The sequence below is a fragment of the Salvelinus namaycush genome, chromosome 34 (assembly GCF_016432855.1).
Source record: "Salvelinus namaycush isolate Seneca chromosome 34, SaNama_1.0, whole genome shotgun sequence".
In the NCBI taxonomy this organism is placed as follows: domain Eukaryota; kingdom Metazoa; phylum Chordata; class Actinopteri; order Salmoniformes; family Salmonidae; genus Salvelinus; species Salvelinus namaycush.
In genome coordinates, this window is record NC_052340.1 from 18,455,363 (window position 1) to 18,599,541 (window position 144,179).

Genomic DNA, 144,179 nt, shown 5'->3' on the forward strand with positions numbered 1-144,179 from the left:
GGTTTAACTAGTTAGCGAAGATAAAAATGCATATGACTTTGAAAATGATCAAAGGTAGCCTTAACTATCCAACGGATATCATTTACATAGCTCTCCTTGGATTGTATAGTGCAATCCTTGCATTATACTTCGTGTATTCTTTTTCTAGTGTTATGGTATGCAACATAAGACATTATGTTTTTTCATTACTTTTGAAGTCTTCTTTTTGTAATATTTTTTATGTAACCTAGAACATGTTATTCAGTTTAATTGGACCTTGTGTTTACTGTATTATATAATTAATTTCCGAACCCAAAATTCACTTCAAACACATTCATAAAAAAAATCTAAATACTGATGGAAAATTGTAATAGTGTTGTTCCACAATGTCACAGAAAATGTACTTTATTTAAACTCATAATCTCAAGTGTGTAACGGATCTCCTGAGGAGGAGTAGGAAATATCGGACCAATGTGCAGCGTGGTAAGTGTCCATAATTAGATTTTTAATAAATCAACTGAACAAAATCACAAACAAACAACCGAAACAGTTCTGTATGGTGAAACACAGACACAGAAAATAACTACCCACAACCCATAGTGGGAAAACAGGCTACCTAAGTATGATTCTCAATCAGAGACAACGATCGACACCTGCCTCTGATTGAGAACCATACTAGGCCAAACACATAGAACAAAACATAGAACAACAACATAGAATGCCCACCCCAACTCACACCCTGACCAAACTAAAATAAAGACATAAAAAAGGAACTAAGGTCAGAACGTGACAGTACCCCCCCCCCCAAAGGTGCGGACTCCGGCTGCAAAACCTGAACCTATAGGGGAGGGTCTGGGTGGGCATTTCACCGCGGTGGCGGCTCTGGTGCGGGACGTGGACCCCACTCCACCATAGTCTTGGCCCACTTATGTGGCGCCTTTGGAGCGGCGACCCTCGCCACCAACCCCGGATTGGGGACCCTAGCAGCGGGCCCCGAATAGACGGGAGACTCTGGCAACGCCGGAGTGAAGGGCGACTCTGGCAGCTCCGGACAGACGGGCGGCTCTGGCAGCTCCGGACAGACGGGCGGCTCTGGCAGCTCCGGACAGACGGGCGGCTCTGGCAGCTCCGGACAGACGGGCGGCTCCGGACAGACGGGCGGCTCCGGACAGACGGGCGGCTCCGGACAGACGGGCGGCTCTGGCAGCTCCGGACAGACGGGCGGCTCTGGCAGCTCCGGACAGACGGGCGGCTCTGGCAGCTCCGGACAGACGGGTGGCTCTGGCAGCTCCGGACAGACGGGCGGCTCTGGCAGCTCCGGACAGACGGGAGAACCTGTAGGGAGGAGACGGAGAGACAGCCTGGTGTGTGGGGCTGCCACAGGACCCACCAGGCTGGGGAGACCTATAGGAGGCCTGGTGCTTGGAGGAGGCACCGGAAGGACCGGGCTGTGGGGGAGCACTGGAGCTCTGGTGCGCAGCCTTGGCACCACTCCCCCAGGCTGGATGACTACTCTAGCCCGGACCCTCCAGAGTGCAGGCACAGGTTTGAACCGGGCTGTGGGTGGGCACTGGAGATCTGGTGCATACTACGCGCACCTCCCCCTTAGGCTCAATTCCCACATTCGCCCGGCATGAGCGGAGCGCAGGCATAGGACGCACTGCACCCTCCCAGCGCCCCGGAGACACAGCACGCAGAGCCGGAGCAGGATACCCTGGACCGAAACGGCATACCGGAGACCAGACACGCTGAGCAGGCACAATACGCCCTGGCTGGATGCCCACACTCGCATGACACTTTCGGGGGCTGTCCTATAGCGCACCTACTGCGATACCGTGCGCTTTACCGCATAACACGGTGCCTGACCAGTAACGTGCTGCTTACAATAAGCACGAGGAGTGGGCTCAGGTCTCCAACCTAACTCTGCCACACTCCCTGTGTGCCACCCCCCAATTTTCTGGGGGGGGGGGGTGCCTCTCGTACCTGTTGCGCTGCCGTGCTGCCTCCTCATATCACCGCCGCTCAGCTTTCGGCTGCCTCCAGCTCTGCCTTGGGGCGGCGATATTCCCCAGCCTGTGCCCAGGGTCCTTTACCGTCCAAAATCTCCTCCCATGTCCAGGAGTCCAGAACTCGCTGTAACGAGAACTGATTCTGTAATGCTTGTCGTGGTTGGAAGAAGAGGAGGACCAATGCGCAGCGTGGTAAGTGTCCATATTGATTTAATACGACTAATGAACACTGAACAAAAACAATAAAACGACAAACGAACACTCCTGTACGGTGAAACAAAACACAGAACAGAAAATAATCACCCACAAAACACAATGAAAAACAGGCTACCTAAATATGGCTCCCAATCAGAGACAACGACTGACACCTGCCTCTGATTGAGAACCATACTAGGCCCAACACATAGAAATCTACCAACAGAACAAAACATAGAAAAACAACATAGAATGCCCACCCCAACTCACGCCCTGACCAAACTAAAATAAAGACATAACAATGAAACTAAGGTCAGAACGTGACAACTTTGTTCCATAGGTTAAAACACCATGGTGAAGTCATACGAGAGTAATTCACACATGTGCTTAATTTGACACAGAATGTTTTCTACAAGATCATATTCTACTGTGAGGACTGTGGAACACATAATTAAAATAATGAAACAGTTTGCAAAGAATACTTCAGAGTGGACATAAATCAGGTGTCAATAAGCTATAATAAGCGTAAGTGCAATAAAACGTGTGATGCAAACCTTGTGACAGAATGCAAGTGATTTGTCAATTATTTATTTGTTTGCTCATAGGCTACATATGAAACAGTGCAGTAAGTGTTTATTTTGCATTTGTTCAATTATTTTTATGTGATATGAAAGTAGAATGATTTATGTTTCTAGAACCGTACCGCAATTGAAAATCGATTCACGTTTAGACTGAGTATTTGGCTGTTTTGGCATCCAATATTGGGCTAAGATAGTAGAAGGTTAGCCTAGTCATCACAGAGCAAATAGTAGTAGCAGAACCCCCAGTAACAAGCGCCACTCTACCTTTCCAGCGATCCATAGTCTATCAACACAACTGGATGCTGTTTGGATCCAACTGGATGCTGTTTCCTAAAATTGATCAATTGTATCATTCACTCAAATCATTCAGAGTTTTGCAGAGTAACAGCTACTTTGTATCCACTAATAATTCACACAAACTCCCTAACTTGTAGCCAATGAAACTCAGGCCGAAACCCTTATCCCTCCCACATGATTGAATATTCATAAATGACTGATCACTGTTCGAGTCCTTCCTTTTCCTTTCCTTTCATGTCTCCTTCCCTTAATCCCTTCTCTCCTACAGCCCTACTCTAGTAAAATGTAGTGTATTTAACCGGCTACGTTCTCTATCTGCCAATAAAAAGATGCGTGTTAACTTCAAATACATTTCTGAGAACACAGGACCTGATGGTTTCACAATTTTTGATAGGCCTATTGACCTGAGGAGAGTTGAATATGTAAATCCCTTTGCAGGAAATTCATGGTAACTATAAAAGATGCATCCTGTAGGCTAAATCATGTTTATGATCAGGGAAGGGAAACAATTTAAGGACATAAAGAGCATGTTGGCAAATGACAGTGGTGGAACCACTTCACACAGGTGTCTGTTTCTTAACAAACATTATATGCTCTTAGAAATAAAGGTGCTATCTAGAACCTACATTTGTTATTTGGCTGTTCCCACAGATGGGTTCGATGACAACATCACAAAAAACGATGTACGTGCTTCCATAGGACAGAAGTCAGTGTGTTGTTGTGATTCTGGATGGCCAGATAGCTAGTAAGAATGACAAGAAACTGCCATGTGAGGAATCATAAGTGTCTTGTTTCAAAAATTGTTCTATGAACAATATTATTAACAATCATACCAGTATTTACACACAGTATTTATTTACAACATTCAAGTGCTACTGTAATTGTCTTTATTCTGCCACTGAAGAATCATGAATTAAATCACCTACTCATATTTCAAACATCCAGTGTGACAAAAGCAAATGTTTGTATTTTTCCATGCCTCACCATTAAGTTAATTATTGCCAATACATATTAACAACCATTCCGTTTTGATATTTCATATTTACATTTCATGTAACATTTAGTAATAATCATTATGAATGCAACCGATGGAGAATTTATTTGTACATTTATATTGTTTACAAACAATGGAGTAAAACAAGCTTATATTTTGGGTTGGACATTGCATCCTATTCTTATTCTTTTAATGGCATCAACATATTGGAAAACCAATGAACTGACCAATCAACCAACTCTTGCAAAACCAGTGAATTTCCAATTGTCCTATCTGTGCTTGGAGTTAAAAAATTATTAAACGTTTTATTGAAACATTCAGTGAAAGTTTAAAAAAAGTTATTCAAAAACCTCTAAATAAATAATCATTTCCATTCTCAGCACGTTAATAAAACCTCCCAGAGTAAAATGTTCTCAGATCTTCCCTGCAACCAAAAAAAACATTCCCAGAACAGGCAAATGTTCACTTCCATTCTCAGAACGTTCAAAAAACGTTCTGTTTATCAGTCAGGAAACTTATGGCTTCGTTCCCAGAACCAATGGGAAACCAAAAGCATACGTTCCCACAACTTCCAAGGAACTAAATGTGCTAGCTGGGTACTGTTTACTCCTCATGTGAAAGTACACCACATCTCAAATCATAACATGTTATGCCAACTATCTAGTCAGAGTAGTACTGAGTAAATAGCCAACAAGGAGTGTCTCTCTAATATATTCAATAGTTTTGACTCATATCTGTCTATAAATCCCTCTTGACTGGGGTAATTGACATTTGTTAACAAATTCCTATCAATTTAAAGATACCAACAACCCTATGCTATGTAAATAAATCTTATCAACAGGCATGGATATAACCTAGTGGGAGAGGTTGCCTTTTCTAGAGGAACTTTCCACCCAACATTTATGAACCAGGTGCTCTGCTTATTGGAAGCACTTAGAAAATAACTGAATTCTTTTGAAAATTGTGAAGATTCAAGGGGAAGGTGAGTTTGTTTATTTATTTAATCAATCCTAGTCACTAAAATGGGTTGAAACGTTATGTATTTGTTGTATTTGTGTGTACTTGCATTGGGTATACAATGTTGGGGAATCTACTCTGAAAATGTAGTTCGCTAAATTATTCATTTTTAAGTTAATCTACAGCACAACTATGCTTGAGTGGAAAGTAACTATCTAAATATACTACAAACTACAGTAAGCACTTGGTACTTTGGAATTTCACAACAAATACCACAGAAATGCATTCAGAAAATAGCAATTTTGGCTAAAATGTAACACAACAAAGAACTGATGTGACTCACAGTAGCAGATCAATCAGAAGGCAAAATGCTGTGTGTATAAAATATAAATGGTCAATTATAGAGACATGATCAGCCCAACAGCCTGTTTATTGTAAGGAAATATGTAATGTTTTCTCAAGAAATGCACTGGAATGAGAGGGAAATGATGACATTTTCTCAAACCTAGGCTTACCCCACTATGTGGTGATGAAACTACAGAATTAGACACATGATTTTGAAATTCCACCACTTTCTCAGAGAATCAAATGTTCTGAATATACATTTCTATCACCTACGTACAGTTAGTGTTGTGCACTTGCGAATATAGCTAACCATGGATAGCAAATATCGTCAACATAACTAGACAAACAAAAACACGTGACATACCTAACAAAGAAACAAACATCCATAAATGAAATGTTGTGCTGCCCTTGTGCACCAATTCATCTGAAAGCAGGTAAAGCTTTCAAAAGGTATCTGTCAAAAGCAGTGAACTTTACAAGACATCTTTTGATATAATTTATTTTCGATGTAGAAAGTGAAATGCGATTCATGATGTGCTTAAATCCCTTCTCTAAATTGGTGCTACCAGTCCCAAGTGCAGTTGCCACCACATGTAACAGGTAAACCATATACATACAGTGCATAAGTGACCGGTGTAGATTGCCTCTGTGTTGTATGTTGATTGCCAAACAGACGACTGGAGGAACAGGCTTGGTCTAATGAAGCTTTATTTTCTGATAAAGAAAAATAAACATTCATAAATGAAATGTTGTGCTGCCCTTATGCACCAATTGCTCTGTAAAGTATAAATTAACAACAGGGGACATGAACAGCGATGCTAGCACAATGACAACATGTACAGAGAAAAGTACAATAACTAGCTGGCATGTACAGCATTCACAAATCAACAAATAAAAAGTTAATAAATACATCAAATCACAATATACTGGTAGAAGAAGACCATACTATTACAATGTCAGTGGCTATATAAACTCAATATCTGTGTTTTAACATCGGATTGATGAGGATTTTCACGTGACAATTTTACACAAACCTTTTCCACATACAGTAAAAAGGGAAGAAGTAAGAGGGGCAGGGATTGTTTATGAGGGGGAATACAGAAGGAGAAGGAAATGTGCAACATTAAAAAGGGCACTTACAACATCAAAGGGAATGCACACTAATATCAGGCATGGGAACTATTCAGATGTTTTGTAATTATAAAACATGAAATTCAACACTTGTTACACATAGATTTGCTAAAATACCCATTGGAATCAAAGTTCTTTAAACCCAACCAATGTTATGTCTCGTTATTCACGTTGAAGGACATTTTCGTTGGGTAACCATTGTGAGGAGAAGAACTCTACCAGACGGATGCCTTACACCATGCAAATTCACTGGGTACCAAGAGGCCTTCCACAGTTTCATCACAAACATTCATAAATGGTCACACTGGTAAGTTTTTATATAGACGTTGCATTACATTTGCAGTAGAATGTCCCCCTGATAATGATACAGTATATCAGCATGGCTTACTGTACAATGGTACAGTACATGCAAAGTTCACATATTTCCTTTTACATGGACTAAAGCTTTCATCTCTCCGCAGTTCAAGTGGACCTGCCAGCCACAGCGAAGATTCACGGTGGAGATCTGGCGGTGCCATACAAGGCAGTACAGATCCACCTGCACTTGGGCAAGGATGGAGGCCCTGGATCAGAACACACCATAGATGGAGAACGATATCCCATGGAGGTTTGATGACCAAAAGAAAAGAAACATTCACAATACATTTTCATAATCTTAAATTGTGTAGGTAACATTTTTTTATTTAACCTTTATTTAACTAGGCAAGTCAGTTAAGAACAAATTCGTATTTACAATGACGGCCTAGGAACAGTGGGTTAACTGCCTTGTTCAGGGGCAGAATGACAGATTTTTACCTTGTCAGCTCCGGGATTCGATCTCAGCAACCTTTCAGTTACTGGCCCAACACTCTAACCACTAGGCTACCTGCCTTCAGAAAGTAGTCCCACCCCTTGACTTTTTCCAAAATTTGTTGTGTTACAGCCTGAATTTAAAATGGATTAAATTTAGATTTTTTTTTACACTGGCTTACACACAATACCCCATAATGTCAAAGTGGAATTATGTTTTTTGACATTTTTACAAATTAATTAAAAATGAAAAGCCGAAATGTCATGAGTCAATAGGTATTCAACACATTTGTTATGGCAAGCCTTGTAACGGCTGTCGTCTTCCTCCTCGTCTGAGGAGGATAAGTTAGAAGGATCGGAGGACCAATGCGCAGCGTGGTAATTGTTCATCTTACTTTAATAAAGGTGAACACTCAAAATACAAAACAACAAAAGTGACAACCGAAACAGTTCTATCTGGTGCAGACACACAAAGACTGAAAACAACCACCCACAAAACCCAACACAAAACAGGCTACCTAAATATGGTTCCCAATCAGGGACAACGATTGACAGCTGCCTCTGATTGAGAACCATATCAGGCCAAACACAGAAATAGCAAAACATAGAAATACAAACATAGACTGCCCACCCCAACTCACGCCCTGACCATACTAAATAAAGACAAAACAAAGGAAATAAAGGTCAGAACGTGACAAGCCTTCTACACCTGCATTACACGTGCTTCTACACCTGCATTGCTTGCTGTTTGGGGTTTTAGGCTGGGTTTCTGTACAGCACTTCGAGATATTAGCTGATGTACGAAGGGCTATATAAAATAAACTTGATTGATTGAAGCCTAAATAAGTCCAGGAGTAAAAATGGGCTTAACAAGTCACATAATAATTTGCATGGACTCTGTGTGTAATAATAGTGTTTAACATGATTTTTGAATGTCCACCTCATCTCTATACCCCACACATACGTCCCTCAGTCAAGCAGTGAATTTGAAACACAGGTTCAAGCACATAGTCCAGGGAGGTATTCCAATGCCTCGCAAAGAAGGGCACCTTTTGGTAGATGAGTGAAAAAACAAACAGACATTGAATATCCCTTTGAGCATGATGAAGTTATTAAATACACTTTGGATGGTGTATCACCCAGTCACTACAAAGATACATTCATCCTTCCTAACTCAGTTGTCGGAGAGGAAGGAAACCGCTCAGGGATTTCACTTTGAGGCCAATGGTGACTTTAAAACAGTCACAAAGCTCCTCTTACATAATGGCGCTGACAGAGATGGTCGCCTCGCTTCAGGTCCTTAGGAAACTATGCAGTAATTAGTTTTTTTAATGTATTATTTCTTACTTTGTTAGTCCAGAAAATCTGAAGTGTTATTACATACAGCCGGGAAGAACTATTGGATGTAAAAGGGACGTCAACTTACCAACATTACGACCAGGAATACGACTTCCTCGAAGCGGATCCTTTGTTCGGACCTCCACCCTGGACATGGGAGGCAGAGGCCGACCCAAAACAACGCGGTCGCCGCAGGAGAGGCAGACGGAGCGGCCTACTGGTCAGACTTAGAAGGCGAGCACACCATCCACCGCTTCCAAGCATATTACTCGCCAATGTCCAATCTCTGGACAACAAGGTGAACGAAATTAGGGCATGAGTTGCCTTCCAGAGATACATCAGAGATTGTAACATTTTCTGTTTCACGGAAACATGGCTCACTCGGGATATGTTGTCAGAGTCGGTACAGCCACCCGGTTTCTTCACGCATCGTGCCAACAGAAACAAACATCTCTCCGGTAAGAAGAAGGGTGGGGGTGTATGCCTTATGATTAACGACTCATGGTGTAATCATAACAACATACAGGAACTCAAGTCCTTTTGTTCACCTGACCTTGAATTCCTTACAATCCAATGCCGACCGCATTATATACCAAGATAAATATCTTTGATTATAGTCACAGCCGTGTATATCCCCCCAAGCAGATACGTCGACGGCCCTGAAAAACCTTCGCTGGACTCTTTGTAAACTGGAAACCGTATATCCTGAGGCTGCATTTATTGTAGCTGGGAATTTTAACAAAGCTAATCTGAGAACAAGGCTTCCTAAATGCTATCAGCATATCGAATGCACGACACGAGCTGGTAGCATTCTGGACCATTGCTACTCTAACTTTCATGATGCATATAAAGCCCTCCCCTGCCCAAATCTGACCATGACTCAATTTTGTTGCTCCCAGCCTATAGACAGAAACTAAAACAGGAAACGCCCGTGCTCAGGTCTATCCAACATTGGTCTGACAAATCGGATTCCACGCTTCAAGATTGCTTCGATCACGTGGACTGGGATATGTTCCGGGTAGCCTCAGACAATAACATTGATGTATATGCTGACTCGGTGAGCAAATTTATTAGCAAGTGGATCGGTGATGTTGTACCCACTGTGACTATTAAAACCTTCCCTAACCAAAAACCGTGGATTGAAAGCGCAAACCACCTCGTCACGGACATCAACGTTTTGCTCCCAGACAAATTAAACAACTTCTTTGCTCGCTTTGAGGACAATACAGTGCCACTGACACGGCCCGCTACCAAAGCCTGTGGGCTCTCCTTCTCCTTGGCCAACGTGAGTAAAACATTTAAACGTGTTAACCCTCGCAAGGCTGCCGGCCCAGACGGCATCCCTAGCTGCGCCTCAGAATATGCGCAGACCGGCTGGCTGATGTGTTTACGGACTTATTGAATCAATCCCTATCCCAGTCTGCTGTGCCCACATGCTTCAAGATGGCCACCATTGTTCATGTCACCAAGAAAGCTAAGGTAACTGAACTAAATGACTATCACCCGTAGCACTCACTTCTGTCGTCATGAAGTGTTGGGTCTCGACCCCACCCTGTGCAACTGGTCCTGGACTTTCTGATGAGCCGACACCCAGATGGTGAAGGTAGGAAAGAACATCTCCACCCCGCTGATCCTCAACACTGGGGCCCCACAAGGGTGCGTTCTCAGCCTTCTCCTGTACTCCCTGTTCACCCATGACTGCGTCCCATGACTGCGTCGCCACGCCACGCCACGCCATGCATGCCTCCAACTCAATCATCAAGTTTGCTGACAACACTACGGTGGTAGGGTTGATTACCAACAATGACGAGACAGCCTACAGGGAGGAGGTGAGGCCCCTCGGAGTGTGGTGTCAGGAAAATAACCTCTCACTCAACGTCAACAAAACAAAGGAGATGATCGTGGTCTTCAGGAAACAGCAGAGGGAGCATCCCCCTATCCACATCGACGGGACGGTAGTGGAGAAGGTGGAAAGTTTTAAGTTCCTCTGCGTACACATCACGGACAAACTGAAATGGTCCACAGCGCCTCTTCAACCTCAGGAGGCTTTAGAAATTCAGCTTGTCACCTAAAACACTCACAACCTTTTACAGATGCACAATCGAGAGCATCCTGTCGGGATGTATCACCGCCTGGTACGGCAACGGCTCTGCCCACAACCGCAAGGCTCTCCAGAGAGTAGTGAGGTCTGCACAACGCATCACCGGGCAAACTACCTGCCCTCCAGGACACCTACACCACCCGATGTCACAGGAAGGCCAAAAAAATCATCAAGGACAACAACCACCCGAGCCACTGCCTGTTCACCCTGCTATCATCCAGAAGGCGAGGTCAGTACAGGTGCATCAAAGCTGGAACTGAGAGACTGAAAAACAGCTTCTATCACAAGGCCATCAGACTGTTAAACAGCCATCACTAACATAGAGGGGCTGCTATCAACAGAGACTTAAATCTCTGGGCATTTTAATAAGTTTAATAAATGGAAATAATAAAGGTATCACTAGTCACTTTAAATAACGCCACTTTTATAATGTCTACATATCCTACATTACTCATTTCATTTGTACAGTGCCTTGCAAAACGTATTCATCCCCCTTGGTGTTTTTCCTATTTTGTTGCATTACAACCTGTAATTTAGATTGATTTTTATTTGGATTTCATGTAATGGACATACACAAAATAGTCCAAATTGGTGAAGTGAAATGAAAAAAAAATACTTATTTCGAAAAATACAAACAAAAAAAAATCGGAAAAGTGGTGCGTGCTTATGTATTCACCCCCTTTGCTATGAAGCCTCTAAATAAAATCTGGTGCAACCAATTACCTTCAGAAGTCACATAATTTGTTAAATAAAGTCCACCTGTGTGCAATCTAAGTGTCACATGATCTGTCACATGATCTTAGTATATATAAACCTGTTCTGAAAGGCCAAAGAGTCTGCAACACCATTAACTTCTCTAGGATAGGGGGCAGCATTTTCACGTTTGGATGAAAAGCATACCCAAATTCAACTGCCAGCTACTCATCCCCAGAAGATAAGATATGCATATTATTAGTAGATTTGGATAGAAAAAACTCAGAAGTTTCTAAAACTGTTTGAATCATGTCTGTGAGTATAACATAACTTATTTAGCAGGTGAAACCCCGAGGACAAACCATTCAGATTTTCTTTTTTTGAGGTCGCTCTCTTTTCAATGGATTTTCATTGGGAATCCAGATTTTTAATTGACCTTCTTGCAGTTCCTACCGCTTCCACTGGATGTCGACAGTCTTTAGAAATTGGTTGAGGTTTTTTCCTTTGTGTAATGAAGAAGTACGGCCATCCAGAACGAGGGTCACTTAAAGTGTACTGTTTGTTAGAGGCGCGTGACCAGAAAGCTAGCTACAGTTTGTTTTAATCCTGTATTGAACACAGATCATCCCGTCTTCAATTTTATCGATTATTTACGTTAAAAAATACCTAAAGTTGTATTACAAAAGTAGTTCGAAATGTTTTGGCAAAGTTTACAGGTAACTTTTGAGATATTTTGTAGTAACGTTGCACAAGTTGGAACCGGTGTTTTTCTGGATCAAACGTGCCAAATAAATGGACATTTTGGATATATATCGACGGAATTAATTGAACAAAAGGACCATTTGTGATGTTTATGGGACATATTGGAGTGCCAACAACAGAAGCTCGTCAAAAGTAAGGCATGAATTATATTTTTATTTCTTCGTTTTGTGTCGCGCCTGCAGGGTTGAAATATGCTTCTCTCTCTTTGTTTACTCTGTTGCTATCCTCAGATAATAGCATCGTTTGCTTTCGCTGAAAAGCCTATTTGAAATCTGACATGTTGGCTGGATTCACAACAAGTGTAGCTTTAATTTGGTATCTTTCATGTGTGATTTAACAAAAGTTAGATTTTTATAGTAATTTATTTGAATTTGGCGTTCTGCATTTTCTCTGGCTTTTGGCCAAGTGAGACAGTAGCGTCCCGCCTAAACTCAGATTTTTGGATATAAATATGAACTTTACCGAACAAAACATACATGTATTGTGACACTCATCCTATGAGTGTCATCTGATGAAGATCATCAAAGGTTAGTGATTCATTTTATCTCTATTTCTGCTTTTTGTTACTCCTCTCTTTGGCTGGAAAAATGGCTGTGTTCTTCTGTGACTTGGCTCTGACCTAACATAATCGTTTGGTGTGCTTTCGTCGTAAAGCCTATTTGAATTCAGACATGTTGGCTGGATTCACAACAAGTGTAGCTTTAATTTTGATATTTGAATTTGGCGCTCTGCATTTTTACTGGCTTTTGGCCAAGTGGGACGTTAGCGTCCCACATATCCCAGAGAAGTTAAGCAAGGGGCACCACCAAGCAAGCGGCACTATGAAGACCAAGGAGCTCTCTAAACAAGTCAGGGACAAAGTTGTGGAGAAGTACAGATCAGGGTTGGGTTATAAAAAAAGATCCGAAACCTTGAACATCCCACGGAGCACCATTAAATCCATTATTACATTTTTGTTTAAGATTATGACACCACAACAAACCTGCCAAGAGTGAGCCGCCCACCAAAACTCGCGGACCAGGCAAGGAGGGAATAAATCAGAGGCAACAAAGAGACCAAAGATAACCCTGAAGGAGCTGCAAAGCTCCACAGCGGAGATCTCCGCTATCTGTCCATAGGACAACTTTAAGCCGTACTCTCCACAGAGCTGGACTATACGGAAGAGTGGCCAGAAAAAGCCATTGCTTAGAGACAAAAATAAGCAAACACGTTTGGTGTTAGCCAAAAGGCATGTGGGAGACTCCCCAAACATATGGAAGAAGGTACTCTGGTCAGATGAGACTAAATTTGAGCTTTTTGGCCATCAAGGAAAACGCTATGTCTGGCGCAAACCCAACACCTCTCATCACCCCGAGAACACCACCCCCACAGTGAAGCATGGTGGTAGCAGCATCATGCTGTGGGGAAGTTTTTCATCGGCAGGGACTGGGAAACTGGTCAGAATTAAAGGAATGATGGAGGGCACATAATACAGGGAAATTCTTGAGTGAAACCTGTTTCAAAATATTTTGCATCTTCAAAGTGGTAGGCATGTTGTATAAATCGAATGATACAAACCCCCCAAAAAACTATTTTAATTCCAGGTAATAAGGCAACAAAATAGGAAAAATTCCAAGGGGGGTGAATACGTACTTTCGCAAGCCACTGTAGCTAGCTAGGTCTGGCCCAGCTCTGGTACATGGCGTAAATAGTACCTAGCCAGCTCTGGACCGCACTAGCTCTGGTCCTCACTAACTAGCTCTGGTCCAGGGCGTTCAGACTGACTCAATTTAGATTGCTTCAATAAAGTTTTATGCTGCAATTTACCACAGTCACTAATAATACCACTACTATTGCATTAACTACCACTACTACAACTACTGCCACCACCACTGACACAGTCACCACTACTTAGTCCCTCGAGAATTTCTCAGATTGTTTGTAATATTTAAGGGTAAAAATTGTTGATTTTGCTACGGCGACTCTGACATTTTGCATGGCAATATGTGATGATTTTGTAAAAATGTTCACGAAAATGGAACCTAAAGGGGCTCTTCAAAGGGTTCTCCGAATAACCGAATAACCGAATAACCCTTTTAGGTTCTAGATAGCACCTGCTTTTCTAAGAGTGTACCACTACTATTACTACCACTACCATTACTATAACCCACTATAATAAATCTACAAAACCACCCCAAAATAGGTCACTATACCTAACCCATTAAAACCCTATTACTACCATTAGTACTACTACCATTACTACTGCCGTCATTACCACTACAATGTATTTAATTACCATGAAAAAACACTTAAAGAGGAGCAAGCACAACAAAGTTTCTTCAGGACATGTCCTTTTCTATTTTATTAATTCATTTCTATGGTATTTGTTGTGAAGCTTCAAAATAGCAAGCGTTTATTTTGTAGTATATTTAGCTAGTTACTTTCCAATGAGGAATAACTAGGGTTTAGCTAACTACATATCTAACTACATACCAGTAATTATTTTTAGATGCTGTTTACCCTCACTTGATGAGTAAACAGTAACTATTTCAACTGTGATGAATACTACTAGCTATGATATTTCACAGATTTTGCTGAAGGATTGATTCATCACCAGACTAAGCTACTCTTTAGAAGTAACATGTCATATGTAGCCTACGGGCCAAAAAATGTATTATTGACAAGGTCACCTGAATTCTGTCACAAGGTTTGCATCACACAATGTTTTACTGCACTTAGGCTTATTATAGCTTACTACAGTCTAATGACATTGACACCTCTTGACCTTTGGACTATAAGGTTCTATCTGACTTTTTCCTCAAAAATAAGTCATTCACATAGGGGCCGATTCAGAACAAAATTATATGTGCATAAATGGAACTTAATTCCCTTTAATGCACTTTTGTGTGTAGGAGGTGTGTCTACAGATATGTTTTCTGACCTTGACTTAATTCCCTCATAAATCCAAGACCTTAATGGGCCATGAAACAATTAATAAGGTCTATCAACCTGTCGGTTCCAAGTGGAACAGCGTCTGCTTTCTTTTCCCCCATAGAAATATCACCACTCTCCATGCACTGTAATTTACAACTTGATAGGAGCTATTGATAAGATCTAGGTAAAAGAGTAAGCCATTTGGATACGCGGATTGTAAATAGAAATTACAATTGTTTTAGATACATTTTACCTTATGATCGCTGGAGACAAATGTGAAACCAGTCATAAAAACCAGTCACCACCAACAAACAAAGCCTATCAACATTAAGCATACCTCTGTAAAGTTTATGAAATGCTGGCCTTATAACTTGCAGGGATGAAATTTGTAGACAAAAGCTATAGGCTTCTGTAGCCATGCACAAATGACAGTATAGAGTCCAAAACAACAAACCTACCGAGTGCACTTGTGTTTTCTATAATGTTTTAATTAAATTCCCAGACTTTTCACTGTATTTAAAAATTGTATTGGTGTTACATATTAGCCAGTATCGGTAGCCACTGTCAGTTATACCCACACACATTTATAACTGTCACTTGTTATTTTACTTATATTTTGCCTCATTCCATTACATTGTCAGTTGACCTTTCTTTCCTTTGTCACATTGATCTGGTTATTCCTGAGGATCACTACAGTAGCATTAGTGGATCATAGTAAGCTAACGTATTACAACTTGTGCAATAATTTGGAATATGTAGCCTATTTGAATCATTATGGAACGCAGACCAAATTATTTTTAGGGTAGATTTATAGGACTACTGTTCAACCCCTATTGTAGACTTTCTAACTTTCTAGTTGAACAATTGAATATGACAACTTTCAGGATGAAACAAACCACTGTATTTTTGATTCACCAATATATTTTGTGTGTAAAGGCTCTCAAAACCTATTTTTGTATTATTATTCATGAATACTTTCCTAACCCTAAATAACATACAAATCTATTGGTGCTGATAAGGAGACAAATATGTGTGTATTTATTTACATGGCTTTTTTTCATTGATCCTTAATATTCTGAACCGTTCTCTCAATATATTATAGTGAGTCTGTTGAGAAAATTCACACCACATTTAAAGGGATGGCTTTAGATAAATGTACTGAAAACCCTATCGAATGAAAACTTGACACGAAAATATAGGCCAGCAAGTGGGAGGGTTTTCAGCAGTTTAATTAAATGTATTCAGGGCACGTAAGGGAACCACACCTGCAAAGCCCGTTACGGACCTGCATAAGGTAAGTTTGAATGCCAACTACTGAGAAGTGCGTAGGAAAGGTGTACATAGGAAAGGCCAACCAGGTAGCTAGGTCCAGCTGGCAAGATAGCTAGGTCCGGCCGACCGACCAGCCAGATAGCTAGGTCCAGCCGGCAGGATAGTTAGGTCCGGCCGGCTGGCAAGATTACTAGGTCCGTCCAGCCAGACAGCTAGATAGCCCAGTTGTTCTTTAGATGGTCATTTACATGTGAGATGTGTCAGATGTGTTTTAAAGGAAAGTAAAACTCAGAATGTTCTCTCTGCGTAAACACCATTTAACTTGGTGGTATCAGGTTCTATCTGCAATCCAATCACACAATGCTGGGTTGTCAATAAAAAAGTATTGAATGTAAGGTGATTTACAGTACTTATTGATTCATGAAAGAGGCACTCCACCACTGCTGCTCGATCATCCTATTTTTCCAACTTAATTGAGGAGAATAGGAACAATCCACCCCCCAAAAATGTATACTGTCACATAGCTAACTAAAAAGCAGCATTCCTCAAGAGAGGATGGCTTTCACTTCAGCAATGATACATTCATGTACTTCTTTGACGAAGAGATCATGATCATTAGAGAGCAAATTCTCTTTAAATTTGCGTGTTTTTCCAAAACGCAGTTGTCCTGAGTCTGCATAACACTGCCAGGACCTAGGATCAAGGGAGACACTTAATCCTATATCTCTTGACACATTCATGAAAATAGTCAAGGCCTCTAAACCTTCAAGCTGCATACTGGACCCTATTCCAACTAAACTACGGGTACGTGCCGTGGGGGAGATCTTCGTGGGCTACGGTATACTCAGCCTTGTCTCAGGGTAGTAAGTTGGTGGTTTGAAGATATCCCTCTAGTGGTGTGGGGACTGTAATTTGGCAAAGTGGGTGGGGTTATAGCCTGCCTGGTTGGCCCTGTCCGGGGGTATCGTCGGACGGGGCCACAGTGTCTCCCGACCCCTCCTGTCTCAGCCTCCAGTATTTATGCTGCAATAGTTTATGTGTCGGGGGACTAGGATCAGTCTGTTATATCTGGATTATTTCTCCTGTCTTATCTGGTGTCCTGTGTGAATTTAAGTATGCTCCTTGTAATTCTCTCTCTCTCTCTCCCCTCCCAGAGGACCTGAACCCTAGAACCTTGCCTCAGGACTACCTGGCCTGATGACTCCTTGCTGTCCCCAGTCCACCTGGTCGTGCTGCTGCTCCAGTTTCAACCGTTCTGCCTGCGGCTATGGAACCCTGACCTGTTCACCGGACGTGCTACCTTATCCCAGACCTGCTGTTTTTGACTCTTTCTCGCTCTACCACACCTGCTGTCTCTGAATGCGCGGCTATGAAAAGCCAACTGACATTCACTCCTGAGGTGCTGACCTGTTGCACCTTCTACAACCACTGTGATTATTATTATTATTTGACCCTGCTGGTCATCTAGGAACGTTTGAACATCTTGGCCATGTACTGTTATAATCTCAACCCGGCACAACCAGAAGAGGACTGGCATCCCCTCAGAGCCTGGTTCCTCTAGGTTTTTTTCTTAGGTTCCTGCCTTTCTAGTGAGTTTTTCCTAGCCACCATGCTTCTACATCTGCATTGCTTGCTGTTTGGGGTTTTAGGCTGGGTTTCTGTATAGCACTTTGTAAAAAGAGCTTTATAAATATTTGATTGATTGATTGAAGACATCACCAAACAGTTCTGAGATCTGGGACTTGACTATTCATATCATAGGTTCTGGTACTCTTTTTAAATTACTTAGATTTTTTTTCACCACTTTTTCAGAAGAATGGCCATAACGTAAACTTTTTTATGGTAAAAACAAATATTAAACAAGTGCCTTAGAGTATGTTTAAGGCCCTTAGCAGAGGCATTGCTGTTTTTGTCTTGTTCTATATCCACACGAAAACTTCCATGGAAGGGGTATTTCACTAAAAATACAAACTTACCACATTTCATTGATAACTAGCAAGTAGTTTAGTGACTTTGAGTGTCAGAGAACAGAAAAACATATTAGTTTAGTCATCCAGAGCTAAGCTGTGCTAGTTATTCATAGGATATACAGTAGTGTCATTTTAGGGAACTATCACTTTAACAAATGTGTAATGAATATGAATTTATATATTTGAAGATGTGATTAGAAAGAAGGAAGGGTATTCTCTATATTTAATAATTAAATGGCTGCACTTTTCTATTGAAATTGAAAGAATTAACATTCTGTGGCAGATAGAACCTTATTTAAATAGATTGACATTTCAGGGGCATAAGGTTCGATCTGCGATTGCAACCCCCTAAAAAAACTGATTTACAAATGTCTTAGGATTTTGATACTCGCAATTTAGGTACCTTTACGGTGAGGACCTTAATGGGTTATGAAAGAATTGAGATGTGAAAATCTGGGATGTGAAAACTTAAATGCTCAATATCTCAGAACTATGCATTGCGCAGATAGAACCTTATAGTCCCAAAGTCTCGACTTGTTCTCTGTTTTTATCTCAAAATGTTTAGATAGTATCGACGTTTGAAAAATGTATTGGGTGGCGGGAATGGGCTTCCATATTTAAACATTGACAGTGACACCTACATCAATCATCGTCCTCCAGTCATCGGTTTTTCCATTCTGCAGTGACTGAGGATGGGCCAGGCCAGCTTTGTTCAGCACATCATAAAAGTAATTAAGCAGTTTGCAAAGAATACTTCACAAATGGCATAGAACGGGTTTCAATGTCATTAGAATGTAGTTAGCTATAATAGGCCTAAGGGCAGTAAAAAGTCCTGTGATGCAAACCTTGTGACAGAATGCAGGTGAAAGTCAATAATTAATTTTTTGGCCCGTAGGCTACATATGATATGTTACTTCTAAAGAGTAGCTTAGTCTGCTGATGAATCAATTCCTTAGTAAATCGGTGAAATATCATAGCTAGTAGTATTCATCACAGTTGAAATAGTTACTATTTACTCATCATGTGAGAGTACACCAAATCTCAAATCATCATATGATATGCCAACTCTCTGATCAGAGTAGTGCTGAGGAAATAGCCTACAAGGAGATCTCATTAGTATTTAATATTAACAGGTATGGATACAACCTAGTGGGAGGGGTTGCCTTTTCTAGAGAACCTTGCCACCTAACAGTTATTTACCAGATGCTCTGCGTGTGGCATCATTTAGAAAATAACTGATTGAGTTTGACCCAAGCAAACACAAATCACAATGCATTTACTTATTTCATTTTTCTTTGCCATCATTATGAAGATTCAAGGGGCAGGTGAGTTTTTTTATTGTTTGATTTATTCAATCTTAGTACCTAAAAGGGGTTGAAACTTGATGCATTTGTTGTATTTGTGTGTACTGGCATTGGGTATACAATGTTGGGGAAGCTTCAGTGAAAATGTAGTTAACTAAACCTTAAGTTACTTCTTACTGAAATAAATTAAACTACAGCAAAGCTATGCTTGAGTGGAAAATAACTAGTTAAATATCCTACAAACCAAACGCTTGGTACTTTGCAGCTTCACAATAAATACCATAGAAATGCATGAATAAACTTGTTACGTTCCCCAATACAAAAAACACAAAATATCATAGAACAACAGAAATAGGGAACTAACAAATAAGCCACGGCAAGCAGAACGAAACAGGTGGGGTTTTAGGAGGGGTTCTCAAAGACACTCATGGGGATGTCCACTAAAGATTGACTAGCAACAATAGTCTGGGTTCTAAAAGAAACCCACCATAAGTGCCCACTAAATCCCCCCCCCCCCAAAAAAAACAACAACACACCAACTTATAGTATTGAGCTAAAAGCAAGTGGAGCAAACCAGCACAGGTGAAACTAACGACTGACTAACGAGGTGACAGGTGCAACACATCCTGACCAACGAGGATGTTTTCAATCAGAGCAAGCCACACCCAAACAGAACCAACCTTGAAATCAAGAACTACATTGTGCAAAACCCCAAAGCCTATAACACCTTTCCAGGTAAGAAAGCAAATATATAGAATATTTTTACCAACAGAAAACAACTTCCATTTTATAAAATCAACTTACATGTATCACTTTCTTCAATAAAAACATGGTGATAACTGGTGGTCTCTCATAGAAGACAAAACAGATCTCTTCTTTTTCATACATTTTTCTATAACTTTTTTCACTTATTTATTTTTATTTACAGTAGCTGCCTAAAAATCAGACATTTTGAAAAACAGGTACATTTTGATGTTTGTAACTTCCTGTAACTCTCATCCCCTTGTGACGAGCCCAACCGAAACAAAACTCGTCTCCAGTACGCCAAAACGTGCAGCCCCAAAAAAATGTGTGCCAGAGCTACACACTGGCTAAACACAAAACACTAAACTTATTGACTGCCCACCCTTGAAAGACAATCAGATACCAAGTTGTCCTTATCACGGACATGTCTGATTTCAAGGGGAAACTCCTGAAATATGAGACTCTAGCAAAGGAGTCGGGGATTCCTGGAGCGTGTCTTTTGCAGGAAAATAAGAGGGTTATGATCGGTATAGACCACAAGAGGGGTAGAGACCAATACATAAACCTCAATGTGCTGAAGAGCCAGTGCCAAAGTGAGTGTCTCCTTCTCGATAGTCAAGTTGTGTTTCTGATATGAGGCCCATTTCTTTGAAAAGTACCCCACAGGGTGCTCGATATTGTTGTACTCTTTCTGTGGAAGCACCACACCTTCTCCTACATCGCTGGCATTGGCGTTCAAAGCAAATAGACAATGGAAATCCAGAGCAGCTAGCACTGGTACAGAGATCAAAAGAGTCTTTGTCTTCTTAAAAGTCTCCTGACAGTCTGGGCTCCAACGGAAAACAACGTTCGCATTCGTCAAAACTGTAATTGGAGCAACATGCTGGGCAAAGTTCTTGCAAAATGCCCGGTAGTAGCCAGCCATTCCCAAGAATCTGCGCACCGGAAGGTTATTGAGGGCCTCCACTTTTGCAAGACCGGTTGGACCTTCCCTCCTTCACAAGATACTTCTCTGATGCTTGGGCGATTTCACTCTGACAGGTTCACTGTCAAGTTGGCAGGGGAAAAATTGTTTTGAACAGACTCAATGTTCTGAAGGTGTTCTGGCCAGGTGACATTAAATACAACCACATCGTCAAAATATGCCTCTGCATTTTCCAGACCACGTAGCATTATGTGTTTGAGCCTTTGAAACATGGCTCCGGCATTTCTCAAACTGAATGGAAGATGAAGGTAGGAAAATTAACCATCAGGAGTGACAAAAGCAGACAGCTCTTTGGTACCTTCAGTTAGAGGGACCTGCCCTCTAACTTAGTAATGACTTAGTAATGGCATTGAGTTTGCAAAAAATCTGAACAAAACCACAGAGGCCCATCTGCCTTAGTTACTAATTTACAGGGTGAACTCCATGGACTGTTGCCATGTTGTGCAATGCCGTGCTCAAGCATGAACTCCACTTCACTGCAGATTTTTTCGAACTTTTCAGGAATCACTCGATAGACATGTTGTTTGATTGGCAAAGTCCCCAACGTCAATGTAATGCTCTAGTACATTTATCTGAGTTGGCACATCTGAAATGAAACCCTGATATTCTAAAAAGCAGTGCAACAATATATCAAGGTTTTCCAGAATGTCTAACTTACTCAACCGACTCCACAGGCACAGGGCTTGTTGGGCTTTCCTTGAGCTCTCGAAGAAGGCTATAGACAATAGTGACTGCAGTGGCAACAGGTAGAGGATCAAAACCGGTTCCCACCGACTTCTCCGCCCGATTGCAGTGGGAGAAATACAGTTTCAGTATTTTGACATGACACATGTTCTTACTGCGCGCTCTGGTGTGCTGATGAGGTAACCTAGATTTACAACTTTTTTCTCGATGGTGTAAGGTCCTGAAAAGCGAACTTGTAATGGTGACCCCAGAACTGGCAATAAAACCAGGACTCACCCACACCAAAAGTGTGGTTTTGGGTCTTTTGATCATACCAAACTTTCATTTTGGTTTGTGGAACAAAATTCTCACTGGCAAACTGACAGGCGCGGTGCAATCTGTATAGAACGTTTTTTTGTGTTTGTCCTGCAACAACCTCTCTCTTAGCAAGCTCAAAAGACCTCTGACATGATGTACAAACACAAGCTCATTCGGACTGAAACCGAGAGATTCCTGAACAACCTCTTGAGCTGCAAATGACACAAGAGCGTCCCCTTCATCCCAGTCTTTCTCGAACTCAAAGCAGTAAACTCTCCACATAGATTTCAAAGTCTGATGAAATCTCTCAAGAGCACCTTGAGACTCTGGGTAGTAGGTACTAGAGAGGCAATGGGTAACACCCAACTGCTGTAACACTTGCTGGAAGACCTTTGACATGAAATTTGAACCTTGGTCTGATTGCACTACCTATGAAAGTCCAAACATTAAAACCTCTTTGGGATAGGGGGAAGCATTTTCACATCCGGATGAAAAGCGTGTCCAAAGTAAACTGCCTGTTACTCAGGCGCAGAAGCTAAGATATGCATATTATTAGTAGATTTGGATAGAAAACACTCTGAAGTTTCTAAAACCGTTTGAATCATGTCTGTGAGTATAACAGAACTTATTTGGCAGGCGAAACCCCGAGGACAAACCAATCATAATTGTTTTTGAGGTCACTCTCTTTTCAATTAGTTTTCATTGGGAATCCAGATTTCTAAGGGACTTTCTTGCAGTTCTTATCGCTTCCACTGGATGTCAACAGTCTTTAGAAATTGGTTGAGGTTTTTCCTTTGAGAAATGAAGAAGTAGCACTGTTCAGAACGAGCGTAGAGGGAAGTGTACTCTTTGAAAGAGGCACGTGACCTGAAAAGCACGCTACACTTTGTTTTCCTCCGGTATTGAACACAGTTAATCCCGTCTTAAATTTGATTGACTATTTACGTAAAAAAATACCTAAAGTTGTATTAGGAAATTACTTTGAAATGTTTGGACAAAGCTTTCAGGTAACTTATGAGAAATCTTGTAGTCATGTTGCGCGAGTTGGAACTGGTGTTTTTCTGGATCAAACGCGCCAAATAAATTGACATTTTGGATATATATCGACGGAATGAATCGAACAAAAGGACCATTTGTGATGTTTATGGGACATATTGGAGTGCCAACAGAAGAAGCTCGTCAAAGGTAAGGCATGAATTATATCTTTATTTCTGCATCTTGTGTCGTGCCCGGAGGGTTGAAATATGATTGTCTGTGTTTGTTTGCTGGGGTGCTGTTCTCAGATAATAGCATTGTTTGCTTTTAAAAGCCTTTTTGAAATATGACACGTTGGCTGGATTCACAACAAGTGTAGCTTTAATTTAGTGTATTGCATGTGTGATTTCATGAAATTTTTATAGTAATTTATTTGAATTTGGTGCTCTGCATTTTCACTGGATGTTTGCCAGTTGGGACGCTAGCGTCCCACATATCCCAGAGAGGTTAAATTATTTCACAAGGGTCTTAACCATACTGGGAGTCGTGATTTTCCTAATTGGAATGGCCTCAGGGAAACAAGTGGCAGCACACATGATAGTTAAGAGAAACTGGTTACCACTCTTTGCTTTGGGCAAAGGACCAACATAGTCCACTGCTGAAAGGTTAGTCAAAAGCAGGAATAGGCTCCAAAGGTGCAACCGGTACAGCTTGGTTCAGTTTACCTGTCCTCTGGCAAACGTTACAGGATTAAACAGTAAGCCAGAACATCCTGTTTCAGACCAGGCCAGAAGAAGTTACCCAAAATATGGTCATGGTCATGGTTACCCAAGATATGGTCTTATTGACCAGCCATAATACCATCATCAGCCAACCTCAGTATCTCTTGTCAAAGTGTAACTGGATTGACAGTTTTGAGACACTGGGCCAATCATCTTACACAGAAGTGGTGCAAGAACAGGTCAGGTTCCTCCACTCTGGGTTCCTTACAAATGACAGGATTTGACACAACGTTCATGCCAGCCAAATTGTTGCCCAAAATGAATGAGACCCTTTTCACCAGTAGGCTAAGCCTCACTCCTACAACAAAATATAAGTGTCAGACAAAGGCAAAACACCCTAAAAAATGAAGGACTGGGCTGCCCCACTGTCTCGCAGTATTTTCACAAGCTGCTTAACAGCATCACCACTCATCAGAGACACTAACCCGTCTGAAACAAAGGGTTTATACACCTCTGATCCAAAATCTTGTTTAGGAGATACACCAGTCCCAACCATGGTCTGGAGTGCTCCCACAAGAAGAAACTGCTTTTTTCTCAAATTTTTCTGTTTCAACTTAGGTCACTGAGAGGCAATGTGTCCTTTCTCACGGCAGTAATGACAAACTGGAGGATACGAAGAATCAGTTTTCTGACGATGCTTATCTTTGTGCACTGGGGAAAAAACTGAAACCTCACAGTAGGAGGTGAATCCTCTAGATTGCTGTCATGACGTTTCCCTCTTTGGGTACAGCGAGCACCATCCCCCTCTCTCTGTTTCCTACACTCAGGCTGCTGCGACCTCAGGTCGTAAATTCCTAGAGGAGATTATCTCCTCATGGCCACAGTATAGAGAGAGAGGGAGTTTTCATAGAGAGAACAAAGGAATTTCTTCCACCTCACAGAACTGGAGGTCTGAACAGTATTTAAGTTCTGGAGAACGTATAAAAGATCGGTGAAGAATCCGAACTGGTCCGTTTGGTACAATTTTGTGAAACTCATGAGAGACAATAAGGCCACATTACCATAACGCTGTTTATACAATAGCCTCAGATATGAGGCTTACATCTAATTGTTGTATAAGATGAATGAGTGAGGATGATACTGTTTGTGAAATTGTGTAATGTGATTTTGGACTGTTTAATGAAGGAAACTCCAATTCCCTTTGGAGTTTAACTAAATCAGAGGGCCGCCCATGAGCACAGTTATGGTCTTGCGTCCGGGGACAGGCCCTTTTCTGCTCATCCGTATAAAACCCCCACCCGGGTTTTCTATCACCAGACCAGCTTACCTCGATAACGAGAGGGCCAAGGTTTGAGAGCAGACCAGCTTACCTCGATAACGAGAGGGCCAAGGTTTGAGAGGAGACCATAAACCTAAGGTTTGAGTAGATGGCTGAATCTTTTAACTATACCACGTGGTTAAACTCTTAGACTATCGATACCGACAGAATAAGAACAAGTCTTTGATATTAATTACTAGTCTGCAGCTAGGAATTCGGTATCATTGAACGCGAAGACCGCCAACCGCCGTTACATCTATTCTATAACGACATGAATGAATGTCACTCTGAACTATCCATTCTAACCACGACAGAGAGAGAGCGGACAAACTCTCCAACAGAAACAAACTTTTCAACAGAGATCCCGACGACACACTGAGCGTAAATATATATATTGATTGCTATTATTCCCGAATGAGTGAGTGTTCATGTGCAAAGGATTAGCATTTCAATTGTTATAATTATCAACTTTGTAGTGTCTCATCTCAGTTGACCCCCACTTCCCTTTTTGTCCACCAAGCCGCGATACCGGTTTATCCCACTAGGGAAACTCCGTTATCATTTCCTTGTAACTATCTACTGTTTGTTTATGCATTTCTGTGAATTACTTAGTTAGTAAATAAATATTTTAAGACAATTGATGCATGGATGACTCATAGTGAAGACTGTGTTCGTGCAGATAACCAACAATTTACAACATTTGGAATGAGACTAACATGAGGTAAATAATAATTAATTAATTCGAAGACTAGGTGATCAGATATTCAAATATCTGAAAGTTATATTAGGAAAATTATAACTTTATAATCTGAATATTTTCCTTGGTGCCCCGACTTCCTAATTAATTACAGTTACATGATTAATCAGTTTAATTGCGTAATAATAATTACAGAGAGTTATTTGATAAATAAGTCTTCAGTTTAATGATGCCAAAGTCACGACATTGCTTTTTGGGTAGGGATAACTACTGGGTGCTTTGTTTGTGAAGGTAGTTTTATGTGTCAACACAAACTCATATGCAAGGACTGCAGCTTTCTCAAGAGTGAGATCCTTGTGGTCATAAATGCAGGTAACAACCCTTTCGTGAAGGCAATTCTTGAACTGTTCGAGGAGTATGTCTTTAAATCCTCAAGGTCTTTGACCTCTTGAGAATCACATCACCGATCCAAAATACATGCTTGTTCCCTTGCGAATTAAACAGGACTTTGTAATTGTGTCTTTCACAATTTACAGAACTGTTGTTTATATGCCTCTGGAACCAACTCATAAACCCTAAGGATAGTAACTTTAACAGTGTCATAATCTGAACTCTGATCAAGAGATAAATCGGCATACAGATTCTGAGCTTTTCTCACAAGAACACTTTGGAGGAGCAGTGACCAGATATCATGCGGCCATGTTAGGGATGTGGCAATCTTCTCAAACAGAGTAAAATATACAGTACCAGTCAAAAGTTTGGACACACCTTCTCATTCAAGGGGTTTTCTTTATTTTTACTATTTTCTACATTGTAGAAAAATAGTGAACACATCAAAACCATGAAATAACACATATGGAATCATGTAGTAAGCAAGAAAGTGTTGGCATTCTCTCAACCAGCTTCAACTGGAATAATTTTCCAACGGTCTTGAAGTTCCCACATATGCTGAGCACTTGTTGGCTGCTTTTCCTTCACTCTGTGGTCCCACTAATCCCAAACCATCTCAATTACGTTGAGGTCGGGTGATTGTGGAGGCCAGGTCATCTGATGCAGCACTCCATCACTCTCCTTCAACACAGCCTGGAGGTGTGTTGGGTCATTGTCTTGTTGAAAAACAAATGATAGTCCCACTAAGCACAGACCAGATGGGATGGCATATCGCTGCAGAATGCTGTGGTAGCCATGCTGGTTAAGTGTGCCTTAAATTCAAAATAAATCACTGACTGTGTTATCAGCAAAGCACCCCCATACCATCACACGTCCTCCTCCATGCTTCACGGTTGAAACCACACATGCAGAGATCATCTCTTTACCTACTCTGCATCTCACAACGACACAGCGGTTGGAACCATAAATCTCAAATTTGGACTCATCAGACCAAAGGACAGATTTCCACCGTTTTAATGTCCATTGCTTTCGTTTCTTGGCCAAAGCAAGTCTCTTCTTCTTATTGGTGTTCTCTAGTGGTGTTTTTTTGCAGCAATTTGACCATGAAAGACTGATGCACACATAAAGGCATAAATCAAGCCACACGTCAACAAACCTTTTCCCTCATCAATGCATCTGCATGACAAATTGGACAAAATTATTGCATATTGCCATGCATAATGTCAGAATTGACTCAGCAAATCAAGCACTTTTGCCAAGCTGGATAACCAGAGCTAGTGCAGACCAGATTTAGCCAGTTACTAGCAATGCCCTGGACTAGAGCTAGTTAGTGTTCACCAGAGCTAGACCCTAGCTAACGCGGACCAGGGATAGCTAGCTAACTACTAGCTACGCCGTGGACCAGAGCTGTACCAGAGCAAGTACGGACCAGAGCTGGCTAGCTAGCTACTGGCTATGCCCTGGAACAGAGCTGAACCAGAGCTAGCAACTAGGAACGCTCTGGACAATAGCTAGTTGGTGTGGGCTAGACAAATGCTAGTGTGGACCAGATCTAACTAGCTACTAGCTACACTCTGGACCATAGCTAGTTAGTGCGGATCAGAGCTAGATCACAGCTAGTGCAGACCAGAGCTAGCTAGCTACTATCAACACCCTAGAACAGATCTAGTTAGAGCACACCAGAGCTAGACCGAGCTAGTGCGGACCAGAGCTTGTTAGCCACGCCCAGGATCAGAGCTGAAATAGAGCTAGTGCGGTGGTCAGTAGTTGTGGTTGTGGTCGATAGTTGTGCTCAGTAGTTGTGTGGTTGTGGTCTATAGTTGTGGTCAGTAGTTGTTGTGGTCAGTAGTTGTGGTCAGTAGTTGTGTGGTTGTTGTCAATAGTTCTGGTCAGTACTTGTGTGGTTGTGTTGCAGGCTCTTTGCGCCCTACAGTATGGACATTGTCAGTAGTTGTGGTTGTTGTTGTAGTGTGAAACGTATAAGAGTATCAAAACTTTTTTCAAGCAACCTGTGGACAGATCAGCCTGCACTTTTTAAAGTTGTTTTGGACTTGGTAGCTTTTACAGTTTTGGCCCTACAGGTTGCAGCGGGAGGCAAATAATAATAATAATAAGAAAAAGTAGAAGGATACTACAGTAAGCAGTGCTTAATTTGAGCCGGATCCTGCCGAAACCTCTCAGATTTGACTTTGTTTGTTCCGGGAACCTATTTGCACGGATCCGGTACCTCTCGCGCCCTGATTTATGTATTGTTTCACTGTTCTTTCTGTAAACATTCTAATAAAAGCGGAGAGCGTTAAATTAAGTTGCCTCCTTGTTATTTCTCCCGCCCCCCAGAAAGACCATCATGTAAAAGCGCAATCATCCTTCTGTGTAATCATCCTAACCTGCCACACTGATTCCAGACCTATCTTATTTGTACATTGAAGTTACGGGGCGGGCCGTTGGGGTAAGTAACTGATCTTGACACAGGTCTTGGTAGTGGTGGTCAGCTAGTGAAGAGGTCCCTACGTACATTACAATAGCTTAGGCTACATCATCTCCCAACTGAATTTGAATCGTGGGAAAGCCAAATAAAAAATGGATAAGAAAAGGCAATTGACATTTTTTAAGTAAAGAAATTCAGAGAAAATGGTGAATTGAACCCAGAAGAAGCCAGAGAACTGTCAGTGCCGGAGGAGAGGAGTGAGGGGCAAACTGTTCCTGATAACGATGCCTTAGCTAGCAGCGTTGCTATTAATCCCACCAGTTCAGCATCATCACCCGCACATCCACTAGCTAGATGCCCTACTAGCGAGTCAGACTCAGCTGGAGAGGGAGACGGGGAGCTAGGGGCGAGGGGGCAGTGCATCCACCAATGTGCTCGAGGTGCTCAGAGCAGGTACAATATGCAGTTTAAGAACAAGAAAACGGATAACCCCTGATTTATAACACATAATTCAAAGTTGGGCTGTAGAACATGCAAAAAGGTAGGGAACTTGGGTCTAGAAACGACTGGAGGGTTTAAACTAGCTAAAGAGTGGGTGGAATGTACATTAAGTTAACATCCCATGTCTCAGATGCATTTGGTGTCAGCAAGCCTTGTAGACATTGTTAACCTGTCTGGCTCCGGCGTTCCGCTAGCGGAACTCCTCCCACATTCCACTGAAAAGGCAGAGCGCGAAATTCAAAAGATATTTTTTAGAAATATTTAACTTTCACACATTAACATGTCCAATACAGCAAATAAAGATACACATCTTGTGAATCCAGTCAACATGTCCGATTTTTAAAATGTTTTACAGCGAAAACACCACATATATTTATGTTAGCTCACCACCAAATACAAAAAAGGACAGACATTTTTCACAGCACAGGTAGCATGCACAAAGCCAACCTAACTAACCAAGAACCAACCAAACTAACCAAGAAACAACTTCATCAGATGACAGTCTTATAACATGTTATAGAATAAATCTATGTTTTGTTCGAAAAATGTGCATATTTGAGGTATAAATCAGTTTTACATTGCAGCTACCATCACAGCTACCGTCAGAAATAGAACTGAAGCAGCCAGAGTAATTACAGACACCAACGTCAAATACCTAAATACTCATCATAAAACATTTCTGAAAAATCGATGGTGTACAGCAAATTAAAGACAAACATCTTGTGAATCCAGCCAATATTTCCGATTTTTTAAGTGTTTTACAGCGAAAACACAATATAGCATTATATTAGCTTACTACAATAGCCTACCACACTACCGCATTCTTTCATCAAGGCACGTTAGCGATAGCAATAGGCACGTTAGCGATAGGGAATAAACCAGCAAAAGATATTAATTTTCACTAACCTTCATAAACCTTCATCAGATGACAGTCCTATAACATCAGGTTATACATACACTTATGTTTTGTTCGAAAATGTGCATATTTAGAGCTGAAATCAGTGGTTATACATTGTGCTAACGTAGCATCTTTTTCCCAGAATGTGCGGATATTTTTATGACACTCCAACTATTCTGACCAAATAACTATTCATAAACGTTACTAGAAAATACATGTTGTATAGGAAATGATAGATACACTAGTTCTTAATGCAATCGCCGTGTTAGAATTCTAAAAATAACTTCATTACGACATCCAGCTTAGGTATAGCGAGAGAGTACCCAAAATCTGGGCGCAAACGACTAGTACAACATGTTCGACAGATATATGAAATAGCATCATAAAATGGGTCCTACTTTTGATGATCTTTCATCAGAATGTTGTACAAGGGGTCCTTTGTCGGGAACAATCGTTGTTTGGATTTAGAATGTCCTCTTCTCCAGTCAATTAGCACGGAAAGCTAGCAAAGTGGCGCTAAGCTCTCCTTCCTGAACAAAGGCACACAACGCAACACGCCTAACGTCCCGAATAAATTTCAATAATCTAATAAAACTATATTGAAAAAACATACTTTACGATGATATTGTCACATGTATCAAATAAAATCAAAGCCGGAGATATTAGTCGTCCATAACGACAGCTTATCAGAAGGCAAATCCAGGTCCCTTCACGCGCTCTCCAGAAAACAGGAAACTGGTGACACGTCATGCCGAGAGCTTTTATTCGACCCCAGATCAAGTTACACACTCCATTTCTTCTCTCACTGCCTGTCGACATCTAGTGGAAGACGTATGAAGTGCATCTATACTAATAAATATCAAGGACATTAATAGGCAGGCCCTAGAACAGAGCATCGATTTCAGATTTTCCACTTCCTGTCAGGAAGTTTGCTGCAAAAGGAGTTCTGTTTTACTCACAGATATAATTCAAACGGTTTTAGAAACTAGAGAGTGTTTTCTATCCAATAGTAATAATAATATGCATATTGTACGAGCAAGAATTGAGTACGAGGCCGTTTAAATTGGGCACGATTTTCCCCCAAAGTGAAGTGCAGGCCAGGGGAAGCTCGGGCGGGTTGCTGGAAACCAGGTGCGAGAGGTGTGGGGATAGGGTAAGCAGGTCCAGAGGGGAATTCAAGGGAGCGTAGAGTGGGGAATCCAGGACAGAGTAGCAGGACTGACGAGAAGTCGGACTGGAGACAGGGACCAGAGTCAGAGTGGGCAGAACTGTAGCGGAGAGGAAAACAGCATCAGGCAAGGGAAACAAAAAACAGACTGACTGGGCAGAGATTACGATCTGGCAGTGTGGAAGTGGCAGGACTGAGTATTTGTAGAGGTCTTGATTATGGAACAGATTGCAGCTGGTGGGGATCTCCTCTGACTCCAGCACACCTGTCTCCGCCTACACAATCACACACACACAAAGAGAAGGGGAGGGAGAGAGCACTGGGGGAGTGGCGGCAGGAGCAGATTTAAATGGACCACCCTTGCCCGGAAATTCATCACTCGTTCATCCTGCGATTATTGTGTTTTCAGGCACCAGTAGCTTGTGGGTGCTTTATATGTGCTACAGTCAATTATGATTGTATGTCTACTTACATTAAATATATAATTATTAATATACGCCTGCTGTATGATAGCTAGCAAATTAATTAGCTAAAAAAACGTTAGCCTGCCTAGCTGGAACTTCTGAAGAAGGAAAATGTTTTTCTACAATTTCCAAAAGCTAACCAAACAAAACATCATTACTTTTACGATATTTGTGCCGTCATGTGCATTAGCAGCACAATTTCAAACTTATTTACATTCGTTTTTTACTTACGCTTGTATGTTGACTCCATATATTGACGTTGATGTTTTAATTTTTGGCTGACTTTTCTTAGCGGATGTACAATCGTCGCAAATTGAATTATGGGGAGTTTCAGGCCCCAACGTGAACATAATTATACACTCGCAAACTCGACTAAAAACGAGGGCTGAAGGGCTTATGTTGCAAACTTCCCTTGCTTGGCTAATCGTTTGGACCGCCCTCCAAGATGGTGACGGGTTTGAACACTTTTTTATCTCAATGTGTTCCGGACTGACTATTTTGCTTGCTTGTATGGTGTGCTGTGATTCCACAGACTGGCATGGACTAAAGTGATATTGAGACAGCTGTTGCCAATTCCCTATCACCTCCTCCCTCCCCAAACAAATAGCTAAACCCGCCCCAGAACTAGAGTCAAAAGGAACTGGAACTTACCTTCAGGACGGCATTCGGACCGGGGACCTCTCGACTGACGCACGTCCACCTCGTTGCTGCTGCTCCTCTCTGATATCCACCTGCTGTGGGGAAAAGACACAAATCACAACGCTATCAATAGCACTACTAAAGTAAAGTGCTTATTTCCAGCGTGTAAGTGTGACTCCAATTGTTGGGCAGTACATGCTGACCCGCCTGACGCTACAACCCAGCAGGCCTGTCGTAGAGCAAGAGACAGTCCAGCAAGCAGCAACGACAACCAAATCTGCCATTGATGACCAAACCAGCCATCGACTAATGAACCCTGTTCGGGTAGAGCTGAACGAACGAACCCTGCTCGGAAAGAGCCGGACGAACAAACATTGGCCACTGCTCCATGAGTGAATCAACTGTTGTGTTAGTTTGCGCCGGTGTTCATGGTTATGCCTAAATCCTAGGCCCTTATACGTTTCTAATCAGACCGTAGTGATACTGTGTATTGTCCTTGTTGTAAAAGCTGGATTTATAGTCAAGAACCTTTGATTGTACTTTGGCCTGCCTCTGTGATTGTTTGCCTTGGGGTAATGGTCTCTGTCAAAAGCCACTAAAATTGTGTTCCTTTACAGCTGTCTATCTGATTGACAAAGGTGACCATAACATTGGACTTTACAATCAATCAATCAATCAAGTTTATTTTATATAGCCCTTCGTACATCAGCTAATATCTCGAAGTGCTGTACAGAAACCCAGCCTAAAACCCCAAACAGCAAGCAATGCAGGTGTAGAAGCACGGTGGTTAGGAAAAACTCCCTAGAAAGGCCAAAACCTAGGAAGAAACCTAGAGAGGAACCAGGCTATGAGGGGTGGCCAGTCCTCTTCTGGCTGTGCCGGGTGGAGATTATAACAGAACTATGCCAAGATGTTCAAAATGTTCATAAGTGACAAGCATGGTCAAATAATAATCATGAATAATTTTCAGTTGGCTTTTCATAGCCGATCATTAAGAGTTGAAAACAGCAGGTCTGGGACAGGTGGCGGTTCCATAACCGCAGGCAGAACAGTTGAAACTGGAATAGCAGCAAGGCCAGGCGGACTGGGGACAGCAAGGAGTCATCATGCCCGGTAGTCCTGACGTATGGTCCTAGGGCTCAGGTCCTCCGAGAGAGAGAAAGAAAGAGAGAAGGAGAAAATTAGAGAGAGCCAAGATTTTCAAAATGTTCATAAATGACAAGCATGGTCAAATAATAATCAGGAATAAATGTCAGTTGGCTTTTCATAGCCGATCATTAAGAGTTGAAAACAGCAGGTCTGGGACAGGTAGGGGTTCCGTAACCGCAGGCAGAACAGTTGAAACTGGAATAGCATCAAGGCCAGGCGGACTGGGGACAGCAAGGAGTCATCATGCCCGGTAGTCCTGACGTATGGTCCTAGGGCTCAGGTCCTCCGAGAGAGAGAAAGAAAGAGAGAAGGAGAGAATTAGAGAGAGCCAAGATTTTCAAAATGTTCATAAATGACAAGCATGGTCAAATAATAAATCAGGAATAAAAGTCAGTTGGCTTTTCATAGCCGATCATTAAGAGTTGAAAGCAGCAGGTCTGGGACAGGTAGGGGTTCCATAACCGCAGGCAGAGCAGTTGAAACTGAAACAGCAGCAAGGCCAGGTGGACTGGGGACAGCAAGGAGTCATCATGCCTGGTTTGCCGTGACGTATGGTCCTAGGGCTCAGGTTCTCAGAGAGAGAGAAAGAAAGAGAGAACGAGAGAATTAGAGAGAGCATACTTAAATTCACACAGGACACTGGATAAGACAGGAGAAGTACTCCAGGTATAACCAACTGACCCTAGCCCCCCGACACATAAACTACTGCAGCATAAATACTGGAGGCTGAGACAGGAGCGGTCAGGAGACACTGTGGCCCCATCCGAAGATACCCCCGGACAGGGCCAAACAGGAAGGATATAACCCCACCCACTTTGCCAAAGCACAGCCCCCGCACCACTAGAGGGATATCTTCAACCACCAACTTACAATCCTGAGACAAGGCCGAGTATAGCCCACAAAGGTCTCCACCACAGCACAAACCAAGGGGGGGCGCCAACCCAGACAGGAAGATCACGTCAGTAACTCAACCCACTCAAGTGACGCACCCCTCCTAGGGACGGCATGAAAGAGCACCAGTAAGCCAGTGACTCAGCCCCTGTAATAGGGTTAGAGGCAGAGAATCCCAGTGGAGAGAGGGGAACCGGCCAGGCAGAGACAGCAAGGGCGGTTCGTTGCTCCAGAGCCTTTCCGTTCACCTTCACACTCCTGGGCCAGACTACACTCAATCATATGACCTACTGAAGAGATAAGTCTTCAGTAAAGACTTAAAGGTTGAGACCGAGTCTGCGTCTCTCACATGGGTAGGCAGGCCGTTCCATAAAAATGGAGATCTATAGGAGAAAGCCCTGCCTCCCGCTGTTTGCTTAGAAATTCTAGGGACAATTAGGAGGCCTGCGTCTTGTGACCGTAGCGTACGTATAGGTATGTACGGCAGGACCAAATCGGAAAGATAGGTAGGAGCAAGCCCATGTAACGCTTTATAGGTTAACAGTAAAACCTTGAAATCAGCCCTTGCCTTAACAGGAAGCCAGTGTAGGGAAGCTAGCACTGGAGTAATATGATCAAATTTCTTGGTTCTAGTCAGGATTCTAGCAGCCGTATTTAGCACTAACTGAAGTTTATTTAGTGCTTTATCCGGGTAGCCGGAAAGTAGAGCATTGCAGTAGTCTAACCTAGAAGTACCAAATGCATGGATTAATTTTTCTGCATCATTTTTGGACAGAACATTTCTGATTTTTGCAATGTTACGTAGATGGAAAAAAGCTGTCCTTGAAACAGTCTTGATATGTTCGTCAAAAGAGAGATCAGGGTCAAGAGTAACGCCGAGGTCCTTCACAGTTTTATTTGAGACGACTTTACAACCATCAAGATTAATTGTCAGATTTAACAGAAGATCTCTTTGTTTCTTGGGACCTAGAACAAGCATCTCTGTTTTGTCCGAGTTTAAAAGTAGAAAGTTTTCAGCCATCCACTTCCTTATGTCTGAAACACAGGCTTCTAGCGAGGGCAATTTTGGGGCTTCACCATGTTTCATTGAAATGTACAGCTGTGTGTCATCCGCATAGCAGTGAAAGTTAACATTATGTTTTCGAATAACATCCCCAAGAGGTAAAATATATAGTGAAAACAATAGTGGTCCTAAAACGGAACCTTGAGGAACACCGAAATGTACAGTTGATTTGTCAGAGGACAAACCATTCACAGAGACAAACTGATATCTTTCCGACAGGTAAGATCTAAACCAGGCCAGAATTTGTCCGTGTAGACCAATTTGGGTTTCCAGTCTCTCCAAAAGAATGTGGTGATCGATGGTGTCAAAGGCAGCACTAAGGTCTAGTAGCACGAGGACAGATGCAGAGCCTCGGTCTGACGCCATTAAAAGGTCATTTACCACCTTCACAAGTGCAGTCTCAGTGCTATGATGGGGTCTAAAACCAGACTGAAGCATTTCGTATACATTGTTTGTCTTCAGGAAGGCAGTGAGTTGCTGTGCAACAGCTTTTTCTAAAATTTTTGAGAGGAATGGAAGATTCGATATAGGCCGATAGTTTTTTATATTTTCCGGGTCAAGGTTTGGCTTTTTCAAGAGAGGCTTTATTACTGCCACTTTTAGTGAGTTTGGTACACATCCGGTGGATAGAGAGCTGTTTATTATGTTCAACATAGGAGGGCCAAGCACAGGAAGCAGCTCTTTCAGTAGTTTAGTAGGAATAGGATCCAGTATGCAGCTTGAAGGTTTAGAGGCCATGATTATTTTCATCATTGTGTCAAGAGATATAGTACTAAAACACTTAAGAGTCTCTCCCGATCCCAGGCCCTGGCAGAGCTGTGCAGATCCAGGACAGCTAAGCCCTGGAGGAATACGCAGATTCAAAGAGGAGTCCGTAATTTGCTTTCTGATGGTCATGATCTTTTCCTCAAAGAAGTTCATGAATTTATTACTGCTGAAGTGAAAGCCATCCTCTCTTGGGGAATGCTGCTTTTTAGTTAGCTTTGCAACAGTATCAAAAAGAAATTTTGGATTGTTCTTATTTTCCTCGATTAAGTTGGAAAAGTAGGATGATCGAGCAGCAGTGAGGGCTCTTCGGTACTGCACGGTACTGTCTTTCCAAGCTAGTCGGAAGACTTCCAGTTTGGTGTGGCGCCACTTCGTTCCAATTTTCTGGAAGCTTGCTTCAAAGCTCGGGTATTTTCTGTATACCAGGGAGCTAGTTTCTTATGACAAATGTTTTTCGTTTTTAGGGGTGCAACTGCATCTAGGGTATTGCGCAAGGTTAAATTGAGTTCCTCAGTTAAGTGGTTAACTGATTTTTGTCCTCTGACGTCCTTGGGTAGGCAGAAGGAGTCTGGAAGGGCATCAAGGAATTTTTGTGTTGTCTGAGAATTTATAGCACGACTTCTGATGCTCCTTGGTTGGGGTCTGAGCAGATTATTTGTTTTGCGATTGCAAACGTAATAAAATGGTGGTCCGATAGTCCAGGATTATGTGGAAAAACATTAAGATCTACAACATTTATTCCATGGGACAAAACTAGGTCCAGAGTATGACTGTGGCAGTGAGTAGGTCCAGAGACATGTTGGACAAAACCCACTGAGTCGATGATGGCTCCGAAAGACTTTTGGAGTGGGTCTGTGGACTTCTCCATATGAATATTAAAATCACCAAAAATTAGAATATGATCTGCTATGACTACAAGGTCTGATAGGAATTCAGGGAACTCAGAGAGGAACGCTGTATATGGCCCAGGAGGCCTGTAAACAGTAGCTATAAAAAGTGATTGAGTAGGCTGCATAGATTTCATGACTAGAAGCTCAAAAGACGAAAACGTCATTTTTTTTTTGTAAATTGAAATTTGCTATCGTAAATGTTAGCAACACCTCCGCCTTTGCGGGATGCACGGGGGATATGGTCACTAGTGTAACCAGGAGGTGAGGCCTCATTTAACACAGTAAATTCATCAGGCTTAAGCCATGTTTCAGTCAGGCCAATCACATCAAGATTATGATCAGTGATTAGTTCATTGACTATGACTGCCTTTGAAGTGAGGGATCTAACATTAAGTAACCCTATTTTGAGATGTGAGGTATCACGATCTCTTTCAATAATGGCAGGAATGGAGGAGGTCTTTATCCTAATGAGATTGCTAAGGCGAACACCGCCATGTTTAGTTTTGCCCAACCTAGGTCGAGGCACAGACACAGTCTCAATGGGGATGGCTGAGCTGACTACACTGACTGTGCTATTGGCAGACTCCACTAAGCTGGCAGGTTGGCTAACAGCCTGCTGCCTGGCCTGCACCCTATTTCATTGTGGAGCTAGAGGAGTTAGAGCCCTATCTATGTTAGTAGATAAGATGAGAGCACCCCTCCAGCTAGGATGGAGTCCGTCACTCCTCAGCAGGTCAGGCTTGGTCCTGTTTGTGGGTGAGTCCCAGAAAGAGGGCCAATTATCTACAAATTCTATCTTTTGGGAGGGGCAGAAAACAGTTTTCAACCAGCGATTGAGTTGTGAGACTCTGCTGTAGAGCTCGTCACTCCCCCTAACTGGGAGGGGGCCAGAGACAATTACTCGATGCCGACACATCTTTCTAGCTGATTTACACGCTGAAGCTATGTTGCACTTGGTGACCTCTGACGGTTTCGTCCTAACATCGTTGGTGCCGACGTGGATAACAATATCTCTATACTCTCTACACTCGCCAGATTTAGCTTTAGCCAGCACCATCTTTAGATTAGCCTTAACGTCGGTAGCCCTGCCCCCTGGTAAACAGTGTATGATCGCTGGGTGATTCGTTTTAAGTCTAATACTGCGGGTAATGGAGTCGCCAATGACTAGGGTTTTCAATTTGTCAGAGCTAATGGTTGGAGCCTTCGGCGTCTCAGACCCCGTAGCGGGAGGAGTAGAGACAAGAGAAGACTCAGCCTCAGACTCCTACTCGCTACACAATGGGGAAAACCGGTTGAAAGTTTCTGTCGGCTGAATGAGCGACACCAGTTGAGCATTCCAACAGCATTTCCCTCCAGAAGCCATGAGAAAGTTGTCCGGCTGCGGGGACTGTGCGGGGGGGTTTATACTAACGTTAGTATCTGTACTTACTGGTGGCACAGACGCTGTTTCTTCCTTTCCTACACTGAAATTACCCTTGCCTAACGATTGCGTCTGAAGCTGGGCTTGCAGCACAGCTATCCTCGCCGTAAGGCGATCGTTCTCCTGTATATTATGAGTACAGCGACTGCAATTAGAAGACATCATGTTAATGTTACTACTTAGCTTCGGCTGTTGAAGGTGCTGACGAACCATGTCCAGATAAAGCGTCCGGAGTGAAAAAGTTGAATGAGGGAAAAAAGTTGCGATGGAAAAACTAAAAATATAAACGGTAATTAAAAAGAAAAAAAAAACGTAAAGTTGTCAGCTAGCAAAGTAAAGTTGGCAACAAAACGCACAGCAACAAAACGCACAGCAACACGTCTGCAAATTCAAGAGGAAGTACACATCTTATGTAATTTATTTTTAATTTAGGAAGTGAAATACTCAAACAACATTTATTTATGCCATTGGATGATTCATGATGTCCCAACATGATATCATAGGAAAACGTCATCCTGTCACGTTTTTAAAAAAAAGGAAAACTTCACAATATATGACATTGTCAATACATTGCATTTAATGGCAAGAAATGTGCGTCACATGCTTGACATTTTTGTCAGTACATTGCATTCAATGGGAAAAAATGGTTAATGTCCAAAAAATCCCTTCTCCAGATTGGTGCTACCAGTCCCAGGTTACATGTGGTGGCAACTGCACAGGTAAACCATATACATTCAGTACATATGCTAAAATACCCATTGGAATCAAAGTTCTTAAACATAACCAATGTTCTGTCTCGTTACTCATGTGAAGGACCTGATGGTTGGACAACGGTTGCTGTGGCATGTGGCGGAAAAGCCCAGTCCCCCATTAACATTGTGACAAGAAGAACTCTATCAGATGGACGCCTTACACCATTCACATTCGCTGGGTACCAAGAGGCCTTCCCCAGTCTCATCACAAACAATGGTCGCACTGGTGAGTTTCTATGTAAATCGGCCTCCCGAGTGGCGCAGCGGTCTAAGGCACTGCAGTGCTTGAGCTATCACTACAGATCTGGGTTCGATCCTGGACTGTGTCGCAGCCGGCCGCAACTGGGAGACCCACGAGGCGACTCACAATTGGCCCAGAGTCGTCCGGGGTTAGGGGAGGCTTGGGCCGGCCGGGATGTCCTTGTCCCATCGCGCTCTAGCGACTCCTGTGGCAGGCCGGGAGCATACACGCTAACACGGTTGCCAGTTGGATGGTGTTTCCACTGACACGTTGGTGTGCCTGGCTTCCGGGTTAATCGAGCAGTGTGTCAAGAAGCCTTTCGGCTTGGTAGGGTTGTGTTTCGGAGGACGCATGGCTCTCGACTTTCGCATCTCCCAAGTCTGTATGGGAGTTGCAGCAATGGGACAAGACTGTAACTACCAATTGGGGAGAAAAAGGGGTAAAAAAACAAATAATAATAATAATTTCTATATAAATCAGTGGTTCCCAAACAAGCGGTCGCCTAATATGAAAATGCGGTCGCAGGAGAATTTACCAAATCCTGAAGAAAAATAAATATTGTAATATCTTTTTTATTTCAAAAGCATTGTCATGTGGTTAACCTTAAATATCTAAATGAGAATTATTCAAATGTTAAAGACAAAATTCAACCAGAGAGCTCCCTTAGATCAGGGGAAAAGGCCGCACTTGACCGTTGCACTTGAATCATTCCCACAGAGCTAGGCTCGCTACGCTACGATATGAAAAAACACACTATTGCAGAGACTTCGGTATTACCGGCCGCAATTGATATGTTGAAAACAACTGTGTGGAGAGGCAGAAGCACATGAACTCACATCAATACTTTTGTCAGATTACGCTGTTTAACAAAGAATTCATGCTATTGCTAGCAATCAACAGGAAACTCTGGCTGAACGACTCAAACTCCCTGGCTTATGCTCTCCAAATGGATGTTAGCTGTCAGGGCCGAGATGCCCATGCATTGAATTTTGTTCGCTATACATATCCCGGGATGTTATTCACAAGGACATATCTCCCGAGCATGAAACGGCACAGGGGATGTTAAGTGTGCTATGTGGCTATATTCTTGAAAAACAGATTCCATGGGATTGAATGGTGGGCTTTTGCACAGATGGGGCACCATCTATGGCAGAACGACGGGCAGGCCTCTGCACTCTAGTTATGAATGTGTCTCCCTCTGTCATATGAACTCATTGTATGATACATCGAGAGCAACTGGCGGGCAAAAAAGTTGGGCACAGAACTCTGAGATATACTGCAGCAGGTAACTTCGATTGTAAACTACATCAAACCACATCCATTGCGCTTGTGCCTGTTCACAACACAATGTGGACATGTAGGATCAGAGCAGGACAATGTTTTATTTCACACGAGGCTTAGTGGTTACCAAGGGGGAGTGTTGGAAAGATGTTTTTGTATTGAGATAGGAACTGTTGTCATTCACAATGGATGTAAAAAAAACAGACTTGGTTGACTTTCTGTTTAATGAAAAGAAAATGTGTCTCCTTGCCTATGTAACAGACATATTTGGGAAACTGAATGACGCAAGCATGCAGGGGAAATACAAAAACATTCTACAGATGAGTGAGTGACCGAATCAGTGGATTCAGAGGAAATTATTATTATTGTAGAGTCAAAAGCGAACCATGCCCACTTCCCTCGGCTGTGCATGTTTCTAACAGAAAACAGCATCAGTAAGTGTCCCACACAAGTGATGACTGCTCACCTCCAACGCTTGGAAGAGCACCTTGGGACCTACTTCCCAATCCATTTGACTGTGTGATCCTGTCTCTGTTGACATGTTGGTAACTGAAATTGAACAGCTGATCGAGATGTCATGTGACCAATTGCTGCAGACAATGCATTCACGGGTCACTACGAAGGAATACCCTGTCGCCTCCCTCTGAGCATTAAAACTCATGGTACTCTTCGCCAGCTCATATGTGTGAAGCTGGATTCATTGCTCTCGTCTGCATTAAAACCAAATATCGATCCAGGTTGGATGTGACAGCAGAGATGAGGTGCGTACTGTCAACCATGCCTCCTGACTTTGAGGAGCTCCAGCATGACATGCATCAAGCCACACCCATCTCATTAGTGGTGGTGAGATAAGCAACATTATGTCAGACTAATTTACAATTGACTGTCATAGCCCCACGTTAAAAGAATGTGATGGTAAGTTGAGAAGACAATCAGAAATACTGTTACAATGTTTTTCAATTGACTGCCATAGCCCCAAATAAAAAGTAAACATTGACTGTTATTTACATAATTTTTTTCACATGGTTAGGGTGGGGAGAATTTTCAGATTTCAAAATGGGGTCGTGGGCCCCTGATATAGATGCTGCATTTACATTTACAGTACAGAACCCCCCTGCAAATGATACAGTATTATCAGCATGGTGTATTGTAGTTGTATTGAACACGAATAGCAAGGCTTATTCACTCAATGCCTTGATATTTCCAATTTGTAAGTCGCTCTGGATAAGAGCGTCTGCTAAATGACTTAAATGTAAATGTAAATATTTCACAGATCTGATCTAAGCTCAAAGCTCCATAACATTGGCTTAACATTACAATAGTACAGTACATGCAAAGGTCCTTGGACTCTACATATCTCATTTTACATGGACTAAAGCTTTCATCTCTCTGCAGTTCACGTGGACCTGCCTGCCACAGCAAAAGTACAGGGTGGAGATCTGGCGGTGCCATACAAAGCAGTACAGCTCCACCTGCACTTGGGCAAGGATGGAGGCCCTGGATCAGAACACACCATCGATGGAGAACGATATCCCATGGAGGTTTGATGACCAAAATAAAGGAAACATTCCCATAATACACCATAATGTCTTTTAAAACTCCTGATATTTATTTATGATTATCACATAGTTTTAGGTCTTTTAGATAGAGTTCAATTGAGTACAGGCTTAACTGAATGGACAACAAAGACAGAATGCAATATGGAATTTTGAATAGTTGGGGTAGGCCTTGTCTCGGAGGAATCTATACTAGGCAGCTGGCATCGAACCCCCCATGCTGGGGGAAAGGAGTTATAATGACGGGCCTTAAGGTTATTATTATTCCACACATGGCTAATAGGAAAGAAAAGAAGAAAAGATAATGATAAGTTTGTGTTCATTCGCACTATGCCTGTAGAATAGGAAACATAGTGAATTGTGTACTACTTACTTGATGAATTTAAATGAGCATTCAGATCAGCCATTCTGATTTAACTTTTGTGAACTACATTATGTGTACAGTAATTATACATTAATCACATTAACGTACACTTTTGCAAATTCACATTTATTGCAATCTTTACATATTTGTCAGTGATATCTCTTGATGTCTTCAGCTGCATATAGTACATATAAAAGAGGAGTACAACACTTTGGATGAAGCTCTGAAAGACCTTGCAGGGGTTGGAGTTCTAGGATTCTTTTATGAGGTATTTTTCAGCTTAATCTTCTACAACATGAGAAAATGGGATTTATATGACATTTGATAAATGATACTCTTTGATAATCCTGATAATATATCTTATATTTTCAGCAATCGGGAAGCTCCAACAAAAAATACGACTCCATCATAAATGCTCTGAACACAATCAATATGCCCAGTAAGTCAGCTTATAGACAACAACCATTGTTATGTATCTTTTATAGCATGGATCCAGGTACTAAATGATGCATGTTCCGGATCATACAGGGATAGGCCTATGTGATAGTGTGCTTATAGTTTAGATACAAAGTAATAAAACCCTTGTTTTTTAACCACAGTGTCTTCGATAAAGCTATTAGCAATCACTAGTAATGTGAACAGTAGCTTATTTTGTAGACCAGTTACAGCTCTCATCATAAACTGTGTTGTGCAACACTTCACCTTAAATTATTACTGTGTAGTTCCATAGGGGCAATTTAAGATAGTTTTACCCTGTATTTGTTCCATTGTCTTTATTGTGTCCACCTCTAGGCTCCAACACTACCCTGAGTGATGTGTCCCTGGACATGTTCATCCCCTCTCAGAGTAATATGACCAGCTACTTCCGCTACCAGGGCTCTCTTACCACACCTCCCTGTGAAGAAACTGTAGTTTGGACCGTGTTCAAAAATACCATTCCTCTCAGCAGGCAACAGGTGTATAATGCTTGACATTACACCTCACCTTACCTAGGTCACTTTTATACCTGACATTATACCTATACCTGCTGTCAGGGAATGTATAGTAAATGTATTGCAAAATAAAGTCCATAAAGTTGTTATTTGTATGTCTTTATTGAGTTGTACTTTTTTACTATATGTCTAACATGTTTTTTTATTTTTATCTTTGTGTCCTACAGCTTGATGCATTTTCTCGGCTTCAGTTTGCTGATGGAAAGCCTATGGTGGGAACCTATCGCCCAGTCCAGCCGTTGAATGGTCGCCTGGTGTATCGCTCTGGAAGTCAAGTTATCTTAGTCAGCACTTTGCTACTCATCACCTCTGTGATATCAGCCATTGGACTCCCACTGCCCAAATAAATACTAGCATATTTGGATATGTGTATCAGTGAATTAGAGAGTGCCCAATATTATCATAATCTCAAATGCAACACTCTAAAAAAATGCTGGGTTAAAAACAACCCAATTCGGGTTCTTTGGTTACCCAGTACTGGGTAAATATTGGACAGAACACAAGCTGGTTTATTTTGACCCAGCCAGTGGGGTTGCATGAATAACCCAACATGTTGGGTGGTTGGGATTACCCAAACATGGTTTTATTTAACCTTCAGTTTGGTATTTTTTACTTTCATGCTGGGTTGACCTATGAGCTGGGTCTTTTTGAATGTAATCCTTAGGTTATTTTCAGGAGACGTGGTTTATTAGGGAATGGCTTTCAGATAGATCTTATTGGACACCCGTGAGAGTAAATGTCATTCCTGTTCATCATGTTAAGTTTACATACTGCACATTTCATCTTAACGTTTTGCATGTTACACATTCTTCTAGAATATTAATTCATTATTTATTAGATATTATAATAAGGTGGTATCCATCCCAACAATGGGATTTGCAGAGGCTTTTAAGGAACTCATACACTTCTGTAAGCCTCAATGAAGCTACGAAAATGTCAATGTTCAACCTTAACATGTGATAACTATACGACAGAACAGATTAACAGGAATGATATTTACTCTCACGGGTGTCTAAAAAGAACTATCTGAAAGCCACTCTCTTACTAAACTATGCCTTCAGTCTCAATTACCCAGAACTAATAACCCAGCATCAACAACCCAAACAACCCAGAATATGTTTGTGTATGACGGCAATGCAGTTGTTTTCAATAAAGTTCACTTTACTTGACAAATTATAGTTGTTACAGTTTATTCAACAATTAAGGAGCGCATTAATGATGCACATAGAGATTTATTTTTATTTTTATTTTTATGTATTCAAATAATACTTGAGGGCATTACGCCAAGCATTGTTGTTACACTCTTATTACACCACTTAATCATTTAAAAAAATATTTAATTCACATCAACTTCCTATTGCTGTTATTGAACAGTCTGTGTCATTATTTGACCTGTGCTTTTCCACAGAACCAACAACACAACTGGTGAGAATCAGTATCAAAGTACTGGAAGTCTGATCTATATTGTCCGGAAACAAAGCACATCCATGTCATTTTTATATTAGGTGTACCCAATCAGTTAAAGCTGTAAACATATAGTTTTTACTTCACTTTATTCACACTAACTAAGCACAGGGCAGCACAAAGGCTATATGTGATTTAATCTTCTATGTCATTTCTTCTACAATCCAGCAAGTGTCAGTAATGGGGAACAGCACACACTCCGTTCCTTTCTTCATCCTTTTTGACCAACTTCACACTGCACAAAGCAGGGAAATAGTGGTCGTATAACCATGTATTTTGACTGAAAATATAATTTCCACTCTGTGGACATTATACTTCCCATATCCAGGTCAGGTTACTCAGGATACCCCACACTTAACAATTTCATACTTGTCTAATCATAATTCAATCAATCCCTTGTCAACAACCTGTGGATAATAGCCACTGATTTCATTTAGGTACAGGTAGGCTACACTATCCATTTCACCTTAAGTAGTCCCATGTTACACATAAATAGCACTACAGTGCGTTGAGCCACGGGAATAATCTCCTAGCTGCAAAGTCATGTTTGGCTATTGCTATAGGACTCCTTCAAGGAGGCTAAAGCCGCACACAACGCCCTGAACCAGAGCTACTCAAGGACCATGACTTTACCATGTGTCTGTAGTTACATAGGCAAGTAAAGTGTAATTACAGTGTAGGGAGGTTGAAATACTAGTAAAGATGCCCATTGAAATCGTTCAATGTGAGAGAACTGGTAGGTCTTCAACTGTCTTCAACTAAACAAAGAAAAGGTAGAGTGTAGGTTTGGAACAACGTTTCACAAAAATATCTTGCACAGTTGCACACACAGTTTCCACCCATCACCCACTTCCTCCTCTCTCACTTGACTTGACTCTGAGGTTTAGGTTGTCTTGACAACATAGGGCATATCTCACTTAAACGTCATCTCACGTGTTTCAGTTGTGCCTATTGCATATAGCACTTCTTCTGCTGCTGTAAACTGGGTAGAGGTATGGGTTCCTGTCTGTTAGCAAAGTGCAATAGAATACAAGAGAACAAGCAACAGTGTAACCTATCCTATCAAATCTTTGAATGCAATTAAGATGATATCAGCACAAAACAGGTCATGAATCAATTAGTTATAGCATGTCTGAGAAAGCATGTCATAAGGATGTTCTTTTACCTATACTTTACTCCTTTAATAGTGATATATTCTATTATAAGCCTAAAACATCCTAAGCTGTTGATCTCTCCTCTAGACTATAGTCAACATGGACACCACGTAAGTACGTTAAAACAATTTGAAAAGGGATCAATAAAATATGTATCCATTTCACAATATCTAAGTAGCTAATTTTTAATAGTTGATGTTATCGTCTGTTTGCATGTCCTTAAAAGGGGGGACCACTGTCTCTGCCTGTATCCCAAATGGTACCCTATTCCCTATATAGTGTACTACTTTTGGCCAGAGCACGATAGTATCTGTTCAAAAGTATTGCAATATAAAGGGAAACGGGTGACATTTGGGACACATTCTCTGTCAGTAGTGCAGATGTCTGTCTATGTGGGCCGTATGGGCGTAGATTGGTTGGTGTATCTCAGAGACAGAAGGAGGTATCGCTGTAGAGAGACTGTTGAACCGCTTCCTGTGGTTTACACCACGTGACTACGAGACTTAATAAGAACACCACTGTTAGTTGACACTGTTTCTGCTGGGATAGAGGAGAGAAAGCTGGTAAGACCCTGTGATATACTGATTGACGTAGCTTAATAGATTCATTGAATATCATTTTGTATAAAACAGAGGAGAGTTTTACTGTATGGTGGCAGTAAAGACAATGTATTACAAAAAATATTGTAACATTTTACTGGTTCTACTGGTTGAGATGATTTTAGTACACTTTTATAATTATTAGATCATTTTGTTACACATCCGCAATGTATTACAAAAAACATGACCGTTTTTGTGACGATTTAGTTAGTTCTTACCTTGAATTTGCTCTGCTGATTGGACTGAGGAGGGGTTCTGAGCAGCACCAAACATGAAGCTGCCACAGCAACAAGAAGATACTGATGTACAGTGCAGTCATCCATAAAGTAGAGAGTACTACTAAACTCCTCTGCACAGTGTAGTGTTTCCTACTTTATGGATGAGTGTACTGTTGGCTACAGAGGAAAACACTACAGGGACTCCAGTGACATCAATGAAAGATTCTGAAAAGCTTGGAGACCATGGTTTATGTTTAAGTTGTATTTCATTTTTGTACTAGAAATGCAGTCCTCTGAATAAATCTTCCCGTTAAGTATTCAATCATGTTTCTCAAATAAAAGTAGATTTGATTGCAATATTGTACTTATGAAAATAAATAAATAGTGTTTCTTCATGGTTTGCTTTCCATGGTATATGGTCATTCAACAATTGTAGATTTTTGTATAACAATCTCAATGCAGTTGATAGTAAAAGTAGTTGTACAGTTACACTTGTTTCAGTGTTCAGCATCCGGTTATGATGAAGCTCCTGCCCTGTATAATTCTAAACCCGCTAACATGAGGTACATAGGAACAAGGGAATTAAACAGATTTTTAGAAAATGAACAGTTTAATAGTATTGCTAAATTCTGCATACTGTAGATATCTTCATTCGATAACCATGATTTCATTATTTTGGCCAATCTTACTGCACCTTAAAATGTCCAAAAAAGGTTAGTAGTTCATAGGATTTCTTTGGACAGAGCAAAATCTGTCTACTGCGTTACTGTGCATGATGACCTGCAAACGGCAACAAAAAAAACAATCCCATGATCATTACAAATTATGGAGAAGATTTCTGTGGTCACAAGTATTTATGCAGAAGAAAAAATATGACAAAATCTGGATATTTGACACAGTAAAACATAATATCCCTTCAGATATCCTTTAAAAATGTTCATTTTGACATTGTATCTAATTCCGATTCTTGGCATAATCTCACGTATCCTATGTTCCTCGCTAATCCTATTCCCATGGTAGTGGTTCCAGGTAGTTGGATGGCACCAGACCTCTCAGCCCATGAAGGTCCCCCTGGATGGAGATTAGACATTGGCAAAGCAGTCGTCATTTAGATGTACAACCAATGGCAAACAAGATTTAATTTCTCCAAAGACTACTTAACCAGCACTCACATAATATAATCCATATTCATCCATATCACCAAACACACACAACTCAGCCTACAAGAAAATGTTTTTGGGGAAAAGTTACTGTTCATTTGGTGTAGCTGTAATATGCACAGTAAGGCCCTGTAACTGTGATTACCTGATAATTGGAGTTCACTAAATTCAAAATACCAAAATAAGAAAGTTAAAGTGGATTTGGACATCCATGTGGAGGTTCCACACTCATGTCGCTGTCCATGTTAGGGGAACTTTCCCAAGGGGCATACTCAAAGATGGCCACCATCCTGCGGACGACCAAGTCATTAGCACGCTAGACTCTTCACTTGGATCTGATGGGAAACACAGAGGTCAAGAGCTGAATGATTAGATCATAGTCTAGGACTGCATCCCAAATGGCACCCTATTCCCTATATAGTGTACTACTTATCACCAGGGCCCTGGTGTATATAGGGGATAGGGTGCATTTGGGATGCACACCAGATCTCATTTGTCATCATTAAGAAATCTCAGATTGTTTTTTAATGTAAATGATTTCAGAGAGTGCGAAAGATAGTGTAAGAGATAGTGAGAGAAAGAGATACCTGTACAGGTGTGGTCGACAGGCAGGAAACCCTGCTGTATGAGCTGATGTTTAAGGTAGTCATCATCCACTGGGATCACAGATACCATGTTACTAGGCACGGCACCAGACAGACCACCAGACTCCCCGTGGTAGAAACCATCATCATCTTCATCTCCAAACACCTGGCAGAGACAGAGACAGGAGTCAGCCATTTTGTTTTCCTGAGATTTGTTTGGTAATGATACAGCTCTACTGTGCATGTGTAAAAGAAAGGAACATGAGTGGAAAGTTATCAGTTCAACATCAACCAGTTGCAAAAGATGACAGGAAATGAGGAAACCACAGCTTTTGCACATCAAGTAGCCCTACGCATTAACAGAGAACAAACAGGAAACACCAGCATCAAGGACTGATAAAAAAGAAAATCCCATATACTATATAACTGATTATAATCTGCCTGCCTCATATTAACCCAGCCGTGTTCAAACTTGGTTTGATCATATCTACCCCTTTAAAATGGGAGGTAACTCTTTATATAAGGTATACAAAAAAGGTTTATTTAAAAAGGAGTTTATAAGTTGTTTATAAACTGTCAATAATTTTTTTATAGACAGTTTAAACACCTGGTATAAACAGCTATAACACAACGGTTGATATTCTACACTACAGTATTCTCAGTACATTACCTTAAGGATCTGTCCTGGCACAAAAGGGAGCTCCTCGGCGGTGGTCTCAGGGTTTGGCGACATCGCAGCAGGGTTGTATGGGAAAAGATCCACAAAGAGCCGGACGGGGGGTTCCTGAGACACCTGACTTGACACCTGGTTGGCGGTCACCAGCTCCCATTGCCTAATATCCTCTGGTGTAGCAATTCTCAGTCCATCAGTGTACAGAAATACATACACTCCCTCCATTAGCCCTTATGTGAGTCAGCGCAACCCTGATGAAGGTTAAGGGCCAGAATGTGTTAGTTTTAACAATAAAGAAGCATTTTTATTAACTTCCACTCTCTTCCAAGAGTTGCTGAATTCCCGCTTCACTTCAGTGAGAGCAACCCCCTCTCAGCTCTACATTGGGCAGACAGGCGGCTGCTGGAGACAACAGGGCTCTACTTACCCTCACCCTTTATGAAGCTACAGTAAGCTGCATGAGGCTGTAATCTTCTTTGAGGAAAGTGGATAACGTTTTCGTCCCAACCCTCTATACCTGCGGGACAGTCTGTCTGTAGAAGTAGCAACAAGAGAGGAATGCTCAACTTTGCATGCGCTAAAGATGTGATTTGTTTTGGGAAGTTGAAATGGAAAGATGATAGTGTATAGCACTACAGAACATGCAGATATCATTTTTTCAGTGAACTACTTATGGGTGGTCAATGAGATACTATAAAGTAAATGTATGCGGACCCGGATCCATGAGGGGGAAAAAGGGGGCCTAGCCCCCTCAGTTGAAACTTGAGCCCCCTCAGTTTTAGTTTTATATCTCTATATAAAAATAGCAAAAAAGTTAAAATGATGAGTGACAGGTTGACGCAAAATCTGCATCTCTGTTGTGCTGTGTCAGCACAATGGACAGAGCGCATTGCAGAGTGTGTAGGAGGGCTATGGAAAGCACTGTGGTGCTGCAGACCCCTATGGGTTTCCATAAAAAGCGGGAAAAGCACTTCTTATCTGTGGTAGGCTAAGTGAATAACGTGATATGCCTCCGCCTGTAATATTTTCTTTTGATGTATAAGGTCAGAGTCAAGTTTACCATTGAAGCTGCTTCACACAACTCTGCCTCACGCCCCACCACTACAGAGTTTAGTCTTAGTTAGTCTTAGTTAGCTGTAAAAAGTGTTAGTATTTTAAGCCTTAGCCTATTTAGCTATATCGAACCAGCTAATCTGCCACTGCCACGATGGATATCAGAAATTGGCTTTGTCAAAGTACACAAACAAAGCCAAAAGGAGAAGGAGAGCGATGAGCAGCAGCAGCATCAAACCACCGAGCCCACCACTCACCAGCGAAGATGCTGCCAAGCTCCAGATAGCTCCGCATACAGAGCCTACCCACCCTTCCACAAGTGCCGCCAGGATAATGGCTTCTCAGTCCCCTCCACCTACTACTGTTCCTGACGATCTTGGAACAGAGGAGCCAGCCCAGGTTAGCCTAGAATCCTACTGGCCCCTGGTCATATTCCATAACATCATTGATGTGTCCTCATACAATGCCTTTGTGATATGGAACAAGATCAACCCAACCTGGATGCCTGATAAGTGGAACAAGAGGATGGTGTTCCTGGAGCAGCTGGGAAAGGCACTTGTAACCCCACACATTCAAAGAAGGGGGCGCCTCCCCCGCACAGCAGCCTCTGCAGCGCTTGTGAAAGCTGTTCAGGGGGCTGAATCTTGTCCTGATCCACCTGAGGCTGCAGCTGGGGCAGGCAAGAGGAGATGCCAAATCTGCCCCCCAAAGAAGGAATGTAAAACAAATACTATGTGCTGCACATGTGAAAAATACATCGGCAAAATCCATGCACACACACTTGCATACTGTCCTACATGTGCTAATTAGAGTTGATTGATTTATGTTCTTCACGTTTTTGTTTTGTATCTCTTATATTATTTGTTGTTCATACACCTTGTGGGTGGGGGCAATGGTTAAAAAATTTGAGATTACTAGTATTTTGTAGTTGAATTCCTCATTGTACAGTATGTAATAACTATATTGCCAAAAAAGTTAAAGACTTATTGTTTCCCTTCAATAAAATGCATTCAAAACTACTTTCTGCACATTTCTGCTACTTTCTTAGGCTATACAAGTGCTCTATTGCAAAAAATGTTTTACACCTATGCAGTACCTTAAGCAATAAACCTCTACTTTAGTAAAGAAAACAATGACAGGTTTTGTAATAAAAACGAGTGGTGTCCACTGATTAAATGCAGTCTTTCTGCATTGTGAAGAGGGAAAACCCAGATATTCACAAAGTTTGTGATGAGAGGTTGTTTATTCATGCAAAATAGATTTGGGGTTTAAAATTCAATTAAGCTGCTTTATTTTAGGAGTTTAGTGAGGGCGGGTGATTTTTGATCCTTAGGACATGGGGAGTATACAGAATGTTAAGACTACACAAGGGTTAAGATTGATATTTCTTTATGATGATACTATCTATAAAGTTCATGGTGTTACGCGGAGCAGGTGAACCCAAGAGCAGACAGACGAGGAGATTGGGATAAGATATTTATTGAAAAGCAGGGGAAAGATGGGCTGCAGGCCAGGGGAAGCTTGGGCGGGTTGCAGGAAGCCAGGTTCTGAGGCTGAAGCTGGAGCGAGGGGAGTTGGGGCTGGGTAAGCAGGTCCGGAGCGGAATCCAAGGAAGCAGTGGAGTGGGGGTTCTGGGCAAGGTGGCAGGATTGACGAGACGTGGGACTGGAGACAGGGACCAGAGTCAGAGCGGACGGAACTGTAGCGTAGAGAAAACAGTATCAGGCATGGGAAAACAGGCACAACATGAAAACAGGATCTATGCATGAGCCAATGACTAAAACACAGACTGACTGATCAGAGGCTACGATCTGGCAGCGTGGAAGTGGCAGGGCTGAGTATTTGTAGATGTCTTGATTATGGAACAGGTTGCAGCTGGTGGGGATCTGCTCTGACTCCAGCACACCTGTCTCCACTCACACAATCACATACACCCACAGACAGAGAGAGGGAGAGAGCACTGGGGAGTGGCGGCAGGTCAAGGAGACACAGGATGAGCAGTAGAGGGCGTGGCAGGAGCAGATGTAACACATGGGGCTCCCAAGTGGGCTCCCGAGTGGTGCAGCGGTCTAAGACACTGCATCTCAGTGCAAGAGGCGTCACTACAGCCCCTGGTTTGATTCCAGGCTGTATCATCGTCCGGGGTAGGCCGTCATTTAACTAACTTGCCTAGTTAAATAAAGGTTAAGTAAAAAAATGTAATCACACAAGAGACAAACCTTATCTTAAATTGAGGAGATCTTTATTACATGTTTCAGTTAAGTGCCCGCAGCTGCTGTCCTTTCATATTCAAATCCAAATGTTTCAGTTGGGCAGTTAGGTTCCTGAAAGAACCCCCATCAACTAAGGAGGTTCCTCGATGAACCCCACCTCCTATGGGGTTCTTGGAAGAACCTTTTGGGGGGCATTTTCAGTGCCAAGAACCCTAAGGTTCTTCAAAGAACTTTGAGGATCTTAGAAGAACCATTGTTGAACCCCTAATATTTAGAGTGTGAGCCAAACTGCTTTTCACTATTTGTTTGCATGCATAAATAACTAGGCTACTACTTTTAGAATTAGCATTATTTTGTTAAAACAGCTGTGTGTACGGGTGCATTCACATAGGGTAGTTCACATATTAAAAACAGCCTATCTTGTAGCCTATATTCATTACCAAAACGGCCCCATGTCGCAAGGATTTGTACATAATTCCTGGAAGCTGAAAATGTCCTAGTTCTTCCATGGCTTGCATACTCACCAGACATGTAACCCATTGAGCATGTTTGGGATGCTCTGGTTTGACGTGTACGACAGCGTGTTCCAGTTCCTACAAAATCCAGAAACTTTTCACAGCCATTGAAGAGGAGTGGGACAACATTCCACAGGCCACAATCAACTGCCTGATCAACTCTATGCGAAGGAGAGGCATGAGGCAAATGGTGGTGACACCAGATACTGACTGGTTTTCTGATCCATGCTCCTACCTTTTTTAAGGTATCTGTAACCAACAGATGCATATCTGTATTCCCAGTCATGTGAAATCCATGGAATAGGGCCTAATGAATTCCATTCAATTGACTGATTTCCTTATATGAACTGTAACTCACTAAAATTATTTAAATTGTTTCATGTTGCATTTATGTTTTTGTTGTGTGTATTTGATTTAGAATTTTAGGATCCCTTTAAGTATAAAAAAATATATAGACAAAAATTATTTGATGAAACATTGAATTTGGCTTTACTGCTATTAACCCATAGAAGGGAAAGAAAAGGGAAAGGGGATACCTTAGAGGGGTCATAGACACAGCCCATGCAAAAAAACAGATATGTCTATCTTAAACATACATATTTTTATTTGTGTGTATTTGATTTAGAATTTTAGGATCCCTTTAAGTATAAAAAAATATATAGACAAAAATTATTTGATGAAACATTGAATTTGGCTTTACTGCTATTAGCCCATAGAAGGGAAAGAAAGGGGAAAGGGGATACCTTAGAGGGGTCATAGACACAGCCCATGCAAAAAAACAGATATGTCTATCTTAAACATACATATTTTTATGGGGTTTATTTTATTATGCTAATTCTGCAGAATGCATCTTCGCCATTCTCCCCAATACAACAATACATGCAGAACTGCTTTCCAGCTAATATTGAGACTTGTGTGACTGACAAACACATACTACCTGCACCTACAGTACTCTGAAACTATGTCAAAAAAGTCCAAATACATGATGTTTAGGGGTGAATACTAAACTTCCACTTAGGTTGAATTTTCACTTAGTCATGCATTAATGTCAATGGGAAGTTAGGATTCACCCCTTAGTGATTCGCAAATGCGATGAGTTAGCACAGGCCGTGATGATTCATCCATCCTTTGCACTGAGTCATGATGTAATACCATGCTGTATCAGCAGAGGGGGTTCTGAATGACTCATTGGATTGGTGCTGCTGTACTAAATGTACAGAAAGCAGGAGGTCCCTTCTCCATCACTCCATCTCCCTGCATAAACTTGATTTTAATGCACTGACATTGTGTGTGATATAGTGCACTACTTGGTGTCCAAAACGGAGGACTATATAGGGAATATGGTCCCATTTGGGACTTCCAATACCCATTGAATATGAATAAGGATATCTGACCTTTCAAAAATGTTTGGCAAGACTTCCAGTTGGGTTGCAAGGATAGTATCGGATTTTCTCAGAGGAAACAGGCAGGCAGCACAATCAAGTTGTGGCACTAGCATATGATAAATAGTTGTATTAAGCTTATCTTGCCAGGAGAGGTCATCCTTTGCATTGGTAACTGTGATTGGTTAGTTCAGTGACAGGTGTCAGGTGTCAGGTAGAGGTAAGGTTGAGCTGGGGTGTGGAATTGAAGCTAGGGTTATGGTTATGGCTGAGGTGGGGTGTGGACATGAAGTTAAGGTTAGGCTTAGGGTTATGGGTTAGGGTAAGGGTTAGGTTTAGAGTCACTAAGGATACCTATTGGACTCAATTTCCCACATAGCCATTGCTTGCCTAGTGGGAATGAAACAGGACATCTGATTCGCTCTCATCCCACATATGCAGGACCTCTGGATTCCCATGTAAGGACTGTTTCATCAGTAGCAAGACACCCACCTTTCTGAGTGATGACGCAGTCTGGGGAAAGCGTGAGGAACGAGAAAGGGTGTCCCGTCCGCACTAGCACAGACTGCACGGAACAGCTGCAGCCTAGGTTCACATAGAGTTTCACAGCATTGCGAGTAGTACACATATAATTTCATCCCAAAACCTATAGAATAACTTTCACACTAACCAAATATTAAAATGGTTGATCGCGAGCAGCTGGTGCAGAAAGCCAGGCTGGCTGAACAGGCTGAAAGGTATGATGATATGGCAGCTGCCATGAAATCGGTAAGTCACTCCTCCAAAACCATTGCATGTGAATTGACTACTGTATGAATAAGGTATGTGATATGGTGTTCAATGAAACATTGAATTCTCTCAATGTAATTATAATACATATGAATAGATAAATATTTGATTGCATTCCTGGAGATTTTTCATGGATGTAATGTGTATAGAAATACACCAATACTAGCCTACACCATTCAGAATATTACGTCTGTTTCATAGGGCTCAATCTCTGTTTATTTATAACGAATAAAATAGCCAAAATGTGGAGCTCAAACATTCAAGAAAGGCAATCAATATTTGCTATCGAATGCTCCTTGGGCAGTGCTTGGGCGGTGCCTGTCTCGTGCCGTTAAAATAAATACAGTGGAGTAATATTACCACGAAATGTATTCGGAGGCACCAAAGAACATTGATTTCTCTGTCAAACGTGTCCCTCACATTACAACATTTGATAAATGTTCAATGCCACTGGGCACAGACGTCGATTCAACGTCTATTCCACGTTGGTTTTAACATAATTTCATAGAAATTACGTAGAAACAATTTTGATTCAACCAGTGTATGCCCAGTGGGATTTAATATCCCCATGAGATTTATTAAATTCAGATCGTTTAGAATTTGGTCTTTAGGATATTGCCATGTGAGGTTACTCAAATATTGATTGATTCTTCCTGTAATATCTAGATTTAATTAAATAATAGCTTAGTAAAAATAGGCATATATTTTAAATACATTTTTGTAATGTATCCTCTATTGATAATATATATACAGTAACGGTCAAAAGTTTGGACACACCTACTCATTCCAGGGTTTTTCTTTATTTTGACTATTTTCTACATGAAATCATGTAGTAACCAAAAAAGTGTTAAACAAATGCATACATTTGAGATTATTCACAATAGCCACCCTTTGCCTTGATGACAGCTTTGCACACTCTTGGCTTTCTCTCAACCAGCTTCATGAGGTAGTCACTTGGAATGCATTTCAATTAACAGGTGTGCCTTGTTAAAAGGTAATTTGTGGAATTTCTTTCCTTCTTAATGCGTTTGAACCATTCAGTTGTGTGACAAGGTAGGGGTGGTATACAGAAGATTTGGTAAAAGACCAAGTCCATAAAAACCACTCAAATAAGCAAAGAGAAACGACAGTCCATCATTACTTTAAGAAATGAAGGTCAGTCAATCCGGAATATATCAAGAGCTTTGAAAGTTTCTTCAAGTGCAGTCTCAAAAACAATCAAGCGGTATGATGAAACTGGCTCTCATGAGGACCGCCACAGGAATGGAAGACCCAGAGTTACCTCTGCTGCAGAGGATAAGTTCATTAGAGTTACCAGCCTCAGAAATTTCAGCCCAAATAAATGCTTCACAGAGTTCAAGTAACAGACACATCTCAACATCAATTGTTCAGAGGAGACTGTGTGAATCAGACCTTCATGGTCGAATTGCTGCAAAGAAACCACTACTAAAGGAGACCACTAAGAAGAAGATACTTGCTTGGGCCAAGAAACACGAGCAATGGACATTGGACCGGTGGAAATCTTTTCCTTTGGTCTGATGTGTCCAAATTTGAGATTTTTGGTTCCAACCGCCGTGTCTTTGTGAGACGCAGAGTAGGTGAACGGATGATCTCTGCATGTGTGGTTCCAACCATAAAGCATGGAGGAGCAGGTGTGGGGGTGCTTTGCTGGTGATATATTAAGAATTCAAGGCACACTTAACCAGCATGGCTATCACAGCATTTTGCAGCGATACCCCATCCCATCTGGTTTGCACTTAGTGGGACTATCATTTGTTTTTAAACAGAACAATGACCCAAAACACACCTCCAGGCTGTGAAAGAAGGAGAGTTATGGAGTGCTGCATCAGATGACCTGGCCTCCATAATCACCTGACCTCAACCCAATTGAGATGGTTTGGGATGAGTTGGACCGCAGAGTGAAGGAAAAGCAGCCAACAAGTAGTAAAAATACAGAAAACCCCTTGAATAAGTAGGTGTGTCCAAACTTTTGACTGGTACTGTATATCTGTTCATATAGGCTACAGATGTTCTCTGGATGAGGATCTATTCCTGCATACATGGTTATTCAGTTTCCAGCTCTTTACACAAAACAAATGTAGGAGGCAGCATAATTCTCTCTAGAATGTTCTGTATTTTGTCATATTGCAGTGATTCAATGATCAGATTGGATATTGATCCTTTTGCGTTCAGTTGTTGAGCTACATTAAGTTACAGGTGCATTGCAGAATGATAATGTATGTCGCATTGTGTGTCACTGTCAACGTGTGCAGTAGCCTCTAGACATACTGTATGTCTGGATATGGTTGAGCTGTGTGTTCTTTAAAGCAATTTGAATGAAATTTAGGTTATTGTTTGGTTTATTGATACAGGTCTCACACTGTGAAAAATGCATTGTCATTAGGCCCTAAACCTATATGCCCAATCTCCTCCAATCATTATGTAGCCTAGCCTAGTGCTTTAGTATTAAAACGGTACTAAACAACTGTTTTTTTTCTCACTGTAATGAAATTAAATCTTAACCATTATTATTACTTCCTAGTAATACTTTGTCTCATCACCTGCATAATTTAGATATCTTTCCCCTGCAGATTTCTTGTTTCAAGCAATGGCATTTTAGTGATGTGTGCCTGTAGGATTCCTTTCCCTTTGCATGCACTGACACAGCAGATTGCTTAGTCAGAACTAGGCCTTTTGCAGTGTAGTGGTGTGTACTCGTTCCCCTCTCCAATGGGAAATCCCTTGCCACTGCAGCCAGGGTTCTCTTGATGGCAGGAAAAAGCAATGAGAAGTATACTTTTATGTTCAGATCTCACCTTGTACAGTACAATATTATCCTGCATACATGTTTGCATTGGTTCCTTAATGCATCAATGCAGTAAGATGCAACTATAAGCAGTGCTGCTTTGTCAGTGAATGCATTGAATGTCATTGAAGACATTTCTTTATTTTTATTATGTCATGTATTTACAGTAGCATATGTGTTCAGGATGGATAGTCGTGACAGATTTTTACCTAGCCCATCAGTAATTGTTCAGCTTGGCAATTAGGTATTCAGATCAGTATGGTAGGCTGCCTCTCTTCAGTTATATTCACTGACATCAGCATTTTGGTACAATGATGATTCACTGACAAGAAATGCATATGATGTGCTTTTCCAACATCACTTGTGGTCTTTTGCACTCTCTGTCCATTAGGTTTCTTACGGATCCATTACAATCAGATGGACTAACAATTAGATAGTCATTTAACATTTGCTTAGTATTGCCATGGCATTTGAGCTGTGAATTGTATGTTCTGGCATTTCAAGCTGGGAAGGAAAAAGGCCTGTTTAGAAATATTCTGTCATCCATGCACACGATGGCTGTGACGTCACCTATCAGCCGCATTCTTTGTGCTCCTCTACCAGGCTGGGAGGGTAATGTCACATCAGCTCACCAGAAAGGAGCAACGTTAGCTTCTCAATGAGAGAGAGCACTTTGCTAGAATGGGCCACCCATTAAGCTGTATTTCCTCTGTAGCCTTTTGCTGTCTGCATCTTCCCTCTCTATAGTTCTAATCTAGATCATTTAATTATTTTGCAGATATTGATTTAGGTGGATATAAATATGTGTGTTTTATCAATGTAAGGTTATCTGGAAGTGGATTGGAAGTGATATTGATCGTCTCAGGTCTTTTCAGTTGCTCTTAATGTGATTCAACACAGATATGGGGGTTGTTCCATAAAATGTGTCTTTTGCATCCCTTTGATATTTTAATTATAAATGTTGCACCAATATTGCATTTTAAAAGCAAGTTATATTAAATGAAATGCCCTTTAATATAGACCACATGAATAATTCAATGAATCAGATTTTTAACATGAATAAAGATTCAGCATTTTGACATGTCCCTCTGTGCACTGTCTGTGACTTCCAGGAAGACTTTAACCTACTTAACCCCAGAATTTAATCGTTATTGTAAAGCCCTAGTTATTTTGTTGTTTTGAAAAAGTCATTTCTGAATATTATTCTTTATTTCATGTGATTATTGATTCATTTTAAGGTCTACCCTATTCCTTTAAAAAAATGTGATCAAAAGAAGCAAATCAAATATTGTTTGTCACATTCTTGGTAGACAACATATGTAGACTAACAGTGAAATGCTTACTTACGGGTCCTTTTCCAATAATGCAGAGTTAAATAGATTATAAAAAATTAAATAAACATTGAACATCTAATAGTAAAATCATAAAGTTAAAGCAGGTGAGCTAGTTCTACTCTTTTTGGCAATTTTCTGGTGTTTTGTGGTGGAAAACTGAGTGGGTCGAGCATAACACGTCAACAGTGTTACCCATAGACAAACTAGAAATGTTTTAACAATTGCCCCTTCCTGTTGCACACAAACTTCCATTCCCCCTGTCAAAAGGGAATTTATGGCTGATTTAAGATTTCAGCTGTGTTTACGGTCAACCCTGTTACTTTATTTGACTTTTTTATTTAACCTCTTGAGATTTTAAAACATGTTCTTTTTTAAAATGTTAAACATGGGATCTTTGACAATGTTAAAAGTAGATGAAATACTGTATATGTGACATTTGTGTGTGGGTTCGTTATAATAAGTCTTGAGAATATTTATTGTTACTTATTGTAATTTGCTACGCAATGTCTTTAAGTCAGACACTAAATACCTTGTAGGTTAGTAGAACGAAGTGTAGCATTTAGACCAAGTCAGGATATACAACGTTAAAAGTTCAAAGGTTACTGATCAGTTGTGCTTTTTACTGTACACTATTTGACATTCCCAGGATTAACACGTTTCCTCCCACCTTGTACGTATAGAGTCAAGTAGTAGGTGAAAAGCATGTCCTGGGTGACAGCATTACATGGGGTTTCAGACAGGTGAAAAGGTCAGTTTAAAGCAGAGGAGAAGGTCAGGGAGACATGTGAACTGCCTGTGCGACGATCGACTGACCGTCTACACTTACACTGCAGCTGCCCCTAGATTCCTCGTGGGAACATAGCTACCTCCAACCCTCTGCCCCCTCTCCAGTCCCAACCCCCACTCTCTCTCACTATCTTCAATCTGGTTCTCCACTTGCGAGCATTAGCTGTCCACGTGGCAGTTTGATCTACTGGTGCACTAAGTGAGCTGATTGCCATGGAAACTAATTGAATCTTGCTCATTCCCAATGCAGTGCTGTATGTGCATCCAGTTTGAATTCTAACAGATCATACTGTACAGTAGATATGATAGGTGTGATACTGTAGGGTTGTGACATGCTCTGATATGATTTCATGTAAAACCATACCTTCTGTACGTGATATTGTTGAAAAATAACTGTTTACATTCCTGAATGTATAACCTAGGGGGTTATTGGCTGTCTTAAACAGGATAGTGCATTTATGACCACTGCTCTGTCCCCTCCCCAGGTAACAGAGCTGAATGAGGCGCTATCTAACGAGGAGAGGAACCTCCTGTCTGTGGCCTATAAGAATGTGGTGGGGGCCCGTCGTTCCTCTTGGAGGGTGATCTCTAGCATCGAGCAGAAAACCTCTTCAGATGGAAATGAGAAAAAGATTGAAATGGTTCGGGCCTACAGGGAGAAGATTGAGAAGGAGCTGGAGGCTGTGTGTCAGGACGTGCTCAACCTGCTGGATAACTACCTGATCAAGAACTGCAACGAGACGCAGCACGAGAGCAAGGTGTTTTACCTGAAGATGAAGGGCGACTACTACCGCTACCTGGCCGAGGTGGCCACGGGTGAGAAGAGGGCCACCGTCATCGAGTCATCAGAGAAGGCTTACAACGAGGCCCATGAGATCAGCAAAGAGCACATGCAGCCCACCCACCCCATCCGCCTCGGCTTGGCTCTCAACTACTCTGTGTTTTACTACGAGATCCAGAATGCCCCTGAGCAGGCTTGTCATCTGGCCAAGACCGCCTTCGATGACGCTATTGCTGAGCTGGACACCCTGAACGAGGACTCCTACAAAGACTCAACTCTCATCATGCAGCTGCTCCGAGACAACTTAACACTGTGGACAAGTGACCAGCAGGATGATGAGGGAGGGGAGGGCAACAAAGATTAATAAACCACACTTAGGAAAAATATATAATGAAGGGCCGGTGGGCTTTGGCAGACGCTTTTGCTCGTACCGCAGCAGCAGTTCTTTATTTTTCCATGTGTTAAAAGAAAATAATCAAAAGAAAGGTGAGGGGAGGTTACATCTTAGGCTAAATATATATATATATATATATATAAATAGTTGAAAGGGCCTCCGTCTTCTTGATTTTCTCTTTGACATTTGCCAAAACCACTGAAATGTCAGTCAATCCTGAAGTGGTTGTTGTTGGATTGGTTTGGCAGTCTCACACTGGCATAGGGACTGGTGTCGTACCAAGGGAAGCTGCTTAGTTAGGTTTATGCATGATAGAGATGCAGACACTTGAGGAAGGGGGGAAGTTTGCAAATAGTTTGCAATGGTTCCAGTACTAGCAACTCAGCCACTTTTCAACCTCATATTCATTATCTCAGCACCAAACCAGTGTCTACTTTTGTGAAAAGAGCGCGTTTCTATGATCTGTGGTTAAAAAGATAAGAAGAAAGGTCCTAAAATATGATTCTGTGACATCACAGGGTAGGATTTCTAGCCAGAGATGGGGTCTTTTCTTGCTCCCCACGTCACCGCAAATCTCATAGTGTTTGAAAATCACATTTTCTTTTGTGAATTTGAACATGAATTATGCCCCTATTTAAGATTACTCTATTTTTTGTACCCAATGATCAATGAAAACTTGCTCGGTAGGTCTATGTCCTCATTGTGGTTTTTACAGACGTGTTTAATACGTCTTATTTACACACTTTATTCAAATATTTATGAAATGCATATTGTTATATTTGGTAGCACTTATTTGTTTTCCTTCGCCTCAACCCCTTTCGATGCGTGGAACGGATGTGGGTGGGGCTAGGTCTACATAAGGGTGCTAATTAAAAAAACTCACAAAAGCTCTGACGAAGGCTGTGAGGCCGATGATACGTAAGCTTATTAAAGATCAGTGATACTATCAAGAGCAGTGTGCGGTTTCCTTTTTCATTCAAAATCACTGTTTTTAAAATGTTGAAACTTTTGATGATGTCATCGGGTAGAACATTTGAATGCTCCTTTTTTCCGTCTACAAAACATACAAATGCGCCGTTTTCACATATGTAGAAATTGGTTTAGTGCTGGAGATAATGAATATGAGGTTTGAAAAGTTGCAGATTTGCCCTTTATTAAGATATATCACTCACTCTTGAAGGGAGTGCAGGACAGCCAAGAAAATGCAAATAGTATTAATCTGACCAAATCAACTAGAAAAAGTCAAATGCAGATATTTTGTTAAAATGTTGGCTGTTTATTGTAAAGTTAATACCAATCATGGCAATGAGGTAAGGATAAAATACTGTTATCAATTTACTCTTTCACATGACTTCTAGTTTTAGGAATATTTGGCTGTCCTCTGTGAATGTCCTCTGACTGCTCTAAATATGATACTGGAACCATAGCTTAACCTCCAATAGAGTCTATCTAAAGGCAGAGACAGTTTAAAACAGAGACATTATGTTAAAGCAGCTGCAGAGCTTGTGGTTTACTTCTGTGTTTTATTAAATGCACTTGCCTACTATACTGTTTCTTCAGTGTAAGATGATTACTACAATAATATCGATTATTCAGTATTGTGCATGCTGGTGAAGTATTTAAACATACAGTAGCTTGACTTTATTATCTTATACTGTGGGTGTTAAGTATTCATATGATTGAGAAAACATAGGCTTTGTCTGATTATTTCTTAATTATAACTTATTCATATTTTGTTTTTATTTGCTATATCAAAATGTTGATCGTAAAAATGTACATGTTATGAGCATTGCTATAGTGGCATGCAATATGTATTTAATTTGTTAATGGAAGGAAAAAAGGGGGGAAAAACACACCAGTGATTGCTTAATCTTACCAACTGGTGTTTGTCATGTTAAATTATAATAATGGCTTTGTCACATTAAATTATAATAATGGCATTGTAAAACAAATACTTTGTTCTTTGAACTATTTGATTACTTATTTTGTCATGTTATTAACCAGTTTGAACAATGGTGAAGTTTTCAGAATCAGTGTTTCTGTTATGAATTCACAACATGGACCACAATTTATTTCTGACCGTATACATTTAAAAAAAAACATTTTTTTATACCTTTTAGCTGTTTCTGAGTGACGAATATCTTGAATGTGAGTCATTATGTAGCAGTTGCACAAGAAACGAGAACTATGATGATGATAAAAAAATTATATGACAATTATAAATGCACCATTTCCATGGCAGTCTAGTGTATTGTTGTGATGTCACTAAGTCAACGTTTGTGTTTTGTTGTAACCTCTTGTGTGCTGCTAGTATGCTATTCTTGTGTGTGCCTCCTTTGCTATTTGAAATAATAGATTCAGCACACTCCATAGGCATCCTCCATAACCATATATGCAAAAAGAGAATTATAACGACACAGTAAAAACCCACTTATACTTTTAGATCTACACAAACTTGCATGACTCCAGTGCAGTGAATGCACATTTCTGCTCATGCAATATAATGCAAAAGCTAGTCAAATTATAGCTGGCTATTAGGACTTCAGGTTGAAGCAAACAGGGAGAGTCATTTGTCATACACTGTTAACGTTATTTACCACCGAGGGCTGAATGTCCCTACTGAATGATTCCCACGAGGACAAAAGAACAGATCTAAATGATCTTTAACAGTGTCCCAAATGCCACCCTCTTCCCTATATAGTGCACTACTTTTGACCAGATCCCTATGGGTCTTGGTCAAAAGTAGTGCACTATAGGTAATAGGGTGCCATTTGGGACGCCACTTATAGTCTTTAACCCATTGTACATCTCACATCCTCTGAGCTAACCATGTATCCAAATAGATATTGCTGAGGAGATGTTGTTTTCCATCTTGCTGCTATGCTCTAGATTTTATTAGATTGATAATCTTGATCATAATTGGCTAAAACTCAGCAATCTATTTATTTTTTGGTCTCAGACATTATCACTTGCCCTGGGGAACCCAAACACCTTGAGGTGTGTCAGATTTAGATATTTATATTCATAAACCTAGGGTGTTACTTTATGCCATTCATCTAGTGCCATCAACAGAGAAACAGTGTTATACCTTCCATTTTTGCCATGCTAATCTAATAACAGTTAACACATGTAATTAAACCTGGTACTTCATTAATTTACATAGTCCCTTCTGGGACACAAGGCCACATTGGAACACTATGTTACTTTTTCCTCTGTATGTCAACGTAGATGGCGAGAGTTAACAAATCAGATTGCTTTTCCTCTGAAAGAAACTTTAAACTCTATAATTTGTTTGGTGTAGATTTTTGGACACATTAGACGGGATGGTTCATTCACTAAGTACATGTTTTGTTTGTGTTTATTGAATTTTCAATTTGTTCACCCAGATCCTTGTGTCTGTAAATTCAGGTAGAACACCACTGTAACATGTATGCTCTCTTTGCTCTGAAATTAAATTAAACTTCCATTGAATCAAGTAAAGGCTTGGGACCATGGCTATACAACAGAAAAAATGTAGACTGAAGTCACATAATCTTGTCAACAAATCGACTACCATTAAAATGGAGGATGTTTCTAAGAAACTTCGTTGCTATCTGTTGCTCATTCAAGTTAGTTGTTTGTCAGCATATAGATTTTTTATATTTTTTTATTAGTGTCATACTGAACTACCAGCTCATTCACCATACTTCATACTATGAATCCAGTGCTACAATATTTCCTGTCCTCTCCAGTATTTTACTCAGTGCTACAATGTTTCCTGTCCTCTCCAGTATTTTACTCAGTGCTACAATGTTCCCTGTCCTCTCCAGTATTTTACTCAGTGCTACAATGTTTCCTGTCCTCCAGTATTTTACTCAGTGCTACAATGTTTCCTGTCCTCTCCAGTATTTTACTGAGTGCTACAATATTTCCTGTCCTCTCCAGTATTTTACTCAGTGCTACAATATTTCCTGTCCTCTCCAGTATTTTACTCAGTGTTACAATATTTCCTGTCCTCTCCAGTATTTTACTCAGTGCTACAATATTTCCTGTCCTCCAGTATTTTACTCAGTGCTACAATATTTCCTGTCCTCTCCAGTATCTTACTCAGTGCTACAATGTTTCCTGTCCTCTCCAGTATTTTACTCAGTGCTACAATATTTCCTGTCCTCCAGAATTTTACTGAGTGCTACAATATTTCCTGTCCTCTCCAGTATTTTACTCAGTGCTACAATATTTCCTGTCCTCTCCAGTATTTTACTCAGTGCTACAATATTTCCTGTCCTCCAGTATTTTACTCAGTGCTACAATATTTCCTGTCCTCTCCAGTATTTTACTCAGTGCTACAATATTTCCTGTCCTCCAGTATTTTACTCAGTGCTACAATATTTCCTGTCCTCTCCAGTATCTTACTCAGTGCTACAATGTTTCCTGTCCTCTCCAGTATTTTACTCAGTGCTACAATATTTCCTGTCCTCCAGAATTTTACTGAGTGCTACAATATTTCCTGTCCTCTCCAGTATTTTACTCAGTGCTACAATATTTCCTGTCCTCTTCAGTATTTTACTCAGTGCTACAATATTTCCTGTCCTCTCCAGTATTTTACTCAGTGCTACAATATTTCCTGTCCTCTCCAGTATTTTACTCAGTGCTACAATATTTCCTGTCCTCTCCAGTATTTTACTGAGTGCTACAATATTTCCTGTCCTCTCCAGTATTTTACTCAGTGCTACAATATTTCCTGTCCTCTCCAGTATTTTACTCAGTGCTACAATGTTTCCTGTCCTCTCCAGTATTTTACTCAGTGCTACAATGTTCCCTGTCCTCTCCAGTATTTTACTCAGTGCTACAATGTTTCCTGTCCTCTCCAGTATTTTACTCAGTGCTACAATGTTTCCTGTCCTCTCCAGTATTTTACTCAGTGCTACAATATTTCCTGTCTCCAGTATTTTACTCAGTGCTACAATATTTCCTGTCTCCAGTATTTTACTCAGTGCTACAATGTTCCCTGTCCTCTCCAGTATTTTACTCAGTGCTACAATATTTCCTGTCCTCTCCAGTATTTTACTCAGTGCTACAATATTTCCTGTCCTCTCCAGTATTTTACTCAGTGCTACAATATTTCCTGTCCTCTCCAGTATTTTACTCAGTGCTACAATATTTCCTGTCTCCAGTATTTTACTCAGTGCTACAATGTTTCCTGTCCTCTCCAGTATTTTACTGAGTGCTACAATGCTTCCTGTCCTCTCCACTATTTTACTCAGTGCTACAATGTTTCCTGTCCTCTCCACTATTTTACTCAGTGCTACAATGTTTCCTGTCCTCTCCACTATTTTACTCAGTGCTACAATGTTCCCTGTCCTCTCCAGTATTTTACTCAGTGCTACAATGTTTCCTGTCCTCTCCAGTATTTTACTCAGTGCTACAATGTTTCCTGTCCTCTCCAGTATTTTACTCAGTGCTACAATATTTCCTGTCTCCAGTATTTTACTCAGTGCTACAATGTTTCCTGTCCTCTCCAGTATTTTACTCAGTGCTACAATATTTCCTGTCTCCAGTATTTTACTCAGTGCTACAATGTTCCCTGTCCTCTCCAGTATTTTACTCAGTGCTACAATATTTCCTGTCCTCTCCAGTATTTTACTCAGTGCTACAATATTTCCTGTCCTCTCCAGTATTTTACTCAGTGCTACAATGTTTCCTGTCCTCTCCAGTATTTTACTGAGTGCTACAATGTTTCCTGTCCTCTCCACTATTTCACTCAGTGCTACAATGTTTCCTGTCCTCTCCACTATTTTACTCAGTGCTACAATGTTTCCTGTCCTCTCCACTATTTTACTCAGTGCTACAATGTTTCCTGTCCTCTCCAGTATTTTACTCAGTGCTACAATATTTCCTGTCCTCTCCAGTATTTTACTCAGTGCTACAATGTTTCCTGTCCTCTCCAGTATTTTACTCAGTGCTACAATATTTCCTGTCCTCTCCAGTATTTTACTCAGTGCTACAATGTTTCCTGTCCTCTCCAGTATTTTACTCAGTGCTACAATATTTCCTGTCTCCAGTATTTTACTCAGTGCTACAATGTTTCCTGTCCTCTCCAGTATTTTACTCAGTGCTACAATGTTTCCTGTCCTCTCCAGTATTTTACTCAGTGCTACAATGTTCCCTGTCCCCTCCAGTATTTAACTCATAGACATTTAGAGAGTGTAGTGCATCATAGACATTTTAAAAAGGAATTTAGTGCACCATAGACAGTGTGACAGAGAAACTCATTTGGGACACTGTGCTCTTATTTGAAACACTAATGTGCTGTTCATGTGCTGGGTCAGAGATTCAAGTTCAAACATGTTTGTAGGTATCGGTAGAAACTGTGTATGTGTGCATGTGTGTGTGAGAGAGAAGAGAGAGAGATAAGGTGCTTTGCTCATCATCATCTACAACATCACAATATGGATCAAAGCATACTTCTAGGCTATAACAATAGAGACCACGTATACTGTACTGTCTTCCTGTGGGTGAAATATAGTATTCTTTACTCAAAACCTAAATTTCATTTACATGACAATAAATCTCTATCATGTGGATGCTATAAGCCAATACTATCTGCCATTCCCTGACAGTAGTTTCACACACACACACACACACACACACACACACACACACACACACACACACACACACACACACACACACCAATTATTCATGCACATCTGTTTATTCCAATACGGAAACAGCACCCCAAATTGACTGATAAGCTGAAGTGGCAAGTTGTTGGATCCCCCAACCCTAGACTGCAGTCTCTTACTGCAGCCTGCTGTACTGAAGCTTTCACGAGATTAATTTCTGTGCTTGGAACTGTCTCCCTTGCCAGCCAATAGCTGATAGGCTCACTCTGCGCAGCCACCAATCCCGTTCCTGTTGCTAGGGCTATAATAAGCCTCCCGTTATTAGCCCCAGTTCCTTGCTGCACTGCTCAGACACCTATAGCATCCTGCAAAAAAAAGATGAAAGCTCAAGCAGCAGAGGAAGCATTAGAATTCAGCAGCACCAACATGTCCCCCACGCGGTGTTGTAGTGCACTACATTATCTGCACCAAGGATGACAAAACCAACATTCATACAGTGGCCAATAGATTGTGAAAGTATCCATGAAACAATATCAAAATGGTCAAGGAAACACATTTTTGCAAAATGATTTAGCTGTTGATTATCTGATGATTTCCTGGATTGAGGCAACAGACTAGACAGTATAGTCAATAGAATACTAAAGTATAATCAAGTTAACCAGATAAGTTCTCTCTATGTATAAATCACTGATAAATCATGTCAAACCAATACCTATTCTATGAGCTCTATTTACATGGTAACACTTTCAAGGGTTTATAAAGGGTTTATATTGCATTTACAAATGATTAAATAACCGATAACATGCCATGCTTCCTCCGAAACACGACCCCACCAAGCCGAACTGCTTCTTGACACACTGCACGCTTAACCTGGAAGCCAGCCGCACATCCAGGCCGGCGAAACCCTCCCCTAACCCGGACAACGCTGGGCCAATTGTGTGCCACCTAACCCTAACCCTAACCCATTGCAGTGCCTTAGACCGCTGCGCCTCTCGGGAGGCCCAACAATTAACTTCTTGACCCTCTAGTTTGGAGTTTAGTTTCAAAAGGCAGCCCTGCTAAAGGTGTTGACAGATAATAAAGGAAGATAATGTATGATTCATTACCTGAAAAAATACCAAAGCTACAGTAATAACCAAGCTATATACAGTTGAAGTCGGAAGTTTACATACACTTAGGTTGGAGTCATTAAAACTCGTTTTTCAATACACTCCACAAATTTCTTGTTAACAAACTATAGTTTTGACAAGTCGGTTAGGACATCTACTTTGTGCATGACAAGTAATTTTTTCAACAATTGTTTACAGATTATTTCACTTATAATTCACTGTATCGCAATTCCAGTGGGTCAGAAGTTTACATACACTAAGTTGACTGTGCCTTTAAACAGCTTGGAAAATTCCAGAAAATGCTGTCATGCCTTTAGGAGCTTCTGATAGGCTAATTGACATCATTTGAGTCAATAGAAGGTGTACCTGTGGATTTATTTCAAGGCCTACCTCAAACACAGTGGCTCTTTGCTTGACATCATGGGAAAATCAAAAGAAATCAGCCAAGACCTCAAAAAACAATTGTAGCCCTCCACAAGTCTGGTTCATCCTTGGGACCAATTTCCAAACGCCTGAAGGTACCACGTTCATGTGTGTGAGAGAGAGGAGAGAGAGATAAGGTGCTTTGCTGTACAAACAATAGAACGCAAGTATAAACACCATGGGACCACACAGCCATCATACTGCTCAGGAAGGAGATGTGTTCTGTCTCCTAGAGATGAACGAACTTTGGTGTGAAAGGTGCAAATCAATCCCAGAACAACAGCAAAGGACCTTGTGAAGATGCTGGAGCAACCAGGTACAAAAGTATCTATATCCATAGTAAAACGAGTCCTATATTCGACATAAGCTGAAAGGCCGCTCAGCAAGGAAGAAGCCACTGCTCCAAAACAGCCATAAAAAAGCCAGACTACGGTTTGCAATTGCACATGGGGACAAAGATCATACTTTTTGGAGAAATATCCTCTGGTCTGATGAAACAAAAATAGAACTGTTTGGACATAATGACCATCGTTATGTTTGGAGGAAAAAGGGGGAGGGTGACAGCATCATGTTGTGGGGGTGCTTTGCTGCAGGAGGAACTGGTGCACTTCACAAAATAGATGGCATCATGAGAAAGGAAAAAGATGTGGGTATATTGAAGCAACATCTCAAGACATCAGTCAGGAAGTTAAAGCTTGGTCGCAAATGGGTCTTTCAAATGGACAATGACCCCAAGCATACTTCCGAAGTTGTGACAAAATGGCTTAAGGACAACAAAGTCAAGGTATTGGAGTGGCCATCACAAAGCCCTGACCTCAATCCTATCAAAAATGTGTGGGCAGAACTGAAAAGCGTGTGCGAGCAAGGAGGACTACAAACCTGACTCAGTTACACCAGCTCTGTCGGGAGTTTGACCCAAGTTAAACAATTTAAAGGCAATGGTACCACATACTAATTGAGTGTATGTAAACTTCTGACACACTGGGAATGTGATGAAGGAAATAAAAGCGGAAACAAATCATTCTCTCTACTATTATTCTGACATTTCACATTCTTAAAAAAAAGTGGTGATCCTAACTAACCTAATACAGGGAATTTTTACTAGGATTAAATGTCAGGAATTGTGAAAAACTGAGTTTAAATGTTTTTGGCTAAGGTGTATGTAAACTTCCGACTTCAACTGTATAAACTTCATTCAAGACAATACATGTTTTGTGTTTTCATTCATTCCTGACAAAAGCTGTGTGTACAGTATATAGAGAGGAAACCTCACGGGCACCATCTGAACCGTGCACTACATGTGTTAATAGTCTTTGACAGAATTAACTATGCTATTGTATTCTATTACAGTAATGTTATTACATCATTTGTCTGCTATGTTCACTGTGGAATCTGAAGCTAGCCTGCTGTGCTACAAAGTATTTATTTACAGTGTAAATGACCATCATAACGTAGAGGGAGGTGGTGTGCTAAATTTGGCTCAGAGATTTTTGCTTGTTATACAAGAGTATGTTGGTCTCTGATGGACTGACTACACAGTAGCCTAGTCTCTGTGGTGGGCTGTCACATTGATGTACCCAGTCTACTCAGTGTCTACTCACAGGCTGCAGGCAGAGAGTACTGTTATTAGAATTATCTGTGTACTCAGATTCTACAGTACTTCTAGCTTTTTAATAGGATTATATTTCTGGAGCTCCACTGGTATTCTTTTTTTCCCCTTCACATTTTGGATTATGAATAACAAAATGCATGGTGATCTAATGCATCTACTTGTCTTCTGGTATATTTTACATGCAGTAAATTAGTAAGTAGTATGTAAGTTAGGAGTACCAAAACAAAGCATTTTTATAGTTCCATGTTGGGATACAGATAACCACAGCTTGCAGGGTTGGGAATGGCAAACCTTATTGCTTGAGAAGTTTGAAACTGGTCAAATCTGGCATTCTATCAGACAATTGTCCCAATCTAATCCTTTATCAAACTTCCAAGATTTGCTGACCTGTTTTGAGGATTCATTTCCTCCTACTCAGATTTGTCTGCTACCTTTGGCCATGAAATATATATACAGTTGAAGTCGGAAGTTTACTTACACCTTAGCCAAATACATTTAAACTCAGTTTTTCACAATTCCTGACATTTAATTACTTATTTCAGCTTCTATTTCTTTCATCACATTCCCAGTGGGTCAGAAGTTTACATACACTCAATTAGTATTTGGTAGCATTGGTGTATATACCTGCATACTATTGTTTGTACAGATGAACGTGGTACCTTCAGGTGTTTGGAAATTGCTCCCAAGGATGAACCAGACTTGTGGAGGTCTACAACTGATTTATTTTGATTTTCCCATGATGTCAAGCAAAGAGGCACTGAGTTTGAAGGGAGGCCTTGAAATACATCCACAGGTACACCTCCTATTGACTCAAATTATGTGAATTAGCCTAACAGAAGCTTCTAAAGCCATGACATCATTTTCTGGAATTTTCCAAGTTGTTTAAAGGCACAGTCAACTTAGTGTATGTAAACTTCTGACCCACTGGAATTGTGATACAGTAAATTATAAGTGAAATATTCTGTCTGTAAACAATTGCTGGAAAAATTACTTGTGTCATGCACAAAGTAGATGTCCTAACCGACTTAAGAAAACTATAGTTTGTTAACAAGACATTTGTGGAGTGGTTGAAAAACGAGTTTTAATGACTCCAACCAAAGTGTATGTAAACTTCCGACTTCAACTGTATTCTTCAACATCACAAAATAAAGACAAATAGTATGCATGACTGCTACAAAATTAATTATTTATTCATATTAACATTTATCTACTTTGCTGTTTATTATTTATCAAACGAACCAGAATGTTCAGCGGAAGGTTTTAAGAAACCTCCCATGACTCCAACCGCACAGAGAATTATCCTTAGTCACTCCTCTTCGTATAATTAACTGGAAACGTCCACTATATTGAAAACACTGTACAGTAAATGTATTTGAAATCAGAAGATTGAAACATTATGAGACTGCAGAAATACTGACTTCCAGGTGGAGACTTATCTCCCAACTCACCTGCATACATCATCAAGTGTACAGACATGGTCAGTTATATAGAAAAAGCACGGTCACAATTTATTTGGATAGTCATGCTATCACCAATCTATCTGTTGATAAGCAACTGACTAAATGTTGATAAGAAACTGCTTTCTAAGGTTACAGTTGGGGTTGGGTAAGGTTTAGAATAAGGGTTTGGGTAAGGGTTAAGGTTAGAGTTAGGGCTAGCGTTAGGGTAAGGGGTTAAGTTTAGGGTTAGGATACGGTTAAGGTTAGGGTTAGGGCCAGGGTTAGTGTTAGTAGATAGTTAGTTGAAATGTTACTGATAGTCTGTAAGCGCTTCTCTCCAGTTGACCAATATCTACTGCAGATGATCAGTATGCTTGACTCTTCCTGCTATGATTGGTTGTTAGGTAATAGTCACTAGTCCCAATCATCATCCCTGTTAATAAAAAATAACATAATAGATGTCTGTCAGTTCTCCTGTCAGTTTTTTAAAGACAACCATGATAGGGAATAGATAAAGGTTTGGACTACAAGAAGTGACACTAACAATGCAATTTAAGGTATAAAATACAAGCCACTGAAGAAGATGTCAAGTATTAGCTATGAATTGCACTTGAGAACTGATGCCTGCAAAATTACACAATGTTGGAAGCTTACTCATGGGGAGTTTACTTATTGCTGATGGCCATGGAGCGGCCTCCTTCCTGTATGGCTGGCAAGGGCAGTGGGGCCTCGACGCTGAGCACACCCTCTGCAGAGAGAGAGGAGGTCACCTTCTCAAAGTCCACACCGGGGAGAAGGCTGCAGCCAGGAGACAGAAAACGTTTGTATCAGAGGAGAGTACTCTCATATGGCAGAAGTTATTATTGTCCATATCGGCATTCCAAATTGCACCCTATTCCTTCTATACTGTAGTGTGCTTCTTTTGACCAAGGCCTAAAGGGCTCTGGTCAAAAGTTGTGCACCATATAAGGAATAATGTGCCATTTGGGACGTATCATTGCAATCATCACCCAAGAGATGTTACTTTAGATTTACAGTTTGATAACTATCCAAATGTTCTGCTTTGTACTCATGTGATTTTCCTGGTGAAGTGTCTTGGCACGTAGCCGTGTTCATCTCTTCTCTCCTCGTGCTTTCCTGTTGATATGACAGACACATTGGGGTTTGGAGTGTATCTCAGTGTGTACAGTATGTGTATGACTGTCGGTGCCCACATTGAGTTCAGTCTACAGCATATGCTTTAGAGTGCACCTGGCTGTAGTATATTGTATGTGTATTGGGCTGCTATTTTAAAAGGCTTGTCTCCCTCCTGCAGCTGCTCTGGGATACCTTTACCAACAAAGATTTGGCATTGACCCTTAACTATAGGCTGCAATACTGTACATGACTAAGAAATGTAGCATATCTTCTAGCTTTGTCTGTCCAGTAGTTTTATGGGCTTTCAAAAACCATACATACAAAACATGTATTGTACCCACCACGGAAAAAGTAGCAGGACCATGGACATTAGCGGTAATCTCCCTATGCTGGGTGTGACATGCTGTGGGCCCACACAGCAGGAACGTAAATAATACACAGTACCTACTGCACAGACCTCATGGCTGCAAAATGCATCGGTAGCAACAAAGGCTTGGCTTGAGCATTGCAAATAATCATTGTATTTCCTGTTGTTGCACTTTTTGATCATGTAAATCATGACCTTTTTGATTGAAACGTATAATTGTGCATTTCCTGTTTTGCTATCTATTATTGGTTCTGGTTGGTTAGTATCCACACACTGAGGGAGAGACAGAGAGCAGACCCAACAGAGATAGTATACAGCTGTGGAGATTTGTCAAGACCTTGTAAATGAAAACAAATACTTTGAGAAGACTGTCTGTGTAATCTGCAGTTATTTGCATTGAGTTTCAAAAACAATTCCATGAAACGTTTTGTTATTAAGAATCATGAACAGAAGGACTGTGAAAACAGTCTACCAAGGAGTATAGCCGAGAGATGAGCTCTCTGGCGCATTGGCAGGTCTGAAAGTGATTGTTTAATTTGTGTGTTTAGGACTTGATAGCATGTCAGTGACACCAGCATTGTCTTTGTGTAAAAATCAACTGGGACCTTAGTGTGTTTAAGCTGGGTTTTGCAAACCAGTCAGTTATATGAAGCTCAGAGAGAAAGAGACATGGGCAACATGACTGCTAGCATGATGGAGTCGTGAGTGACTTGGAACAGACTGACAGAGTTGGGGATGGGAAATGAGAAACCCAAGCCCATGATGGAGCTGACTGGGTTGTAACAGCTGTAATGGGTTTAGCTGGGCCGGGGGAGTCCCACTTGGCCTCTGCATTGGCCTGGCTGGCTCAGCCTGTTGCTGAGGCTGCCATGGCAGATGTCACTGGCAAGGGAGCAGAGATTGATCAGCTATACACCATACAGTTCTCCCAAAGAAGACAGGCTGTGCTGGAGGGTTGGTGGTCTCCCAAGCACACAGGGGAGGTGTGCTCTACCTTACACAGGTATGTACTTCACACAGGCTTAGGGAGATATATATTTGTTTATCAGTTACAATACAACACATTGTCTGTTTCCTGTGTAGTCTATTTTATGTAAGGAATCATAACAATCAATTATCAACTGAATTGTACCTCTATCAGTAGACCAATGGGTTTTGATGTATAATGTGGAGAAACAAGTCAGTTTTATTCATTCTATTTATAAGGTGTGGTCCGATCAAAAACAGAGCACTATTGTGCTGTTGCTTGGCAACTGTTTCCACAGTAACCCTTGCTCAGAAACATTCCACTGTGGTTTTCGAGGAGTGCCATGTATAGCAATGGGAAAATAAACGGATCACAAAAATGCCAACTAATGTAAAGAATGATTAAATATGGTCCAAAGTGATGGGCATGTTTCAATACATGAATGGACATATAATGAACATGCCTTTTTTATTTTGTTACAGCTCACATGGAGGCTGTGCATGCAGCATGTACCCCTGACACCTGTGCAGGAAGTCACACACTTCAGTATAGGGAAACTTAACCCCTGGAGTGTTTCTTTTAGATAAAGGGGCTGTGTGTCATGCCAAATCCCCTGTCATAACACATATGACTAGTATGACAGCCCCTTAAGATAAATGGCTCTATAGTACTCAATCACAGGATAAACATACATATTTTTACCTCTTCTTGCTGAGGAGTGCATGACAGAGACATAAGGACTTCATCTGTACACCTCTTATCAAGAGTGGGCAAACCTTTACATGCATTGTGTTCCCTGACTGTTGAAAGAAAAAAAGCATGGGACACATGGCATGATGTTTCATTGTGGTCATTGGCAAGTGGTATTAGATCATTCTACAGAAGGAAGTTGGTGTCAAATACATTATGACATGTCTGTCTGAAGCAAGCCTAACGTAGCCTCTGTATGAAGAACAATGAAGAAGAAAAAACTGACCTGAGGCACAATAGATGATAGTCAGACACAAGGGGGCCATCTAGTGGTATATTTACAAAGAAACAGGGACATTGAACATAAGGCCAATGACTTTGTCTGTCAATTTTGAATAAAGAAACACTGATAATCAAAGTAAACACAAACCGTAGACCAATTTACCACACCACAAATATTTATTAAAAACAGCATTGTTCTCAAAATTGTTCTCAAACACATTTTCCACCAACTTCAGGTACAGAATCTCTTACCTAACAAGTCACAGGGGCGCTTTGATACGTTTGACCTGTCCCATCCTAATTAAGGTCACAGGGGAAACACTGACCAAAACTAAGGTTCCCACCCTGTCACAATAATACAAGTGTCATTCCAGTTATTTTTTTACAAAAGCATGTGGATGGTGTCAGAGAGCCATACTTGAATAGCCTACTGGGCTGTGATATGAGTGAATGTCAATATCAACTATTGAACAAATAGGTGGTCATATTGTTGAAAATTATGTGGTATACTTCAGCATTTCAGAAATACCAATTTTAAAAAGTCTGACCGAAAACAAAAACAGGTGGATTTTTTAAATTCAAGTGTTTAAATTATGAAACTATATTACTTTCATGTCAGCTGAGATGATTCAGAATAAGCTGCACATTTTAGCTCGTCACAATGCAGACTTTGTGTCGACGTAACTTGTTTTTCCCCCTTAAATCCTAAAAGCTATTCTGACACATGTTCCAGAAGTCCATTTGACATCTAGATGTGATATCACTCACTTCAATTTGTAAAACAGTAAAAAATATATATATTAAAAATAAAGCCTTTAGTCCTACTCTTTCTTTTGAAACGGCCCCAGATGAAAGATTGCTTGCACTATAGGACGTTAATAACACCTGCGTACAAGAGCCAGCACATCCTGTTAGAGAGAGCCATACAGAGAACAAACAAGAATGTTCATTTGCTACCTTTAATTATCTTCAACATCAACTGTATGAAAGCATGCAAAAATGACTTCTTTAGAATGGTACATATTTACAATGTAACAACCACATTTCAGTTCAATACATAGGTGTAATATTTGGAAAACACAGAGCTAATAGTACAAAAGGCATTCAGACTATTATGAGTAATATAGTACAGTACATCATGAACAGACAATGAAACCCTATGTTAACAGTAGACACAAACATCACGCAGATGGAATAAGACAAAAGTTAAAAACATAATACATGGTTTGTACTGTAGGTATCACAAATCTTTCTAAAAGACTGTAAGGGTGAGCTCTTTCATTTGGATCTCTCTTCAAATATATTACATTAATATTACATATCATATGAAGATACAGCAAAGAGTTTGCTTTGAACAGGTCTGTCCCCTAATTTAAACAGGTCTATCAGGAAAAAAAAGGTTTACCAGCAGCCCTCTGCAAGTGCACCATCATCTTCAGTAAGGTCCTCCAACTCTCCTTCTCCGTTTCCATCCAACTCTCCTTCTCTGCTTGATTTCCTGCGGGCAACACATGTTTTATTGTCGCCCATGATGAAATCGGGGCAAGGGGGACGACTATGGATCGGTCTCAGTACGTTTGTACATATGTTAATCACACACAACATCTTTTGGCGAAACTTGGGTGAATGATGTGTCTTGCCATAGAGATTCGGCATTTACAAAATTACACAGATTGGCCCAAGGGAGGCGCTATTGTAATCAACTCAAATTCCAAAATGTGAACAAGCATATCTCCTGTACCGTTTGAGCTACAGTCATGAGATGTTGTACATACAATACCTTGCAAAAGTATTCAGACCCCTTTGGATTCCGTCACATTTTATTATGTTACAAAATGGGATAAAAAATATTTTTTAAAGATGAATAGAAATGAAATAACTAAAATATAGTCGTTGCATAACTATTCAGCTGTCACGCCCTGACCATAGAGAGCCCTCGGTTCTCTATGGTGTTTAGGTCAGAGCGTGACTGGGGGAGTTATCTAGTTTATAGATTTCTAGGTTGGTGGTTTGTGTGGTTCCCAATTAGAGGCAGCTGGTAATCGTTGCCTCTAATTGGGGATCATATTTAGGTAGGCTTTCTCCCCACCTGCATTTGTGGGATATTGTTTTGTGTTTGTGCATGTGCACCACGTAGTCACGTTTAGTTGTTCGTTTATTGATATATTTTGTTTTGTTTTAAGTTTCTCTTTCTGAATTAAATATGTGGAACTCAACATCCGCTGCGCCTTGGTCCCGTTTTTACGACAGCCGTGACATTAGCTTCCTGAGTCAATACATGTTAGAAACACCTTTGGCATCAATTACAGCGGTGAGTCTTCTTTGGTAAGTCTATAAGAGCTTGGCACACCCAGTGGCGGTTCTGGGGGGGGGGGGGGGGGCAGTACCCCTGTGACAACAATTTTGGACCCCCTTGTGGCCCCCCTAAATGTGGAGTATGAAATAATTTTTACATAACAAATTTTTGCTATCGTTCTTTTTTTACATCCGTTATTAGACAATGGCAACGATGATGATTATGAACATGGTCTTTAGCCTGCTAATGCCTGCAATGCAGTGAAGAAAATGATGACAATAATAACGTCTAATGTAACTGGCCCCTCTAACAGTACAACTGGCCCCAGCTTGGCCCCCCCAGTTTAAATGGTCTAGAACCGCCACTGGGCACACCTGGCTTGTACAATATTTGCCCATTATTCTTTTTTTCTTATTTTTTAAAAATATTTTTTATATTGCAGATAGATTTCAGCTTCCGTCAACGTAATGTCAGTTTTCAATTATATATATTTTTATTTTCAATATATTTCCCTTTATTATTTTCTCCTAACCCTACCACCCCTCCCCAAATTAGAGTAAACTAATGGACAACAACACTTCTACTTCTACTTCCAGCTTATACATACTATATACATTTTACAGACACAATGTATTTTACAATAGTTAACTTATGTTTGTTTTTAATCCCATCCTTCAGTTACCCTCAACCCCTCCCATCTATCTCTGAAGACCATCCAGTTCTATTAGCCATATATTTTTAACTGTGCTGTTTCACAAAAGTCTGCACCTATATACATTTTACGGACTCAGTATACTTTACATTAGTTATCTTGTTGTTTTTAGTCCCACCCTTCACCTCAGTTCAACCCCTCCCATCTATCTCATTTACTATTTCTATTTGCCATATATTTTTTAACTGTGCTGTACAAAAGTTCTGAACCTTTATATTCTCATAGTTTCTACAGAATGTAAATTAAATATAAAAATGTTTGCAAAAAGTATTATTACAGTTGAAGTTGGAAGTTTACATACACCTTAGCCAAATACATTTAAACTCAGTTTTTTCACATTTCCTGACATTTAATCCTAGTAAAAATTCCCTGTCTTAGGTCAGTTAGGATCACCACTTTATTTTAATAATGTGAAATGTCAAAATAATAGCAGAGAGAAAGATTTATTTCAGCTTTTATTTCTTTCATCACATTCCCAGTGGGTCAGAAGTTTACATACACTCAATTAGTATTTGGTAGCATTGCCTTTAAATTGTTTAACTTGGGTCAAACATTTCGGGTAGTCTTCCACAAGCTTCCCACAATAAGTTGGGTGAATTTTGGCCCATTCCTCCTGACAGAGCTGCTGTAACTGAGTCAGGTTTGTAGGCCTCCTTGCTCGTACACGCTATTTCCGTTCTGCCCACAAATGTTTTATAGGAATGAGGTCAGGGTTTGTGAGGGCCCCTTGTGAGGGCCCCTCCAATACCTTGACTTTGTTGTCCTGAAGCCATTTTGCCACAACTTTGGAAATATGCTTGGGGTCATTGTCCATTTGGAAGACCCATTTGCGACCAAGCTTTAACTTCCTGACTGATGTCTTGAGATGTTGCTTCAATATATCCACATAATTTCCATATCTCATGATGCCATCTATTCATGATGCCAGTCCCTCCTGCAGCAAAGCACCCCCGCAACATGATGCTGCCACCCCCGTGCTTCACGGTTGGGATGGTGTTCTTCGGCTTGGAAGCATCCCCCTTTTTCTTCCAAACATAACAATGGTCATTATGGCCAAACAGTTCTATATTTGTTTCATCTTTTTTTCTTGCGGTTTTGGAGCAGTGGCTTCTTCCTTGCTGAGTGGCTTTTCAGCTTATGTCAATATAGGACTCATTTTACTATGGATATAGATACTTTTGTACCTGTAACCTCCAGCATCTTCACAAGGTCTTTTGCTGTTGTTCTGGGATTGATTTGCACTTTTCGCACCAAAGTACGTTCATCTCTAGGAGACAGAATGCTTCTCCTTCCTGAGCGGTATGACGGCTGTGTGGTCCCATGGTGTTTAAACTTGTGTACTATTGTTTGTACAGATGAACGTGGTACCTTCAGGCCTTTGGAAATTGCTCCCAAGGATGAACCAGACTTGTGGAGGTCTACAATTTCTTTCTGTGTTCTTGGCTGATTTCTTTTGATTTTCCCATGATGTCAAGCAAAGAGGCACTGAGTTTGAAGGTAGGCCTTGAAATACATCCACAGGTACACCTCCAATTGACTCAAATGATGTCAATTAGCCTATCAGAAGCTTCTAAAGCCATGACGTCATTTTCTGGAATTTTCCAAGCTGTTTAAAGGCACAGTCAACTTAGTGTATGTTAACTTCTGACCCACTGGAATTGTGATACAGTGAAATATTCTGTCTGTAAACAATTGTTGGAAAAATTACTTGTGTCATAAACATAGTGTCTTAACCGACTTGCCAAAACTATAGTTTGTTATCAAGAAATTTGTAGAGTGGTTGAAAATCGAGTTTTAATGACTCCAACCTAATTGTATGTAAACTTCCGACTTCAACTGTATGTTATCGATCGATTGACTGACTTTTCAAATCACCTAGCAATGCTATTTGCAGAATTAGCTCCAGGTAAATGTTACATTTCAGCCATTCCTGGACCTGCGACCAAAAACAAGCTACATATGGACAGAACCAAAACAAATGATCTAATGATTCTGTCTCTTCGCAGCAAAATCTGCAGAGCTGGGATGGTTGTATCCCCCATATATATAACATTATTTTGGTTGCAAGAATTTTGTATAATAATTCTAAGTTTTGAATCCGGGAGGTGTTTTGCGTATCAGTTCATACACCATGTGTGTAACGCTCGTCGTTGTAAGAATGGTCGGACCAAGATGCAGCGTGGGGTAGGTTAATCATATTTATTAATGATAACCAGCAACAAAACAAGAAAGAGAAACCAACGAAACGTACAGCCTTGTAGGGCTCAACAGCAACAATACAAAAACAAGATCTCACAAACAACAAGTGTGAAAAGGCTGCCTAGATATGATCCCCAATCAGAGACAATGATAGACAGCTGCCTCTGATTGGGAACCATACCAGGCCAACATAGAAATACAAAAGTAGAGTACCCACCCTAGTCACACCCTGACCTAACCAAAATAGAGAATAAAAAGGCTCTCTAAGGTCAGGGCGTGACAATGTGCCATGGATTCGGTACATCAAAAATCTCTACCGAACATTTTTGCAATCTATATGGCACAGCTGTCAATTTTTTGGGTCCTTAAATTAAATTGGTATACCTTTTTATTGATCACAATTTTCTTTAACCAATTTTTGTCTTTAATGCAGGGCCGACAGTCAAGTTCCTTACTTTTTCCTTCTTTCACTTGCGTCTTCCATTTTTGCGGTAATGCTGCAATTAGTTGGTTGTAATTTGGGTCAGAGCAGACATTTCCATATATATTTTTTTAGCTGCATGTGTGACATAATAACTCCACCAGTCCTATTTGTTATCTAATTTACAAAGATGATACCTTATTTTTATTAGTATATTTGAGTTTAACCATATTTTTTGTTGCATTATTTGTTCTGTCTTTTCTGGTGGATTAAACTGAAATTGCAACCAACTTTCTATGGCTTGTTTTAAAAACAGTGATATTTTGGAGATTATTTAATTTTCAAATAACCAAAAGTGAGATGTTGTAATCTGGAAAAGGGGAAAGGGGACATTCTTGAACATGGGGTGAGACATTCTTACTAATCTGCTAGAGAACCAGTTCGGATTTAAGTATAACTTTTGTATTACTGAAGCCTTTAGTGAGAGGTTTAATGGTTACCCCTGTATATAGCCTCGTTATTGTTATTTTATTGTGTTACTTTTTTAACTTTAGTTTATTTAGTCAATATTTTCTTAACTCTTATTTCTTAACTGCATTGTTGGTTAAGGGCTTGTAAGTAAGCATTTCATGGTAAGCTCTGTTGTACTCGTCGCATGTGACAAATAAAAATGGATTTGATTTTAGTTTATTTGATTTGCCCTTTATTCTTTTCAAAATTATTCAAGCTCTGCCTAGACAGCAATGTCATGGTTAGATGTCATGTCATGGCAATGTCATGTTTAGACAGCAATTCAAGTCTTACCATAGATTTTCAAGCAGATTTAAGTCAAAACTGTAACATGGCCACTCAGGAACATTCACTGTCTTCTTGGTAACTCCAGTGTAGATTTGGCCTTGTGTAGTAGGTTATTTTACCGCTGAAATGTGAATTCCACTTCCAGTCTCTGGTGTAAAGCAGACTGAAGCATGTTTTCCTCTAGGATTTGCTTGTGCTTAGCTCTATACCGATTATTTTTGTCCTGGAAATCTCCCCAGCATTTGCTGATGTCATACCAAGCCACCACCATGCATAAACACAAGGCAGTCACTCAGTGATGTGTTGTGTTGGATTTGATACCTTAATACCTTGTTAAAACCAAGATGTATGTTTTTGTCATTTAGGTCATTATTGTTGAGTACTATAATGGTGTTGAGCCATCCTCAGTTTTCTACCGTCACAGACATTGAACTCTGTAGCTGTTTTAAAACCACCAATGGCATCACCAATTTTTTATTTAAGTGGGCAAGTCAGTTAAGTGCAAATTCTTATTTACAATGACAGCCTAGGAACAGTGGGTTAACTGCCTTTTTCAAGGGCAGAGTGACAGATTTTCAACTTGTCAGCTCAGGGATTCAATCCACCAACCATTCGGTTACTGACCCAATGCTCTAACCACTAGGCTACCTGCCACCCGTACATCCCTGAGCAGTTTCATTCCTGTCCTAAAGCTCAGTTCAGATGGACGACTGTATCTTTGATGTGTCTGTGTGGTTTAATATATAATCCACAGCATAGTTATTAACTTGACCATAGTTAAAGAGATATTCTATGTATGATGTGTTGTTGTTACCCATCTACCAGTCACTGCCCTTCTTTATGGGGCTTTTCGAAAAGCTTTATAGTTTTATCTGTGCTTGAAATTCAATACTTAACTGAGGGACCTTACAGATGTTTTATATATGAGGGACAGAGGAAGGTTTAGTCATTCAAAAATCATGTCAACCCGTATTATTTCACACAGAGTGAGTCCATGTCACTTATTATGTGATTTGTTAAGCAATATTTTATTCCTCAACTAATTTAGGCTTGCCTAAAAAAGGGTCTGAATACTTATGCAACAACTATATGTAATATATACAGAATATATACTTTTTTGCCCACTCTGACATTACAGAGTAGTTTGTGTAGATTGTTGACCAAAAATTACTATTAAATCCATTTGAATCCCACTTTGTAACACAACATGTGAAGAGCTCAAAGGGGTCTGAATACTGTTGCATCTTGCAAAGCATCTCCTCATGAGCAACACGTGTCCCATAAGGACCTACTATCTCGGCCTATTACAATTTCCAGAAACTATACTTTTTGTCCCCCAGGAAATGTTTTACAAGCATATCTCCAGTTCCTTTTGAGCTACAGTCATGACATTTTGTACTGACAGTGCATTCAGAAAGTCTTCAGACCCCTTGACTTTTTCCACATTTTTTACGTTACAGCCTGATTTTTAAATGGATTAATAAAAAAATAATTGTCATCAATCTACACACAATACCCCACAATGACAAAGCGAGAGAAAAAAATGTATGCATCTCCTCATGATAAGTCCTGTTCCTGTTTTATATCAATGCATCTCCCTATCAGGCAGTGGAGTCCGGTCTCTAACATCCCGTCCATTGTGAGCTATCAAGTTTTGATTTCCAGCAAGGCAAAAAATGTTTTTTTATCTTTCTCATTAATCCACGCGACATACATTTGTATAATTGTCACCAACTGGCCCAAGGGGGGAGGGGGGGCTCTGCATCATTTGTGGGGGACAACATGTTTACTGTTGCCTTGTTACTGTGTGTTGGGTTGGTGCCCCCCCTTGAGTTGTGCCGTGGAGGAGCTCTTTGTGGGCTATACTCGGCCTTGTCTCAGGATGGTAAGTTGGTGGTTGAAGATATGCCTCTAGTGGTGTGGGGGCTGTGCTTTGGCAAAGTGGGTGGGGTTATATCCTGCCTGTTTGGCCCTGTCCGGGGGTATCATCGGATGGGGCCACAGTGTCTCCTGACCCCTCCTGTCTCAGCCTCCAGTATTTATGCTGCAGTAGTTTATGTGTCGGGGGGCTAGGGTCAGTCTGTTATATCTGGAGTATTTCTCCTGTCTTAACCGGTGTCCTGTGTGAACTTAAGTATGCTCTCTCTAATTCTCTCTTTCTCCCTTTCTGTCTTTCTCTCTCTCGGAGGACCTGAGCCCTAGGACCATGCCTCATGCCTGGCATGATGACTCCTTGCTGTCCCCAGTCCACCTGGCCGTGCTGCTGCTCCAGTTTCAACTGTTCTGCCTGCGGCTATGGAACCCTGACCTATTCATCTGACGTGCTACCTGTCCCAGACCTGCTGTTTTCAACACTCTAGAGACAGCAGGAGCGGTAGAGATACTCTCAATGATCGGCTATGAAAAGCCAACTGACATTTACTCCTGAGGTGCTGACCTGTTGCACCCTCGACAACTATGTGATTATTATTATTTGACCATGCTGGTAATTTATGAACATTTGAACATCTTGGCAATGTTCTATTATAAGCTCCACCCAGCACAGCCAGAAGAGGACTGGCCACCCCTCATAGCCTGGTTCCTCTCTAGGTTTCTTTCTAGGTTCTGGCCTTTCTAGGGAGTTTTTCCTAGCCACCGTGCTTCTACACCTGCATTGCTTGCTGTTTGGGGTTTTAGGCTGGGTTTCTGTACAGCACTTTTATATATCAGCTGATGTAAGAAGGGCTTTATAAATAAATTTGATTTGATTTGTTGTTAAAAGCAACTAGAAGGGGGAAGGGTCATGACAAGAAGAACACTGCATTAAATGCCATGCATGTCAGGAACAGCATTACCAATCAGGTCCAATACACATCAACTCTCAGCAGCGCATAAAAATACAGTACTGAGACCATAGAAATAGAATCACATAGAGTAGAATGATAGTGATCAAACCCCAGAAGAAAACCTGTTACCACAAGACTGGCGTTGCGTCCCAATTCCAAATTGCAAAATATTCCCTATATAGTATGCACTACTTTTAACCAGGGCTCTTACCTCAATGAAGGATGAACCTCGGTTTCCAGTCGCCCCCAAGAGTCCCTGCAATGGGTAAGAGATAGACAAGAAAAGGACAATATCAGCAAATATGTGTTTGTTAAAGACTGCACGTCAATGGTAAATAAGCAATGTAATCATAAAGTTACATTACATTATGGAGATAGATACTGTAGAAAAAAATCTATGATGGACTAATTAATATTAGCATATTTCGTTAAGGCACAATGTAATAAACCACTTAGCAATGTCATCAAAGCTGTTGTGTGCCCGGATGTAGTTGACTGAGCTGAACTGTAAGTGTGTGAGAAGAAGACAGCTACAGAGAAACAAGATTCTCTGGTCTGATGAAACCAAGATTGAACTCTTTGGTCTGAATGCCAAGCAGCACGTCTGGAGGAAACCTGACACCAACCCTACAGTGAAGTATGGTGGTGGCAGCATCATGCTGTGGGGATGTTGTTCAGTGGCAGGGACTGGGAGACTAGTTAAGATCGAGGGAAAGATGAACGGAGCAAAGTATATAGAGATCCTTGATGGAAACCTGCTCCAGAGTGCTCAGGACCTCAGACTGGGGTGAAGGTTCACCTTCCAACAGGACAACGACCCTAAGCACACAGCCAAGACAATGCAGGAGTGGCTTCAGGATAAGTCTCTGAATGTCCTTGAGGTGTCCAGCCATATCCCGGACTTGAACCTGATTGAACATCTCTGAAGAGACCTGAAAATATCTGTGCAGCGACACTCCCCATCCAACCTGACAGAGCTTGAGAGGATCTGCAGAGAAGAATGGGAGAAACTCCCCAAATACAGGTGTTCTTTTCAGTTATAAGAGACGGTAGTAGCAACATTATGTACACAATAAGTTCAAAAATAAGTTACACAAAATGCAAAAAATCTAACAAAATACCCTCTAATTCAAGCTGACAGTCTGCACTTTAACCTCCTAGTCATTGTATAATTTCAAATCCAAAGTGCAGGAGTATAGAGTCAAAACAACAGAAAATGTGTCACTGTCTCAATACTTTTGGAGCTCACTATATGTCATGTTTCTCATTGTAGCTTCAGTCTTCTGCCATACACCTGTCCTTACAGTATTTTGTATATGTTTGCTTCTTTTGTGTTAATCCCATTTACAGTAGCCTATATATCTAACCGACTCTGTGTATTTCTGTCACTTTGTTTTGTTTTGTTTGTTTCCTAATCCCAAAATCGGCAGATAAAGAAAGCAGATAAGGAGGATTTATAGGGGACTTACGCAAGGAGACCTCCTGGAGCAGACATAGACCTCTCTGCTCTCCTGTTGTGACACTCAAAGGGGTTACTAAAGGACCTCTTCCTCAGCATGGACTTCACCAGGATCTAACATGGGGAGAGTGAGTGTCAGAGGTGCATCCCAAATGGCAACCTATTCTCTATAGTGCACTACTTTTGACCAGAGCCCTATAGACCCTGGTCAAAAGTAGTGCACTATATTGTGAAAAGGGTGCCGTTTGGGACACATATTCACTGTAGCAATCTGCCTTATGACAAAAATGTTCCCTGACCATGTGTATTGACCTGGAAAACCTCTGGGCCCTGGTGTAGGTCCCAAACTTTTTCCCTTGTTAAGACACAAAAACTCCTGGCCCTATTTGTGATAGATGAGTAAGTTAGTAAGTTAGCCTTGTCCGAGCCAGAACAAGAGCTGTATATCCCCTGGACAGGACACTAGTGAACTGACTCACCACAGCAGACAGACTGGGGATGAGTTTGATGGAGTTCTGGACCTCCTCCTCAGTCACCTCCACCACAGTGCAGTGTTCTTCCTCCAGGGGTAGAAGGTCAGTGCCATCCTCTGTCACCCACGGGTGCTCCTGGCAACAAACAGGAGGGGGAACACAATCGTCCCACAACACATATAAGACAGCTCTACCAGGACAGTAAAACATTAATTTCAAGTGTCATAGATGGTTTCTATGAAGGATTTGTTTTTTATAGGCACTATTGAAGGTCTAGATCTGCCCCCTTTTACCTTGATTTCCGGAATGGTGATCCTTGTATCAGGATTTTTATCCAGCATCCTTATAATAAGCTCCTTCAACTCCTTGCATACTTCAGGCCTGTGGTACCAAATAGTGACTGAGATGACCACCCACCAAATAGAATAGAACCATCTACAGTACAGTAACTACAGTAGCAGTGAATGGCTAGGAACATTAAAACAATACTATTACTATGTTATTATCAAGTTATTACATGCTATAATGTGAAGTTCTACCCATATTTTAGAGTGGTGCATAGAGAGCAGACTAAATTGTTTTTGCATGGTAAATAGTGTCCCTTAGTGGAACTCACGTGTCTGGGAACTCCACAGGCCTATTCCTGATCTTATTGTGCAGGCCGATGATGTATTCATCGATGAAAGGGCACTGATATAGGAAGATAGTGAAGAAGAAAAGGCATTAAAATGCTGCTATAAAAGGATAGGCTACATGCATACACATGCTGTCTGTTTCCCACATAAACCATTACATGTATTTATTTTAAAAGCATTATTATGTGGGATGCAACGGTTGATCAAACAATAGTTGTAGTCCTCAGCATAATTGACACAGTAAATCAGAAACTAGTTGGCCAAAATAATCCATGGCAGAATACCGTACATTATGATAATAACAGAACCTACCTTTCCATAGACAAAGCAGTACAGGGTGACTCCCATGGCCCACACATCCAAGGCCTAACAAACATGAACATTGACCATTACTTTACAAAGAGAGCTTGCTGTATATTTTACAGTACAGTAAAATGTTGACGTTTGATACCAAGTCAATTTCTAAGTCTTTTTGATACCAGTCAATGCAATACATATTCATGGGGTAAATATTATTCTAGGATACAATCAAAGATGAGTGACCTGATTAAATAAATTAGCAATTAGTGTCTAACCTTGCCAGTAAAGCTCTGTTCATGATCAGTCATCATCTCTGGGGCCATGAAGGCTGGAGTCCCTGCTGAACTGGACAGGAGAGCATCACTCCCCTCAAACTGGTTACTGACACCAAAGTCTGCAATCTTCACATGCCCATTGTCTCCCAGTAACAGGTTGGAAGGCTTGATGTCTCTGTGGATGATCTTCTGGTAGTGCACTGAGAAGGAGGAAGAGAGAATAGGACCAGGGAAAAAGGAAAGGAAACACTGATTTAGTTCTCTTTTTTTAGATAAACTTTTATAAGTATACAAAGAGCATTGCCCATTTGATTTAGGTCTTGACATTCAGCTGTCAAAGCACCAACTGATCCTGTCTTTTCAGAACGTATCTGACTAGTGACTTTCAAACCAATGTCTTGCAAAAAACATGATCAGGGTTAGCAGTATGCTGCAGGTCTCTGAGCAGAATGCTATTAGGCCATACGTCCCAAATGGCACTCTATTCCCTATTTAGTGCACTATTTTTGACCATGGCCCTTAGTGTTCAGGTCAAAAGTAGTGCACTACTGTATATAGGGAATACGATGCCATTTGAGACGAAATCCAGGTGGAGGACTTACAGTATTCAATCCCCAGGATGATGTCTCTGAAGTAAAAGCGGGCTTGTTCCTCTGTGAAGGGAGTGTCTGAGGGCACCTCCATCACTGGGCTAGGGCCCAGGAAAAGCAACAGAGACAGGCAAAGGTAAGTAAGCATCACCACCATAATCTTCCAAACAGTGGTCTTCCTACCATTAACAATGCCTGAACCTTGTCATTGGTATCTTATATCCCTTAAAAATGGATACCTTATATTCACCAAATTCAGTAACTGGAGGAGTTATATATACATAACAAAATTCATAATTTAAGTGTTATATACAGTATAATATAATAAGAAGAATATAAGCAATTTAGCAGATGCTTTTATCCAAAGTGACTTACAGTCATGGGTGGTTACGTTTTACATATGGGTGGTCCCAAGAATCAAACCCACTACCCTGGCATTACAAGCGCCATCCTCTACCAACTGAGCTACAAAGGACCAGTGTTATAATGTAATGTAATACAGTATATTTCAGAAAGGAGTAAAACGTACCCTTTTGGCATTAACTCAAAGGCTAGAAAATAAACAAACAGAGAATGAAATGACTAGTCATATTAGTTTCTATGTAATAATCAAACTGGATAGAGTATTATAATATACAAACTATGGACCTAGTACAAGGAGATACAACAGAAAACATAATTTACCATGCAACACCTTGTATCCCCATCCAGTGCACTGACATGATGAATGCATACTTACCCATGTGGAGATTGTCTTCAGCAGGATCATCAAGAACCTACAATTGGAAAGTGTAAATCTCTGAAATTAATAAAACAAAATGTAAATGAACTAAATGAATCTTTTAAATCTTCCACTTATGTATGTCAATATGTTCACCTCCACCAGATGGACAATGTTAAGGTGATCTAGCTTCTTCAGGATGGCGATCTCTTGGTAGACTCTCTCCAGTGGCCCCAGGGGTTTGGGTGGCAGTCCCTGTTCTGTGCTGGCTCCTCGAGGAGGGGGGCGTCCTATAACCAACCGCCATTATATATAGTGGTGATCATCACCAGTTCATGTTCATACCAGTACCAAACCACATACTAAAGACTTAAAAGGAACATTTTCACCTACGAGGAAATCCACACATCTTCATCAGCTTCTTTTTTGAAAAAACTTTCATTGCCTACGCAAGGAAAGACATGATCAGTTTGCTCCTATAGTATAATAGTCAAAAAGGCCAAAACAGAGAGTTGCAGAACTGTACATTTCTCTGCTCCCACAAAGGAGATGATAAAGAACAAAATGTGCAGAGATTCTTACATAGTATTGTTCATCATCTTCATTGTAAGCTAATCTCACCACACCATATGAGCCCTAGAATAGAAAAAGAAGAAAGTCTGACAGAATCATTTTGACTTATTACACAAGAATTCTTTATGAAATAATGTTTTCTCTTGTCAGAAAAAATTCAGCATCTATTCTAACTTTTCCTTTCTTACCTTTCCAATCTCATCCTTCAACTTGTATTGGTTGAGCTGGATACAATCCTAGGGAGAGACAAAGTGAAGGGTATTTGGTGGTGGGATAATGCACATTGACTACACATTATTTAGGCTCATGCCTATTTCTTTTGAGACTTCATGGATGAGTCCTAAATGGCACCCTATCCCCCATATACTGCGTCCCGAATGGCACCCTATTCCCCTATGGGCCCTTGTCAAAAGTAGTACACTATATAAGGAATAGGGTGCCATTCGGGACAGAACCCTGACCTCCATTTGGGACACAGGCCTGACCTCTGACCTGGGAATCCGAAATGGACACCCGCTTGGACTCGATGGTGGGCTGTCGAGCCTCTCGCGGCTGGGTTGATCGCTCCTGCAATGATAGCTTCCTGTCTGACAATGACAGCTTCCGGCGCGCTGGTGCAAGGGGCCTTCGGTGGCCGTTGGGAGGGGTCATCCGGTTGGATGCCACGTTCATGGCGGCCACCATGTCAGCCAGCTCTGCATTGTGCTCAGAGTCCAGCTCTGCCAGCTCTGCCAGTCCATCAGTGTCTTCACTCATGGTTATCCCTGACCCTGTTCCTTTCGCGGTTCAATCACAGAGAAAGGTCAGAGATGTCATAGGGGCCAGCTAATTAGATAATTAACATTAAATCGTACATTTTAACCGACATTCACTAGCGTTCTGTACTTGTTCATCAAGCTGCTTCTCGCTACAGAAACAGGAGATTCTGCCCTAGAGATTCCTCAGTCAAGGCTTACTTACTTAACCAAGATTCAACTGTAAAATCACCCTGATATGGGAGACTACACTCAACTGGCATTCCAATTTTGAATATCGAAAATATTTTCCAAATGCGATTTTGTAGAATTAAGGCATATACATTAACTAGAAATAGCTTATTATTTAACAGGGTAAGTAAGCAAAAAAACAGTATGTCAATTGAATTAACTGTAATTGGCTTCTACATTTCTACATGTACAATACAAAACTAAATGACTATGACTTTGCAGGGAAATAATATGTCTAAATGCATCATAGATGACAACCTCCTGAGCTCTGCTGCCTACCGATTCCTGTCAACACAAATAGCACTAACTGCAAATCCCTTCCAAATCCACCACTAAAACGTTCACATCCACACAAATCAGATTTTCTGCAAATGACATAGCAAATGACATAAAGGAAGCATATTCATATTATGGCTGTTTTACTTACACATAGCTTGAGGATCCTACATTGCTTCTCAGTGTGTATAAGCTGCAGGGTCTGTCCTGCTGATGTTTAAGTGAGGAAAACCCCTTTGTGTCTCAGGTCAGGACTTTCACTGCTGAGCCAAGGACTACAGGATTACTCCAGCCTTAACGATAAACCCTGGCCGTATTTAGCCTCGTTAAGGTTATTCTGAGGGTGACAGTCAGTGTATACATTGATCAACTCCACCCCTGGGCCAAAGCATCGGGACATTACGTCTATGTCCCAAATGGCACTATTACCTACATAGTGCACTACTTTTGACCAAACACCTATGGGCTCTGGTTAAAAGTAGTGTACTATATAGGGAATATGGTCCCATTTGGGACACATTCTGGGAGTTACGGCCAGGAAACAGTTAAATCAGCCATAATGGAGACAGGAGATTGATGTTAGGAAAACCACTGGAAGGGAAGGATTGATGGTGGAACATCCTTCTAATCTGTATGTGATTTCTAGCCGAGTTGAGTGCACCAGGAAGTTCTTAAGCTTGCTGTTTACCTCAGAACAAATTGGCTCAAGTGTTACATAAAACTCCTGGAGAAAAGTTTCCAACACTGAACAGAGAATACCAATCAACCAACCAGAAATTATTGAAGATAGTGTTTGTTTGGATGACTTCTAATACAAAACAATAAAATTGTATCAAACGATTTGAAATACATGGTATGTATTAATTTGTGGATGTTCATCATCCATTTCATGTATTTTTGTATTTTTATTTATTATGGATCCCCATTAGCTGCTGCCAAAGCATCAGCTACTCTTCCTGGGGTCCAGCAAAATTAAGGCAATTTTAAAACATTACAGTACATTCACAGATTTCACAACACACTGTGTGCCCTCAGGCCCCTACTCCACCACTACCACATATCTACGTTACTAAATCCATGTGTATGTATAGTGTGTATGTTATCGTATGTGTGTGTGTGTGCCAATGTTTGTGATATGGTACGAATTACAATTGGTATGATACTTTATGAATTGCAGTTCGTACAATACGTTACAATACGATACGGGGGAGTATACGGGGGAGTAATACGTTACAAATTGCAATCCGTACAATATGTTACGAATTTGCTAAATGTATGATATGTTATGAATTCCAATTTGTTGTGGCTAATGTTAGCTAGGTGGCTAGGTGGCTAACGCTAATGTTAGCTACAGTAGATGGCTAATGTTAGCTAGGTTAGGGGTTGAGGTTAGGGTTAAGGTTAGGAGTTAGGTTAAAGGGTTAAGGTTAGGGTTAGGGGATGAGTTGGCTAACATGCTAAATAGTTGCAAAGTAGCTAAAAAGTAGCAAGTAGTTGCAAAGTTGCTATAGCTCAAATGCTAAAGTTCTCCATGATGAGATTCAAACACGCAACTGTTGGGTTGTCAGACATTCATGTTATATGCCTACCCATCCACCCCAACCAACCACCCTATTTTTGTTATTGCCTTAAATAACCTGTCTTATGTAACCATACCTAACATATCATATTACTTTGAGTGTCTTGGATTTGTATTTACTATGTTACGTCTAGTCTATGAGACCAGGCTGCAAAAGATCCTTCCATTGCATTTGTCTCACAGTGGTACAGTATGTCATTAATCTAGAGACCGATGTGGATGCATTCTCCTGTAACCTCTTCTCCGATCGATACTGCCTGAGCGGTGAGGTTTGTGATAATCAGATTTAATAACTTGTTGTGACAGCAACATATCAAACTAGAATAGACATGATGTAAAGTTAATTTACAACTAGCCCAGTCACATTTTGCAGCAATTTAAGATATAGCTATTTACTTGTATTATTAGTAGTTATCTTATTCTTAACTGGTTTAGGCAATACTGTGTACAGTTTTGCTGCAGTAGGTAGACTGACCTGTGTGAAGCTAGTCACAATAAGGATTAGCCACTATAGAGGAATTTGCAGCTCTCCTTAAAAATAAATGTCCCCCATTGAAAGTGATTCAAACGGATGCAACTAGTGTATTATGCCATATTTGGACTAGATAATGCTAAACAAGGTTTGAATGTTGTTATATAAATTCCACAAAAGACAATAATGTGTACAAATCAGTAGAAATTGCACTGTGGACGTATTAGACATTAGAATTGCATTGGGGACATACTTATATGCACTGTACAGCCTTACCTATCGATCGTGGGTCCATGAATTGGGGTATCAGCCTACTCAGTGATACCAACAGATTGCAATTCTGAGGAGTTTACACAAATATTAGCATCTTAGCACTTATTGCGGAACTTTGAAACCGGTGTGAAATTAACAACATTAAGCACACCAGTCAACCTACTATACGTATATTACATCATATTGAGTAGGCTGATACCCCATTTCATGGACCCAAGATCCATAGGTAAGGCTGTGCATTGCAATATGATTGTTCAATATACATATAATAGGTTGACTGGTGAGCTTAATGTGCAATATGAATGTCAATACGCACAATAGGCTTTATTAGTGAGGTGATTTCCCACAGCTAAAACTCCCTAATATGACCTGCTAGGCTAATATTTGTGTAAACTCTTCAGAATTGTAATCTGTGGGTGTCACTGAGTATGTTGATACCCCAATTCATGGACCCAAGATCCATAAGTAAGGCTGTACAGTGCATATACTGTAAGTATGCCCCCAATGCAATTCTAATGACTGCCACCCTCAGTCACAGTGCGATTTCAACAGATTTGTACTTTTTTTGTGCCAAATTAACTAATTATTGTCTTTTGTTGAATTTATATAACAACATTCCAACTAATGTTCACTCTAATTTTTTCAGGCACTGAGCAAATTTCAGGTCTGCTGAGCGCAAACTTCTTTGCAAATTCCAGTGTGTGTTTACTGTGAATACTGAGGCTCTATCCACTTTAAGTTACAGTTTTAACAGAGGCCATGTAGGCTACTGTGGCTATGTGATCATAATGTAGGCCTACCAGAGTGGCCTACCATCAAAAACAATGGAGAAAATGCATCCCATAACATTTTAACATGGAAATAGCTGTTCTATCATTCAGCCTACGGTAGCAGCCAATGTGTGGTGTAAAATGTAGGCCTACATTCCATGAGACTTTTGAAACAAACATGCATGACTTGACATTAACCTGTTTATCCACTTGTCCTTCAGACAAGGAGGTGACTGAAAATATGTTGATGCAAGAAACAACTTCACAAAATAAAATGCATTATTATTCTCCTGCCATTATTACAGAGAATCAGACAAATTATTCTACCCTCTGCCTATTGGCTACTTAGTTTATTCAAGCCTGTCTCAAAATATAACACTGCCCCTTTAAGACAAAAGAAAAGCTCTTTACCTGACTCGCTTTTCAAAGGTGTCTAGAAATGTACACATTTTGTGCTCTTGTAGGAAGCAATTACTCCCCTATTGCTGACTACAAATTATCTATACCTGTGCTAATAATTCACCAACTAGCAAAGGATATGAACAAAATGTGCACGTGGCTACATGCAGCTCTCGCTTTGATCTTAAAACAAGCGCATCTACTCATGACCGCTCATGCTGTAAACACAATCCAGTTGAAAGTAAATGGCACAAATCCATATATGCCAATGGTTTATTTGCATATAGGCCTACTTCAGCTCTGATAGTTTATGCCACACCGGCCTGTGTAGAGTGCGGGCTGAGTCATGCGTGTCAATGTAATAGAATCCTACTCAGATGCGTTCCGCCTACAACAAAATATTATTGCATTGATTCGATCACAATTGCCACAGTAAAGGGAAAAGTTGATAGTGCCTATGCAACATTAACCAATTAAAAACAGTACTGTAGAGATTTGTTTTCTGCAGTAAGCTATAGGCCCAATACATGATCACTGCATATTAGCTTTGCTTGAATTGCCCTGCCAATGCATTATTGTTCGGGCCATTTTTTTACATTATATTTCAAAATTTGAGGAAAGCTATATGATCACACTGGTAATAGATCCGTTGTTGTATTACAGTACTTGTGAGGCACAGCTGAGTGAGCATACATTTCAATATTTTATTTTACTGGGCTGATGGTGCTTGCATCTGATGGTCAGTCTCAGCAGAGGGAGAGAGCAGCAGATTGAGGGTCTGCCTCTCAACATCCCTCCACTCTCCCTTTCCTCCACTGACACTGACCAAAAAGGGGCACCATCTTCCAGCTAATGGCGAATCTCGAGTCGCACCACATTATTTCTGCCTCATCCACACATTCATGTTGTTACTCCTATGAACAGAAAAAGTGAAATATTCCTTGATATTAAAAAAGACTCAAGCTGCTAATAATAACAACAACAACGCAAGCCTATAGATACACTTTCCTACTCATTCATTACTGCTGCACTGCTTGTTGTAGCGCTGAGTGGTTTGACAGAAAAAATACGTATTTACCTGGTGGATATTTAACAACTATTTACTTAACAAACAGTAAGATATTTATGTTCTGCTAATGCTGTGTTAAAGAGATGGTTTCCACTCTAGCTTCCTGCAGTTGTCTGGGCGTCTGATTAAGGAAATGGGTTTTGCTAGGGATAGCTTGAGCTGACAATGACTTGGTGATAAAAACCTAAAAGCTGGCATTCTATAGACAAGATGTGGTGTATGTGACCCGAGATAGAGAGAGCCTGGAAGAGTTTAGAACAATGCCTCATTGTCTCATCTTCCTGGCATCTGGGAAACTAAGCGGAGTTGGAAGTAAAACAACATCCCGTGCAGATAACCAGGAGATGGACCATGGTGGTTTATGGGAAGGGTAAAAATGACTGACTAAGTGTTTAGGGCCTATATAAGATCTCTGTTTTTTCATTATCAGTTAAGCTCTCGGCAACACAACTTAGAGCATGCGTTCGACGGTTTCATTATTTCAATAATTAATCGATGTTGAATCGCAATCGACCGGTTGGTGACCACTACTCTAGACAGTTGAGCGAAATTCAATCTCGTCCTTCTCTCTGTAGGTTGATATTTCTGAGCTGCAGTCTCAAAATTGATTCCAACCTTGATTAGCGTTATCTAGTTCAAATATGGCACTATTCCACTATTTGTATCACTTTCAATGGGGGACTTTTATTTTAAAGGCAAACTGCAAATTCCACTACTGTGGCTAATCCTTATTGTGGCTAGCTTCACACAGCTACTCTAAACCCTAACCATTTACATTTTCTTTTGGTAAATTGACTGAGAACACATTCTCCTTTACAGCAAAGACCTGGGGAATGAGCCAATTGAAAGCTGGGGATGATTAGGTGGCCATGATGGTCAGATTGGGAATTTGGCCAGAACACCAGGGTTAACACCCCTACTCTTACGATAAATGCAATGGGATATTCGTGTCCACAGAGGACACACGTTCAGTGTCCCCTCTGAAAGACCCTACACAGAGCAATGTCCCCACTCACTGCCCTGGGGCGATGGGATATTTTTTTTTAAATACCAGAGGAAAAAGTGCATCCCACTGGCATTCCAACTCCACTTCCAGCAGCATTTGGTCTCCCATCCAGGGAACGACTAGGACCCACCCTGTTTAGCTTCAGAAGTAAGCCAGCAGTGGGACTCAGGGTGGTACTAACTTCAATGAAGTAGTGACATCCCAAGGATACGTGATAGCATGGACCGTATAGGAAACGGAGTGTTCTGATTGGCCCTGACGTCTTTATAGTGAGACTGAACGCTCCCCCTAGAAATGGGCGGGATTTATGACTTTGTGGCTGTAGTAACTAGTTACGACCCTCCCGCGATGTACTGGTAATACAGTACTCATTATCATCTCAGAAACGCGTGTGCTTTTCAAAACCTACAGCAGAGGACGACACTTTACATCTTTATTTTAGAGCATGTTCTATGTTGCTCTTCATTGGACGGGTAAACTGCAGTTTGATGGTGAAGTTAATGCCACTGTCATGACATTACGGGTTACTGGGGTGATGCTCGTGCGTAATTAAGCATCTGGTGCGCATCATGGGGTCCAAATAAAGGAACATTTCTATATCAAAGGTCTGTTGCTTGGCCATGATGCCTTGGCATTTCGACTCAAAGTCAGTATCTGACCAATTAAGGGTTTTGAGGACTGCTGAATTGCGGGAGCTTCTGCGGGATGAAGAAAAAATTAGCCAGATCATCAGATTCAGCCAAAAGGTATTTTCCGTTTATTTACCGAAAATCTTACACACAGTTTGATGTTGTTACTGTGTGTGTATAAAGAGTGTTTTCGTTTTTGTTTTTAGTGATGCAACCTTTTATTTACTTTAGAATGGGCATATTTTATAAGGTCAGCAAATATTGCAATATAGTTCTTCGCTCCTGTAAAATATGACCAAATACAGGGTACAATTAGTACCATTAGTAAGATATGACAAAATATATAGTGCATTCGGGAAAGTATTCTGACCCCTTGACTTTTCCCAAATGTTTTTGTTACATTACAGCCTTATTGTAAAATGGATGAAATTGTTTTTTTAACCCTTATCAATGTTAACACAATACACCATAATGACAAAGCAAAAACAAGTTTGAAGACATTTTACATTTACATAAGTATTCAGACCCTTAACTCAGTACTTTGTTGAAGCACGTTTGGCAGCGATTACAGCCTCAAGTCTTCTTGGGTATAACGCTACAAAGCTAGGCACACCTGTATTTGGGTAGTTTCTTCCATTTGTCTCTGCAGATCCTCTCAAGCTCTGTCAGCTTGGTTGGGGAGTGTTGCTGCACAGCTATTTTCAGGTCTCTCCAGAGATGTTCGATCAGGTTCAAGTCCGGGCTCTGGCTGGGCCCCTCAAGGACATTCAGAGACTTATCCCGAAGCCACTCCTGCGTTGTCTTGGCTGTGTGCTTAGGGTCGTTGTCCTGTTGGAAGGTGAACCTTCACCCCAGTCTGAGGTCCTGAGCTCTCTGGAGCAGGTTTTCATCAAGGATTTCTCTATACTTTGCTCCGCTCATCTTTCCCTCGATCTTGACTAGTCTCCCAGTCCCTGCCACTGAAAAACATCCCCACAGCATGATGCTGCCACCACCATGTTTCACCATAGGGAAGGTGCCAGGTTTCCTCCAGACGTGCTGCTTGGCATTCAGGCCAAATCGTTCAATCTTGGTTTCATCAGACCAGAGAATCTTGTTTCTCATGATCTGAGAGTCCTTTAGGTGCCTTTATGCAAACTCCAAGCAGGCTGTCATGTGCCTTTTACTGAGGAGTGGCTCCCGTCTGGCCACTACCATAAAGGCCTGATTGGTGGAGTGCTGCAGAAATGGTTGTCCTTCTGGATAGTTCTCCCATCTCCACAGAGGAACTCTGGAACTCTGTCAGAGTGACCATCGGGTTCTTGGTCAACTCCCTGACCAAGGCCCTCCCCCAAATGCTCAGTTTGGCCAGTTGGCCAGCTATAGGAAGAGTCTTGGTGGTTCCGGACTCAATCCATTTAAGAATGATGGAGGCCACATTTCTTGAGGATCTTCAATTACAATTTTTGTACCCTCCCCATGTACCTCGACACAATCCTGTCTCAGAGCTCTACGGACAATTCCTTCAACCTCATGACTTGGTTTTTGCTCTGACATGCACTGTCAACTGTGGGACCTTATATAGACAGGTGTGTGCCTTTCCAAATCATGTCCAATCAATTTAATTTACCACAATCAAGTTGTAGAAACGTCTCAAGGATGATCAATGGAAACAGGATGCACCTGAGCTCAATTTTGAGTCTCATAGCAAAGATCCAAATACTTTTTTGTAAATAAGGTATTTCTGGTTTAAATTTTTTATAATTTTGCAAACAAATCTAAAAACCTGTTTTCGCTTTGTCATTATGGGGTATTGTGTGTAGATTGATGAGGAACATGTTATATTTAATACATTTTAGAATAAGGTTTTAACTTAACAAAATGTGGAAAAAGTGAAGGGGTCTGAATATTTTCCAAATGCGCTGTATGTTTTTTGAATGTCAATATCCTGTCCAGTTTCAGAGGCTTCAGGGAGCAAAGGAGACTGTGTTGGTCTCCAACAGTAGATTGGCAGAGACCAGTCTCTCTCATGAGCCAGAGCTCAATACTGGTAAGCTATGGTTAGCCAAGAAGTACCAGGAACTGGAGAAATTCACCAATATCATACAAGCCAAACAGAACCAACTTGGTGAGTTTGAAAGTCAAATGGTTTTGTATTATTTTTGGGAACATCAAAGTTTCAGAATACTTGCCATTTTCTCCAACTGCTTCTGCAATTTTGTCAGTTAGTCACAACCGTGTTTATGCCCCTTTCATTATACAAATCTACTGTTGCCTTTCTGGTAGTTTTACTAGAGAAACGTAGCCTTTACATGGTCCAGTGGCTTCTCCTGAACAAGCTGGCCCACTCTGAAGAAGAATGTGATGTAAGGCTGGACTAATTGTGTAACACAAATGATCAATTAAGCAATCATATTAATATCCTATTTGAGTGTAATAGTAGACTATACCAAACATTGTGTCTTTCTATCTTATAGGCTCTCTCACAGAAATTCACAGATGGGAAAATATCCCTGGAGCATTTTGTGGAGTCATGTCAAAGATCTTGTAAGCTCTACCATATTCGTCTGGTTCAGGCAGAGAAAATCCAAGAGTTTATCAAACCTGAACACAAACCACAAAGGCCTACTGAGAATAACAATAGTAGGGAGCCATCAGTTGACTTCCCCCTGAGCCCCCATCCCAATATCTGCCATGTTTTCTATGGCCTCACCCCTGCTATTATTCTGCCTAACGTCTACCACTCTGTCAGCTCTGCTCCGGTCCACTTCCGGATGGGTCCATATCTACCGCCCCTGAGTGACCACATCATCAACAGTGCTCAACTTATGAGGCCTGTAGCCTCACCTTTTGACACTGGTCAACCTGTAGGCCTTAGAGTGTATGGAAAGGGACATGCTCCCAGGTGGCCAGCCAGGCCTGTACGTCTGCAGCGACTCAACAACATACAGTCCAGACATCATCAGCAGGACCCACCGCCGCATTGACACTGATGGGTAAAAAAGGCATCAACTGTTACTCTCTGGACTATAATGAATTTGTGTACTTTATGATTGTGTCTGTAAAACAGCACCCCACATTTGAAACAAGTTAATTGAGAATTGATTGACAAAAGAAACAAGTTGATTAAGAACGTTGAATAAACACATTGTGGGTTTTGTTTTATATCCAGGCTCCCCTCATGTCATTGGAACATCATACTGTAGGCATCAATGCTTTCTTGGGTTAGGAAAACCCTGAACTCACTGTGCCTCAGTGCAGTGGGTCACAAGGTGAACTTGAACGCTTCACCTAGCTACACTTGATAGCTCAGATCATCCTCTCTCCACAGAGACTCTTGCTAAGGTCAGCCAAGGACCATGTCTAGAACTGTCAAACTGCCAGTTTCTTCAAGCCTCAATATTACACATGTTCACTATACTTTTTATTACATCCAAACCTAATGTTGATTAATTGTTCCGAAAATCCAGGTTAGTCGAGGTAATTTGTAAAGTGACTATGCATAGATAATAAACAGTGAGTAGCAGCAGTGTAAAAACAAAGGGGGGGGGGGGTCAATGTAAATAGTCCAGGTGGCCATTTGATTAGATGTTCAGCAGTCTTATGGCTTGGGGGTAGAAGCTGTTAAGGAGCCTTTTGGTCCTAGACTTGGCGCTAGGACCGTGCGGTAGCAGAGAGAACAGTCTATGACTTGGGTGACTGGAGTCTTTGACATTTTTTTATGAAAGCACAGTTGCCTGATTCCATTGAATGACTAACACTGCCTACAGTACTCAGTGGCTGTCATTTGTCCCCCCAGTTCCGTGGATCACCAGACCAAGGATTCACCTGATCAGCCATAGGGTTAGCCAGACTGCCATCTAGCCTAATCAAGCTCACTGCACTAATTAGCTGTCAGAGAAAGGCCAGTGAGTTTACAGGGGCTGATTAGTGATGCGGAGGATGTGAAGGCCTTTGTCAGACAGCTTACTTCTGTTACAGCTATGTCAGCAGCCCCTATTGTCCTAAGCGGCTCAAATTGGGCAATTTTCTCATCTGTCATCTAATCATCATGCGCCTGTCAACGCCACATCTCTGTGTCTCTCCTTTCTTGGTTGAAGTTAATGGGCTCAAGTTATTTTATTTCAATAGGTGAGCACTAGATACAATTTGCATGCCACAAATGATGCTACAAAGGATCACAATTACTAAAGGAGTTTAGATTTAATGACACTATCCCATCACTGAACGGTATCTGTAAGGAACCTCTTCAATGCACAGCCGTACCAAATAAGGTTATCACTCAGGAATACATCTTCATGAGGGTGTTTATATTTCCTTCCTAGAACAACTAGCTATGTGTATAGGGATTATGGGGTATCTGTGTCACTATCCGTTGGTATAGTAGGTATTGGGTGACTCTTAGAGGGGTTTAATAGTGTAAGAATACATGTGGGGCAGCTTTGGCTGACCTAGTTCTGTGAATGTTCTCTAACAAGCACCTGTGTTCTGCATTCAGAATGGCACACTATTCCCCATGGGCCTTGTCAAAAGATGTACCCCTGCACCTCGAGTAGGTACAGGTACTCCCTGTAATTAGCTTTATTACTTAGTTATTCACTGTGTATTTATTCCTCGTGTCACAATTCCAAAAAAAAAATTATATATTTTTTTAAATCTTTAATTATGCATTGTTGGAAAAGGCCCCGTAAGTAAGTGTTTCACCGTTAGTCTACGCCTGTTGTTTACTAAGTATGGGACAAATACATGTGATTTCAATAGGGACTACAGTCATTTGGCACTGAACTCTGAACACTAAGCAAAAAAAGGCTACCACAGACAACCAAATAACCATGTAGTTCATTTACTAACAATAAATAATATTTTACTCCTAAAATAGCATAACAGGAAATAATAAATAACATATTTAGGACATCCAACATTCATAATTATTTTGGACTCTTCAAGACTTGGTCCAAAATTGCAGTTACTGTATACCAGCAGTAATAAACAACTTCCCAGTAATAAACAACAAATGGATATTTTGAGGCAAAGTTCTCATATGTTACAAATAGGCATAATACATAACACAATTTAAATAACTTTTGATGGTCACATTTTGAACCTTATAGACCAGCGAGGAAGCATAATATATAATCCCTAACCTACTATAATCGCAAGCTACATAAACGATTGCTAGTCTGTCAGGCCATTAATTCCATTATTGAGTCACAAAGTTGTATCAATAGTCTCTGTGTGTGGCCCATAGTCTCTGGTACAAGGCATCATGGATACACGTGGGGTCACACATCCCTGCAGGGGGTGTATTTTCCTGTACAGAAGTCAGACTCGTAGCCTGAGTGCCAGTCTGTTTGTGCTATCATGCCAACTCCTTGTCAATCATTGCCAAGGCTTGACAAGGACATCAATGGAGTTGGCAAGAGCACAAACAGATCTGGGACCAGGCTAATACTTGTGTGGTTCCTCCTTTAAACGAAGATGTGCTCTGTCTGTACAAGCGGTCATGGTTTTGAACATCATAGTCAGTAGGATAAATCCACACAGCAGTCCATCAGGATGATACAGGTTAGATAAGAGACTCCCAGGACTGCCGAGATCTCATCACATGTATCTTGATTTGCTCATATGTGACAAACATTACGATGTTCCAGGAGCCAAGGCAAAGGAAAGGCATGAACCTGAAGGGGAAGGAGAATCAGATTATTTAACCAAGCAGAACGATTTGCTTAATTCACTGTTCATATCTAGGAATTGTCTTGATTCAGCAAAAGACGATTTGAAAGCAATTTGGCTTTCGATCACTACACACCCTTTATAGAAGGCTTTGGGTCCCTCGTTTCTCATCATTGTAACAGCGCAGTTAATAGTACTGTTGTATTTTCCAGCTGAACAGTTCATGAACCATGTCTTTACTACATCTACAGGAGACGCCACAATAGTGGTGATGAATCCAGCACTGAAGGCTGCCATGAAAGGGCAGGTTATCTGTAAAAATAAAAAACATAAATTATTATATTACTTAATATACACTTTGAAGTAATTGTAACTATTCAAATGTAACCGTTTAGGTGTAAAACAAATTACATGCCTGCCTACCAGTCATGATATTATACTTACGAGTTATGTTTGGGCCACAACCTGGAAGATACATTTTTAATGAAACTGTCAATTTTAACTACAGAATCATCTTTTTATGCATGTAAAGCAAATGTAGTGTTTCTAATTGCAGTAGGCCTACCTTTCCAGAGTCCACTGATGCCCTCAGTCCTGGCGATGGTTCGGTAGGCATCCATGGTGCCGCTATATCTCTTCACCCCCTCCCCTTACTTGAGCCTGGAACTGCACTTTCACCATATCTGTTGGCTGAGCAAAGGCTACTGCCATGGCCCCGGTCGTACAGCCTGCCATCAGCCGACTCCCAATGCCTGCATCTATGAGAGTAGAGAGGAGTAGCGAGGATGAGAGATGCAGTTATAAAACACCAAGCCATATTCTTTCAGCCACATTCCTTATCTTCTACTTCCACCAACTCAGATAAAAATGTGATTGAGAGATAAATAAACTGGTATTTTATACTGAAAATGTCTGTTAGGTTTCGTACTGTCTGTTCCCCGGGTGTAGAACTGCTTCATGGAGTCATAGAGGCCGATGCGGACCGAGGCAAAGCTCATCTGTCTCTGGAGACCCGCCACCAGGCCGTTGTAGAGGCTCCTGGGCTCCTCTGTCTTCACCATGATGTTGATGGTGCCAAACCACACCTCTGTACTTCACCATCTTCCCTTCAGAGGACTTGGACTCGCCCTGGATCTAAGAAAGACAAACAAGTGTTAATTCATCTTTGTATTGAAAGTAATCCTGGTGACTATTCAATCAAGACAGAATACCTTTACGTAATCATTATGTAAAGCATGGCTACATTGCAATGACCATACTTGAGTGGCGCAGCGGTCTAAGGCAGTATAATACATTATGCTAAATTATGTCAGTTTCACAGATCAACAGTCAATGTTCTGTTGAACCTTAAAAAAACATGCATTTAGTTCTGTCAAAAAGTGAAGATACGTCATGTATTATGTCATTGGTAACCTTCAGTAATACTGACCAAACAGATTTGCAAGACACCGTAGAAGGTCTTAAACAATGAATTTAATTTGCAGCAGGGAGCCAAGGGAATAAGACTAGTTGAAATAGCACAGACCCAACTTAAACTTTATAATAATTATGTAACACTCCATAATAGTGGTGTGGCCACCCATCTACTCAGCCAATCCATACATGTCCCTGATAGGCTGTGTGCCTGAGCAGCCTCTGGTATCAGGAACAGAAGTGTCTCTTGAATAGTGTGTGACTGCCTTGGACGCAGAGAATAGAACACTAGCCCACTAACCCCGACACCTGCAGAAATCCAAACAAAGGTGACATCACTTTAAGAACAAACTGTTCATCACTTTGTTGGAAAAACAAGGACAACTAGACAGGTTTGTCAATACTTGATATCCTGTTGACTACTTGACAAAATGTTTTCCCCTGTGACAATCCTTGAAAGGCTATGGGAGTCTCCCACATCCGTGATCATGGGTGCACACAGCAATAATAAATACACAGAAAAACATCAGTTACACTGGCAAACCATTTAATTAATAAAAACAATATTTAAATTAAATGCACATATTCTTTACATAATTAGAAAGCACTGTACATGAGCAGCCACTTATGTAATCAAGATGTGTGGTCATTCATATACCTTTAGAAAACATGCACCCAAACGTATATACAGCACGACACACAATATCAAATAGTATTTAGAGAAAGTGCTAATGTTCGTCCTTAAAATGAGATGCAAATATCTTTGCTATTCTCTTGGTCTCTTGTCTTCACGGACAATGGTGGTATATTTGGCCTGGGATGAGGAACGCGCCGAGAGAGAATCTCATGTCTAAGAGAGCTCTATTTCTGGAGAGAAAAAAAAAGAGATTCAATCAATTGTTTAGCATCGAACCTGTCCTATTGTTCTTAATTTTGTAAGCAAACAGCATTCATCATTAAGCTTTAAATGTGAATACCGGGAGATTTAAAAAAAAAATGATAATGCAAATATTTAAATGTCAACCATTGTGTTAATGAGTCAGTCATTTCTCCATCAAACGGAACCAGCCCCACATTGGTCAAATAAGTACAAATATGTGATCAAACACGCTGAACTCTACTCTTAAAAGAGCTGGTCAGATGTTTGTTTTAATATTAGCACAGAGTGACTAGCTGGAACCAGTTTACTTTAGCTTTGAGAGTGACTAGCTGGAACCAGTTCTCTCTGACATGTCCTGCAAACTCTGTAATCCCATTGCGTGATAAACTGTACCTCCACAACCCCTTCTTGAAACTGGATACACGCCAGTCTGACGCAGGGGACCGGACAGGCAGGCATACATCTCTATCCCCACAGTTGAACTGAGTTATGAGCCAAACCCTAATGATTATTCTAATTAGAACAACAACTCCTGAGCTATTAATGATAAGACAATAAATGATGATTTCTCACAAAATAATAGGCCTAAATCTCCCATTATCAGACTGCCCAGTATGTAACCACACAGACAGAAATCAGCCGAGTGACTGTGACCTCACAGTTAAAGGTCAACACAATGTTGAGACGGAAAGACACTCAGGGATTCTCGTTTTTATGATATTCCAGCCAATGGCGTGCGGAGCGCTCTGAGTCTGGCGTCTCTCCCTCTTTCAAGACATGAGCCTAACGGTTATTTTCTCCTTAGCACAATAGTAATGCAAACCATTTGCGCGAGACCTCCCACTGCTAAAGAGTTGGGTCAATCCTCAGGGCAGAAAGAACAGTTCCTCTCATGATAAAAGCCCTCACCTCTGACCTATATTTTAAGGCAGGCGGTGACCTCATACTACTAGCTGCGGCACTGGCTCAGTTCTTGCAGTCACTAGACTTGTCTAGACTGGCCCCCTTCACTCGCCTAGAGCCAAGCTGGACAAGAAAAGCCACATTGTGACCTACTAGTAACTATGTCATTGGTATGACAGGATATGGCACTGGAAGATGATGACTTGGCAACTTCAAGACTGTAGAGCAACGCTGCCAGTTTACACGTGCCTGAGAATGAATTACTTAATATTCTGTAACCTATGGCTCGTAATGCAACGAGTGAATAAGTCTTACAATCGATCATCTTACTAAGTGGAATTTGCAACTACTCTAAATTTTGATATGTGTGACCATTATGACCATCAGTTACTCATGTCTAGACATCCAGAAACCTGCTATACCAGCATAACTCAGTTCTAAGGGTATTGAGGAAAGAGGGCTGATACTTACTGGGTCAGAAGAGGCAAGGGGGAAGATGGGTGTTACATGTTGAGCTCTCATCGAAGCCTCCATGTGGTAAGATGAGAGGAAGAAATTAGGGATCTCCACAGGTTCAGAGCTGGACAAGAGGCAGTTAAGGAACAAATAAAAACCAAGCATGTAGGTACTGTACTTATTCTTGGGTCCATGTTAAAACTGTAAACACTAAATCAATGAAAATTAGCTCAAGCTAAACAGTTAGAATAACATAAAAGGAAGGCAAGTAAACAACGCTGACAATGCAAGGATACCATTTCGACTTCCTGTCGTCTTCTGTGTAGGAATGTTCCTGGCTGATGTGTGTCATATTTGCCAACGACAAATCAGCTGTGTAGTGCAACAACCCCGGGGTCTCATCCTCTGACAGAGCATCTCTGTCACCAGGAACCCTGCTAGCAGTCTCTCCACTACATAATAAGAACTCTTCATTTTGAGGAGCAGTGATGGACTCCTGATGTAGTGCTGCCTCATGGTCAGAGGTTTGGAGTGTCCTCTCACCATCCCCATCTCTCATGGTGTCTGCCTCATCTGTGTCTGGTCCATGAGAGAACTCAAGAGTTAACATTTTGCTCCCTCTCCTCTAGTGTACTGCCTATGGGCTCACCAGAGCTCCAAGCTTTTAGGGTGTCAGTCTGTAGACCCAACTTCTCCCTCTCCTGTTGGGTGAGGCTGGGGTGGTAGGAGTAGTCTAAGGCTTGGTGCTCCTCTGGTGCCTCCAGCCTATCCAGAGAGGCCAGGTCTGGGTCTGACAGCAGGCTGGACAAGGGGCTGGTTCTGTCTGTTAGAGATGTGAGCTCATTCAGAGACCTGGGCTACACCACTGTCTCCTCATCTGTAATGAACACGATGGGAGACAGAGAGCTGGTTTCAAGTGCAGGGCGCAGCAGGTGTTAATTGTAAAGAACCACAGGAGGAGGCAGGTAGCTGGGTCCAGGGGCAGGCAGAAGGTCATACACAGGGGGTCCAAAAAGGCAACAGTACAGGCAGGGAAAAGGCTAGGAACATCGTCCGGGAGATCAGGCAGGGAATAGGCAAAAGGCGTCTTTAGTGAGGCAGGCCAAAACTATCATACACAGGAGGATTAAATTACGGGAAAAACAGAGCTCACAAAACAAACAATACCTCACAATAAAGGGGTGCAAAGAACTGAACTAAATAGTGTGTGATGATGACATACAGGTGTGTGAACAGGTGATCAGAATTCAGGTGATTGGGATCTGGAGAGTGAGCTGCATTCAGGGGATCTATGTGTTCGACAGTGTGAGCTGGAAAGTGGGCTGGAAAGTGAGCTGCGTTCAGGGGATCAACGTGTTTGAGAGTGTGAGTTGGAAGCAGACGTTACAGTATCGTCTCCATGCAATTATGTTCCTGTAGACCAGGGGTGTCAAACTCATTCCACGGAGGGCCTAGTGTCTGCAGGTTTTTGGTTTTTCCTTTCAATAAAGCCCTAGACAACCAGGTGTGGGGAGTTCCTAACTAATTAGTGATGTTAATTCATCAATCAAGTACAAGGGAGGAGCGAAAACCCGCAGACACTCGGCCCCCCGTGGAATGAGTTTGACACCTGTGCTGTAGACCTTTTAGAAAGGAGAGGGAAGCGTTGAGTGGCCCGACTAAGTCTAATAATAATAAATCAACAACGACATCCCCAAGACTTAGACATTAAGTAACATATTTTGGACACCCTTTGAATAGGTTGTAGCGGTATTTATTAGAGAGGGGTAAAGATAAAGATTTTGTTCGGGCGCCAGGCAGGTATTAACCACGCCGAAAGGAAAAGAGTAGAATAGAGAGAGTACCACTACCAGACCCACACACATCAGCAGAAGAGACTGCCTAGAGTGTAGCCTGTTTGCCAGATAGCCAGTGGAGAGAAAAGAGAAGACACGTCATAGCACAGGGGTAACCCATTAATAATACCTCATACAATAATAATGGCAGAGCAATTGAACGGCAACTTCATTAGAAACAATTTACAAGAAAGAACCCTGTCAGAGGATTTGTAATAATCTGTATTACCTTCCAGTGGAAGAGTGCAGAGGGTATGAATGTGGATGTGCATAGACAAAACAAAAGCCTTAAAATGTCCACAATCTTCTCGGCCACATGTCATTAGTACACCCCACCTCAATACAGTTCAAATAATAATACACAACTTGCAAGCAACCTCCCTTTTAACTAAAATGTCCTCCCAAATACTTCTGGCAGGGCAATAATAGTCCAGCTCTATGAAAAATAGAAAGTCTGTTGCAGGGTAAAGCAGTGGAACGACAGAGGGAAGAGAAAAAGAACAAGAGAGATCTTAGCTGTGGTCTTCAGGCGTGCCGGTGGTACTGTCTGACCGTCTGATGGTTTGTATGTCAAAGCTTCGCAACAATGTTTCTACTAATCCATGCGATCGATAACCGGTGCAGTCCCAAACGATAACAACCACGACCTAGAGCGTCACACCGATGATTGAGTTAAATACTTTATAAACTACACACGCTGAAAATAAACCAGGACATCTGCAGCATAGCACACCCAATCAAACTGTCGCGCCAACCAAGCTGTCTTTAAATCCTCCTTCCTTACTGCTGATGCGCTCTTAAAGTGGCAGCGCACGGGAAGGCTCCGTGCAGGATTTCGCCACAAGGAATGTGCCCCAAATCGCACCCTATTCCCTATATAGTGCACTACTTTTGACCAGAGCCCTATGGGCCCTGAAATCCTGGACTTGTATGAATAACATTGAGCAGTGAAATCTTGAAACAACTTGATAAATAAAATACCACAAACCTAATTACTAATTTGAAAGTGCATCACCCCCAGACGTTTAGTGACTACTTAGAACAAAAGCAGAAAAAACTAAGCACACACTTCCAACAACTAAACAAGTTCAAGCCGAGCAGTCATTTGAAAGAGTAAGAACATTTCTGCGAGACAACTTAAAGACGAAATCCATTAAAGCCAAGATAATGGAATTAATTGCCCTTGACAATCAATCGTTCTCTGTAGTGGATGATGTTGGCTTTTGCCGACTGGTCGAGCACCTCGAGCACCAGGACACACTTCCAAGTAGGCGCTATTTTTCAGATGTTGCCCTAGCGGAGTTACACAGTATTGTTGAAGCGCACATCCATGAGCTACTTGCTATGGGCGTCACTGCTATTAGCTTCACGACTGACATTTGGACCAGCGATGTCAGCCCCATGAGCATGCTGAGTCTGACAGTACAGTGGGTCGACAAGGATTTTGTACTGAGGAAAGCCGTATTGCATGCTCAAGAATGTGCTGGTTCTCATACTGTGAACAAGCGATTCGGTGGAATTCTCTCTGAGCCACTTTACTGTGTCGCCACCATGCTCGATGCTAGGTACAAGGACCGCTACTTCGATGCAGACAAGAAACAGGGTTTACGTGAAATGTTACAGACACAGCTGGACAAGATAGACACATACACAATGACAGTGTGCACCGAGGAAGAGAACCCACGACAGGAGGCCTGTCAGAGCTGAAACTTCACTGCTTGACATGTATGATGAAATCCTGGTTGAGAATGAAATGACTGAACAAATGAACAACGAAACAGCACAGCAAGTAAGTGAAAGAAATACGTTTTGATTATGTTTTACTGGGAATGGTGACATACGTAAATGCCAACAAAATAACTTTTTGGAAAGTGTGTGTGTTTCAACTATCTGTACTAGAATGCATAAAAGGCTGCCATTTTTTTAAATATCGGTTATCGTATCGGTATCGGGTTTTTTTGACAAGGAAAATATTGGATATCGGTATCGGCCAAAAATGTAATATCGGTGCATCCCTAATTGAAAGATTTCACTTTCTCCCCTCTGGAAATAATAGCAGCACAAACGGCCTTTCTGTTATCTTCCTATGAAACTTCAAAATAGATCCACACAGCAGACATTGTGGGCTAGGTTAGGAATGCACGTGTAGCGCTGTATTTTTCGTGGCGTCATTACGTCATCTACCTACGTTATATAGGTATGCGCGTCAGTTTTGACATCGGTTTTGCACAACGGCGTTAAACTAGACATCGGGCCGATGCCGATGTTGACATTTTTTGCTAATATGGTCTGATTCCGATATGCTTACCGATATATCTGCATCCCTAATTGTTACTTTAGTTTATTTAGTAAATATTTTCTTAACTCTTATTTTTCTTAAAACCGCATCGTTGGTTAAGGGCTTGTATGTAACCATTTCACGGTAATGTCTACACGTGTTGTATTAGAGCATGTGACAAATACGATTTGATTTGTTTTGACCTACGTCTGGTAAAAAGTTGTCATGATGAGCGTGTGTGCGCGCTGCTCTGACTCCTTTCACTCACGTGACTCGGCTGCCTGCTGAAGCGCTCAGTCTCAATGCACACACACCCCTCTGGCCCTCCCCTTCCACTCACTCAGTAACAGGCTGCCTCACTGCCTGTTACTGATAGTTAACAGCAGCAAGTCAAAGTGAAAATAATGCCATGGCGGCCGCGGTGCAATTTAGAAGTAGCTCAAAAACCTGTAACCCGCGACCAACACATTTTCACCCGCGACGTCGTTTTCAAAGTACACAATTTTGTCAGAAAACTGCAACATGGCAACCCTGCTCCACCCCAACTCATTACCAGCACCAGTCACCACCAGAGAGCAGCAGTGCAGTTCTCGACAATATAGTAATTTTTAGATCCACCATCGTCATAGAGGGTGAAACTAAAATCAACGTTCACAAATCCTAGTATTCAATTATTTGTGGAATCGCCTCCTGGAGAACTACTGGGTTTGCAGGCTTTTGTTCCAAACCCTGCTCTAACACACCTACTTCAGCAAATCAAGGTCCTGATGAGCAGTTTATACATAAATCCAGATTTGCTTGAGCCCTCAAATTAAAATCTGGACCTCAAAGTCAGTTCTATTGCTTTGTTTCATGCTTCCACTCTAATCAGGACTGACTTAGACCTTGGACACCAGGTGGATGCAATTCATTATCAGGTAGTAGAATAGAAAACCAGCAGTAGTACGGACTTTGTAGGGTAAGATTTGGATACCCCTGTGCTAGAGGCTAGAGCTGGGCTGGAACAAAACCCTGCACACATGCACCCAGTAGTCACCCCTGTTGTACACAGTAGCCTACTGATATAAAATTCTGGTATCACATGACATCAACGATCCACATTTGAATATCCCATTTATTCAAGTTTATATTCGCTTGATATAGTCCCGTGTAGCTCAATTGGTAGAGAATGGTGCTTGCAATGTGAGGGTTGTGGGTTCGATTCCCATGGGGTACCAGTAAGAAGAAAGTATGGAAATGTATGCACTCACTACTAAGTTGCTCTGAATAAGAGCTTCTGCTAAATGACTTAAAATGTGATCTACTAGACTTTGTAACATACAATTAGACTACTACTTCTCTTGAGGAAATTGCAAGTTTCACTGTTTCACAGCAGTCTAGTGTTGAAGAAAGCCACCAGTTTTAGAAGAAAACGTATTCACTTATTCTGTCTGCCACTTTAAGTACTACAGTTGCAATAGTTTACATTTATGCAACAGATTGGTGCTGTACTTTAGCATTTCCCATTTTTGTCAGTTACATGGTAGTTTAAGACACTATTCAGTGTTCATATTCTATTATATTTGGGTCACCAAAATTGACTTAAGCACCATTAGTGTTTCTGTGAAGTAAGCCTGTTCCACACCTTCGTCAGTAGGGTTGGTCAGTGCATATTTTTTAAAAGTTTTATGCCAGGTGGAGTATGATGGCATTTAGTCACATTAAAAGTAAAATTACCTCCAGCTTTAGTCTGCCCACTTGAACACTGTTTGCAATTTCTATGTACCACATCAAATCAACTCCTCCCAACTGTGAAATTCTGCATTGACCTAATATTACGACCACTTCTCCTTTCCACCTGCAGTCTGGGAATCCAACTGTCGTCTTAGTTCTCCCAGTACCAGATGTCTCAGAGGGAACACTGTTACCATGCACTTGTTGAACTACCTTGTTGTCAAAGATGCAGTAATAGATAAACCTTTTAAAATAAAATAAAATGTTATTTGTCACATGCACTGAATACAACAGGTATTCGGACCTTACCTTGAAACAGACCTCACCTTGAAATGCTTACTTACAAGCCCTTAACCAAAAATGCAGTTCAAGATATAGAGTCAAGAAATTATTGACTAAATAAACTAAAGTAAAATAAAAATTGAAAAGTAACACAATAAAATAACAATAACGAGGCTATATACAGGGGGTACCGGTACCAAGTCAATGTGCGGAGGTACAGGTTAGTCGAGGTAATTTGTACATGTAGGTAGGCGTAAAGTGACTATGCATAGATGATAAACAGTGAGTAGCAGCAGTGTAAAAACAAAGGGGGGGGTCAATGTAAATAGTCCGGGTGGCCATTTGATTAATTGGTCAGTAGTCTTATGGCATGAGGGTAGAAGCTATTAAAGAGTCTTTTGAACCTAGACTTGGTGCTCTGGTACTGCTTGCCGTGCGGTAGCAGAGAGAACAGTCTATGACTTGGGTGACTGGAGTCTTTCTCTGACACCGCCTAGTATATAGGTCCTGAGTGGCAGGAAGCTTGGCCCCAGTGACGTACTGGACCGTTTAGCCAGGGTTTGGTAGGGCTCAACAATTGGACAGTACAGTACACTCAAATAAGTGAAAGGGGTATACCTAGTCAGTTGTTCAACTGAATGCATTCAATTGAAATGTGTCTTCCGCATTTAACCCAACCCCTTTGAATCAGAGCGGTGCAGGGGGCTGCCATAATCGACATCCACATCTTCGGCGCTCGGTCAACAGTGGGCTAACTGCCTTGCTCAGAACGACAGTCCTAACTTCTCTCATGCTGCTGGTGTACTGGTATGAAAAAGAACATGACATAATGACTGTAAAGGACAGTGGCGGCTTAGGTGAGAGACATTATCAAGGGCCATCCACTTTGAACATGTGCCATTAAAAGGACGAACTGAAACATTATCTGAAGAAGAACATGAAGAAACGTCAGGAAGAATGAGTGTCGTGAAGGGGGGTGGTTAACCATGCCCGTAATTGATTTAAGCTTATCCAAAATTGTTTACTTGGGGTATTAGGTTGATTTTGGAGGTCTGCACACTGCATAATAAAGTAATTTAGACTAAGAATGTATTGAAATACCAATCTGTCATTACCACAAGTGATGAGAAAAGTGAGGGTCTTAAATTAAAATGATAGAACCACATTTTATTTAAAAAAAAATATTTCACCTTTATTTAACCAGGTAGGCAAGTTGAGAACAAGTTCTCATTTACAATTGCGACCTGGCCAAGATAAAGCAAAGCAGTTCGACACGTACAACAACACAGAGTTACACATGGAGTAAAACAAACATACAGTCAATAATACAGTAGAAAAATAAGTCTATATACAACTTCTGGGCCACATCCTGACTGATGGCAGCCCATTCTTGCATAATCAATGCTTGGAGTTTGTCAGAATTTGTTGTTTGTCCACCCGCGTCTTGAGGATTGACCACAAGTTCTCAATGGGATTAACTTCTTATGGCTGCAGGGGCAGTATTGAGTAGCTTGGATGAAAGGTGCACAGAGGTGCCCAGAGTAAACGGCCTGCTCCTCAGTCATAGTTGCTAATATATGCATATTATTAGTAGTATTGGATAGAAAACACTCTGAAGTTTCTAAAACTGTTTGAATTATGTCTGTGAGTATAACAGAACTCATATGGCAGGCAAAAACCTGAGAAGAAATCCAACCAAGAAGTGAGAAATCTGAGGTTGGTCGATTTTCAACTCATCGCCTATTGAAAACACAGTAGGATATGGATCTGTTTGCACTTCCTACGGCTTCCACTAGATGTCAACAGTCTGTAGAACCTTGAATGAAGCTTCTACTGTGATGTGGGGCTGAATGAGAGGGGAATGAATCAGTGGTCTGGCAGAGAGCCAGGTCCTGGTCACGCGCATTCCACATGATATCGACTTGCGTTCCATTACTTCTATAGACACAAAGGAACGTTATTGAATATTTATGATAACAACATCCTAAAGATTGATTCTATACTTAGTTTGACAAGTTTATTCGACCTGTAATATAACTTTTTAAAGTTTTCGTCCGACGTTCGGCTGGACCTGCACAAGCGTTTGGATTTGTGTACTAAACGAGCTAACAAAAGTAGCTACTTGGACATAAATGATGGACATTACCGAACAAAACGAACATTTCTTGTGGAAGTGGGAGTCCTGGGAGTGCATTCCGACGAAAATCAGCAAAGGTAAGTGAAGATTTATAATGCTTTTTATGAGTTTTGTTGACTGCACAATTTGGCGGGTAACTGTATGGCTTACTTTTGTGGCTGAACGCTGTTCTCAGATTATTGAATATTGTGCTTTTGCCAAAAATATTTTTGAAATCTGACACAGCGGTTGCATTAAGAACAAGTGTATCTTTAATTATATGTAAAACATGTATCTTTCATCAAAGTTTATGATGAGTATTTATGTTATTTGACGTGGCTCTCTGCAATTTCACCGGATATTTTGGAGGCATTTCTGAACATGGCGCCAATGTAAACTGAGGTTTTTGTATATAAATATGAACTTAATCGAACAAAACATATGTATTGTGTAACATGAAGTCCTATGAGTGTCATCTGATGAAGATCATCAAAGGTTAGTGATTCATTTTATCTCTATTTCTGCTTTTTGTGACTCCTGTCTTTGGCTGGAAAAATAGCTGTGTTTTTCTGTGATTTTGCGATGACCTAACATAATCGTTTGTGGTGCTTTCGCTGTAAAGCCTATTTGAAATTGGACACTTTGGTGGGATTAACAACAAGATTACCTTTAAAATGGTATAAGATACATGTATGTTTGAGGAATTTTAATTATGAGATTTCTGTTGTTTGAATTTGGCGCCCTGCACTTTCACTGGCGGTTGTCATATCATCCCGTTAACGGGATTGCAGCCATAGTCTGGGGAGTTTCCTGGCCATGGATCCAAAATATCGATGTTTTGTTCCCCGAGCCACTTAGTTATCACTTTTGCCTTATGACAAGGTGCTCCATCACACTGGAAAAGGCATTGTTCATCACCAAACTGTTCCTGGATGGTTGGGAGAAGTTGCTCTCGGAGGATGTGTTGGTACCGTTCTTTATTTATGGCTGTGTTCTTAGGCAAAATTGTGAGTGAGCCCACTCCCTTGGCTGAGAAGCAACCCCACACATGAATGGTCTCAGGATGCTTTAATGTTGGCATGACACAGGACTGATGGTAGCGCTCACCTTGTCTTCTCCGGACAAGCTTTTTTCTAGATGCCCCAAACAATCGGAAAGGGGATCAATCAGAGAAAATGACTTTACCCCAGTCCTCAGCAGTCCAATCCCTGTACCTTTTGCAGAATATCAGTCTCTCCCTGATGTTTTTCCTGGAGAGAAGGGGCTTTTTTGCTGCCATTCTTGACACCAGGCCATCCTCCAAAAGTCTTTGTCTCACTGTGCGTGCAGATGCACTCACACCTGCCTGTTGCCATTCCTGAGCAAGCTCTGTACTGGTGGTGCCCCGATCCCGCAGCTGAATCAACTTTAGGAGACGGTCCTGGCGCTTGCTGGACTTTCTTGAGCGCCCTGAAGCCTTCTTCACAACAATTGAACCGCTCTCCTTGAAGTTCTTGATGATCCGATAAATGGTTGATTTAGGTACAATCTTACAGGCAGCAATATCCTTGCCTGTGAAGCCTTTTTTGTGCAAAGCAATAATGACGGCACGTGTTTCCTTGCAGGAAACCATGGTTGACAGAGGAAGAACAATGATTCCAAGCACCACCCTCCTTTTGAAGCTTCCAGTCTGTTATTCGAACTCAATCAGCATGACAGAGTGATCTCCAGCTTTGTCCTCGTCAACACTCACACCTGTGTTAACGACAGAATCACTGACATGATGTCAGCTGGTACTTTTGTGGCAGGGCTGAAATGCAGTGGAATTGTTTTGGGGGGGATTCAGTTCATTTGCATGGCAAAGAGGGACTTTGCAATTAATTGCAATTCATCTGATCACTCTTCATAACATTCTGGAGTATATGCAAATTGCCATCATACAAACTGAGGCAGCAGACTTTGTGAAAATTAATATTTGTGTCATTCTCAAAACTTTTGGCAACGACTGTATGTGTGTGCATAAGAACAATTCTCCACAGCCCGAGTGGACGCTTGCAACTTGGTTGAAATACAATAGCACCATACAGTTGAAGTCGGAAGTTTACATACACTTAGGTTGGAGTCATTAAAACTCGTTTTTCAACCACTCCACAAATTTCTTGTTAACAAACTATAGTTTTGGCAAGTCGGTTAGGACATCTACTTTGTGCATGACACAAGTCATTTTTCCAACAATTGGTTACAGACAGAATATTTCACTTATAATTCACTGTATCACAATTCTAGTGGGTCAGAAGTTTACATACACTAAGTTGACTGTGCCTTTAAACAGCTTGGAAAATTCCAGAAAATTATGTCATGGCTTTAGAAGCTTCTGATAGGCTAATTTACATAATTTGAGTCAATTGGAGGTGTACCTGTGGATGTATTTCAAGGCCTACCTTCAAACTCAGTGCCCCTTTTCTTGACATCATGGGAAAATCAAAAGAAAACAGCCAAGACCTCAGAAAAATATTGTAGACCTCCACAAGTCTGGTTCATCCTTGGGAGCAATTTCCAAACGCCTGAAGGTACCACGTTCATCTGTACAAACAATAGTACGCAAGTATAAACACCATGGGACCATGCAGCTGTGATGCCGCTCAGGAAGGAGACGCGTTCTGTCTCCTAGAGATGAACGTACTTTGGTGCGAAAAGTGCAAATCAATCCCAGAACAACAGCAAAGGACCTTGTGAAAATGCTGGAGGAAGCAGGTACAAAAGTATCTATATCCACAGTAAAACTAGTCCTAAAGCCAGACTACGGTTTGCAATTGCACATGTGGACAAAGATCGTACTTTTTGGAGAAATGTCCTCTGGTCTGATGAAACAAAAATAGAACTGTTTGGCCACAATGACCATCGTTATGTTTGGAGGAAAAAGGGGGATGCTTGCAAGCCGAAGAACACCATCCCAACCGTGAAGCACGGGGGTGGTAGCATCATGTTGTGGGGGTGCTATGCTGCAGGAGGGACTAGTGCATTTCACAAAAGAGATGGCATCATGAGGTAGGAAAATTATGTGGATATATTGAAGAAACCTCTCAAGACATCAGTCAGGAAGTTAACGCTTGGTAGCAAATGGGTCTTCCAAATGGACAATGACCCCAAGCATACTTCCAAAGTTGTGGCAAAATGGCTTAAGGACAACAAAGTCAAGGTATTGGAGTGGCCATCACAAAGCCCTGACCTCAATCCTATAGAACATTTGTGGGCAGAACTGAAAAAGTGTGTGCTAACAAAGAGGCCTACAAACCTGACTCAGTTACACCAGCTCTGTCAGGAGGAATGGGCCAAAATTCACCCAACTTATTGTGGAAGGCTACCTGAAACGTTTGACCCAAGTTAAACAATTTATAGGCAATGCTACCAAATACTAATTGAGTGTATGTAAACTTCTGACCCACTGGGAATGTGATGAAAGAAATAAAAGCTGAAATAAATCATTCTCTCTGCTATTATTCTGACATTTCACATTCTTAAAATAAAGTGATGATCCTAACTGACCTAAGACAGGGAATTTTTACTTGGATTAAATGTCAGGAAATGTGAAAAAACTGAGTTTAAATGTATTTGGCTAAGGTGTATGTAAACTTCCGACTTCAACTGTACGTGTCCTGTGCTCACATTTTAGACAGGTCAACTATAAATAGTCTGCGGAATGTACGCATAGTAAATATAATTTTTTGTATGTTTTGTTTTAACTGCTTAGTAATGAGGCAGACACATATTTTTGTTGAAGTTATTTATTTTGAAATCATATAAAGTTTGAGAATTCCATAGAATAGAAATGTTCTTGGTTGGAGAAACGCCAAAGGCATAACCTCCATCCTCCATGCATTTTATCAAACATGGGCCTCCTGTCAATCCACTCCAGGGGGAACAGTCAAGGTCTACTGTTAAGGAATGCAGCTGGGAGAATGTAGCATTCCTTTAGTATACGACCTCTGTGTTTGTATCTGTGTGTGGTGTGTGTGTCTAAAGGGTAGGGGTGGTACGGGGTTGTGCACCGGAGGGAATACTTCCTTACATCCCAGCAGGCAGAGATATTATCCTTGTTGAACCCCTCTCCCTTCAACAGTCCCTGTCACTCAAAAGGCAGCACCCAGCCCAAAGAGAGGGAGCCGACAGTACATTTCACTCCTCACTCCCTCATAGACTAGGTGTGAAAGCTGGTATGCACTCTTTTCAGAGGTGTTTTGACCTACATACAAACACATATTTTTGCTGGCTGGTATGCAGCTAGATACCCAGGATTTGTAGTGAGGTCAGAGACTCTGTACTAAAGCAGATGCATTCATCCAATCATCTGTTTTACAGACCATGACTAATTAATTATGCCTCTGAATGGGAGCTAGAAGACACAACAGGTTTGACTCATATGCACCCCATTAGCTACAAGGAGATGAGCAATAGAGAGCACACCAAATGTCAGCAAGCCGCTCAGTGGGAGAGACGACTACCTCATCTCCTTTGGTTTCCTGAACTGACAGCATGAATGGGAAAAAGTCCCAATAACCTTTTTCCTCAATCACAGCGCTGCTCTTAACTACATTCTTAAGGTGTGAGATGGTTAGAGAAATATAATTCTAACTCAATTCTGATGGTAAAGATCAGCGCTGTGCTAATGAGATCAGTCCGTGTGAAGCGTATCCTGACAGATTCAGTGCATCAGTTTTCAAAAGGCTGCATTATACTTATTTTTACATTTATTTTCAAACAAACTGACAAACAGCCTAGCAGCATTAACTGAAACCAGCCCAGTGTGTGAGTGTAGAGGCCTCTCTCGCTCTCTCTGCTCCAGCAGGGACTGACTGGGGAGTAGGAGCAAGAGGCCACTCTGCCTTTGGGGCTGATTGCCAAATGCCCTCCTCCCCCACCACCACCTCCTCCTTCCCAAAACCAAGTCAGCCCCCTGCCATTCCAGCCCCCTCCAGCAGTGTCTGTGCTCCTCGTTCCCTTGTGCCTGAAGCTCCAATCACAGATGCAGGCTGCTCTTTGGCTGCCTTCCCCTCCCCCAGCCTCAAGCGCTCTCGCATGCCCTCTCTTGCTCCCTCTCTCGTTCCCTCCCTCTCTGCCTGCGTGGCGCGCACGGCTCCATTGTGGAGGCTGGTTCTTGTACTCCAAGTGGTCCCAGCAGCTGCTTTCTCTCTTCTCACTCCTCAGGATTTGGGCTGCAGCGTCTCTGGAACTCCTGGCCGTGCTCATGGATCCATTTGTTAGCCACTGGAACAGGGCATGGACAACAGAGAGTATGTGTTAGTAGTGTATGTCACAGAGTAGTCAAATAAACATAACATATAATATATAGGTGTGTAAAAAAGAGTTGTTAAATATTCACTGACATTAAAATCCCCAAAAAGTGTAGACACACAGTTTTATATAGATCCCTTGTATAGAGCCATCAATTTTTTTACTTAATTTTTTTTATTTAAATTTCACCTTTATTTAACCAGGTAGGCCAGTTGAGAACAAGTTCTCATTTACAACTGCGACCTGGCCAAGATAAAGCAAAGCAGTGCGACAAAAACAACACAGAGTTACACATAAACAAACGTACGGTCATTAACACAATAGAAAAAAATCTGTATACAGTGTGAACAAATGAAGTAAGGAGGTAAGGCAATAAATAGGCCAATAGAATTTAGCAATTTACACTGGAGTGATATATGTGCAGATGAGGATGTGCAAGTGGAAATACTGGTGTGCAAAAGAGCAGAAAAACAAAAACAAATACGGGGATGAGGTAGGTAGTTGGTTGGATGGGCTATTTACTGATGGGCTGTGTACAGCTGCAGCGATCGGTAAGCTGCTCTGACAGCTGACGCTTAAAGTTAGTGAGGGAGATACAAGTTTCCAACTTCAGTGATTTTTGCAATTCGTGCCAGTCATTGGCAGCAGAGAACTGGAAGGAAAGGCAGCCAAAGTAGGTGTTGGCTTTGGGGATGATCAGTGAAATATACCTGCTGGAGCGCGTGCTACGGGTGGGTGTTGCTATGGTGACCAGTGAGCTGAGATAAGGCGGAGCTTTACCTAGCAAAGACTTATAGATGACCTGGAGCCAGTGGGTTTGGCGACTAATATGTAGCGAGGACCAGCCAACGTGAGCATACAGGTCGCAGTGGTGGGTAGTATATGGGGCTTTGGTGACGAAACGGATGCCACTGTGATGGACTGCATCCAATTTGCTGAGTAGAATGTTGGAGGCTATTTTGTAAATGACATCGCCGAAGTCAAGGATCGGTAGGATAGTCAGTTTTACGAGGATATGTTTGGCAGCATGAGTGAAGGAGGCTTTGTCGCGATATAGGAAGCCGATTCTAGATTTAACTTTGGATTGGAGATGCTTAATGTGAGTCTGGAAGGAGAGTTTACAGTCTAGCCAGACACCTAAGTATTTATAGTTGTCCACATATTCTAAGTCAGAACCGTCCAGAGTAGTGATGCTAGTCGGGCGGGCAGGTGCGGGCAGCGAACGGTTGAAGAGCATGCATTTCGTTTTACTAGCATTTAAGAGCAGTTGGAGGCCACGGAAAGAGTGTTGTATGGCGTTGAAGCTCGTTTGGAGGTTTGTTAACACAGAGTCCAAAGAAGGGCCAGATGTATACAGAATGGTGTCGTCTGCGTAGAGGTGGATCAAAGAATCACCAGCAGCAAGAGCGACATCATTGATGTATACAGAGAAGAGAGTCGGCCTGAGAATTGAACGCTGTGGCACCCCCATAGAGACTGCCAGAGGTCCGGACAACAGGCCCTCCGATTTGACACACTGAACTCTATCTGAGAAGTAGTTAGTGAACCAGGCGAGGCAGTCAATAATGGGAAATGGGGCCTTGTTATAATCTTAGTTCAAATACATGAACACACAGTAAAATAAAAAATAAAAAGTATATACTTTCTCGTTTAAGTGTCTCTCAGATGCAGCCACTCACATAATGACTGATTCCCCTCTGCGTTTCCTTTAGCCTTGTCACTGACTGTGGGATCCAGGATGGAGTTAAATGATGTGGAATGGAGGCCCACATGTTTAGCATCCCAGAGCTGTGCTCAGTGCCTGACCTCTTCGCTATATTGTCCCCAACTCTATCTGTATAATGCAGTGCAGATGTGGCCCCAGGCTCCTGCTGTGACTTCAGTATGACAGGCAGGGGCTACTGGAATAGACGTAGGGTCCTTAGCTTTCCACATCTGACACTGCTCACTGTACGTGTGTTTTTCTATAGGAACTATGTGGAGTTCCCGGTTGTCTCATTAAAGCCTCTTACCCCATTTGTCCCCAACAAGGACAGGGCAGCCAGCATGCAGAGTGTCCCCATCTCCTTGACCGTTCCTATGGAGGTTCCACCAGAATAGGGCAGCATTCTGGAACACAAGAGACATTGGAAATGTGTCACTAAAAACATTGGAACAAAACATTTCAAATCGTGTCTGGAATTTGTATGGTCTCCTCCTCTACTTGACAATCCTAAGCCATTGTACCTCAATGAAAATGAAATGTTGTATATATATGTATGTTAAAATCCCACGTGCATAGCTGTGCTCCAAGTACAACATATTTGACATTGATATGAGGGAAAAGGTGCCCAGTGAGAGAGATTTTTTCTAACACTTGAGGATAGGAAGTGAAACCTCAATAAAATCCAGATTGATAGGTTAAAACCTAGTGAGGTCCTGTGTCTTTTCAACAGCAGCTCATTTATTAAACCAAACACCACACCAGGGCCCTGGTCAAAAGTACTACACTATAAAGAGAATTGGGTGCCATTTGGGACACTGCCTATGGCTCCTCTTTACTCATCAGGCCTACTGTCATAAGAACAGTCCTACTCCAAACATCTTAAGAAATGATGTGACCTTTCTGAGGAAAGAATCTCTTATTATTCTTGATGCCATATTAACACATGCACAGAGTGAAGGTTTAGGAGGGTATGTGTTCTGGCTTGAAGCAATTTTGATGGGTAAACAAGAAGGTAAAGCCCATGTCCAAAATAGAATTCTATTACCTATAGAGTGCACTACTTTTGACAAACAGACTGGTAACAAGTAGTGCACTCTGTAGGGAATAGGGTGCCATTTGGGACACAGAACAAGTTTAGCCAGCAGCTGATGTGAGCAGTGCATTTACCTCCACAACAGGAACGCTAAAGTTAGCGTGGATGAAGGCTGTGGACCCACCTGCGTCCACAGAACTGAGCTGTGGAGGATGACAACATTCTCACTGAGTTGTGTCTAGTCTAGCCACTGTGCGCACGTTAAAAGAAAAGCCATCCATGCCGGAATAAGGAGTGTGGAGTTTGTCCAAATCTCACAAGCAGACATTCTTTTTCATACCACCTTAACTTGAAGTTTGACATCTCATTGCAATTTCAATAAGAAAATACTGAATTCTAATTCTGATTGAAGCGATATAGCGTACAGTATCTCCAAAGATGCCTTTAATGTATATCCACAAATGAGACAAGCATGCACATAACAGGATAACAAGATAAAACACGTACGTATATCATGAAGGTTGCCACTCGATTCCCAGTGTTGAGCCTAAAAAGGGGGCTTGATGCTGACTGGTTACATGTAGAAAATAGTACATATAAATATATCATGTCCTTACCATGGCTACGTCTCAAATGGCACCCTATTTCCCTGTACAGAGCACTACTTTCGACCAGAGAACTATGAGCCCTGGTCAAAAGTAGTGTACTAGGGCAGTGGTTTCCAAACAGTGGAGCGAGGGTCCCCCTCCCCAAAATAAGTTGTCATGTCAGTTATTGCAGACCTTAGAGAGCTATTTATATCTTGTCAGAAATGTTCAGATCAACTAGCCCATGTCAGCTGACGTTTTGTAGCTAGGTTTTTTAATCCATAGATTTTGGATTAATGTTCGAGTCACTCAAATATCACACGAATACACATTAGACATGGCAAAATCTATAGAATTGCCAGAAAATTTCCTTTAAAACAGCAAAATTTTCTCTACAGCCATGACAAAATGTGTATAATTACAGAAAATAAGCTTTAAACCTGCAAAATGTTCTCTCTGCCAGCAAGAGGGGTGTGAGCAGTTTGTGGAATGAACAGGGCTTGTGCCCATAGAAATAGACGTGGCGCGCACAGGGGGGGCGCGGGACGTTCCCCAATGCAGGGGGGGTGACAGGTAGCCTAGTGGTTAGAGCGTTGGGTAACCGAAAGGTTGCTAGATCGAATCCCCAAGCTGACAAGGTAAAAGTCTGTCGTTCTGCCCCTGAACAAGGCAGTTAACCCATTGTTCCTAGGCTGTCATTGTAAATAAGAATTTGGTTCTTAACTGACTAGTTAAATTAAAGTAATATGCTGGAAGGGTGAAGAGTGTAAAAGTTTAGGAACCCCTGTACTAGGAAATAGGGTGACGTTTGGGACACAGCCCATCACTCAACACTAACACACAAAATGAGGGTTCACTATTGCATGAAGTGTTAATTAATTTAGTAAATGTAGGGTTTATTCAAGATGTACTGTTCTAAAGATAGAGAAACCCACTCACCGTTGCATGGTCAAAATGAGGTTCATAGTGTCCTCCAATCCCATAGTTCACCACTTGGAGGTACTCTGCATATGGAGGCTGCACATTGAGACTTGTGAGCAAGGTGATTCTCTGGTCCAGCCTCCCAATGATAGGGTGGGCTGTGTCCTTTAGCCATGCACTGAAAAACAAAACACAAACTCTCATAATACAGATAATGTTACTGTCTTGGTTTGAGCTCGACCTGATGTTATGTACACTCTGTCTTCTGACAGGTGGCGTCATTCCTACTTGATGTGCAGTCCTCAACCGATCAATGCAGATTGACTCGTCGTGCTACCTGATGTAAAACAATAATGTACACTTCACCTTCCACTGATACTGTAGGTTCCAGAGGTGTTCAGCTACTTTCCATTCAAAGGTTAAAGTTTATCCCACAGTAAACTATCATACATTACATGTTATAACTAATAAGCCTGAAAATCACATGTGCACCATAAAATTAGCCCAAGCATTTCATAGTGTTATACAGTATATTCACTGGTTGCTGTGAGGGTGCATTGTTCTGCTGGTGCTTTTATTACTGCTTTCAGTGTTATGAAAAGGAACTGTAAACTATATATTTAATAGTGACATGTTTCTGATAGTAATACCTCTTGCTGATGCGATACTCTGCAGTAGCCTGTTCCTCTCCAGATGCCACCACAGATCTCCTTAACTTATGGCACAAAAAGAAAGAAAACTTTCAATACTCAATCATTTTATACAGCAGTAACTTTGACTGCCATTTCTATCTACACCCTCTCTAAATACTTTGAACTAGACAGCTAATAGTAAACCCTTGGAGCGAAGCATGAACACCTGAATACCAATGCTCAGGCAATGATGTATGTGTCTATGTGCTCAGGGCAAGGAGTACTGCATGTGCTCCAGGCTCCAAATGACTAATACTCCAGCTGCAAGTCCCAAATGGCACCCTATTCCCTATATAGTGTGCTACTTTTGTAGTGCACTATATAGGGAATAGGGTGCCATTTGAGACACAGGCCAGGCCTGGTTTTAATCAACCCACCAGAGCGCCATGAAATGTTGACATAATGAGTGGAGGGATTTTAATTTGAAGAAGGGGTGGAAAACCTGTTGAACAATGCCAAAACATCCCAAAATCTAGGAGATAATTTGGGTTACAGAATGTCGCCAGAAAAACTGAGTCAGCCAATGGACGCTAGTGGGAGGAGTTGTAGGAGGACAGTCTCATTGTAATGGCTGAAATTGAATAAACGGAGCGAAGTCAAACGTTGTTTCCATATGTTTGTGTTTGATACCGTTCCATTAATTCCATTCCAGTCATTAAAATTAGCCCATCAGTACAACGCAGACTCAGAAGTTGTCACGGCCGTCGTAAGGAGGAGACAAAGGCGCAACGTGGTAAGCGTACATTCTTCTTTATTAAAAGAACGAACACTGAACAAACGAACAAAATAACAAAACGAACCGTGAAGCTAATATGGATAGTGCAGACAGGCAACTAAACATACATCAAGAATCCACAAAACCAAAAGGGAAAATGGCAACCTAAATATGATCCCCAATCAGAGACAACGGTAAACAGCTGCCTATGATTGGGAAACAATTCAGGCAACCATAGACATACATATACCTAGACTACCAAAACCCCTAGACATACAAAAAAACCTAGACAATACAAAACTAGCATACCCACCCTTGTCACACACTGACCTAACCAAAATAATAAAGAAAACAGAGATAATTAAGGTCAGGGCGTGACAGAAGTTATTCTTTCAAACCAGCTTGATGGACAAATTTCAGCTCTTTTTGGCATGCATTATCAGATTTTATACAACGGGTGGGTCTAATCCTGAATACTGATTAGTTAAAAGCGCATTCCAGCTGGTGTCTATATTCCACAAATTGCCACCGGCTAAATCTATGACGTTTAAATGCCCATTTACTCTGTTCCATCTGACTGCGCAATCCACTGTCTCATCAGCCCAGCCAAGCAATTTATAATCTTGATCTCCACTACAAAAAGAATCTAGACATTATCTCACATTTCTTTTAGACTAATATTTAGTTTTCAACAGCGGAGATTTGTATAAACCTCACTGTCATTGTTTCAATATTCAAATTCGATCTCCAACTGTCCCACAGTAATGTAATGAACGTGTAGGGGTCGGGAGTCGAGACGAGAGAGAGAGAGGCAGGCAGCGTTTCTCAGCCAGTCGAAATCATGAATCAGCTGGCATCGTTTTTATAGATGAATACAAAGAAGTATCAATTGAAAAAGGTCAAACGAAACGAAGTGCAACTAGTTTGCAGTCTTTCCAGCTTCAGTTTGAAGTGATTGTGTTAGCTATGTTGTTGGCTAGCTCTTCTAAACAACAGTGTCCTAACGAGAGAGCACATTTTCTATGCCAGGCAAAATCGTGGCTCATTAGCTCATTGTTATGGATGTATCCAAATAAATGTCACTAGAAAACAGCTTAAACAAATGCAGCTACTGTTGTTATTCTGTATGGCAATTGAACACTTAGAACGAACGACTGGGTCGCGTCCATAGATACAGAACAAAAAGAACGAACGAAAGGGTTGCGTCTCTAGCAACCCTAGATTTGTGTCGGGACTATATCTTGTGGAAGGATGAAATCGTACGAATAAATTCATCAAAATAACGTTTTTTAATGAAAATATGTCAATCATTATTTGAATATGCTGGTAACCAGTTGAATAAAAGTGATTATGTCCTCAAAGCCGGTGTTTGTTGGATATATTGGCACTGTTTGCCGGCTTGTTCTCGGGCCTAACACCGGTGCCAATATATCCAACAAACACCGGCTTCTCAGGCATTATCACTTATTTGTTAATATTTGTAAATATTGCAACCAGGTCACAGAACAGAGACTGAGCCTTTCTAAAGCCCTTGATAGATGAAGTATTTGAGATCACAAACATGCAAGAATAGAAAGATTACTATATGATGAAAATCCTATCATAGCCTGCCAATGTAATCTAAGCTGTAACTATTACTTGGGTGAAAAACTAGCACCTCAGTGGTAGTCTAAGCAGCCAGACCCCAGGGGAAAAAAGCAGATTGGAAATTTCCTAAAATAACCGTTATCCCAGCAGAGCCAAAACGAACAGTGTTCTGTGTGTAGAGTCACTCTTCTACACGATCTTTACTGGAATCATAAAATAGGTGTCACGTTCCTGACCTGTTTTCTCTTGTTTTGTATTTATTTAGTATGGTCAGGGCGTGAGTTGGGTGGGTTGTCTATGTGTTGTTTTCTATGTTGGGGTTTTGTGTGTTCGGCCTGGTATGATTCTCAATCAGAGGCAGCTGTCAATCGTTGTCCCTGATTGAGAATCATACTTAGGCAGCCGGGGTTTCACGTGTGTTTTGTGGGTGTTTGTTACTTGTTAGTGTTTCGCCACACGGGACGGTAACGGTAGTTTCATTTTGGTTATTTTGTATCGCATATTTGTTTTCGTGTATATTAAATCACTATGGAAACTAACCACTCTGCGTATTGGTCCGATCCTTCTCGCCTCTCCTCGTCCGATGAGGAGGACGATATAGACTATCGTTACAATAGGCCGTTGACATGGTAACGCATTTAATAATGCTTCATATGCGCAAAAACTAATCATGACACAGGACGGTCTCTTCTATCAGTTATGTTATTTAAAAGACACTCATCATTTTGAATGGACTTGGAAAGTGAATGTGGTAATCAGAATCAATGTTATGACAATGGAATCTGGGGCCATATGCATCAAGCGTCACAGAGTTGGATGGCTGAGTTAGGATCCATTTAGCCTTTATTAAGATCATAATGAATAAGACGAGACAGGGAGGACTGGATCCTAGATCAACACTTCTTATCCGAGATGCTTGATACATACTGCCCTGATAGGCCTTTTCTGAGTAAAAGGTGCGACACCATGACAGTAGATAGACACTCACCCCTGTCTGGGCGAGGTCCCTGATGCGCTCTGCCTCTGAGTCAGTGATGAAGCTGTGGTAGAGGACCACATACGGCTGCAGGCACAGCAACTCCCGTCTGATTGGCTGCAGTAGTAGCCCAGGACTGTCATTGTTGAAATAGTCACAGAACAGCCGGGGGTTTTCATAACGCATTGGCTGTGAGGAGAGAAGGGCATCTGAAGTCATTACTGGATCCGAAACATGGGAAGAAAGCAGCAGTATTTTATTTTCATCCTCAGAACTTAAAAAATATTTTCGTTCTCTATGAGCTCCAGAATGTAGCCAAGTCTTAGTTTTCCACATATGGTGGCTCATGTGGTGTCGTACATGTAAAAGGACAGTATGATTTCAGTTGCTGTTTGGAGCATTTCTAAAAGCAAATGTATCGCTCAATTGCTACCGCATATAGCCGGCTGGGTGGAGGAGATTACAATATCATAGATGAGTATACCGGAGTGCCCTGTGTCCGACACAGTCTCTCGTAGGTGTTCCTTGTCCGTAGATAGGTGGTGTTGGGCCTCTTCAACCCAGTGTCAGCGCTCAGTGATGGTGGATTGTCAACAAGCAGTCGCTCATACTTCTCTACATTCTTCAAAACTCTCCTGTTCATGGGATCTTCAGGAAGGGAATCATGTAATTACCATCAATATGATACCATGAGTTTGGAGAAACAAATCACAACGTCCAGTTGGTAAAATAGAAACAAGCAGCAGTACAGATGTTTTCCTGGTCAATGTATGTAGTATTATTAAAAGGAGGCCTGAATTGTAAGGTCCAGGTCCACGTCTGCATTATGCACAGTAAGTATATAGTACTTCAGGGTTCAGCTACCGTATGGGGAAATAGGCTGATATACAAAGCAGATGGTGACCATGATATATGTAGTGGGATGTTTTTTTATGGATTGGGGCAGTCCCACTCCTTTTTCAGAATGTTATTTTTATTGGACAGGATAAAGAGAAAGGAAGTGGGTCGGAGTAAAACCCATGCTCGCAACGGAACATACTATGTGCGATCCAGAGGCAGCAGTTTAGACCGCTGGACCACCCCAGGCCACTCTATAGTGGGATGCTTTAACTAGACAGGCTTACCATGGTTCAACAACTCCTGAGAGAGACTCAGTGCATAGGAGATGTTTCCTGTCTGAAGCAAAACAAAAAAAGTAAAATTTGGTCAACAAAATGCTGAAAGAATCACATCTGTCCACAAATACTATTTTCAACCAGTAGGTCTATTTTATAAAGAATCACATTCAAAATCAAAATAACTTGTATTTCTATGTGCAAAATAGACACACCTTGAAGTGAGAGAAGGCCAGGTGATCCAGAGCATCTTCCAGAGTTCCCTCATTCTCTGGGCTCCATTCCCCCCCTGCCCTTCGGAAAAGACGCACTGACTCCTCCAGCCACTGCACTGAGTGGTAGTAGTCCTCCAACTCATAGGCAACCTACAATACAACAACAGAATGTTAGCATTAGAAAACAACAGAAAGCTTTTATAATGACAAATTGAGACACATTCATTTCCTGAACAGTCATACACCATACTCAAAATATATGTTGGAAGGAAAGAGTAAACACCTTTTCAGCATTGTAAATATCATTCTCTCACATCTAGAGCTGTAGAGAAAAGAGAGCGACGTAAAGTAAATGTAGTACTATGATTGTTGATGGTGGCTGAGGCTTTGTACGGGCCCTGGAAACGTGACAAATATAGCTAACCCTTAGATAACCCTGCTGGTTTTAACAACTAGGTTTTAGCCACCACAAAAGTGCAGTTGACGAACTATTACTGCATGCAACATGCCAAACGGAGCATCTGTTTACACATGGTCACAGTCAGATAATCCTGGTGTTAGCACAAGTGAAGGCAAAGGCCCTTACTCCACATTCTTAGACTTCCCTAAACAGATATGATGTATTTTCCATACTGTCTCTCCCACACAGTGCCACTGTACATAAACAGTAGGATCCATTGAGGAGTGACTCATCAGGAGGAAGACTTTGTCCGTCTTCCAAATGTCTCCAAATGTCACCCTATTCCCTTTATTGTGCACTACTTTTGACCAGGACCCAAAAGACACTGTACATTACACACTCAACACAACACATACATTGCACATTACCCTTATCATACACACTTCTCATAAAGCCACATACTGTAAGTAATACATATTGTACATTCCCTTAGTCAGTGGCGTACTATTGACGTTCAGGTATGATGGACATGGGAATGAAGAAGTGCTTATGCCTGTTCAGCTTACGTGTGGGATTTGTGTAACCATTGGCTGGAGGGAGCTTTCATCATTGTTAGATCTATACGAGACAGTGTGCAAGAGGAGAAGGGTGGAGAATCAAGTGCAGCCAATGATTAAATGGGTGAGTTATTGGTGGCTTACCTTCCCAACCAGGAAGCAGTCATCCCCAGAAAGAAGAACATATATTGTGGGACTGTAGATGTCAATGGGGTTGCCGTTAGTGATCCTCTGGAAGTGACCTCTCACAAGTCCCCCCACTTGAAGGGCATACACATCCTGCAGTCTCATCAACCCATTGGCCGCCCCCTGAAGGTCCTCCAGTTTTGGCAAGCTTCCCTCCTCCTCCACCTCCTCGTAACCGGACCTGAAGGCTGAAACACAACACGGGGGGAGCGAGTGGGGGTGGGGTGACGACAGAACACAAAAAGTGGTGATGGACCTTTGTCAAACTTATGTCCCAGGTTATGTCAGTTGTAAGGACCAGATTTGTTTTTAAAGAGAGTCATAAAGGGAAACAACCTTGGGTGTTCTCTTGTGCTTCATCACTGTAGATCAGATTAATCCACTCGGACTGCAAGCGCTTGATAAGAGTAAACGCCACCAAGGGGTTTGCCATAGCAGCTGATGGTCCATTGTACACCTCACTGTGCAATTCTGACACCTTTGCATAAAACCTGCAGAAAGAGTCTATAAGTGCTAAAGGTTTAGAGAGAATATCACCCTATGGTGATACCATGGTAGATGAACAGGGGGGAGACAACCATGCAATGATATATGCATGAGGTTTTACATTGAAATCAAACTGCCCCTAAATCAGTATAGAACGCATCTTGAGTTTTGATAGGTTTTAGAAGGAACTTAACATTAGTAATTAGTCATTATAATGTTAAGTTCCTTCTAAAGTTACCTAAAGGATGGAGGTGATTCATCAATGGCATATGTTCTGAAGGAATACAAAGGCCTAAGTATGAAGATAATCGTAGCCTATCGTGAAATTATATGGAACAACATACAATAAAGAACACATAGCCCAAACATATAGCTTACTAATTTTTAGACACAATTATTTAGCAATATTTGTTCTCTCTCTTTCTAAAACCACACACTCTAAACCTTAATAATTAAGCCTACAACATAAATGAGTGATAAGCTATCAAGCACACGTGCATCATGACAACGTTCCCTGTCTGTTACTCACCTTTTGATGTCTTCAAGTCTCTCCGATTCGTGTTCAATATAAGTTTCTAAATGATCAATAAGTTGTCTTTCAACAATGATGGCTTGTTTGACGTTCAATAATGACGTATACATCTCACCAAAAGATAATGGTATCAAAATCATATTGATTATAACACAGACTGAGTAAATGGATTTGAAATAATTTTGCATTTTGCGCGCGTATGATGCCCTCGATGACGTTTAAAAAGTTGCCTAGGCTTGCGATAGATTTTTTGTCAACTTTAATCTCTATCAATGGGTCTTGCTTTAAATGTGTTAAATGTAGCGCAGTTTCTTGTTTGAAACCACTCAAACCTGCCCTACGGGAAAGCTTAGCTCGGTCCTGCGGTTCTGTGTGATTCTCCGCACTGTTCTTTCTCAACAATGCGTGCTGCTCACACCTGAGAGATCAGCTTTCACCACTTCACATCATCTGTCATCAAGAGGAATGGTTCAACAATAACAATCTCATATATTAAGTTGCATGATTAATGAACAATCGTATTACATTAGGTATTTTAGGATTTGGATTTGCTCAAAACGTATTGCAACAGTTTCCCTTTGGAATTGTCATGCGTAAATGTGCCCAGTCCCTGCATTCTACTCAACATATATTAGTCTAATTAAATGATTTTATAACAACTCTGAATATCAAATAATCTAACCCTTACTGCTTTAGATATCAGTGTTCTTATTTCGCCAAAGAAACTGACCGTCTTCCTATGGGCACACATTCAACCAGTGCGCAGTGGTGTAAAGTACTTATGTAAAAGTACTATAACGTACTATTTAAGTAGTTTTTTTGTGTATCTGTACTTTACTATTTAGATTTTTGGCAAATTATACTTCTCTACATTCCTAAAGAAAATAATGTACTTTTTACTCCATACATTTTCCCTGACACCCAAAAGTACTCGTTACATTTTGACAGGAAAATGGTCCAATTCACACACTTATCAAGAGAACATCCCTGGTCATCCCTACTGCCTCTGATCTGGCTGACTCACTAAAAACAAATGCTTTGTTTGTAAATGATGTCTGAGTGTTGTAGTGTGCCCCTGGCCATCTCTCAATAAAAAAAATGTTTTAGTTGTGCCTTCTGGTTTGCTTAATTTAAGGAATTTGAAATGATTTATACTTTTACTTTTGATACTTAAGTACATTTGAGCAATTCCATTTACTTTTGATAGTTAAGTATATTTAAAACCATGTACTTTTAGACTTTTACTCAAAAGGTAGTTTACTGGGTAACTTTACTTTTTATTTTATTTATTTTTTATTTTTTATTACAAAAAACACAAGGAAGGGATAACATTAAAGTATTAGAACATGAAGGACAAACAATACAGCATCAAGACACGATCAAACACGTATCAGTCTTTCCGCAACAGAGCCATCCTTATGTGTGAGGGTGCGTGTGCATGATAGTGATATAAAATATATGTCATAGTTTCCTTTTTCATGATCACAATCTTGTGACAACCGAACCCTCCAAGATCCCCCCACAGTTCCCCAATAGCTGTCCCTCAACCATTCGAGACCCCTCCCACAGTCCCCCCCGGATTGTAATTGTAAAAAATACAATTAATTCCATTCCCCACCCCCAAGAACCCCCCCAATGCACCAACAACCAAGAGAAGAACTAAAGAGAAAAAAGGAAAATACAGAAGAAAACAGCAAACAACAATGCAAAAAAAATTAAACAAAATAATAAATTTAAAACAAAGGACATCAAGGACAACTGAAATCATAACAGCAATGCCAACTGTATATGTTTGTGTGCATGTCTGGCACTATTACATGTATGTGTGTGTTCTTGTATGTGTTTATTTGAATGAGAGTGTGTGTATATGCATGTGTACAAACACCTGCACGGCATCAGCCTCAGGCAAACAGGCATTAGTTGTAAAAACACTGCCACTTAGTGTCATTCAAATATACTTTTATTATGTTTTATTTTGACTATTTTTCCCCCTTTATCTTTTGACCCTCATTATCTCTCTCACACAGCAACTCCACTCCCACTTGTCTCAATTCCACATACCAACACTCAGCTTCCCTCAGCCCATCCAATCTATCTCTGCTGGCCACCCACTTCATGTTTCTATGCAACACATATCTTTCAACTATGCTATGATGTTTAACGTACATTTTCAATCTATTTAATCGAATAGAATCTACAGTAACTTTACTTTTACTTCAGTCATTTTCTATTAAGGTATCTTTACTTTTACTCAAGTATGACAATTTAGTACTTTCTCCACCACTGCTAGTGCGGTGAACCAAGATGCACCTCTTGATAAATTTGGAATTACAGTGACACCTAGCGTACGAGTTTACGGTTTCTGAAAGTCTTTTCAAATTGTGAAGAAATCTTCTCTATTCCAAAGCAAGCCTCTCTGTTTCAAGAAAAATGTACAGTTTTGTTAGATAGCAACCAACAAATATAAGTGTTAAAAGACAACAGCTTTATAATGACATTATGGCTGTCATCCAGCCAGGGTTTTACTCTTTTTAACATAAAACAGGCTACTAGTCTGTACAGATTCAAATAAAAACATTGATTTAACCAGTGGTTCCACTTCGGGACCAGTTATTTTGACCCTGGGCTTGGTGGCCGGGCCTCTGGGACTGATCCTGTGTTTGTGTGAGCAGCACAGGACAGGCTCTCATCTCTCAGGCTGTAGATAATTGGGCTGAGGAAGCGGGGCAGCAAAATGAAGCAGAAGTACTTGAAGGTGATGTGCTCGACCAGCCAACCAGCGTGCATACTGATGAGGCTCTCTGTGACCGGGTGGGTGAAGGCGATCATGCACAGAAGCAGCTGAAAGCCGTGGAGCAGCACTGTATGCATGGCCTTGGTCACCGACGCCCGGTCCTGACTCATCTTCCTGGTCTCCAGCAGGATCCTCATGTAGGTGAACATGATGATGGCCAATACCACCGTGAAGAACAGCCCATTCAGGGACATCTTAAACAGTGTCTGGATTGGGGACGAGTTGAGGACCATGGTTCTGCAGAGCACCAGGGTGGAGAGGACGATCACGCCAGGCTGAGGCTCTCCCAGAAAGAAGTCCACAATGGGCAGGATGCAGCTGACCAGCCACAGGATGATGATCCAGATACGGTCAGCGTGCCAGGCGGCTGAGCACTGCAGAGGATAGAAGATGGCCACGTAGCGCTCCAGGGACATAGCTGCCAGGATCAGAGGGGTGTTGTGGACGGTGGCAGTGGAGAAGAAGTGTAGAGGGGCACAGTAGACGATAGCGTACTTCACGTTGCCAACAATGAAGAGGAAGAGGAGGACAGAGGATAGGAGCTGCAGAGTGTCATTGATCAGCATGTAGGCAAACAGGATGTATCGGGAGTTGTCCAGGAACTGTCTGTGGGAGGCAAATGTGTGCAGCATGACCACGATGCAGTTGAGAAAGATGCAGAAGAAAGGGATCACCACACACACCTTGATTATCAGACAGGCTCTTATGTGAGTTGATGGCATTGCCTGGAAGGTCGGTCAGATTCTGCATTTTTCAGTGTGGCCTGCTTGAGGAATGGTCTATGTCTGCAAATCTGAAATGTTGAGGAAAACAACGCCTTGATATGCACACAGAACAACAATTCATGACAATATACTGGATCCCAAAGATCAATAAGAAGTCATGAACTAACCTCAACTTGTCCTCTGATGGAGAACGTAAATGTAACGCACGTCGTCGGGAGAAGGAGAAGAGGATCAAGGTGCAGCGTGGTAATTGTTCATATTATTTAATAAAATACGCAACACTTGACAAAACAACAAACACGACAAACAAACAGTCCTGAAAGGTGAAACAAACACTAAACAGGAAACAAACACCCACAAACACAGGTGGGAACAGGCTACCTAAGTATGATTCTCAATCAGAGACAGCGATAGACAGCTGCCTCTGATTGAGAACCATACCAGGCCAAACACACAGAAATACAAAACAAGGACAACATAGAACACCAGACATATACTGTAATGCCCACCCAAACTCACACCCTGACCAACCAAAATAGAGACATAAAAAGGATCTCTACGGTCAGGGCGTGACAGTAAAGGTTTGGGAGGGATGGGTTGTGGATTTTTATACATTCTTCAGCATAGCACCACCATGATGCTAAATAGAGGCATTTCCTTTTTCCAAATATCTCAAGGGATAAATTAATATCATGCCATTGTCATAATGCATCATGTTCATAATTATTGCTTATTCCTCAACAGAGAAAAGTCTAGTGCTTAACTTTTACTTAGGGAACTCATTAGAAGTAATAATAACATAGTATAGTCATTAAATTGACCCTTTGAGCAATTATGTGGCCCATGCAAGAAGCAAGCACCTTGCTCCAACCAACTGAGCTAACAGAGCCATCTTTACTCAGTTTAAGTAATTTGTGCAAAATCATATACATTGTTTTCAGAAAGTATTTACACCTGTTGACTTTTTTGACATTTTGTTGTGTTATAACCTGAATTAAACATTTATTCAATTTAGATTTTGTGTCACTGGCTTACACACAATACCACATCATGTCAAAGTGTAATTCTGATTTTCAATTTTTTTTCAATTGAATAGAGAATTGAAAGCTGAAATGTCTTGAGTCAATAACTATTCAACTCCTTTGTTATGGCAAACCTAAATAAGTTCAGGAGTAAAAATGTACTTAACAAGTCACATAATACGTTTCATGGACTCACTCAGTATGCAATAATAGTGTAACATGTTTTTTTAATGACTTCCTCTTTTCTTTGCCCTACACATACAATTATCTGTAAGGTCCCTCAGTCGAGCAGGGAACACAGATTTAACCACAAAGACCAGGGCGGTTTTCCAATGCCTTGCAAAAGGCACCATTGTTAGATGGGTGAAAATAATAATTAAAATCAGACATTGAATATCCCTTTGAGCATGGTGAAGTTATTAATTACACTTGGATGGTGTATCAATACACTCAGCCTGTACAGAATAAAAATATTCCAAAACATGCATCCTGTTTGCAATAAGGCACTAAGTAAAACTGCCCAAAAAATTGCTAAGAAAAAAACGTTATGTCCTGAACAGTGATGATCCGCCATTCAGGACAGGTGGGGCAGAGCAAATAAAAAAATGTTTTGCATGTTATTTTGACATTAATACCTGTCACATATCAGTTTGCAAACAATGTAATAAAATATATTTTTAATAATTGAGTTAATAAAGCCTCCATACAAACATGGTCTCTTTTTTGCTTTCTTGAGTAAGGCAGCTCCAAAATGCAGGTGTTTCAGCCTAGCTCAGTGCTTTCTGTGGTGGTGGTGGGACAAAATACGAAGCGTAGGGGTTGGTAAGGTTCTCTAGTTGCGCCGTGATTGGCTCAGTGTTCTGTCACTCATGGGGACACTACATCACTGGCAAATTTAAGGGTAGAGCTCAAAATTCAAGCCCCTTGGGTGCTGCCATTGAGTTACATTAGAAGTGCCATTCCAAAAAGACTCAAGGTCATTGCCCACAGATAACATGACGTCAAATCACGTTACATGTAGAGTAGCTTTGACTGGACTGATCATGTCAACATCATACTTTCAAAATCTTAGCTAGCAGTCATCATTATTAATCAAGTCGACAATCTACTAGCAAATCCTTTTAAATCCTTGTCAAATGAAGAGAAATAATGAAGAGAAATTATAGATAAAACTCGGAACTGGGAAATCTGTCTTCAGTGAGTTCAAGACAAATGGGAACTTGGGAAAAAACTAGCTCCGACTGGGAAAAAAACATTTTGAACGGTCATCCAACTCAGAATTGTAAATCGGGAACTCGGGCCTCCTACAGCTACGACCTTAAGATCACTGACGTCATCATGATTCGACCTTGTTTTTTTCCGAGTTCCCAATTGTCTTGAAAGCACCATAAATCCAGAGAATGCCAGACTTTGATGACAAAGTTTGATGACAAAATGTGCCCACTGTCACGATCGTCGAAATAACATTCTGACCAAGGTGCAGCGTGATATGGGGTCCACATCTTTTTATTTGTGAAACGCACAAAACAAGAAAAAGGCAAACTATACGTGACGCTATGGAGTGCTCACAGGCAACTACACATAAACAAGATCCCACAAAACACAGTGGGGAAATGGCTGCCTAAGTATGATCCCCAATCAGAGACAACGATAAACAGCTGCTTCTGATTGGGAACCATACCAGGCCAACATAGAAATAAAACAACCTAGATTACCCACCCTAGTCACACCCCGACCTAACCAACATAGAGAATAAAAAGTCTCTCTATGGTCAGGGCGTGACACCCACGAAGGACCGCCGCGCCACCTTCCTGTTCAAGTGAGCACAGTACAGCACAACAAGGTGAGTCCAAAAATGTATTGTATGCTGCTGCATAAATTATGTAATATGCCAGGGAAATATGTACTGTATACTGTTGCTAAGAAAGTAATACTAAGTGTATGTTGTGTAGTAAGCTGTTAGTAGCCCATGTGCCTCACCCTAATAATTTGGTCTATTTTCCCCACTTAATTTCGGCTACTGTTCTGACTTGGTGGTGTACATGTAGCCTATAGCCTGTTTTAGAGAAATGTAATCATCAAACATTGTAAGAGCTTTCATTGTCTGTTTATATGGCCCCTTTATTTATCATACAGTTCTGACTTGGTGTACAGGAAGAACAATGAAAGAACAGCCCATGTTCTGAATTCTGTCGCTGTACATTTCAAAAGTGTTGAACAAATAATTATATTGACTACGTCTGTCCTAGCTCGTTCATTAATGTCTTATTCGAAATTACGGATTGCCTCTTATCCGCTTGTCGCCCCCTTATGCCATAGTTTGTACATCTCAACTGTCAGTAGAAACCACATTTGCTGAAGCAAGTCATCCATATCAGCTATGGTTTTTTAAAAGGCAGTAAATGAATGAATGTTTCACAGCCAGACAAGGCTCTGCTGATAGCCAGGTGTAGCAGTCGTAAAGTGCTGGGACTGCTGTTGTTACAGCTTTATGTAGGGCCTAACAGTTTGTGGGCACCATTTTGTCACCGTTATAGTGCAATTAACGTATTGTTTAGTGTTGTGTAGTGGCTTTGCTGGCATGCATAGAGGAAAACTTGGTTCAATCTGCTTTCCAACAGAAACTGTGAGACAAATTCACCTTTCAGCAGGACAATAACCTAAAACACAAGGCCAAATATACACTGATTGGACAACACATTAGGAACACCTTCCTAATATTGAGTTGCGCTCCCTTTTGCCCTGTGAACAGCCTCAATTCGTAGGGGGATGGACTCTACAAGGTGTTGTAAGCATTCCACAGGGATGCTGGCCAATGGACACTCCAATGCTTCCCTCAGTTGTGTCGAGTTTGCTGGATGTCCTTTGGTGGCGGACCATTCCTGATACACACGGGAAACTGTTGAGCATGATAACCCCAGCAGCATTGCAGTTCTTGACACACTCAAATCAATCAGTGCTCCTGGCACTTACTACCATACCAGTGGTGGTCGGTGCCGTTTAAGATGAGGGAGGATTATATATATTTTTAGGAACATGGCCTTATTTCTATTACAGCATATTGGATGATTTTCATTCATATTTCATTCACCCAGTTCAATGTAACATCGATAGGTTTAGGCTACTACATGATACTCAGATTTTCCCTATACCCATCATGAGGTTGCTACAACCTAGCCTATGAATGAAAGTTTACAACGTAGGTGCACACAGGTCGAGATAAAATGTTGAGGTGACAGACAGTGTAATCATTAGTTCAACAGTTGCAAATTAGAGTTTCTACTAGCCAAATTCAGGTACGTATATCCACGTTTCGTTCCGTTTGCTTCCGTTTACGAAATGTTTTCCAACAGAATCGGCGGAATGAATACACCCCTGATTACACGTAAACACAGTTCACTTTCATAGCAGCCATATTGTATTCCTTCTCGCATCTACGTGCTCTCCTCCTCTCACGTTTTCCCTTCACATGTAGACTTCGATGCACAACTCATCAGCCGTCTCTGACCAGGCAAAAAAAACTTGCCAAGCCGAACTATATCCTAACCGCTGCCCGCTACACACAGCCTACATCGTATCAGCTAAAGTAACCTCATAGTCAACATAGCTAATAGAACTAACGCATTAGTAAACCCGCTACAGTCAAGCAGTACAGTTTACAGTCAGTAAGCAGTTTAGCAGTTATACTGGCGGGCCCCGGTGGCAAAATACATTTGTAAAACCAAAAGCTTAACTTGACTTGGAAGAGTTCCAGTGTCGGATAGTCATAGCCAGCTAGCTAATGTAGCATCCCTCTGTTTGAGCCGGGTGTTTGAGCCAGGCTAAACTAGTTAGCTGTATTTACTAGCTAAGTAAATTAAAGAGAAATTGAAAAAAATGACAAAATATCTCTCTTGCTTCTCCTTCATTTTTGAAGAAATGTATTTGTTCAAAACTGTTCAACCATAGTCTTTCTCATCCTTTGAATCAGCTTACCACATGTTATGCACTGCAGTGCTAGCTAGCTGTAGCTTATGGTACAAGATTAATTCTCTGATCCTTTGATTGGGTGGACAACATGTCAGTTCATGCTGCAAGAGCGCTGATAGGTTAAAGGACATCCTCCGGAAGTTCTTCAAATCAAGTCAAATTGTATTTGTCAAATGGGCATAATACAACAGGTGTAGACCTTACAGTGTAATGCTTACTTACAAGCCCTTAACCAACAATGCAGTTTTAAGAAAATACCAATAAGTAAGAGATAAGAATAACAAATAATTAAAGAGCAGCAGTAAATAACAATAGCGGGCTATATACAGGGGGTACCATTACAGAGTCAATGTGTCAATGTGCAGGGGCACCAGTGTCGAGGCAATTGAGGTAATTATGTACATGTAGGTAGAGTTATTAAAGTGGCTATGCATAGATAATAACAGAGAGTAGCAGCAGCGTGGGGGGGGGGGGGCAATGCAAATAGCCTGGGTAGCCATTTGATTAGCTGTTCAGGAGTCTTATGGCTTGGGGGTATAAGCTGTTTAGAAGCCTTTTGGACCTAGACTTGGCGCTCCGGTACCGCTTGCCATGCGGTAGCAGAGAGAACAGTCTATGACTAGGGTGGCTGGAGTCTTTGACAATTTTTAGGGCCTTCCTCTGACACCGCCTGGTATAGAGGTCCTGGATGGCAGGAAGCTTGGCCCCAGTGATGGGCAGTACGCACTACCCTCTATAGTGCCTGCGGTCAGAGGCAGAGCAGTTGCCATACCAGGCAGTGATGAAATCCGTCAGGATGCACTTGATGGTGCAGCTGTAAAACCTTTTGAGGATCTGAGGACCCATGACAAATCTTTTCAGTCTCCTGAGGGGGAATAGGTTTTGTCTTGGTGTGCTTGGACAATGTTAGTTTGTTGGAGATGTGGACACCAAGGAACTTGAAGATCTCAACCTGCTCCACTACAGCCCCGTCGATGAGAATGGGGGCATGCTCAGTCCTCATTTTCCTGTGGTCCACAATTATCTCCTTTGTCTTGATCACGTTGAGGGAGAGGTTGTTGTCCTTGACCCACAGGGTCAGGTCTCTGACCTCCTCCCTATAGGCTGTCTCATCATTGTGGGTGATCAAGCCTACCACTGTTGTGTCATCAGCAAACTTAATGATGGTGTTGGAGTCGTGCCTGGCAGTGCAGTCATGAGTCAACAGGAAGTACAGGAGGGGACTGAACACCAACCCTGAGGGGCCTCCGTGTTGAGGATCAGCGTGGTGGATGTGTTGTTACCTACCCTTACCACCTGGGGGAGTGGGTGTAGGGTTTCTGGGATAATGGTGTTGATGTGGGCCATGACCAGCCTTTCAAAGCATTTCATTGCTACAGACGTGAGAGCTACGGGTCTGTCGTCATTTAGGCAGGTTACCTTAGTGTTCTTGGGCACAGGGACTATGGTGGTCTGTTTTAAACATGTTGGTATTACAGACTTAGACAGGGAGAGATTGAAAATGTCTGTGAAGACACTTGCCAGTTGGTGAGCGCATGCTCGGAGTACACGTCCTAATCCGTCTGGCCCAGTGGCCTTGTGAATGTTGACCTGTTTAACGGTCTTACTCACATCGGCTGTGGAGAGCGTGATCACACAGTCATCCAGAACAGCTGATGCTCTCATGCATGTTTCAGTGTTACTTGCCTCGAAGCGAGCATAGAAGTGATTTAGCTCGTCTGGTAGGGTCGTGTCACTGGGCAGCTCTCAGCTGTGCTTCCCTTTGTAGTCTGTAATAATTTGCAAGCCCTGCCACATCCGACGAGTGTCAGAGCCAGTGTAGTACGATTTTGATCTTAGTTCTGTATTGACGCTTTGCCTGTTTGATGGTTCGTCGGAGGGCATAGCAGGATTTCTTATAAGCTTCCAAGATAGAGTTCCTCTCCTTGAAAGCGGCAGCTCTACCCTTTAACTCAGTGCGAATGTTGCCTGAAATCCATAGCTTTTGGTTGGGGTATGTACGTACAATCACCTTGGGGACAATGTCCTCGATGCACTTATTGATAAAGCCAGTGACTGATGTGATGTACTCCTCAATGCCATCAGAAGAATCACGGAACATATTCCAGTCTGTGCTTGCAAAACAGTCCTGTAGTTTAGCATCTGCTTCATCTGACCACTTTTTTTATAGACCGAGTCGCTGGTGCTTCCTGCTTTAATTTTTGCTTGTAAGCAGGAATCAGGAGGATAGAGTTATGGTCAGATTTGCCAAATGGATGGCGAGGGAGAGCTTTGTACGCATCTCTGTGTGTGGAGTAAAGGTTGTCTAGAATGTATTCCCCTCTGGTTGCAAATTTTAGTGCTGATAGAAATGAGGTAAAACTGATTTAAGCTTCCCTGCATTAAAGTCCCCGGCCACTAGGAGCGCCGCCTCTGGATGAGCATTTTCCTGTTTGCTTATGGCGGAATACAGCTCATTGAGTGCAGTTTAAGTGCCAGCCTCGGTCTGTGGTGGTATGTAGACAGCTACGGAAAATGCAGATGAAAACTCTCTAGGTAGATAGTGTGGTCTACAGCTTATCATGAGATACTCTACCTCAGGCGAGCAAAACCTTGAGACTTCCTTAGATATCGTGCACCAGCTATTGTTTACAAATATGCATAGGCCCCCGCCCCATGTCCCATTTATTTTCCAGCGATTGAACATTAGCTAGCAGAACGGAAGGCTGTGTAAGTCTATGGAAGGGGATGAGAACCATGAGCCTCCTAGATTTTGTATTGAAGTCAATGTACCCAGAGGAGTACGGAAGCTAGCTGTCCTCTGGCGACACCATGGGGCTACCCTACGGAGTGCTGTTGAGCCTACTATAGACATTCATTGCAACGGTGTGTTTTAAACAATTATTTGGTGACGTGAATATACAGTTGAAGTCGGAAGTTTACATACACTTAGGTTGGAGTCATTAACCTGTTTGGGCTGCAGGGGCAGTATTGAGTAGCCGCAT

The 144,179-nt window shown here is 41.3% G+C and overlaps 7 protein-coding genes and 2 pseudogenes across 9 annotated transcripts; 3 read left to right on the forward strand and 6 right to left on the reverse strand.

The window, feature by feature from the left end:
* The first annotated feature begins 39,364 nt into the window (after positions 1-39,364).
* On the forward strand, positions 39,365-44,296 carry LOC120028404 (carbonic anhydrase 4-like). Its single transcript, XM_038973633.1, has 7 exons — positions 39,365-39,440; positions 39,535-39,699; positions 42,391-42,536; positions 43,091-43,183; positions 43,288-43,354; positions 43,708-43,871; positions 44,075-44,296. Exons 1-7 carry the CDS (start codon positions 39,365-39,367, stop codon positions 44,252-44,254), a joined length of 891 nt encoding a protein of 296 aa, XP_038829561.1. The 3' UTR covers positions 44,255-44,296.
* Positions 44,297-48,730: 4,434 nt separating this feature from the next.
* Positions 48,731-49,984, reverse strand: LOC120028405 (RIMS-binding protein 2-like). Its single transcript, XM_038973634.1, has 3 exons — positions 49,757-49,984; positions 49,090-49,252; positions 48,731-48,837 (listed from the first exon to the last, which is right to left on the reverse strand). Exons 1-3 carry the CDS (start codon positions 49,982-49,984, stop codon positions 48,731-48,733), a joined length of 498 nt encoding a protein of 165 aa, XP_038829562.1.
* A 5,506-nt stretch (positions 49,985-55,490) lies between these two features.
* Positions 55,491-62,700, forward strand: LOC120029037 (14-3-3 protein gamma-2-like). The gene is made up of 2 exons (XM_038974329.1): positions 55,491-55,690; positions 61,123-62,700. Exons 1-2 carry the CDS (start codon positions 55,604-55,606, stop codon positions 61,780-61,782), a joined length of 747 nt encoding a protein of 248 aa, XP_038830257.1. The 5' UTR covers positions 55,491-55,603; the 3' UTR covers positions 61,783-62,700.
* A 10,965-nt stretch (positions 62,701-73,665) lies between these two features.
* LOC120028406 (heat shock protein beta-1-like) lies at positions 73,666-76,487 on the reverse strand. The gene is made up of 3 exons (XM_038973635.1): positions 76,448-76,487; positions 74,077-74,137; positions 73,666-73,798 (listed from the first exon to the last, which is right to left on the reverse strand). Exons 1-3 carry the CDS (start codon positions 76,485-76,487, stop codon positions 73,666-73,668), a joined length of 234 nt encoding a protein of 77 aa, XP_038829563.1.
* An 899-nt stretch (positions 76,488-77,386) lies between these two features.
* Positions 77,387-92,295, reverse strand: LOC120028946 (calcium/calmodulin-dependent protein kinase kinase 1-like). Of its 3 annotated transcripts, none has more exons than XM_038974222.1 (17): positions 92,134-92,295; positions 91,213-91,490; positions 90,909-90,956; positions 90,730-90,783; positions 90,541-90,592; positions 90,304-90,437; positions 90,166-90,202; positions 89,956-89,977; positions 89,439-89,527; positions 88,837-89,036; positions 88,574-88,627; positions 88,243-88,316; positions 87,920-88,007; positions 87,633-87,761; positions 87,164-87,267; positions 85,906-85,950; positions 77,387-77,941 (listed from the first exon to the last, which is right to left on the reverse strand). In XM_038974222.1, the coding sequence occupies exons 1-17, from the start codon at positions 92,135-92,137 to the stop codon at positions 77,845-77,847; spliced, it is 1,509 nt and encodes a 502-aa protein (XP_038830150.1). In that variant the 5' UTR covers positions 92,138-92,295; the 3' UTR covers positions 77,387-77,844. The 3 variants fall into 3 exon arrangements, with proteins under 3 accessions (XP_038830150.1, XP_038830151.1, XP_038830152.1); XM_038974223.1 differs by having other exon boundaries at positions 91,213-91,496; XM_038974224.1 differs by lacking the exon at positions 92,134-92,295 and having other exon boundaries at positions 91,206-91,312.
* A 1,462-nt stretch (positions 92,296-93,757) lies between these two features.
* Positions 93,758-101,325, forward strand: LOC120028821 (vacuolar protein sorting-associated protein 37B-like). Its single transcript, XM_038974066.1, has 5 exons — positions 93,758-93,830; positions 97,364-98,296; positions 100,115-100,286; positions 100,445-100,524; positions 100,636-101,325. Exons 2-5 carry the CDS (start codon positions 98,171-98,173, stop codon positions 101,143-101,145), a joined length of 888 nt encoding a protein of 295 aa, XP_038829994.1. The 5' UTR covers positions 93,758-93,830; positions 97,364-98,170; the 3' UTR covers positions 101,146-101,325.
* A 1,589-nt stretch (positions 101,326-102,914) lies between these two features.
* On the reverse strand, positions 102,915-104,953 carry LOC120028407 (annotated as a pseudogene).
* A 15,927-nt stretch (positions 104,954-120,880) lies between these two features.
* Positions 120,881-132,825, reverse strand: LOC120028408 (prolyl 4-hydroxylase subunit alpha-3-like). Its single transcript, XM_038973636.1, has 13 exons — positions 132,683-132,825; positions 132,004-132,158; positions 131,626-131,855; positions 130,525-130,674; positions 130,319-130,370; positions 129,679-129,842; positions 129,207-129,383; positions 125,875-125,939; positions 125,243-125,402; positions 124,224-124,286; positions 123,851-123,919; positions 122,991-123,087; positions 120,881-120,951 (listed from the first exon to the last, which is right to left on the reverse strand). The coding sequence occupies exons 1-13, from the start codon at positions 132,823-132,825 to the stop codon at positions 120,881-120,883; spliced, it is 1,596 nt and encodes a 531-aa protein (XP_038829564.1).
* Positions 132,826-135,295: 2,470 nt separating this feature from the next.
* On the reverse strand, positions 135,296-136,229 carry LOC120028409 (annotated as a pseudogene).
* Positions 136,230-144,179: the final 7,950 nt, after the last annotated feature.

What these genes read in the sequence shown, in the direction of transcription:
- LOC120028946 (XM_038974222.1), bottom strand. An exon ending in CATCCTGGGGATTGAATACT is followed by an intron (nt 89,037 to 89,438) that starts GTAAGTCCTCCA and finishes CCTCCTTCTCAG; the next exon opens with TGCACTACCAGAAGATCATC. An exon ending in ACTGCTTTGTCTATGGAAAG is followed by an intron (nt 88,317 to 88,573) that starts GTAGGTTCTGTT and finishes TTCCTATATCAG; the next exon opens with TGCCCTTTCATCGATGAATA.
- LOC120028404 (XM_038973633.1), top strand. Translation starts at nt 39,365, where the DNA reads ATGGTTAATGTCCAAAAAATCCCTTCTCCAGATTGGTGCTACCAGTCC. An exon ending in GAACACAATCAATATGCCCA is followed by an intron (nt 43,355 to 43,707) that starts GTAAGTCAGCTT and finishes GTCCACCTCTAG; the next exon opens with GCTCCAACACTACCCTGAGT. An exon ending in TTCCTCTCAGCAGGCAACAG is followed by an intron (nt 43,872 to 44,074) that starts GTGTATAATGCT and finishes TGTGTCCTACAG; the next exon opens with CTTGATGCATTTTCTCGGCT.
- LOC120028406 (XM_038973635.1), bottom strand. Translation starts at nt 76,487, where the DNA reads ATGGCCCCCTTGTGTCTGACTATCATCTATTGTGCCTCAG. An exon ending in TATCATCTATTGTGCCTCAG is followed by an intron (nt 74,138 to 76,447) that starts GTCAGTTTTTTC and finishes TCATATCAACAG; the next exon opens with GAAAGCACGAGGAGAGAAGA. An exon ending in AGACACTTCACCAGGAAAAT is followed by an intron (nt 73,799 to 74,076) that starts CACATGAGTACA and finishes TCCTGGCTGCAG; the next exon opens with CCTTCTCCCCGGTGTGGACT.
- LOC120029037 (XM_038974329.1), top strand. Translation starts at nt 55,604, where the DNA reads ATGGTTGATCGCGAGCAGCTGGTGCAGAAAGCCAGGCTGGCTGAACAG. An exon ending in TGGCAGCTGCCATGAAATCG is followed by an intron (nt 55,691 to 61,122) that starts GTAAGTCACTCC and finishes TCCCCTCCCCAG; the next exon opens with GTAACAGAGCTGAATGAGGC.
- LOC120028405 (XM_038973634.1), bottom strand. Translation starts at nt 49,984, where the DNA reads ATGGAGGGAGTGTATGTATTTCTGTACACTGATGGACTGAGAATTGCT. An exon ending in TGCCAGGACAGATCCTTAAG is followed by an intron (nt 49,253 to 49,756) that starts GTAATGTACTGA and finishes TGTCTCTGCCAG; the next exon opens with GTGTTTGGAGATGAAGATGA. An exon ending in TGTCGACCACACCTGTACAG is followed by an intron (nt 48,838 to 49,089) that starts GTATCTCTTTCT and finishes GTTTCCCATCAG; the next exon opens with ATCCAAGTGAAGAGTCTAGC.
- LOC120028821 (XM_038974066.1), top strand. Translation starts at nt 98,171, where the DNA reads ATGATGCCTTGGCATTTCGACTCAAAGTCAGTATCTGACCAATTAAGG. An exon ending in AGCCAAACAGAACCAACTTG is followed by an intron (nt 100,287 to 100,444) that starts GTGAGTTTGAAA and finishes CCTTTCTGGTAG; the next exon opens with TTTTACTAGAGAAACGTAGC. An exon ending in ACTCTGAAGAAGAATGTGAT is followed by an intron (nt 100,525 to 100,635) that starts GTAAGGCTGGAC and finishes TCTATCTTATAG; the next exon opens with GCTCTCTCACAGAAATTCAC.
- LOC120028408 (XM_038973636.1), bottom strand. Translation starts at nt 132,825, where the DNA reads ATGATTTTGATACCATTATCTTTTGGTGAGATGTATACGTCATTATTG. An exon ending in GGGACCTCGCCCAGACAGGG is followed by an intron (nt 125,940 to 129,206) that starts GTGAGTGTCTAT and finishes TTGTGCCATAAG; the next exon opens with TTAAGGAGATCTGTGGTGGC. An exon ending in CCTTGTTGGGGACAAATGGG is followed by an intron (nt 120,952 to 122,990) that starts GTAAGAGGCTTT and finishes GCCCTGTTCCAG; the next exon opens with TGGCTAACAAATGGATCCAT.